At 43.7% G+C, this 135,904-nt stretch overlaps 3 protein-coding genes across 3 annotated transcripts; all 3 read right to left on the bottom strand.

Annotated features, from left to right (window-relative positions):
* Nucleotides 1-18,381: 18,381 nt before the first annotated feature.
* Nucleotides 18,382-105,236, bottom strand: LOC137908940 (voltage-dependent N-type calcium channel subunit alpha-1B-like). The gene is made up of 50 exons (XM_068753371.1): nucleotides 104,974-105,236; nucleotides 103,056-103,161; nucleotides 101,839-101,978; nucleotides 78,861-78,952; nucleotides 78,088-78,240; nucleotides 74,332-74,519; nucleotides 67,803-67,906; nucleotides 66,986-67,101; nucleotides 66,799-66,888; nucleotides 66,078-66,167; nucleotides 64,716-64,937; nucleotides 64,405-64,517; nucleotides 64,204-64,316; nucleotides 63,324-63,455; nucleotides 60,746-60,818; nucleotides 60,346-60,463; nucleotides 59,373-59,440; nucleotides 58,949-59,055; nucleotides 56,929-56,991; nucleotides 56,228-56,269; nucleotides 54,075-54,800; nucleotides 53,260-53,447; nucleotides 52,582-52,714; nucleotides 51,960-52,089; nucleotides 51,376-51,435; nucleotides 50,827-50,933; nucleotides 49,236-49,256; nucleotides 46,226-46,322; nucleotides 45,426-45,586; nucleotides 45,120-45,257; nucleotides 44,404-44,605; nucleotides 44,031-44,195; nucleotides 42,880-42,990; nucleotides 40,952-41,035; nucleotides 39,917-40,033; nucleotides 39,429-39,494; nucleotides 36,678-36,769; nucleotides 36,419-36,569; nucleotides 35,876-36,003; nucleotides 34,467-34,563; nucleotides 28,962-29,067; nucleotides 28,728-28,835; nucleotides 28,113-28,222; nucleotides 27,496-27,701; nucleotides 26,862-26,991; nucleotides 26,667-26,777; nucleotides 24,564-24,602; nucleotides 22,246-22,504; nucleotides 19,158-19,381; nucleotides 18,382-18,927 (listed from the first exon to the last, which is right to left on the bottom strand). Exons 1-50 carry the CDS (start codon nucleotides 105,234-105,236, stop codon nucleotides 18,382-18,384), a joined length of 7,206 nt encoding a protein of 2,401 aa, XP_068609472.1.
* A 6,638-nt stretch (nucleotides 105,237-111,874) lies between these two features.
* On the bottom strand, nucleotides 111,875-123,904 carry LOC137908192 (histone-lysine N-methyltransferase EHMT1-like). Its single transcript, XM_068752556.1, has 22 exons — nucleotides 123,801-123,904; nucleotides 123,430-123,501; nucleotides 123,108-123,234; nucleotides 121,541-121,639; nucleotides 120,644-120,669; nucleotides 120,049-120,303; nucleotides 119,369-119,601; nucleotides 118,989-119,204; nucleotides 118,810-118,892; nucleotides 118,566-118,672; nucleotides 117,611-117,733; nucleotides 117,348-117,449; nucleotides 115,810-115,914; nucleotides 115,566-115,720; nucleotides 115,264-115,431; nucleotides 114,921-115,065; nucleotides 114,748-114,825; nucleotides 114,523-114,638; nucleotides 114,252-114,338; nucleotides 113,147-113,225; nucleotides 112,834-113,009; nucleotides 111,875-112,061 (listed from the first exon to the last, which is right to left on the bottom strand). Exons 1-22 carry the CDS (start codon nucleotides 123,885-123,887, stop codon nucleotides 111,875-111,877), a joined length of 2,826 nt encoding a protein of 941 aa, XP_068608657.1. The 5' UTR covers nucleotides 123,888-123,904.
* Nucleotides 123,905-125,135: 1,231 nt separating this feature from the next.
* Nucleotides 125,136-129,744, bottom strand: LOC137908832 (uncharacterized; the record flags this gene model as incomplete). The annotated part of the gene is made up of 4 exons (XM_068753254.1): nucleotides 129,721-129,744; nucleotides 126,925-127,015; nucleotides 126,329-126,840; nucleotides 125,136-125,258 (listed from the first exon to the last, which is right to left on the bottom strand). Coding segments are annotated over exons 1-4 (750 nt in total), but the record flags the coding sequence as incomplete, so codon positions are not given.
* Between the last annotated feature and the right edge of the window lie 6,160 nt (nucleotides 129,745-135,904).

Genomic DNA, 135,904 nt, shown 5'->3' with positions numbered 1-135,904 from the left:
GCTGCGTAATCAGCCAACTACAGTATGTATGAATGTTTGGGTGGAGGTGATGTGGCTGTTCTTAAAATGAAAGGGAACAACCATTTGCAATGATTCTCAGTAGCTTATTCCACTTACAGCTCTGCCAAAGCTAAAAAACAACTTGTCCTCTGGCTCCCCCAGCAGGCCCTTCAGGTCATTTAAGGACAGCAGCTTGTTCTGCGTGGAAACAGAAGGGATCAGTTCTACATTAAACAAATTATCAATTTCACCCGATGGGAATACACCAAATGATTAAGTGGAGTTTTGTTTTAAATCACAATAAAACCTTTCGTAATGCTCCAGAATACAGCTTTTTTTCTTTAGAATTATTAACAGTAAGAGTCTGCGACCCTGGGCTCCAAAACATGCACGGCTTGAACTAAAGCACATCATTAACAGTCTGATAAATCAGAGAAACACAGTTTACAACAACATGAATTTCCCTGATTACATATCTGTTATAACAGATTATAAGACTGGGATTCTATTTTTGTGTGTGACACAGTTATTGGGATTGCACACAACAGCGTATTACTATTTTCGGTGCCCATCCCAAGCCTGGATAATTGAGAAGATTTTTTTTCCATATTCCCTCACCTCCAGGGCGGTGTTGTTGTGTGGGGAGCGAGGAGGCTTGGTGGCAACTTTGCCACAGTGGGGTGGGCGGTGGCTGCAGTGCTGTTTAGCAGCATCTGGGTCGCCCATCAGTAAGGCCAGCTGTCGGAGATCACCCTGTACAGATGGAAATAAATAAAATACAACAGGAGTCGCCATACTGTGGACACACACACATATATGCAAACAGACTGCAGAATAAAATAACAAGACACGTCACATCTGAAGAACAAGGCATCTTATATCTGAGGCTAAGAACAGACCCAGAGCTTGGGCACTTGCTCTTTAGGAAAACATATTCTGCTGAAAGGTAGCCAGGAGGGGCTGGATGATCTTTATGCATTTAAAAAAACGATGCAACACTTGTTAGTTGAACCAACTACAGGACAGACTGTGGAGGAAACTGTCAGGTCCAATTACCTTTAATTTAAGAAGGTAATCGTTTGTTTGACTGCTGCTTTGGTTGTCCCCCATGTTTGCCAGGTTGCTATGCTGCTGGATTTGGTGACATAAGGGCATAACTTTTAGCAGATACCCTACTGTGGAAAGAATGTATGCACAATGAAACAGGCCTCTACTGCTCCCTCAGCTTATGTTCTGTGTGTATTATTGATATGTTGCACAGATACAGTCCAATTAATCAAGGTGATCGAGGTAATTTGTGGCTTCATGGAAAGCTGTCATCCCATTAAATGAATCTGCTCTTAAACTGTGGTACCAGGCACAGATAATGTAAGACCCACAAAAGTTCAGACATTAGCATTTTCTCTCTGCAACAAACAAAAGTCTAGCTGGAGATTTATATGTTTTACATAAATGACTACTAAATTTTTGAAAACTAAATACATTTGGAAAGTTGTGAACAGAAACATAAAATTCATATTATTTGTACCCAGGAATTTATTTCACCTTTAAGGTTTAGTCAACTGAGAAAGTAAAGGTAGTTCAGCTGTCTTCATTGAGGAGACACCTTGTTTTGGTATCATTCAGTGTTTCTTTTGTCTAATCCTGTGTAATGCTGGTGCTCTTAAAGTAACCAAGGTTGAGATCACGTTACTCGCATACGTCGTGAAAACAAACATTAGGTTTCTAAGCATTAGAGGATAAATGTATTTGTGTGTGATGAAAAGGGAGTGTGGTGAGATATAGCAAAAGAGTTGGACCATCCTACATACGTGTGTGTTTTTGAGCAGGGGTGAATGTATTTTTGGACTGAAATCAAATAAACTGGAATATACAGCTAGGGCTCACTCACTTCTAACAGTGTTCGAAATAACATCTCACCAGAGGTTTTGCTTTTACATATAAGTTTGTTACAGGTGCTTTCACACTGCCACTGTTTGCTACCCTTTAAATTGACCAGAGTTCCTTTCCTCGGATAATCCACTCCGTTTGGGCTGGTGTGAAAGCGCATCTGAACTCTGGAGAGGATAAAAAAAAAGTCTGCCTGAAAACGTGGGTCTCGGTTCCCTTGCAAGAGAACCCTGCTCCGTTCCGTGAGCAGTGTGAAAGCTCACCGGAGCAAAGGCAGGATCAACTGTACGTAGTGACGCTACGCGGTGCGTCTCCGGTAGAGGAAGTACAGCGACCACTCCAAGCTGCTCAGTTACCAAAAAAACTAAAGTGGTGAAATATGTACCGCTGTGTGTAGATTCAATTGACTAAATATGCATTATAATACTTTAATCTTTTGTTCAGAACCAGCTACTTATCACCGTTAACTGACACGACTTCTCCCCGCAGCTCCATTGCGCTTTAACACAAGCGAGCATGAGCGTAGAGTGGGTTGTTCTACTGCGGGAAGCTGGACGGTCATTGGATAAATGCTGGGCTTTGTCCCGCACACCAGCGTATGTGGGGCATGATGATTGGATAACCTGTCTGAGGCGGAATCCCTCTTTGACAGTGAAATAAGCGAATCAGCGATCTTGAAGAACGGTTTTTCATTCCGTTGTTCTGAAATGAGCCGGAGACTTTACGGATCCTCAGCGACTTTGTCTTTGTTAAAAACGACTATACAAAATGAGCTTCCCTCCTTGAATGAGCAGCAGCCGCCACTGGCGCACTCCAAACCAAACCAAACATTGGAGAGGGAGGGACTGCCCCTTCTATTTTGTCCAATCGACGAGCGCCCTTTTCAGCAATGTGACGCTGCTTCAAAAGCAGACCTTTCAACTAATTATAAATGCAACAATTTGCTCCCAATTGAACCGAGTCCTCTTGGTGCTGTGGAGATTTTAAAAGAGTTCAAACATTCAGAGATCCTGTGGATTATTATCTAAAATAAAGGTTTGACATGAAGAATGTTGAATTAAGCTCAAGGAATTCAGATTTAGCTTAAAGCCATCCATCCATTTTCTGCAAGATGAATGAATGGATTCTTGTGAAAACCTACAAAACAATTTGTAGTTTTTACAGACACTTGGAAATTAAAGTGATATAAAGAAAAGGACCACTCACTTCAAATGGAGTCTCAAAGGCCTCAATGACACCCCCGACAATGAGAAGCCCGTCAGCGCTGATCCCCATCCCATGGTACACCCAGTCCACGCTCTCCCGCAGAGAGCAGTCCACGTACAGAGCAAGCCTCTTGGCAGAGACGCTCACAGCGATATGGTGCCACCTTCCATCAGAAAGACCGCTGACTGGGAACCTGGGATAGTTATCTCATTATTAATTCGATACCAGTTTTATAGAAACACAGCAGATTTCTGCTAAATTCAGTCCGTCCGCAAATAATCTACTTTCTTTGGTTCAGACTGAGGGGCAAATCAATTCACACGAGTTGAGGCTGCTTATGGCTCAAGTTAACTCATCATAATAAAACTCATCATATCCTATCAAGTTTTGTTCACATATGAAGGAGCACTATGGAGATTTAACATTTGACCTCTTGAACCTGAACACACGTTCAAGAGGTTCGAGCTAGCTTCCTAACCCAGCTGGACCTTGCCGATAGAGGTCACCAACATGCTCGACAGACATGCTGCTTTCAAAGAAAGTTGCCGGTGAACTAATAATCCCAACAGTAGTAGAAGATAAGCACACTATTATCTATGTGTGTAACTTTTGGCCCAGTTCTGTCAGCTGTCTTGCGGTGATGAATTGCTTTGTGCCGTTTCAAAAAAGAGGAAAAACTGCCAAGAGAGGCCTAATAAATCATTTCAGGAACGAGACAGCCAAAGACAATTTACAGTCAATAAAACACACACGCACACACACAAGTCTCCCTGGTAGGTTTTTAACTCATTGGCTCCCAGCTTCTGAAGATTTAGAGCATTTTGACTGATCTTGCAAGACCCACAGAATATTGTCTCTAAAAACACTGAAACACAAAAGTACAGTTTCTTCTTTAATCAGGAAAACTTTTTATTCCTACTCTTTTTCTTGTTTTTAGTCGATTACTAAAACCAGCCTACATACCGTAGGCTGGTTTCACCAAAGACTCCAGTTCTTAAAATAGCAGAACAGAAAACGAGCTTTTTGTGACAAGCTGTGCCCAGCAGCAAAAGTGACTTTGACGCTAATCATTTTTGCTTTAGTGGCACCTCAAACATTTCTTCCTTCTATAAAACCACAAAAACAACACTGAGAAAGGGCTTTCAATCATAAAATAAGAATTGATTTACAAAAATGTCGACATTTGATAAATCCTTTCTTTTGCTGTCACAGCTATAGAGAATCTACTAATGAGCTCTGTAGCATCTCTCTGGGGTGCGGGGTTTGCAGTGAAGGGGATGTGATTCCAACTTCCATCCGTTCATCCTCTCCATGATCTCTGTCATCTTTTCTCATGATCACCCCCCCCGAGAAACATAAGTGACGTCTATAGGCGGAGCTATATAGATGTCAATGGCAATTAACGATTGTAATCAAATTGATGTCTATAAGTGTCAAAAGGTGGCCAATGAGTTGCTTCAGGTAATAAATCATAAATTAAAGCTTCTAATATATGTGGAAGAGATTTCATTGTGCTTATTACATTTGTAAAAAGAAAAAAAACTCGGCAAAAACATGAAAGGTGGACTCACTCATAGTGTCTTTGCTTTGTTCCTGTGAAGATTACTGCATTAGCACTGATCCGCAGCTGCATCATAACTTCGCTGTCAGGGCTCAGCATGGTGAAGACACTCTGTTCTTCTCTCTGCCGGCTCAGCAGCTGCACCAACAGACTGAACTCTTCTGCAAACCTAGACACCGCAACACGCAATTTCAATTCATGTTGCAGTCCTTCACATGATTTTATTATGTTCGCATAATGACAAATCAAGTATCTTGAATCTTGAAAGCAGGTACCAATAGATCTTTTCATGTGTATTCATCCATTCATTTGGTTCTAATAGCTCAATGTGTAATTTAAAAATACAGTAATACCTCGACGTACAAGCCTTACGAGACACGAGCCAGCCTGCGAGCAAAAATTGGCTTTGAGATGAGTATAAATTTGACATACGAGCAACTTCCAGATGCCGACGCGAAATGGCCACGAGCTCTAAGTGCGCTTCACTCGTTCAGTGATTTTGGTTGTATTTGTGAATATTCTTTATAATAAGTGATGGTTCAAAGAAAATGAGTGGTGAGGATGGCAGTGAGAAGATGCATGAGGATGATGATGAAGATGAAGCATGAAACGTAACCGTGGTGTCCGTAAGTGATTTGGCAGTACAAGTACAAGTTGAGTACATCAACGATATGTACAATCCTCAAACAGAAGGATGCTTCAAGAACACAAAGCCTTCCAGAGGGAGAACTATTATGTCTAGGTTTATGTACAAGTACGTGTAAAGGTACAATTACAGTATAAAGTATTTACGTACCGTCCAACTCCCCCCGACCCCTGCACTGCTCACCGCCGTTAGTGCTATCGTCTGTCTCAAAGGTAAAACTCCTAATAAAACCACATTTTATTTGTATATTACAGTAACTCTATATCATTTATTATATGATTTTGAGTGTCTATCTAGCAATTAAAGATTTTCCATCGTTATTTGTAATGATTTAAGTATTTTTCAACGGCCGGAACAGATATTTTTTTCAGTTTTTTTTATATGGGAAACATTTATTTGAGTTACGAGCTCAGTCCAGGAACGAATTATACTCGTATGTCAAGGTACACATTTACGCTTTTAAATTACATAAATTGCAACTGTAGGCAAGAAATAAAAATGTAGAAAATGATCAATAACCAATAGTAAGTGAAGCACCTTATTTAAGCATTATTTAACTAGAAAAGCACTGGGAGAGCACAGTCCTCCGCCAAGCAGCTCATTTCAGCAGCAGATTTACACCGTCCACATGGTGATCTGGATCAAAAGGTTCTAAATTGTTCTTGGTATCTTTATACACCAACATGAAAAGTAAAAGTGAATTCAAGCTGGTGTTTTTTTGTTTTTTTCCTGACCTCATTCTGAATCAGATCCAGAAGACATTTTGCATGATAGTTCATATCAGACCCCTTTATGACTGAATTTTGGTAAGTGAACTGATTGATTTTTTAAAAATGTAAATGGGAAAATGCTGATTTTTTGTGTATCCAGATCACTCCAAAAAATGTAATGGGAACTAAGTTAGACCAAGACCAGTCTTCAGATTTATTTTCATTATGATCCATCCAGCAGTTTTTCCCGTAATCCTGCTAGCAAATAGACAGGCAAACAAACAGCATCAAAAACATAACCTCCTTGGTAACGAATCCGTTGACGCTTATTAGACTCTATCTCCAACGTTAAATACACAGCAGGCAAGTGTACCCTCATTTTTTCAAACAATCGCGATGATATCCAAAATGTGGATCCAATTTGGATCATCTGTTCCTGGCAACATTCCCAACATTTCCTTTAACATTTCAACAAGATTACTCCGTAGCTTTTTGAGTTATCTTGCCATTAGACAAATATACAGAAAGTTAATTGATGAGGGTAATAAAAACAGAAGCAGATTAAACCATACCCATCACTGAAGAGCTGTCGGAGCGGGAGAGCCAAGGTGGAGTACTGTCCCACCTGCAGGACCGGACACCTGCGATCATCCACAGTCATGGAGGCGTTGCCGCTGTCCGGTAGATTTAGTGAAAGCTCCTGCAGAATGTTCACCTCCTCTGTGTGACAATTTAGGAGAGCATACAAAGTATTGATCAACATGTTTGCTGCTTGATCCTTTCCTGTTTTGCATAGTCAGGAAAGCTTCAACGGCTACATCCGCATGAAAAATTATGATACAAAAATGTAGTGACAACATTTTTCAATGTAATTTCAATTCAAGAGAGAGAGAGAAGTCCATTTTTCATCTTTATAACAGCCTCATGGTGTTTAGAGAGTCATAACTGCAGGTTCATCAATCACTAGGAAAACCGAAGGAAAACTTCACCACTTCATCACAGACGATGGTATTATTCAAACAGCAGTTTGGAAAAGAACTTCCACATGACATTATCTCCGTAAATTAAGACAGCACCATCAAATAAACGTCTGCCCTTTGGGAGGAATTTGAGCACCGCATGTGACCTCACCAGCATCAGCATTATTCATTGACGTCACTAATGCTCTTGAGTCTTAATGGGAACAAACCTCTGGAGGCAGATTCTAACATTTTGTGGAAAATCTTTCCAGGGCAGTGGAGAAAACAGAAGATTAATGTTCACTCCTTTGGAATAACATCGGTAAGGACAGTATTATTTGGGTGCTGCATGTTTTTGGCCAGTCACTGTATGTTTTACAAAGTTTCTCGATTATAGGGAACCATCTGCAGAAACCGAACCAAACATGCCACTGAGGACAGACCACTAATGGCAGAAATGAGAGAAATATTTTTTTTTATTTTTATTGCCATTGTTTTTCAAAGCTGCAGAGAGTCACTATAAATTCCATTTGTTGTGCCCTACAGTGCCGAAGATTGTTGTGGGCCTTCTTCTCACCTGGGTGCCTTTTACACATCTTGTGATGCAAGTTACCGAAAGTGTTCTCTAAGCACATAAAATGCCATATCGTCATGCCTGGCCCAGAGGCCGGCTTTCTTAAGTAACCTGCTCTTCAACCACTTCTCCACAGGATTCCAAACAAAGCCCTTGATCATATTTGGAGAAAATGAGTCACCACGCAAAGACTGGTTTTGTTGTATCGTGATAATCCTCTCACCTGAGAACAGGCTGAGATCAATCCCTAATTAAATATCAGTGTCATTACGTCAAAGGCCGTACCAAGACTAATTAGCGTAGCCAGACAAATGATGTTCTATGAAGAGCAATTATGGTCACACTCTACTGCCCAGGGGAATGGAAGCAAAAACTACCAGCCCCAAATGAATGCTCAGATAGGGTATATGGACAAGAACCACTTAAAGTCTGAGTTTCTAAGCTTTAAAGAGGGTATCAGCGGCACAATAACTCATGAAGGACAGAAATCTGAGGCAACAATAAATCCAGATGAAAAACAGAACATCTGCACAATTTGATTCAAGGCTGAAATGTCAAAAACCTTTGCCAATGTTTGTTTCTGCTATACGGCATGAGGTCAGTGGTATCTGGGGTGACTGTATTTTCAGGACAAAATGTGGGACCACTGTCCTGGGTGTCCAAAGAACAAATGGTCATATTGTACAATATAAATACACAAATTCTGAAGCTGTGATGCGTCTAGTTTGAACAGGTTTAACTAGATGCTAGTTTGTGCTGTGCCTAAACTAATTTCACAATTTTTTTGTTGGATAAAATTTTTAAATGTTAATTTACTTCAATTTACTTTGGCTTTTGCGCTCACTCAATCAGTGATAACCCAGGGGATTTTTAGTAACACATGTCAACAGATGTTGATCATAATAAAAAAATAATAATTACAGGATGCACATTTTAGTCAGTGCCACTCGAATGTAAAATATCTGCCACATGCTCAGTCCACATCTCCAAGTTCCCCTCTTTCGGTCTGTGGAAGTAAAATCTTCACACGTTGTTTGTAAGATTGGAATTACAAGTTTTGGGAGTGAATTTAAGCTTCAAGTTGAGATACCAACCTTAGCAACGAATGCAAACTGAATAAATCATTTAAATAACTTTTTGATCATTCAAAAAAATAGTACCTGAATCATTTCTCATGAATGTTTTAGTGTCCAACAATTTACAAACTGTAGTAACAATATACATTAACTCCAAAGTAATATCAAGATGCGAGTGGGCTTGCTGATTTGTAGTGTATCGCCTCAAGTACAAGGAACATCTCCTCACATCCCAACTACTGCTGATGCTGTGATGGTCTTCATTAATCCCAGTTGTGAAGGAGAATTCACGATGTGTTAACACTGTGGCCTCAAGGAAAATTCAAGAACACTCCCAACACCGTAATCAAAGGATCAAGCCATTCTCTGCTGGTTAGGGGCAAGGGGGGAGCACAAGGGGCTGCCAGCCTGTTCCGTCTCTGGCTAAATGGAAACAGATGTTTCGGTTCTGAATCAGAGGAAACGCGTGAGCTGTAGGGACCATCAGGGTTAGCCTTTTAGTTTTTGGGGTATCTTTGCTGTTTGCCTTGTTTGCCCATTTCCCAGAATCTTTTCTGTCTTTGTGTGGAATCTAAATGTTTCATTGGTAACAGGAATATTGGTTCATCTTCAAGTCTACATACAATGAAGTGTAAACGTGGTGATACAGCCAATATTTGAGGTCACCCCAGAAATGCAAAGAAACAACTGTGTAATTTTAACAGATTGGAACATAGCTGTATCCAAGACTAGACCACCAACTGAATATTTGTTAAATTTGACATTTAGAATTTCTCCTTCCTTATTCATGTCGGTTAATGTAACACTCACTGTTCTTTAAAAAAATAAAATACATCATGTTCAGTCTGTAAAACTTACTTCAGGAACTAACTTTCATCAGATCAAATTAAATTAATGGATGAGAGGTGGAACTTCTTCAAACATGAAACAGAAGCCCAGTTGCTTTTCATTTAACCTCTCATCAATTGTATCGTCTTGTACTCTTGGATAAAAAACCTTAATCACTGAAAAGAGGTTTTTAGTGATGCATCAGTGTGATTTAGGGATAATTTAACTGCCAGAATTCTGATGTCGAGTCAGTCACTAATGTTGGTGATGGCTGGATTCTCCATGCAAATAATCACCCAGTCCAATTTACACAGAGATCGTGCAACAGTTCCACAATGAAAGCCCTTCTCTTCAGCGGCTTTTGCTTGTTAACACTGAACAATACAGTAGATAGAAGTAAATGTTTTATTGCCCTGTCCTCGCTGTGGATACAATTTAATGCCAACACAAGTGGCCATGATGGTGTTCAGGGTTTTTTTTTTTTAATCCTGTGTCCTGTGTAAAACCACAGTAATGTTTGTTCCTGCAACATTTCTATGATAAATAAAAAATTAAATTACAACCTGCCTGGACAGAACCCCTTTATTAACCCCTTAAACTTCCATTAAAACATCAAACACTGCCTAAAAAATCTGATATCCGTGCCATTCAGACTGATTGAAATGTCTGACTGGCCTATTTGCCTGTCTACAGATGCCCTGCCCACTAGAGGACAGTCTGCTCATAGCCTCATTGTGCACGACTTCCCCTTCGGCAGAATATATCTTCACACATAAAGGAAAACTCAAATTAAAGAAACTAGTAAAAAAAAAAGTGGTCAGTCGACACCATGGCCTGAGGTATTTTCAGGATCACCTTTGCTGATGCTAACACATCTATGCATAGCCATGCTAAGCGAGAGCAGATGCAGCAGGCACCGTGCCACACAGTCAGGCAAATGATCAGATGCATGTCTGCAAAGCAACGTCTGCACACAGTGAGCAGACGACTGTAGTTCATTGAAGACAGGTCAGTCTTACGGTTGCGCGCTGGATGTAATGTTATTGTTGCGTGTTGAGTTATGTTTCGAACAATCGGCACAATAGTTTATGTAAAACGTGCTAAAAGTTTATTTTGCCAGGAAGCTACTACAAGGTGTAGCTGAAAAGTGTGTGGCAGGAGCAGAAATGAAGTGTGGGTGGGTGTGTACGTCTTCCTGTCAGGAAACATTGCATCACCTGGCATCTATTTGGTGGAACACATGCGTGTTAAGGCGGTTACCCACGCCACAGCTGCAGCAGTTAAAACTGGCCTCCTGCCTCGACCTCGACTTTTTTTTTTTTAAATGATCAATCACAATAATATGATATCTTAAATGTGTCCCATAGGGAAAATAGCTGCCAAATAATGTCAGACCCTGCCATTAGACATCGGATTTAAGTCTGCAGTCCTGCCAGGATTAAAGGCACAACGCAAAGTCAAGAAAATACATGTTTTGCTTCAGTTTAAACAATCAAAGCAATGTGTTGACAACTTGCTTTGTCCAAATATCTGTCTGAAAGTTTAAATTGAAAATTTTAATTGCATTGTGGGGATAGCCGAGTTGGCTGGGGCATCTATGTCAGTGCCTCTCCCTGGGAGAGGTGGTCCGGGGATGTCCCTCGAATGGATGGATGGACAGAAGTGCTCATGGTGTCTCAAATCAAATGAACATCCGTAGAAAGCATCATAGAAATCTGACATGTGTGTGTGTGTAGGGGTAAAATGTATTTAGATATCTGTGTGTGTACGTGCATTCTAAATACTTCACTTTTTATACTTGGCTGAGGAGAAAGGCGATGCCAGTGAGCGCAGCCTGGTGGCAGGCATCACATACTGTAACAACATTATGGTGGATTCCCATCACAGCCCGATGTGCCCATGTGATGAGTGTTTTCAAATTCAATTTAAAGATGCATGTTTGATGATGGGAATCACTTGCATTACGTTTGACACTGATTGTGAACTGCAATTACACTAGACATTGCTGTGCCATAATACTGAAGAATGGATTCCTTTCCAAGCCATCTGGATCCATTTTAACGCGGAGTCAAGCTTGGTTCATCTGGCCAACATATATATATGCGCACCAGTGTTTTAGACATCATGGCGCTGAAGATCTTGGTGTTAGTATTTGTCTATGACCATGATCACATAAGGTTAATATATATATATATATATATATATATATATATATATATATATATATTAACCTTATGTATCTCCAAAGAAGAGCATCACATCTGAGCTGTGCTTTGGAAGATAGTAAACTTACAGTGCAAAAATCACGAACTTCCATGTGAGTTCTTACATGTGGTGCAGTGAGAGATTTATTTTAAGAAATCAAGTAGCAGTATTATAATCAGGGATTACACACATCGTCCTATTCCGTGGTGCCACTGAACATTTCAAGGTGCTCATACTCCAGCCTACAGGCATACCCTGAAAGCACAGTGAAAATGTTCACTGATCATAATCCAGCCTCTCAGCTGCTCCCCTGCTCTCTGGCAGGTCTGCTCTGGATCTCCATACCCGCCTCTAATGTACATGCTATAGTAATGAGAAAAAAACAACAACAACAGCTAGTAAACTGTGATGCAGTGAAAGCCAGACATAAAAACTCAGGTAGAGCTCCAGTCCAAGATCAACAATAGAGTGAAGAAGTCTGATGCAGCTCACAAGCACAGTGCAAAGCTGCAGAATGAACACACTCACAACAGCTGCAGTCCTGATAAAGCAAAGGAACACCAGACAATGGCAGCACTCATCAGGCAACAAAGCTGCCGCTGCAAAACCTTGCTTTGATTAACATCGTTCTTGGCTAAATAAGAGCATTCCATGTGATTTCATGAGTCTCCACACGTGCAAGTTTTGTTTAGGCAGCAGAAGGCACAAGGTTATCTGAGGGGCATACTATAGTATGGTGGTGTATTTATTTTGATTGCCTAAATGCAGGGACAACTACACCTCTGTGATAAAAACAACAACAACAACAAACAGGGAACTGATGAATATTTAAACATTCAGCGGCACAGGGAGGCGGGCGAGCATGCAGGACTGCCTGTAAATCAAAAAGGTAATCATTACTGACATTAAATCACACCCTGGAAACAAACCATACTGAAACTGGGTATGCCGTACTAATGGCATCATCTAGAATTACATTGAACCGCGTCTTGTTTTAGCCTCATCATCGTCTTGTTGTGTGTCCAGTCGTCCCTGTCAGTCCGCAGACAGCACTACTGGAAGGGGTCTAAAGAATTAACATGGCAAAGCCATTACACGTTGTAAACTCCAGCTACATTAATCTATCACGACACACATGAAAGGACTTCTCAGTCCCATAAGAGTTAAAACAGAGTCTCCACAATCACGTCGGTCCCCAGCTGTGCAGAACATGTGCATCAGCGGTTACAATCAGATGAAGGCACTTCATTTTGCAGACGCTAATGTATTTCACATTGTGACTAAGAAGACCGAGAAAACAAGACAAGAAAAAGAGCTGAAAAGTGATCGTCTCTTACTGTTGTGTCTCTGTCGTCACCATGAATTCATACAAATGTTTCAGTTGAGACAAACATGGCAGTGATCATTTTATTAGAGTTTAACTTACTCACGCCACAGTCTGTCTCTCTCTCTACCCGATATCGTTTTCAATAGAGATTATGCAGAGAGGGTAGAGAAACAAGGTCAACTGTCATATGGCCATAAATATATAAATAATCACATACATAAATGTGTGCAAATAAATTCATGATTGCCACTATTAATGCAAATATGCAGATAATTGCAAATGTTAAAAGTAAAGTCGGGCAGCTCGGTGGCGCAGTGGTTAGCACTGTTGCCTCACAGCGAGATGGTCGCAGGTTCGTCTCCGGCTTGTGGCCATTCTGTGAGGAGTTTGCATGTTCTCCCCGTGTCTGCGTGGGTTCTCTCCGGGTTCTCTCCGGGTTCTCCGGCTTCCTCCCACCAAACATGCAGCCTGGGCTGATTGGTGACGCTAAATTGTCCGTAGGTGTGAGTGTGTGTGTGTGGCTGGTTGTATGTCTCTGTGTTGCCCTGCGATGAACTGGCGGCTTGTCCAGGGTGTCCCCCGCCTCTCGCCCATTGACTGCTGGGATTGGCTCCAGCTTGGCCCGCGACCCGATAGCGGAATAAGCGGTGAGAAAATGAAATGAAAATGAAAAAGTAAAGTCCTTTCAGGTTTCAAGTCTCAAGACATGAATGGAAATTCAAGGTCAAGTTGAGTCTGAAACGTATGACCCGGTAACCCCTGCCCACGACCTTTGCTTCATGGCACCGTATCACGCTTTCTCCATTTTAAGTGCACACCCAGCAGCAGAGCACTTTACTACTTTACGCCACAAGAACAGCTCTCGAGAGAGCACTGCACTATTGTTTTCAAACCTGAACTGCATCCTAGAAAACACTTTATGACATTTCCTCTGCAGGCGTGGCACCCTAAGCATAAATGATCCAAAGGACACCCAGGGCTCCTTATCCTGCTGGATCAGCCAAACAAACAATTCAGAATATCTTTCTTTAGTTTAGAGGAAGAAGAACAAGGTTTTTTTTTTAATTATTGTGTGTCCTTTTAGAGATGCTCTGAAAACAGGTATGTGTGTTGTTGTCTAGGAGGAGCAGTCACACAAAATGTGGCGAAAACTCTGAAACGTTTCACTGGAGTCCGACTTCAGTCCTCCTGACAAAACAAGGTATCCAAACATCCGCTCAGTCTAAACGTGGCTGGGGTTCATTTCCCCACGCAAAGCAAAGAAAGGGACCTCGAAAGATATACAGCATCAGATTCGACAGGCTGATGCCGAACAAATGATGTAATGAATTCCAGCTGGTCATATCTGACTGGGTTTAACTGCGAGCGGTGACGCAGCGTTTTAAATGCCTTAGCAAACACTTTTTATGGTCAGCTCAACTTTATGATATGACAGGGTTTAAGTGAATTTGTGCATGTTATCTGCAAGCTTTTGATACTTTTAATAATGAAGTACTAACTCGGGTATACAGTAGAGTACAACTTAACTCCAGCATTTTACATTTCATTATTTTTAATAACGCGGTGCTAGTTTGCCTCTGTTAGCTATTAAGGTGCCAATTAGTGGTTGAAACTCATTTGGTTGGCTCAACCTTCAGTCTTTCCTGTGGGTTAAAAATTGAAAATTGAAAAAAACATGTTCATATTAATTTAATAATAGATTTAATTCGAGCTGGTTCCAATAAAAAGAAAAAGAAGACCGTGTAATTCTACACCTACAGTTCAGAGGCGACGCATGTTGAAATGAACCTGAGCCTGCAGGTGTGTGATTCTTACCTGCGACCAGCGTCCCGGAGCCCGGCTCGCCGCCGCCCCCCTCCGCTGCACCGTCCGGGGACGCGCTGCTCGTCGTCACCAGCCCGAGGAGGCAAACGCAACACTTTACCAACCAACACAGCATCCTCCCGGTTTAATCACTTCAATCAAAAGAATATGAATGAAATAGCGTTTGGATGGGAATTCAACCTGAGTGCGGTTCCCTGATTAAAGAGAAAAACGAAGGGCGTGGCCGACGTCACTTTCCCCCGTTTGTTGGTGTTTTAATTTGGAAGGCTCTCATTTAACTCCTCATCTCCTTCACCTCTTCTCCTCTTCTCCTCCTTCTCCTCAGGCAGCAGCGGATCCTCTCCTCCTGTGTAGACAATCTGCGCGCGAGCCAACAGCTGGACCCGCCCCTTTCTTTAACGTGGACCAATCACAATTCTGCAATTCGCCCACTTTATTCTCAAATCTGTCTGCAACTTTTTTTTAATCAAATTATTCAGTGTGTTGTTCTTTTAATATTTCAATACTTCATCAGTCTAGCGTGAGTACAACAGCCACAACATATGTACTATATCTTAAATAGTTATTCCTATAATTTGTATTTCTCAATTTCATGACATAAATCAAAGGACTATCACATCATTATAGCCCATGCTTTACATCATATTTTCATTGACACAGCGATAAGTTTTTTAGCAACCAATTATTATTTACTTTTTTAAAGAACCTGGATGGCATGGTGACGCAGTGGTTACTATCCTCTCATCGACAAGAGAACGGATGGAAGTCTAACCCCCCTTATGTGACACTTTGGGCCCGGGCAGGTTTCATGTTCTCACTGATGTTATTTTATTTGTTGGCATTCTTGTCATCATTCTTTTTGTCTTTGATACTCAAGTTTGTCTGTTTTGAAGATGTAAATGTATTATAATTTTTCCTATAAAGTTACAAACGCTGTTGTGTAGAAATTGCATAAAGCTACAGCTTAAAATATTCAACAAGAAGCATCCGGTCTGATTTCTGAATCATACTTACCGGTAATCATATTTTATATAAACCAAAACCGAGATTATTCCAAGGATCTGGATCTTGCAATTTCATAACCTCTTTATTTAAAGACTGATATTCATACAAAACTGACGGAAGCAGTCAAAATGACTGTGGGAGAGACAGTCAAGTAACAGATCAGGCAGCAAAGCATTCAGCCAGAACGTCTTTTCTGAGACAGAGCCGTGTTTCCCTTTGGTGGTTCTGTGTTCAAACGTTACTCAAGCGTGTGCGTTTTCTTTTGCTTTTCTTTACCTGAAACAGATACATAGCGTGTTTAGATAATCAGAAAATACATCCAGGAAACAAATTGTAGAAAACACGGACAATGCCTCTTTTTGCACATGCAAACAGGACACATCTGGTGGGTGGTGGTGGTGGTGGGGGGGGGGGGGGGGGGACTTTTTTTCATTGAAGTGGGATGTCTGAAAGTTTTTCTTTAAATCTAGGTCAGAGGTTAACACAAATCTCTGCTCCAATATGCAAATGTGTGGCAGCACGTCAGGACTGCGAGATGACATTACCTTTACACACCACAGACGTGTAAAATGACAAACATGAAACGACAGGACCTAAATTATATCAGAAGGAAATTATGAGACTTCAGTGGTGCCAGTGAACATTTGCACAAGGTTAGTATTTGCAAAAACATTTAAATCTTCATAAAACAGTATACATTAGATTTATTTATTCTAATACGTTAGCGGTTAGCCCAATGTTTAAAATGGTCCTGACCCACAATTATGAAAAATCTTCAAAAACATTAAAAAAAATCTAAACATGTTCAATGTTACATTTCCTCATTGCATTTAAACAGGAAGTCTGAGATGCAGCAGCAAACATATTTATGAGAGAATCGTGATGCTGACAAAAAATGTTTTGATGAACATATGAAGTTAACAAAAATGGACATTGGTGGCTCACTTTGAAGGATTTGCCTTAACCGCCTGGATTGGGTTGAGAACAGCAGACAAGGTGGGGAAATGAGAAAATACTGAGTGACAGATAATATTTTTTTTGGGGGGGGGGGGGTTATGGGATTTACTGGCAGTAATTGAAAAATATTTTCCAGCATTTTCATGGGTTCGGCATCATTCAGCCAACTGGCAGACCTGTGTTTCAGCTTAGATAGCGTTTATGCCTCAGTATTTTCTGCGAGTTAACTGTACATCACACAATACACGTTACAACTTTTTATACTTAACGATATAATTTGGTCACAGTCACACTAAAGCCCGAATCTGGAGATTCAAGGGGGTAAAGCTACAGGTTGGGTGAAGTGTCGTCTTGTTGCATAGCCCTCTTTGTATGTCAACAGTCAGCAGCAACAACACAACTCTTTATTGTGCCTGTGAGCACTCAATCAGGTAACTTCACCTACAAACCCAGTCCCTATACTGAACCTCAGCGGAAAGAGATGCACAGACAGGAAGCCCCCAATAGATGGGTGAATATGGCACGAGATACATGCTGAATGCAGGAGGCAGGTGTTTCTTTTGTTGCTTCGGTATTAAAACATGGCACTTTTCTCCGCTCAGAGATCATTTCTACCAAAAGACTGGCAGTGTATTTGAAAGAGAAAGGCAAATGCTAACTGCACACCCTTAAGTAAAAGTACAGATGCTAATTTTAACAAGATCAAGACCCTGGCATGCACTACTGACTGACGCTTACTTTGGATCTTTAATTGTGACATACCTACCACAAGATTCGATACACAAATGTTTCTTTTTTTTGCATTCTGTCCATTAAACCAGATTTAAATTTACTTCATACTTTCATCCTCTTGTATGGTCAAGTCCATGTGACCAGACTGCATCACAACACATCGAGATAAAACGAGGCACTTAGTATTTAGCCACACGAGGTCAAAAAGTCCTCTAGATTCTACTACATTCTACTACAATTTAGAAAAAAAAAGTGATCTGGACCCGACTCTAGATAATCTACTAAACTAAACCATGCAAGTGTGCCATGTTTTGATTTAATTCAATGTTTAATTGCAAAAGTTTCAGTTTGAAATCAATTTGCTTATGTTTCAGTTATGAAATAAGGAAATATCAAAAGAGAGGAATATAATTTAGAGTTGGCATCTAACCGATGAGAAAAAACAATAATCATCAATTACATGGCAAAGAAAAAAATACAGAGCACAAAAATAATAAAGACAGTGTTGTGAGCAGTCATTTGAACAACATTTGAAACACAGTTCATGGTTTGAATCAATGAGGAGATTTTGGCTTTTTTTCTTCTGCTCCAATACTGGTTTTACTGGCCAAGGCAAAATACTTAAGGGTCTTCACATGTGCTGCGATTTCAGTGCAAGTAAAGGGGATAGAAAAAGTCAGTGTCTTCGTTTCCTTCGAGAGTTTTTCTTTTCTTTTTTTTGTATAAAAAGAAGAGTAACAAGACAAAGCTGGAATGATTTCTGATCACCCTCTACTGGCTTCCTGCATGAACCTGCTGCCTCCAGCTCACTGGACCTGACGTGAGTGCAGAACTTCACAGAACTTCACGCCGCTGTGCCCTCAGAAATGCTTTCTGGCATGTTAGCACCAGTCCTCTTCCTCTGTCTCCCTGAGACTTCCTGTTCCTCGGCTCCCGGGCCCAGAGGCCGAACTGACCCCGAGCGTAAAGTGGTACCCGTTTGCCACCACTCCGACCCGACCCTGTGCAGTAGCAGTTCCATGTGAAGCTGAGGCTGTAGTGGAGGCAGTTGTGTTTCTGGCAGAGCGTCCCCCTCTGTGGCTGCTCACAGTGTCCTCAAGGTCCTCCGTGTCTTCAAGGGGGCCCCGTTGAGGCGCAAGATCCGGCTGCCAGTTTAAATTAGGGTCCGAACCGATACGGGTAATGGGCATTGTAAACTCGCTGTGGCTCCCAATTAAATGGTCATGCTCTGAAAGGCCACGACTGAAACCGGTCTGAGGCACAGCAGTGCCGGCACCACACGGGACAGGCAAAGTGTTAGCGGTCTTGTAGGCCACAGCAGGACGAGGGGTAAGGGGCGTCTGTGGTAACTGCCTGCGGCCACGGCCCAGAGTGCTCGAACCAGAGGGGAGGCTTACCGGACCAGCTTTAACCATGCTGCTGCCATGCTGGGAAAACAAAGACGCAAGAAACAGTTTTGTCCATACATTATCACAATCAGGCCGATTAAGAGCCAACAACCTGCAACGTTTTCCTAAGACTAGGGAGCGATGAAGACTTTGTAAATGGAATCGGTCCCTACGCTGAATGGTATGAAGCTATGCCTCTTAAAATCAACGAATTATGTCCCTGTCCACAAACCTTCTGGCCAATAACCCACATGTGGCAGGCGGCTCACCTGTTTGAGCAAGCCGGCATCTTGTGCCTCTCCGGGTGACGTGGATCGACTGGGACCAGCTGACTTGGCGTGACACAGCTCTCTGCTGCCGTAACACTCACAGGAGTAGTAGCGCTGCTTCTCCCCTGCTGAGGAGTGGTGCCTCCTCTCGTGCGGCCGACTGCGCTCCCGCTCCCTGGCTCGCTCTCTCGACAGACCTTCAGCTGAAGGGTCAGTGAACGAACCTGCGAGATGGAATCAGCGCACGAAAAGAGCAAAGAGTTCAGCATCACTGTTGCCATTCAGGCATTCCGTTTTTTTTTGTTTTTTTTACGTATTAAGTGTTGATTTTATGGACTTTACCAAGCCCAGTAATTAATGTGAAAGCTCTTAGCATTAAAATAAAGCACTTATTCTATTTTTTTTTTATATAAGTCAAGTTATATGGCATTTTAAGCTACTATGTGCTTATACCAATGATTCTGTGTGTGTGTGTGTGTGTGGCAGAAACCTGAGGACCTTCTCTCTTCGGTGCTGGAATAATGCCAATGTCAGATTAGAGCTGCGCTGACAGACAAAGAGAAGCCTATTCATCATACCGGTGTGCTTTAACAAACACAAGCTTTGAGCAGTGGAACTCTACTCTGCTCTTTGCTGTTTCCTTTGTACAGAGGGGCAGCTGGATGCTCTGCTATCTCACCATCAGTTACCCATAAATCCCTGCTCCTGACCTGCCCACTGTGGCCTTTAATCCTAGAAATAAAGCCCAGATGCTGCCCTCCAGCGTCAGTACAAAAAGCCCCCTTCCACCGGCTCTGATGGCTTAAGCAGCAAGTGTTACCATATTTGGTCGTTTCCATACTTTATGAAAATCTTTATGAAAACTTGCGTGAAATAATAATGCATCACATTTCTGCTCCAGTTTCTTCCTTCTAATTGGTTGCTCTTACGTTCAGGTATCTCTCTGTGGCGAATCATTTTGGACTCTTATTTGTCAGGGTAAAGAACACAGTGTGTGTGTCCTGATGCGTCTCAATAATAACGATGTTCAAAAATGTGTTTATGCACTAACTAGAAACAGCCATATGCTGATGACACCACACTGTTTACAGAGGCAGTAAATCTATTGTGGTAAAACACATTTTGTTCAAACTCAACATAAAGTGATTGTGAACCCAGAGTAAAAGGTAAAATAAAATTAGGTGGATTGAAGATTTGTGTTATTTACTATTATTGATAGTCCATCTTTTGATCAGATTTTAATCCAATTGAACTCCACTGATCTGAAGACAATAAGCCCAGCATGATGACTGTGCACCACCTTGTCAGAGTCACCGCGCAATCATCCAGCCTGGAAACAGAACGAGGGGTCTCTATCCTACCACCAAAATGCATCTGGATCTGATCCAGAATGAGGTCAGGAAAAAAACCCATTACATTTTAACATTGAAACCCATCTATGGATTCAGTAATCAGTTTAAAATACACATCAATTCTGATTCACTTTTACTTTTCATGTTGGTGTATAAAGATACCAAGAACAATTTAGAACCTTTTGATGATGATCCAGATCACCATGTGGACGGTGTAGATCCAGCTAGGAGGGGAATGAGCTACTTGGCGGAGGTCTGTGCTCTCTGAGTGCTTTTCCAGTTTTTTTACTTTGACAGCTCGACTCATGTGTTGTTGCACTTAGAATAGAAAGATTATAGGTTTGAGACTTTCAATTCCTAAGTTGAATCACAGGATTCAGCGTATATGCACACACACAGAGAGAGAGAGAGAGAGAGAGAGAGAGAGAGAGAGACACAGCAACAGAAATACTTATTTAAAGAGGGATGCATTTCATTCAAGCTTGTGTTCATAATTTTCTATTTAAACAAAGTCTGGCAAGGGAACAGCATCCAAATAAATTTTCTTTGCAGATCTAGATCAACTAAATCCAAGCCTTCACTGCTTCTGTCTCTCTCCCAGCGAGCGAGACAACATGTCATTTTATTATGTTTCGTTACATTGTTACTATACACTGTTATACTACGGTGTCATGCCACATAGGTAAACTAAACTTGTTATGCTACATTGATATGGTACAACACGTGTGAAATAAAAGATTCTTGTTTTATTTCTAAAACTTTTTCCAGACAAACTCCAAATCGGGCTTGAGCAGGGAAACAGTGACTGCGTCCAAACCTGCGTGAATGCATGGATTTAATGTCTGAGACATGTGTGTATTTGAAACAAGATAAAACTCTGTTTCTTTGGCCAATCCAGCCTCTTTTCAGATCCATCTTTCCGCCCGAAGTGAGAGGTTTGTATACCGATCAGTCTTTGCAGCTCTTATGGGAGGCATTGGATGAATGTCCGCACTCAGGTTACAACTTTCTGTCTTAATCAGATAAAGCCTGCCACATGAAATCCCAAGTTGAAGCGTGGCAGAAACCCTTTCACCGCATAACCCGATCATGGAACTTTAATTTAAGAAATTCTGAATCCAAGTCTTCTCCTGGGGACGTCTGGCGTGCGAATGTGTCTGTGAATATTCTCCTTCCTGAATTATATGAATTAAGTGTGCTCTGCTAAGTGAATGAATCAAAACAAACATGGCGTGCCCCTTTCTGGACTTGCGTTCTTTGATTTCAGCACCGTGAGATGGCATTTACAGCGACATGGTTACCCTTTATCATGACGGTGGTGGAGATGAGTCATGGAGGACGTAACAAAGCATGTGGACATTTTTGAACTGCTTCCCGCTGAGCGGCCGCTATGGGAACAAGGTGATTACAGGATAAGGGCAGACATTTCCGTTCATTTTGTTTTACTTCTGGGGAAGGGAAATACAGGGTTAGGGTTTGATTTAAGCTTATTTTCCTGATAAATAGGACGATTGTATATTTCCATCTCAGTGAAGTGAAGTTGTGCAAAATTAGTTCTGTACTCATTTCACTGACAGAGGCTGCCGGGTGCTCAGTATGAGTTATGTGTTATTAAAACAGTTGGACACCGATGCCGTTTGACTCTTTTTTGTCCCTTGAACACTAGAGCTGGATTTGTGTCCAGCGCCTCTGTTCTACATTCAGCTGATGACGGCATGAGGAACATGTTTCCTTACCAGCAGTGCTGGACGGCTGGACTGACGTGGCTCTATCCAGAGACTTCTGCTTCTTGTCTTTCTCCTTGTCCCGGCGTCTATGGCAGCGGTGGTGGTGGTGATGGTGGTGGGCTCTGTCCTGGACCTGGACTTGCTCTGGCCCCATTGAGGTCTGCGCCAAGCCGGGCCGCTCCAGGTCATACTCCTTCAGCTCGACCTCCTGTCGGTGCTGCGTCATGGACGATGCTGAGCGTCTGATCGGACTGAGGTCGGCAATCGGCTGAGAGCGAGAGGCAAACCGTGGAGTAATGTGAGGAACGCGTAGAGCGGAGGGGTAGCAAACTATCCACAACACTCAAAAGACACGACCAGAGGACGGAAACCTTCTATCCTAAGATTGAAGTTTAGCCAGTTCTTCTCCAGGCACAGACGTAGAAAATCATAAAGTGTGAGAATAATTAACAAACAAATAACAAAGCGTGAATATGAAACTGTTACACAACATTTCTGTAAGCTAAAAGGAACAAAGAAGAGGTGGGGTGTTGATTTCAGCCAAGGTATTCCTCATTCTTTAGTAAGCCACATGTCGTCATTGTCTTAATTCATACTAACAACACGGTATGATTTTCATAAAGACACTTCTTCAGTAAAAGGATACCTGTATTAAGTATCAGAAACCACTGGAGGATGGTTTAGAGAGGCTGTAATCACAGGGAATATGTGCTTTTTATTTGCTCAAGCTTGTCAATATACATTATAGGAATGGTATTAATGATAGGAGCGCCTCCCGTTTTAGTGAGCATGAGTTTCCTGATGAATTCAGGAGCGTGTTTCAGTGTGCATCTATCTGAGGAGAGATGCTTAAGCAGGAGAACGAATAAGTGGCGAACTGTTTGGACAGGAGCTGTTATTGTACATTGCAACGGCTACAGAGCAGTATTAGCACTCATTCGGAGTCTTGTTTCGAACAGAGTGATGCATATCAAGTCGAATTCGGCCGTTTCCGACCGAATGAGTGGCTCTTTAGCCGTCAGAAGCTCCTGTGTTCAGCCACTGCTTCTGACTGATGTGCAGGCAGTGTAACATCATTTTTCTTTTTGTATTTTCCTAAAAACGGCTGCCTGATGCATCCAGAAATGAGCTGAGAGCGTGATGAGCACGAACCAAAAGAGCAACGAGCTGAAATTCACTATACCAAACATCAAGAAGAAGCTGCCGAATGTTGTGACAGGTTGTTGAATTATTATAATTAGACAATAAAATATAAATTATAGTGGCTTTGAAAATCTTTAACTCTCTAATTCTTTGAAGCATTAACACGTCACCCCACCTAATTCTTATATCACTGACCAGTGCAGCTTCTAGGTAAACTGATGGAGAACTAGAACAGCAGCTCAGTTACCACCCCACCTGCTGGTTGCTATGACGATGTGGTTTCTGATTTCAATCGAAAGCATCAGCATGTATCTACGTTATAATGAATCTAGTATTATTGATCATTCTATACAAAGAAAACTCAATAAATGACAGATGATGTTTTCATTCACTGCTCTGTCCCAGACAGATTAAGGGTGACTGAGCTGTTCCTCTCGTTCTTATCCCACAGTTGGTCCTGTAGCTACAGCCCAGAAGACAATATCACAACACTGCAGGACATATTCATATAATTACCAGCCATCATTTATCCATCTTGCAGTCTTAAAATCTTACTTTTTGGAGAAAAGCCACATGCTTTCGATAAGAGTGTCTTTTTAAATTAGAGAAAACACGTGAATAAAAAGAGAATGAATGACTGGAGATGAATCGGATTTGTTCTGCTTGTATTGTTTGTAATAAATAAGATTTTAAGGCTGAACGTTAGATCAAATGACAGAAAACGCTCGACGAGTTTTGGGGTGTACAGTATTTGATTTAAAAAAATAGTTATTTCAAAGCACGAAGGCAATACTGCAGTCCCCGCCTTGTTTCACAATCACATACCTGGTCACCAAAAAACTACACACTACTACATTACTACATTACAACACATCACAACCACATTTTACGAGAGAGTAATACTTCACTGCTGCAGTTGACGGCTCAAAAGCAGGATATAGTGTCGGACGTAACCTGGATCTTCAGGGAGGTAATGACAAATGTGTGTGTTGCTTGTAGTGTGATCAGTGTGTTCTCTATTATCAGAGGGTCACTTTGTCTGTGATAATGGGAGGATGTGAGCTCTGCAGTGAGGTAAGAGGAGTGCATGGAGGCCAACACACACATGAGAAAGGGAAGAAAAGGAGGAAGGGGGGTGTGAGGAAGAGGAGGAGGAGAGAGGTGGCACAATACGTGGTACATACTGCCAGGTGGGTCCCGGGGGCGTGGCGAGGGTGGCTCCGCTATCAAACAGCACACACAAGAGGAAGGTGGCAAAACATTAGCAGTGAGCATCGAAAGAAGGAGAATGGGAGAACAGAAGAGGAGAGACTCGGGATGAGGCTGGTGATATTCCGTGTTCCCTGAGTGTCAGGTAATCGTATCAGAAGAGCCAACGACTAATTGAAACTCATCAATATTCACTTATGAACACACAGTTTATTCTAAGTCCATCCTGACACGACTCTGTCTCAGAAACAAGCATGGACTTGTCAGGATCCACCACAGGAGGATTTCAGTTAGAGAAACGCTAAACGGTCTAAATGCATACAATTTCCCAAATATCAAATAATCCATCCGGTGCGTGGAAGATTATGGTGCAAAATATTGAACAGCGCTGGAAACTCTCATCGAGAGAATGAGGTCAGATGATAAAAAGGCAACCCTGTGGCTGAGCTGGTAGAGCGGGTCGTCCAGTGGCAGCTCAGTGCAGGCAGCACTCACCCAGTGCGAGTGTGAACGTGAGCGGGTGAATGTCAGGCCTAAAGCACTTTGGGTACATTTTAGTATTTGGCTGGTGTTCATAGAAAGCTCCATTACATTTTTTAAAAATTAATTTATGCTGACGTGTGTAAAGGGAATGGCAACAATCACAGCTAATTGTAGCTAAGAAGCAAAATATCTTAAAAAGATCTTACAGAAATGAAAGGTGTTGAAGAATTTAAGGCAGATTAAGATCAGCGTGCAGCACTAGGAAACTTCAAGGGAAAATAGTTTAATGTTTTCCCCTCTCCTAGTGTACTTTTCCATGTAAAATAGAAAGCAATAGTGAACTCGTTTTGAAATCAGAATCCAGAAAGTATAGCTGTTTTTTTTTTCTTTTTTTACAGTAATTAAAACATAATGTAACACCGGCCTCGTCCTTTTAAGAGAAAGAGGGTGAAAAAGCGCAAGATATCAAAACGCAACATAAATATGAAGAAAGCACAAATACATAGACAAACAGTGGATGCTAAACAGACACCATCAGACAGGTGAAGCAGTTCAGGAGACAGACGGTGGACAGAGACATTCATATGCAGCAGCGACTAAATCTGAAGGAGGACGGTAAAGAACAAGTCAGTCAAACATGAAAGGAAATAACTGACATCATGAAAGTTTAAGGATTACCGCTAGCCTGACTAAATCCTATTGCTCGAACTGTGAATATTTTATGCAACTTGAACTGATGACGCACGACTTCAACACTCAACAGGAGTTTGCATGAGGTGATCTAAAATTATACTCTAGTTTACGACAAATGAAACTAGAGTCATTCTGATTCTAATTCAATCGGATTCCTTGTAGACGGTGATATATTACATAGCGACACAGCTCACGCCATTCGTCCTCATCATGAGTCAGCACGTTGACTTTAAGGTAGGCTTATATGCTTTGCTGGTTTCTTAAATTAGGAGTTAAATTAGGAGGGTGTACAAAGCTAGAGGCAGGAGCTAGTTAGCCCAGTGGAGCTTTAAAACTGGAGGGATGATGCTGTTAGTACTGAAAGCACCGGTCTACAGCAGCAACATGACAATGGCATTCATCTCTGTGAGGGCTGATCAATTCCGTTGAGGAGAGCAACCTGAAGGAGCAATGCTTAAAAGCGACGCGACTGACAAATCACTTTCAGAGTGCTTGCTGAAACAAAATCATACATTCAGTCTTCTGACTTCCTCTGCGTACATATTACCAACGATGGGCACATTGTAAGTGCATGAAATGAAAAGCATGATCATCCAGGTGGGGGAGAGATTTTACATTTGGCAGGTTGGGTTCAGCACGACGGAGTGACCGAGTGTCTCCGCTCCAAGAAATAGCTACCACGAAGCTTTTCTCTGCATTTTTACAATGTCTCCAAACTCAGTCATCTGTTTATTAGCTGATGTACCCATTTTATTATTTATATTTTGTTTCTTTACACCACAGATTCCATTGATGTAATATTGAATTGAGAAAGCATCCACAGCCTGTATGAACAGCAGTGACTGGGATCTTTCTACGGGCATTAACAGCAGGCATCGTGAGCAGGGCAGCGGAGGCCTTACGTAGTACTCAGCATTGAGTCGGGGCAGAGAAGCTGCTCTGCAGTGGCCCCCCAGGCTTGGGTACCTCTCTACGTCTGAACTGTTCTCCTCCCACTTCAGTTCAACCAGTTGCTGAAAGTTGAAGAAGAAGCAGAAGAAGTAGCATGTAGAGGATAACCTGAGGATGATGGGATAGTTCAGATGTCGCCATTGTACCTGCGGTGTGGAGGAACACGGCACGTCCTCTGACTGGCCTCTCTGAAGCTTCCTTCGACCTTTGGGCCTCTGCGCTGCCTGAGAAACATCCCCGGACTGAGAATGGTGCAAGGCGCTCCGCTGGTTTGGTCTGTGTGCAAACACACGAGAGCTCTGACTCTAATACCGGCAGCCAAACAATAATTAAGGTGGAAGGGAAGAAACACCCACACCGTGGCTGGAGAGGGCAGCGCCATGGTGCCCCTTAGCAAGGCACTGAGCTTATCTGAATGATAATGTTCCACTATGGCGAAATCATGATGATGCTGATATGACATTTATCATGTAGTCAAACACACTTTGCATTTAGTTTGTGATGAAAGTTTGTCATTGCATTTGAAAATAATGCAGACAATTTAAATATACATGTCTTAATATCTTAATGTTAAGAAATGAGAGGAAGTGTTTCCATTTCTTTATAATTCTGTTTATAAACGTACTTTACATTTTATGCAGTTATTTGTTTAACCATGTATTGGGGCAGCAGTGGCTCAGATTGGGCCTTGAGCTGGGAAGCGGATAAGCGCACCGGTTCACCATGTGTGCATTTATTCGGGCTCTACTGTGCTGTAGCTAAAAGAAAAGCATCACTCACGTCAGGTCCCTGTCTACCGAGCTGCTGGTGGTGGCGCTGGCGCTGGCGCTGGCGGTGGTGGAGGTGGAGGTGCTCGCCAGTAACTCTGCTTTGGCCTCTGGCTCAGTCTGTGGGGGAAGGGGCTGTTTGGGGCTGAGGAATGGTCGTTCTGCCTCCGGGATGTAAGTGAGGGGCAGCACAGGACAAAACAACGCCCTCAGTTTACTCTGCAGGACAGACCAATGACAAAAGTCACTGACTAATAAATTACCTGATTAATAAATAAAAATGTCTTTTTTTTAATGCACATATTCACCCTTCAGAATTTATTTTGCTTATACGTATGTCGAAATCAGTGAGAGGGAAAAGGGCAGATTACTGCAGGAAAATCCTAATAAAAAATAGGGTTAAAAATATACTAGATTTTATAAAAGTAACTAAATACATCGTGTACAAGTCTTCAATCTGATATATGGGATAAAGCTAATGATGGAACAAGCAAGATGACTTGTCTTTTAACTCAACTCATTTCAGTTGAATCATGATGTCCCTTAAATATCACTCAGCCACAGATAAACATTTACATCCATGCCACGTGGATTTCCAGCACAAACCACTTTAGTCATTGCTTTACGTACCTGAGGTGCACCTGAAGACTGCTGCAGCTGGAGTCGCTTGGCACGATTCTGCTTATAGTAGTCGAAGATCATAAACGCTGCATAGACCTTTCCCACAGTTAGCTCATTGTCTAAAGGAGAGTGCAAAGGGAGAAACAGTTCCTGCACACGGACAGTAGATGGCGACACACAAACAGTAACAGTCAAAGAGAGGGAGGCGGGCAGGTCTGGTCAGTGAAACAAACTGTAAGCAGTTCACGCCTCATCACCTAATTTGTTTGTTGTTTCTATATGTGTGTTGGGGGGGGGGTGTTTTTTTTATATATAACTTTTAGGGCTCAATTAAATTTAAATTGAGAAGTCAAAAAATTGTTAATCCTCAATTAACTAATTTCTAAAACAAATACTTGTGCCACAAATACAATAGGTTAAAATGATGACACCAATAACCACAGCATTTTAAAAAATTTGGATTCAATCGCAAAAACCACACGTTTATATAATACGTTTAACTATAAAGCAGGGTAACGATAATAAAGTAAGCAAAGAGAAAAACATATTTACTTCATTTAAAACAAATAGGAGTTTGGGTGTCTTCAGCAGAGCACACTGCATCTAATCAGAACTGTAGCTCACATTTATGTGGCGTCACCAGCAGGTCGACAGTCTTCTGCGACAGGTTGGGCCAGACTCGGTTTAGCTCCCTCTTTAGGTCGGCATCGCACAAATGTTGTGCCAGAACCCCTGGAGATGTTCCCGCAAACATGTCACATCAAATCGGCACCAGAGCGATCGCTGCTATTCACATTCATATCGGAGCTGTCAGACTGGCCGCAAGGGATTCTGGGCTTTGCAGTTTCAGTCTCTCACCAGATGCCAGTTTGATCTCCAGGGCTGTGCGAATCAGGGCCATCAGTGTGGAGGTGAATTGCACGGTGTTGTCATCGGCAATGGGCATGTTCATCTTCACTAATCGCTGCGAGGAACAGAAGCAAAGGGAGGGGGGGGGGGGGGGTGAACCAGCAACAAACAGCTCAATGAAGGGGGGGTTATCAATTTTTACTAAACCCAAAGATTATTAATATAATGACATGAAGCCGAGGCAACTTGCATAGCTTTTGCCATTTTTGTTTGTTCAATGATGTTTGTGTGAACTTCATTCAACCGTTCAACCACCGAATGGTAACCGGTGTTCTTTATGTGAACACACACTCCAAACGCACAGGGATTCGTCCTAAACTGACAGATGACAGATCATTTTATAAAGCACGCTAGCTTCTCAGGCACCAGTGATCGTCCTCGTGACGTTAAAGTGGGAATCATCTCCTTTCAGGGACCAAACAGGTCCCTGCCGGGTCAAGACTCTCTCTGATTGTCTTCATATTCCATATGAACAGGGAGACCCTTATTCGGGAAGAAGAGCGCTCACAGGACAGCGTCAGCCATATCAGGCACATAACTACTGACGTACAGAAACATTTACAATATTAGCATCCTGCTATACGGAGGTGAGACATGGCGTCTCTACGCCTGGCAGGAGCGACGGCAGAACGAACGAACGAAGGCCGTCTTCCCGAGAAGGTTCAGTTTTAGTCAAACTGCCATAGGAGAAATACCTTTCTCTTCATGTGTGATTTTGTTTTTCTGACACTTATTCCTTTGAGCTATGGATCCAAACAATCCTCTGTGATGTGTTTGTTCACCTTCCTCTGTGATTATCAGAGGCAGCCTAGTAGAGGAGGATCCCCTCCCCTCCATCAAGCAAAGGAGATAGAAAGAAAGTTCACTTTGTTAATCCCACAACATACAATTTTACACACAAATTAATGGCGAGATACCCAGCTAGCAACTTCTGGGGTTTTGTGTCTTGCTCAAGGGCACCTCGGCAGTGCTCAGGAGTCAAATCGCACTCTCCAACTACCAGTCCACACTTCACGCTTCTGAGCAATGGGGATGCTGCAGCGATTCTATAGCACTGCTCCTCCTCTGTTTCTGCAGAAGTAGCATGTGGCTGAACTGCCTCGTTCATTTCATTCTCGACTCATTGAATGAGGGTTCAATTCTAGGTTTCCTGACGCGATTGTCACTGCAGATCTGCAATGAACATGCATGAAGTGGAACTACAGTACTCTTCCACTCCAATGCGTGTTGCGCTAATGCGTCAACAGGAAATAGCGGCTTGCCTGATGCTCCATTATAACCACTAACATGCCATGATGAGCAAAACATCAGCTCTGCGGAAGTAATTCACATAAAATGATTACAATAATGATTCTATCTCATGAGCAGATGCAGAATTCTTGCTGCTTGTCTTTTCCTAGCTCTGTTTCTTTCGACAACCACGTCCTGACTGCTCAACATGGAGCTCTAATGCACACACACACATAGGCCTTATGTGTGTGTGCGCGCGCACCTGCGTTAGCTCATTCCATCTATCAGCTGGGTATGGATCCCTGTGTATATGGATTACGTGTGTGGCTGAAGAGACAATCTTGAAACGTTACAGACGGATGCTGGTTAGTGGCGACTGCTCTCTCGCTGTTGCTATGAGACGAATATCAAAATATTCTGAGTCTGTCCAATGTGAATATATTCTCTTAATTTTTTTGTTTCATGTCATTAAAATTTAAATATCATTGGGTTTAGGGCTGCTTGTTGGACAAAATAAGTAATATACGTCACCTTCAGTTTTATTTTCTGAATTGTTTTTTATCTAAATAGTAATACATATTTTGGTTACAGTAAGTTCAAATGTTTATGGTCAGCACTAAATCGTAAATAGACTGTAGAATCTGTAAGGAGTCAGAATAATTACTTTATAGCACACTGTTACCATTATTAAGGACATGTATTGATCTGCATAGATCCATTGCATGCAATACGTACATCTCATTCACAATGAGGTTCGAGGGGTGGTAGAGCCATGCAGTAGATATAAAACCTTAAAAATTGTAGCTGAAGGTTTCCCTTTTTTCAAGGCGCAAATTAACTGCAGGAGTAAAACAATGTAGATGGGGAGATGAGAGGTGAGGAACAAGAGGGGCAGAAGGGGAAGTTTCTTGACTGGATAAAGTGCATGCTTGCCGCACCCCCAGAAAAGAGAGGCCGCTGCCCATATAGGAGCATCACACAAATTTAGAATTGTGAGCACATGCGCTCGCAGGCACAGAATATTCATGCTGCAAACAAACACACACAGTGAAGTTTGAAGAAGGAGAAAAGAGGATACACACTTCTCAAGAGGAGAAACAAAGAAGGTTCGAAACAGAGGACGGTGACCACAGAGCATGAAACTGGAAGGTCGAGGGTAGCGGGGACAATTGTGACTGTCAGGGGGAGATGTGTTCATTAGGAAGAGAGGTCAACAAGGAGCGTGAACAACTGTGGCTTAGTTGGAGGGGAAAAAACAAAAAAAACTGAAATATAGGACATCCTTGATCTCAAGTGCACTGCTGCTCTCTGTGTTCTATTTGGAGATGTGACCACGTCAAACAGAGACATTTTAATCCTGGGCCAGGGCAGAGCAGCTTTATACGTGCATGAGTCACTATGACATCTGTGGACACACTGGAACTGCGTGCTAATGGCTAAGCAGCCGCCACAGGGAATACCTAAGGATAGTTGAAGTGTGTACCTGGCTCCCACTTAACTCATGCACAAGTCTAGGACATAGGACAAATGTGTGAGGTTCTCCTTCATTAAAGTCACTAAATGAAACGGAGCAAAAGGGAGTCTGAACTGTTCCATCATGCAGTGACGAGAACTCCCTGATTAGCATATCAATCTGGACTGGACAACATCCCAAGCGCATAAAACGGACTTGAAATCTGCAAACATAATTTCGACTATTTTCCCATCCAGGTGATTCAAGGCTACTTTTGGAGTCCACATTATTAATCTGTCCAATAGTGTTTCATTATTTCCTCTTTTTGGTTAACATTGCTGATGCAACCTCCATTTCTGGGCGTTGCCATAATAACCTGCAGAACACTAAACATTACATTTGTATTTAGTTTATAAACTATAGTCATAAATTTAAATGATGGCATTATGAATTGTTATTACAATTAATCCTCAGGGGAATATGATGCCACGCTTTATGGTAATCCATGCTTGTTAACCTCATGGAGGCACCAGGCATCTCCGACGTCGCTGAAGTTTATCCTCCCGGGACCATCAATGTTGGCCAGAAGTGTAAATAAAAGAAAAAGAAAATCAGAAGGCCATCATTTAGTCATTATTTTTGTGCAATGAAATCGTATTTGGAGTTTTCATGTGCGCTTGTAAAATCCACTGCATGGCAGTCTCTCACAAATCTCTGGAATTGGAAAAATGAAAGAAAAAAAACCCCTCACAATATCTGTGAGATTTATAAAAGCATTTAAATGAAGAATTGATGCACCAAATCTACCTCTCAGGGCTGCCTTGCTGAACAAATCACAGTGAATGGAACATCCTCGCAGTCAGAAATGGGGTTAGGTCTCTAAGAGCTCCTGCAAAAATGGTAGATCTTTTGTCAGCAGCAAAGCTGATAAGATTGCCAAAGCGCCAGCTAAATTAGAATTAAGAGCCAGAAGAGGATCGAAAAAACTTAATTCTCTTCTAACATTTTCAAGCACAAATCTGTTTCAATATTTATATACACTTGTAACCAGCAGCTGGCGCTAGCGTTTTGATAGGATTTAGAGGGATGTCTGAGATCTATCTATTGTTTCTGAGTTTCGTGGCACTCCAGCAGGAGGTCAGAGCAAACAGCAGATCCTCAAAGAGCAGGACAAGGCCACAGATGGACAGATGGACAGAAAAAAACAAGACAAACGCAGGCCAAAGGATAAAGACTTGCAAGACAGTGACAAAAGCCTGAATATCAATAACAAGGAAGCGGAGAACCAGGAGGGACTGCAGGGGAAAGGGGGCGGAGCAGGATGGAGTACTTCTACCTTATAGGCGACTCGGGAGGGACATTTCTTTCCCAAACCTAGAGGAGGGGACATGTCGCGAAGCATCTCGTACATATCACGGTAACTCATGCGCCCACTTCCCGGGGGAAGGAGGTAGGAGCCCACGGGAGGAGGAATGAAGATTTCCCAGGTGAGGTGATGTTGGGATCAAAAGGAGGAGGGGGAGTTACATTATCGTAGAAAATCGCAAAATCCAAAAGATAGAACAGGAGGGGAAAGAGAGGAATACACAGAAATCCTTGTTAATGAGATTTCTAGGATATCATGATCTGGAATCCCATCCCATAAAATAAAAATGATGGGAGGATGCTCCAGAGTATTCCCTGTGCGGAGGTAATGGATGCAGGGATCCTGGTGGAAAATGAGAGTATTTTATCTTAAATGATTACTCCTGGGAAAATGCATCTTTTGAGAGAATCAATCGCACCACATGAAAGATGGCTCGAAAGCCTCAGATATAAACGGCAAAGACAATTCTCAAAGCCCTCGAGCAACACAACCGCACACATTTTCCTTCTTGTCAGCTCAAATTCCATTTTAAATCAGGCGGTTCGTGGAGATTCTATGTCTAGTAAAAGCAAAGTTACTGACATGACAAGCGTAACGCTGAGTGGTGGCACGCGGGTGGATTTTCTATCACGCCAATAACAGAAGAAATAATGATTTTCAAAATGTTAATACTGCAGTTTATACTGTTATAATTCTATTTTATGTCTGAACCTTTGAAGGTCATGCCTTCGGATCGTTCTTGGCTTGCTTTGTCTGCATGGTGTGGCTCTCCTCGGGTGCAGCGCCTTAAAGTCGTGAGTTTAACACTGACTCAATGACGTCATTCAAGAAGTTTCATGCAGCTACGGTACTCCTGGAGCCAAAAGTGGGCTCCACAGTGGCCGTTGATACGCAGCTTATAGGAAAGATGGTTGTGAACACATCACAGGCAGCAAGTGGTTTATGCAGCCGGAGCATTTTGGGAATATCTCTGGCTTTGCCTTTTTGACTCTGCAGCGACCGTCCAGTGCGTAGCCACAGCTACAAACTCTTCAGAGAGCCACCTTTCAAAAGAGGCGATTATTTCTCACTCAAAAGACAGATCTTCTGCGGACTGCTCCTTGAAGATGCCCACGCTTTCGGCATGCTAACAAGCGGAAGCGGTAACCAAGGTGGAAACAAAGCACACAATGCTGTTCTTCCACTCCCGTGTTTGGGAGCAGACATCGCATCTTGCGCTTTCTGTTTCAGCCTGACTTGTGGGCATTGTTTCCTGCACTCGCTATGGTTACCTGCCAGCTGGTTAGTGGAGTATCAATGCATGTTACTATGCATGTTCGGTTGGGTCATTCTCGGGAACCGCAGGGAATGAGAATGGACGCTCACAGTCCCTTTGGAAACAAAACGACTGTGTGGGAGTGCAAACCTTATACGCCACCCTGTTAGGGCACTTCTTCCCCAGGCCCAGAGGAGGCGAGATAAAACGTAACAATTTGTACATATCCTGATAGCATATCCTCCCGCTGAAAAAGACAACACATGTTCAAGAGGTTAGTTTACAGGCGATGTCATTGCATCTACTGTATCTAAATGATTTGGATTTTTTAATTTTCATTACATTTCTGTTGATTTTACTTTACTTTTTAAATCTGCAAAATGAATGGTCTATATGTCATGCAATTCCCGAGGAAAAATAGATGATTTAGGTCAGGTTAATATATTAAGGGTGATAATACTGGAATCCAAATTTGAAATACGCATGAAGCAGAAAGAGAATGCGTAAGTTGTTCCAGTTATTGACACGTCTGAGAAAAATATATTTTTTTTTAAAGTGCTTAACATATCCAGAGGCACCTCTCCGGTGCAAAAGTGATGAGCACGTAAAGTTATGTGAAAATATCACCCCAGAAATCCTCAGGCAGGCGGACAGACAGACCCCCCCCCTCACTTTCTTCGTGGTAGGGGATAAATCTCACCTCTTACCTCTTCCTTTCCTCACAATTAAAACAAAAAAATAAAATAGCGGCTGTAAACTGCAGAGGTCATTTTACTCATGCAGGAGCAATCCTTTGGTGTTTAACAAATAATTTTACATGAAATCGTAATTTAATAATTTTGAAATAAATCAATCTTGTCCTTTAATAAAATAAAACCCCCAATAAAAAAGGACAAGTCTTTTATATATTCCCGGCAGCAAGCTCGCATGAAAATGAGTTAAAGCAGTTAAAACACACCGAGTGCAACTGGAGGCACTTCTCTGAGCTTTTAAGCTAATTTATATTCGATGGAATAAATAATGATGCCTCCCCCGGAATGTCTGCCAAGAGATGGCAATTTCCTACTTTCACATCTCACACCTCTCCTGGAGTCCCTAGTCCCTGACAAGGAGCCTTATTTAAAACTTAATGAGCCTTACATAATCTGTGTGAGATTGTCAGAACTCATATTGTGCTCGAGCCAAGATAAACAGTGTGGATGTGAGGGCCAGAGGGAGCCGGAGCAAACCTGCATCCCTCCCGAAAACAAATAGGAACGCTTTCTCGTCACGCCGCGGAGATGGGCTTTGGAGCGCCATCATGCAGCGACACAGAGGGCTGAGGGGACGCGAGGTGGAGCACCGGATTTACATGCATGAGTTTATCTGACAGGGGGGGGGGCACGTAACCCCAGACAAGCTTAATGCCAAAATGGAATTTTTCTACGTCATATTGGAGGCAGTCATCCTGCCTGAACGCAGAAGACAGGCTTGCATTGCTGTTTCCCACCTCCCAATTAAAGCACACGCTCCTCTTTAACACGGGGGGGGGGGGGGGGGTATACTGATGAACCGCTTACCAGGCTGCAGGGTCGTACTCTGCCCACACGCGGATGAATTCATCCAGGTGATGTGGGCCCAGGATGGACGCGTCCCTGGTCAGATATTCAAAGTTGTCCATGATGACGGCAACGAATAGATTCAACATCTGGAGAAGGAAAAGAGAATCAAATGAAAAATAATAATAATGGAGAGAAAAAAGAATGATGAGAATTTTTTTTTTATTCATTTTAATAGAAGTTTTAATAGAAATATTAATTGAAGTTATTATAGAGATTGAATATTGGTTATTTGGAGCTTAAACTACATGTTTTATTATACTGCTGAACATTTTGCATAATCTTTATAAGCTGAACCAGCTGATCTATAAATTGGTGTTTATTTGAAAATAAATCTCTTGTTAAAATGTGCTTTTTCCCCCCTCCGTTTTCTTTACGATGTTTTAACTGTGTTTGATATGAAAAATAAATAAACACACTAAACACACAATTTTAGTTTACATGACCTTAAGTTTTTGGCAAAAAAACAACGTTTGACGGCTCTCTGTTTCCCTTCACACTGACCAGGAAGGAGCAGAGGAAGATGAAGGAGACGAAGTAGAAGTAGGCAAAGTCGCTTCCACACTCCTTCCCGACGGTTCCTGAGAGCCTATCACACGGCCGGTTACTGAGACACGCCAACATGATCTCATGCCACGCCTCGCCCGTCGCACTCCTGAGAAGCACACGAATCGCAATGAAGGTCACAGGTACACGGGAGTGGGGGGGGGGGGGGGGGTCAGCATCAGCAGCTGGTACTTTTAGAATACGAAAGCAGTGCTACCTGAAGAGGAGGGTAAGGGCCTGCAAAAACGTCTGGAAGTTGTTGTGGTGATTTATGGCTGTCTCGTCAATCAGCTCAATGTTTCCGAACACCTGAGGCAGCAGGAGAGCAGGTGGTGAAGGCAAAGCCTGGACTCTACTGTTATAATGAACTACTGGAGCAGAGACTCCTCCGTCTGGGACCGAAACAGAGACACGCCTTCAACTTTGACATCTTTGCTTTTCTTCGGCAGGAAATATTTCTGTCGGGATTTCTGTATTTATTTTTCTCTGATCCTGTTTGTGGTATATTTTAAATATGATGTTGCATCATAGCCCACAAAGATTTAAATATGACTGTGACATTAAAAATTATAAATGAACATTTAAATAAAGACCACTCTCCTTTGCATCCAATGCAATTTGGATTCCGTGAAAATCATTCTACAGAGTTTGCAAACTGTCTGTTTATAGAAAAGATTCAACGCCTGTTGGACACCAATCCCAGCGTTGGTGCAGTATTTCTGGATCTGAGAAAGGCATTTCACACTGTAAATCATGAAATTAACCCATTTAAATTTTTCTTTGGATGCTATTCAGTGAATAAAATCATATTTAGAATTGCGTCTGTATTAACAGTGTCAATCAACATTTCTAGATGTCCCGGTTGGTCTGCCTCAGGGGTCAATACTTGGTCCACTGTTATTTTCTATGTATATTAATGACTTGTCAAATTCATGTGTTAATGTTGAATTTCAAATGTATGCCGATGATGCTGTCATCTTCACTAGTGCAAAAAACCTTTCATAACACTTGGGGCTGCTAGAATGTTTCTGCATTCTATGATTTTGTCACACTTTGGACATTGCATTACATGTTGGTCACTGGCAGGTGTAAATACATGCAAAATCATAGAATCACTCTATAAAAAATCATTAAAGGTCTTTGATAGAAAACCAATGTCATTCCATGTTTGTAAAATTTTTAAAAAGTACAATTTATTGAGCCTTGAGAATTTTAAAAGTTTTAAAATTGCTTGTCTAATGTACAAGGTGTTACATGGACTTGCCCCGCCACCCATGTCGGACTTTCTTAAAAAAAGGGCACACAGCGGTTCCAGGACCAGGGCCTCCTCTAGAGGGGACTGTGAGGTCCCACTCAGAAAAACTGCCTTTGGACAAAATGCTCTTTCTGTAAAGGCCAGTAAGATCTGGAACAGTCTTCCACTCGCCATCAGGGAGCGTCCCATATTACAAACCTTCAAAACTCACCTCAAGCAGTGGTTGAAAGTAAACCAGTCCTGTAACCACTAGCTCTAAACCTTTTAGTAATGTACTGTATTGCGTCGTGTTTTTATTGTAACCTCTTGTTCGTTTTTAAGTCTTGTTGTGTTTTTATTTATTTATTTATTTATTTCTGGTTTATTTCTTTTACTTTTACTTGCCTAGGGACTGCGGATGTAAATAAGCATTTTTGCTAGAATCCGGCATATTTACATCTATTAGATTATTCTGTATCGATGTTCATTAATGTGCACTGTCCCTATCAAATGAATGAATGAATCTAATATAAAAGACTAGAAAAGCACTCGGAGAGCGCAGACCTCCGCCAAGCAGCTCATTCCCCTCCTAATTGGATTTACACCGTCCACATGGTGATCTGGATCATCATCAAGAGGTTCTAAATTGTTCTTGGTATCTTTATACACCAACCATGAAAAGTAAATCAGAGTTGATTTTTAACCGATTCTTTAATCCGTAAATGGGGTTTCCAATGTTAAAAAGTTTGTAAAATCAGATCCAGATGACATTCGGTGGTGAGATAGAGGCCCCTGCCCTACATGATTGTGTCAAATTCCATAAACATCAATCAATAATCAACCGAGATATTGAGGAATAAAGTGAAGCTCCATTGACTGCAAAGTTAACAAAAATGTCAAAGTGATCCAGAATCCAGGATCTCTTCTGGATCATCACCAAAATGTAATCGTCCGTTCCTGGTAACATTCCCAACATGTCCTGGAAATGTCATCAAGATCTGTCCAGAACAGACAAACAAACCAACGCCAGAGAAAGCATAGGTGATAATCAGGAACCAGGTCAGCAGGACCTTTAATATTCATGGCACCTTCAGCAGCCTCCATCCCTAATTACTTCAGATTAATGCAGATTCTAGAGAATGGAAATCTCAGTAAAATCTATTTATATCTGTAATCCGCTGTTATGTCCAGTGCATTGCTCTGAGCTTACACTGAATGAAGGCAGACAGAGAACAGATAAACTGTCACAACCTGTAATGTCAGACGTGAGTTCAGCAAACCGGAGGCCTCTTTTTAAATATGTATCTGCCCCACAGCCACTTCCATCCCTCTAGCCAATCAGCAGTGGCTGCTGGGCCCGGGAGAACTCTGGCAGCAATCCATTATGACTGAACAGCAACTGACTTTTGGGGACGAAACAGTAAGACACACAAAGAGCAGACAAACCGAAGCTTACTCTAAAATCGCACAGCCCCCTAAATTAGTTGCATACTTATGCAATCCATTGCAGTAGCCATGCAACACATGCTGCGTGAATTCAGGTCTACCAAAGTGTTTACTGCTAGCATTGCTGCTTCGCACAATAACACGTATAACAAACAAACAGAATGATGTCAGCAAACACAATCTGCACACACAGATCTGAGCGGTGGAATAATGAACTCAAACAGGTCATGGCACCCGGGGAGCTGCACCAGACCTTATTCCCTTTGCTCCCTTCTTGTCACAGCTCACCTGCATTCCGATGATGGCGTAGATGAAGAACAGCATGGCAATGAGCAAGCAGACATAAGGCAGAGCCTGAAAACACACAGAAACGCAGGTCAAACATCGACGGAACCACCAACTCGCCCGTCCTTGACCAAAGCAGCTAAGAGGTCTTATTCAAGGACCCGATCAGCTGAGCCGACCCGCACGGTCCATTCTCTTCATCCTGTTCATGTTGCTGTGAAAAGGAGGCGGACGTCTGCTGTAGTTTAATAGCCACCTTTTGAAACTTGCCATATACTGTCCATCTTCATTGAGCTAAAGGCTCTCACTGCTGATATTAAACCTGCTGGTAAGTCCCATTTCATTTAACGAGCCCCAGGAAAGCATCTTTTCTGATTGAATCCTTTCAAAATACAGTTTTGAAATATGCTCTATATCAATGTGGTCTTATTCACACGCACGCACACACACACACACACGTCCGGATGCAAATGAAGGCGTGCAGAACTCGCCTTGAAGGACTGAACGAACGTCCACAGCAGGATGCGGATGGTGTAGCCCTGCCGCAGCAGCTTGATGAGACGAGCTGCCCTGAACAGCCTCAAGAAACTCAGATTGATCATCTTGTCCTGAGAGAGAAAACACAGAGGCTCTGAGGCATCGGAATATAAACCAGGGAGGAAGGTTTTGTGACTTGAAACTGCGCACTCATCATTTTATATGGAAATAGTAGCCGAAAGCAATACATCACAACCTTGCTTATCGTTTCCCCCCTTGCTTCAAGCCTACTGGATCAGTTACGACCAGTAGCTTACCGTGGCTTATTCTAACATTTAAAATGTGTAATAATAATAACAAAGAGGTTCATTGGTAACAGATGGCGGCATGAACGTCCTCTAAAGCAGCGGTCCCCAACCACCGGGCCGCGGCCCGGTACCGGTCTGCGGCAGGAAAAAGGTTGGGGGCCGCTGCTCTAAAGGCTCCGTCATCAAGAGCAAACAGTCCAACAGTTTAAGAGAAATAGGTCTCAGTTTGCAACAGCAAGGATTCTGAAGCCTTCAGCATCAACAGACCATAATATCATCAGAAGGTTCAAAGAATCTTGATCATCTGGATTTTACTTTCAACTTGATGAAGGCATCGATGCAGCAATAAACGTTATTGTTCTGGGACACGAGACAAAGGGTATTCTTTTTACATCGTCACAAAATCAGCGGACAACAAGAAAAGCCACTTACCGTCTAAAGGTGTCAGGTGTGACACGGGGGCAGAGTGAGGGCACAGGCGCCAGGAGAGACGAAAGATGGAGACAGCGAAAGAGAAAAGAACGAAACGCAGAAGAGAAGAGAGAGAACAGAAGAGCAGTGATCACATGAAACGAATGTCACACGAAGAGAACGACTTGCTCTAAACTGCATTCCAAAGACACTGCTTCGTGTGACCGACATGCAAGCATCTATGTTCCTCTTTTATTTGCTGCAGCTGCTGGACCTATGAGAATGCCCGGAGGCTGGGGGTGATGGCGCCCGGATGGCCGCCCCCCTTACCTTAATCTCTGTGACCAAGATGTCCGTGACGCTTCCGAGCACAGTCACAAAGTCAAACACGTTCCAGGCTGCCGTCAGGTAGTTCTACAAGACAAAGACATGATGATGATGAATATATTTATTAGATAGAATGTTAGAGTACAAGTACAGTCACACAGCAGCATGTATTACAGTACAAGTACAGTCACACAGCAGCATGTATTACAGTACAAGTACAGTCACACAGCAGCATGTATTACAGTACAAGTACAGTCAAACAGTAGTATGTATTACAGTACAAGTACAGTCAAACAGTGGCATGTATTACAGTACAAATACAGTCAAACAGTGGCATGTATTACAGTACAAATACAGTCACACAATATCATGTATTACAGTACAAGTACAGTCAAACAGTGGCATGTATTACAGTACAAATACAGTCACACAATATCATGTATTACAGTACAAGTACAGTCAAACAGTAGCATGTGTTATAGTACAAGTACAGTCAAACAGTGGTATGTATTACAGTACAAGTACAGTCAAACAGTAGCATGTGTTATAGTACAAGTACAGTCAAACAGTGGTATGTATTACAGTACAAGTACAGTCAAACAGCAGCATGTATTACAGTACAAGTACAGTCAAACAGTGGCATGTATTACAGTACAAATACAGTCACACAATATCATGTATTACAGTACAAGTACAGTCACACAGTAGCATGTACTACAGTACAAGTACAGTAACATCCTGTCTAAGAGGAGCATTTCTAAAAGCCCTTGCGGTCTTGTTTCCGTTGAAAGTCCTTCGTACATAAATCATCGACATTTAACAATACCAATAAATTAAAAATGAATTACTCAATTGATGCAAAATAACTAAATTAAAAAGACACATACTATGTACAACGTAGGTGGACAAAAAGGGGGGGGGGTTGATCCGGAGAGAGTCGTGGTGACTATCTCCATTTCTGCCCCCCTGAAAGGTGAATTTTTAGGGCCGTTTTGAATGAGGCCAAAGAGGTGCATGTTTTGAGGGCAGGGGTCAAACAGTTCCACCCTTAGGGGGCAGTATTGTAAAAAGATGTTTTACCCATGTTAGTCTTGTACAAACATGGAGAGATCGAGCTCAAACGTAACAATGATAAACATCTCTGGTACAATTCCAGGTTTGCTTCTTATGAAAGAAAAGGGGTTGCAACTATTTTAGTGGCAATTTATTAATCTTTACAAGTACAACTGAATTTGAGTTGAGATTTAATATACAATACCGGTACTGCTGGAGCCGATCCCAGCTTTCCGGCTTCCTCCCACCACCAAAAAGATGCAACTTAAGCAAATTGGTTTTGCTAAATGATCCGTATAGGTGTCTGTCTATGTTTGGCCTTGTGATGAACTGGTGACTTATCCAGGGTGTACCCCGCCTCTCGCCCGTAGACTGCTGGGATAGACTCCAGTAGATCCCGGGACCAGGATTCCGGATTAAGCAGTTAAGAAAATGAAAATGCAAAATAAATATTTGTTTTGTCCTCATTGTGGAAATAAGTGCCCTTAGTGCAGGGACTTTCTAAGGTGCAGGTTAAATTACAGATAAGGTATGTGTTTATGAAAAAGTTGCAGCGGTTGTTCATGCAGCTCCTGATGCAGCTGCAGTCTGAAGAGATGCTGCAGCCGAGTGTTCATACCAGCAGATGCAGGCTCATCCACCTGAGCTCAATAAACAGGTGGAGGCAAGTGCTGTGTGTGAAAACCTATTTAAGAAATGGGCCGCATAATTGGAACTGAACCAGACTTGAAACGCCTCGGTGCGGCGCTGAAAGCCCCCATGTCGAGGGAGATTTATTCTTTGTCAGCATTTTTCGTTTTTTATTATCTGTAAACACGGTATAACAATAAATTCCTGTCTGGCAGAGAACAGCAGAGCATAAAGTCTGGAAAGCTCACCAATGGACCGAAGGCAATAATCTTGAGGATGCACTCCAGTGTGAAGAGGGCTGTGAATACGATGTTCAAGTATTTCAGCATCGACTCGTACAATTCTGGAGCGCCGTAAAACTGAGGAGGAAAAGGCACACAATGAAAACAGCACGCAACACAGAGAACGGAGTTTTGTCTCGATTTTTGTGGAGGGAGGACCCACTACCTCTAAGTTTTACGTGATAATACATAAATCAAAATCATTGATATTAAACTCAATTTGTAAATTTTATGTATTTTGTATTTCTGAAAAGCTGTAAAACTTCAGGTTTTAGGGCGAGTTTTTTGTGGATGAATCTGGATGGAACCAGCTTTTCTAATTGAATACAGTGATTAACAGAGATTTTCTCTTGAGACGGAGAGTAAAGGAACTGCATGTTGGGGTTCTGAATTGTTTGCTTTCATTTCATTCTCCCCTCTCCCTCTCCCTTGGCAGTGGGCGTGGCAGAGCTGACACATCTGTGATCAATCATCCAATTCCCCAACTGCTTATAGTCCCTCAGTCACCAATCACCAGACCACCCAGATGTCTCCCGTGCCTGTTTCCCGTCCCCTCCGATCTGTTCCTGGTTTTCCCGTTCCAGTCCCTGCTCTTTGGTGAAGCCGTTCCGTTCTCTGCCGTTTCTGAACTGTAGGCTGAGTATTTTGATTTTGTTTGAGTTAACTACCAGCCCAGCTGTTGTTCCTGCACTTTCGTTTGGCTGCGATTTTGTGTTGTTTTCTCACTGGACGTTCCAGCCCGTCCACCCCTCAGTACTGTTTTAGTCTCTAAATGTCTCTGTTTTTTTGGGGTCTTGCTCTGCTCGTTGGCCTTACGGGACGCAACACTGCAAGCACACAAGCGAATCGTTCTGCTGTACGGTGGTGGGCTTTGATTTTTAAGTGTTGACCCTGTCTGCAGGCCAGACCAGTGGCGTTGCTGTCATCGCATCTCTGCCTTAAGAAACACGGATGTCACGGTCTGGATGCATGGAATCGGCTTCTGCGGACCCTTTTAAATATGTATTTAAATCGTGGGCCGTCTTCGCACGGGGGGACCAAATGAATGGCTGGGACAACATGGCATCACTTTTTTATGACTGATTAGTGCCCGAGGATTGGCGGGAGGAAGCACTGACCTTCATCATCAGCACGACTGTGTTGAGGGCGATTAATGTCATGATGGCGTACTCGAATGGGGGCGACACCACGAACTTCCACATCTTGTACTGGTAGGACTGCTTGTTCTCTGGCATGTATCTTGTCAGCGGCTTGGCGTTGATGGCAAAGTCAATGCAAGCCCTCTGTTTGATGGCAAGACAAACAAAAGTCAACACTGCAGTTTGAGGGTCTGTGACCAATAACTAAAAGTTTATTTACAAAAAAGCAACATGATTTTAGGTATCCGTGAGGCAGAGCGTGCTTTATTAGTGTTTTGTTGGGACTAAAAACGGAATCAATTTCAATTTGGGATCCAAGAGTCGTCTTGAGAAACAAGGGAATCAGCATCACCTCATTCTTCTCGAGGCTACACTCCGACATGGCCTTGTCTCCCTGCTCCTGGAAGGTGATGATGATCAAAGCCACAAATATGTTGACGAAGAAGAAGGGAAACACCACAAAGTAGACCACGTAAAATATCGATGTTTCCATGCGGAAGCCCGGGTTTGGGCCTTGGTCCTCGTAAGTGGCGTCCACGGAATGTTTCAAGACCCTGGAACAGAGGAAGCTTCAAGACGTCAGGCCCTCAACCATTTTCCAACCTTCTTAGACTAATTCAGAACATTTTCCAGTCATTTTTCTTAAAAGGAAAGTCTAGTCCTACTGAGGAATGTAAGTCACAATATCTTACACTGCATGGTGGCGAGTTCACGAGTCACCATGAATTAAAGCAATGAATTAAATTAGAATACGATGATCAGCAGTCCTTGACTGAGATGAGAGGATAATAAATGGAGATTTAGCTCAGATGCAAACTGAAGGCGTCTATGCGAGCGGCTTGATTACATCTTTAGAGAAGGCAGAGCAATTAAGCCTGGAGAAATGAGTTGGGTTTAATCTGCTCTTGTCAGCCTACAGGTGTGCTGAGTGAGTTTCAAGAAACAGAAGGGAATTCTAGTGCAAATATAACAATTAAAAGTGAAAAGAAAAAGAAAAAATCTAAAGTTTCATATTCAACTTAGAACAAAAGATGGTGTACAGAAGCTCGTTGGAGGTTTCTGACTTACATCGGCCATCCCTCTCCCGTTGAGACGGTAAAGAGTGTCAAGAAGGCCCAAAGAACATTGTCATAGTGGAACTCGTACTTCTTCCACTCTCTGGGCTGAGCTGTCACATCTTCCTTGTCATAGTCCAGAAAATGTCCCCTGAGAGAGGAGCAGGAGAAGCAAAAGGAGGAGTCACCAAAAAAGGAGAAAAATACCAATCTACACTGTCAAGATACAAGACAAAAAAACATGCTACTGGGAACCTCGGCATAAACGCATGTCTCCCAATGGCAACCGGCATGGCAGAGAGTGAGCTCGGCGTTGTACCTGCAGTCTTTCTCCAGCGCCTTGGACTCATCGGTGCAGTAGAAGAATTTCCCTTTAAAGAGCTGCACAGCGATAACAGCAAAGATGAACATGAAGAGCATGTAGACGATGAGGATGTTAAGGACGTTCTTCAGAGAGTTTACGACACAGTCGAACACCGCCTGGAAGACACGCACACGCACACGCACACAGGAGCTTCAGAAACGTTCAGGTGCCACCATTTGCTTTCCGAAAGTAACTGTGATGACAAGAAACATAATTACCTCCACCAGGGAGGTTATGTTTTTGCCAGTGTTTGTCTCTGCCTGTCTGTCTGTCTGTCTGTTAGCAACATAACTCAAAAGTTTAGGATGTTGATAACATTTTCAGGGAATGTCAGGAATGTTTTACGCCAGATGCTATTCTGATGCATTCCTCTGCATTTATCCGGGCTTGTGACCGGCTCAAGGGATGAATGATGAATATAGGAGGAGGAGCTCAGTCACCAGCGAGGAACTCGGAGTAGAACCGCTGCTCCTTTTTATTTATTTTTTGGATTGACTGCCTCTGTCACATCTTTTGAAGAGAAGGTCTTCTAGGAAATTAAGCTAACAACAAGCTTCTTAGTGAAACATACTGGAAGCACTTTTCAGATTCCACCTCCTCCCTTCTGAACCCGTCAGATTTAATCTGCAGCCAAGGACTCTATAGTTTATTAAAACTCCTTGTTATGTAAGTGTGACCGGTGCCGGCTGTGGCCCCAGCTGCTGTTGTGTTTTTGGCAGAATGGACAGTGTGGCCGACAGATCGGATTCCCGTACCTTCAGCTTGGGCAGCCGTTTAATGGTCTTGAGCGGCCGCAGCACTCGGAGGACCCTCAGTGACTTAATGGTGTTGATATCCTTGCCTTTTGTCCCTCTGTGCAGATTGAAAACATACAGTTAGTCTTGCACATGGAACATAAATGCTAATCATAATCGACCCCCCCCCCCCCAGGCAGGTATAAATATACCTGTATTCTGTTAGTATCATGCAAGTGAGCTAGCAAGATCATTGTCAGTGACTACAGCACATTTACTCAAGTACTGTATGTGTGTATGTCAGGTATTTGGTTTTATTTATTTTTATTTATTTCAAATATAAATGTAAACTAGAAAAGCATGCAGACCTCCGCCGAGCAGCTCATTCCCCTCCTAATTGGATTTACACCATCCACATGGTGATCTGGATCATCATCAAAAGGTTCTAAATTGTTCTTGGTATCTTTATACACCAACCGTGAAAAGTAAAAGTGAATCAGAGTTGCTTTTTAGCAGATTTTTTAATCCGTAAATGGGGTTTTCAATGTTAAAATGTTATACGTTTTTCTCACGTCATTCTGGAGCCGAACCAGATGAAATTCGGTGGTGAGATAGAGACCCCCGTCCTACATGACTGTGTCAAATTTCATAAATATTGGTCAATTATCAACCGAGCTATTGAGGAACAAATTTCAAACTGAACTAATCTGTTCAACCTTCTCAACATTTCCTGAAAATGTCATCAAGATCTGACAACATCTATCTTTCTTTCCTTTTGTTTGTCCCTTTCTTTTATTCTTTCTTCTTATATTCTCTTTTTTGTTCTTTGGTTTCCCCTGCTTTTCTCCATTCTTCCTATCAGTCCTTTTCCATACCTTCATTTACTTTTGTGCAACAATATCTTTTCCATTAAAAGAAACTGTCAATCCCCCAAAAATTCAACCAAATCTTTAGTCTTCTTTGTTACATGAGGTACATTTTTAAGTAAATAATTATTTCCCTTTTGAATTTATTAAGATATTTTTTCCCAACGCTGCCCCGTCTGTGTGGAGCCTCACCATACAGAATAAAATGTGCGACTATGCAGCACACAACCAGTAAATCATCAGCTACCATGTTTCTGCAGAATAACAAAATGCACAAAGGTTCGGTCCCCTGCTTGGGGAGGCAGCCTCTTTGCAGGAAACACTGCTGTCAATCATTGCAGAAGCTGCAGGCTCGGTCACAGTGGGGGGGTGGGTGCAGGTGGTAGCTGCTACATCGATAACATGCAGCTGAGACATCACTCAGAGGCTGACCTTGGCCAAGAACAGTGGAGGAGGAATTCAGCCACAATACATTTCTTGCTTGTCTTTTCAGGATTTAAACATTTAGATGTGTATAAATTAAGAATGTTTATGCACAAAGTGCCTAAAGAGACGTCAGCCAATAGCGATGGGCCAGTTTAATAAGGAGGTGGAGCTGGAGAGGTGGCAGCTACCTAACGTTGACCCATGCTTCTGCCTGTACTCAGATCTGTGTCTGTACAAACTTACAGAGGAAAGGAATACTTTTTGAGCCTTGCTGAAGCCCCAAGGTAGATTTAAGGATGAACTGTTTTGGTCACTTCTACTGAAATAACATAGCCTCAAGAAAAACTAGAAGAAAACACCCAGGCTTATTTTATGTGCACACATCACAGTCCGTTTAGCAACAGGCTCAAAATGGAAATGATCTTTTTTTAATCATCACTCCAAACGTGAGGACATAATAAACTGTTGTAATGTAATCTACCACCCTAGAATGTTGTCATTTAATCGCTGTATATATCGCTGTATCATGATATGTTACAGGTTATGTCATCGAGGCTGCTCCTTCGCTCTACATGCATCAGCTGCAGAGGATACTCATGCTGATTTTCTGATGAGAAATATTAGCATCAGTGTAGCAGAATTACGTCATGTATGTTTAACATGTGTTGAGCTGAACCGCGAGATAAGTTGCGGACATTTTATACTCAGGGGGATAAAACTGCACCAAAACATCATGCAGCTGTCATGCTTGGTTGCCTCGGTTACCCTGGCATGCATCTGGACAGTCAATGCCAGTCCTCGCTAGTCAAGGACCTCAAAACATTGAGACAGAAAGAAACAGTCTCCCAATAGCTTTCAGAAGCAACAGTGTGTGTGTGTGTGTGTGTGTGTGTGTGCGCGTGTCCATAGTCATCCTGACTCTTTGCATGCTGAGTGAGAGGATCATTTCCTGTTTAGAGACAAAATCTTGCATCCAATCAGTGCATCCTATTTCCTCAGCAAAACAGGATATGCTTGATATTAATTACGCAGGGATATATTAGTCACACATGTATACATGTTTGTGTTCCGTTGTAGCAGATAAGACTCATTAAATGTATTGCCACAGTGCTTGTATTGGTAGTTGTATGATTCATACAAAACATTAAAAAAATAAAATGTGCATAACCAGAAGGAATCTTGCCTTGCATTTAAAACAAATGTTCAATCTGAGCCCTGCATAACGTGTGCTTTTATGCAAAAATGATCCGTTTATTGAGGTTTGGTTGTTTATTTCTACCATATACTGGCTGTAGTAACTTTAAGCTTCAACCCATCTTTTCACTGAATTAACCATTCAAGGTCGATCCAGGTGGGAGATCATTCACTGATGTCACTCCAGTCCCATGATGAAGGGGAAGGAGATTTGAATGAAGGTGAAGCCATGGATGCTATGTTTTCTTTTTTTACCTTTGACACATATTTTGTGTGATTTCACAATAGAGCTTTATGTTAGTCTTCTGAAAGCTATGAGGTGGAGTTCCCAATATTGTCTTTTTGCCTGGATGTCCCAATATTGGAACAGGAGGATTCAAGAGAGGAAAGAGGCAGGGGGGGGGGGTCATGGCTGTATCCCAAGGATCTTGGAATGCAGCGTGATACAGTTTGCTTGGAAAGATAAATATTCTGTGCTTCACGTGTGAGAAAAGGGGACAAAGGGATTAATAATGAGAAAAAAGATAGATAGGGACAGTTCCCACCTGGCAACACTTTGCTGCGATCTGATGAGAAAAAGCAATGATAAGCACACACACACACACACACACACACAAACACACAAGATATGCAAAGACAAGAACACCCACATAAATAAGTGAAGAAGCATATAAAGACAGAGCAAAGAAAATTACACACACATGAAGATACAGTAACTTTGCAGAGATGCAGACTAAGTACTCAAAGAAATGAGCCTGTGGAGCAAAGCTATAAACAAGTCTGGTAAAGTTTTACAATGACTATATGAACCTGTAAGAGAAACAACCTAATTGTAGATGATGCTCATGAGGTTAGGGACAGTTTGAAATATAGATGGACATCCCATCGTGACAATATTCACACTGCGGATGAGAAAAACCTGACTCTTTTTAACTTAAATGAGCTGAAAGAGCACCGCACGATTCTGTGAGCCTTGCAGTGTGAATGTAGCCGGGCCATGGCTGCAAGATGATGAGGGAGATGACATACAGAGTGAATGCCAGAGGCGTTGACGGTGACATCGGCAGCAATGATAAGATCATCAAATAACAAAATGACATTTGTAACTTGTTCAAAACATTGAGTCGTGACAGGAAGGCTGCTGCAGAAAGTCTGACACTGGCTGAGATGGACGGGAGGACACAAACAGAAAGACAAGCACATAGACAGATGCACAGGCAGAGAGAGCAGGCGTTACCCTATGAGGCTCCTGAAAGCAATCCAAGCCAGAAAACAAAGGGGGGATAAAAGGTAAGAGAGAGAGAGAGACAGTCAGCAACAGATGAAGTCAGAGAGGCGCGTCACTCCAGGGATGGGAAACCTGAGAAACAAGAAAGCAGCACAAAGACAACGGCAGAGGTGACAACAACAACCTGTGGTTTCATTTAACGTCTGAATCGGTGCGCGCGGTTTAATGAACTGGGGGGGGGGGTCGCAGCATGCTGCTATCTCTCACTGATGAAACTGACCTGACTGGTGCTTCAGCAGGCTCAGCAGAGAGCCATGATGAGTACGGTACTGGGATGCAATAGGAGGAGAAACTGTGCAGCTGTTTGCAGTGCAGTTCAGTTCCATCTGCTGGATAACTCCATGATACTAAATATATATAGTACATTATTACTAATATTAAGGCATAAAATACGGAATATCTGGATCTAGCTAAATAAAACTGTTTTTAACAAAAAAGGCTTATAGGATCAAGTTTATTGATCGGAGATGTGCTAAAGCACAAAAGCGACATGCTGAGTTCTCATTTCAGGCAGTCTGTGCATGGCCCACTGGTCGATCAGAAGAACAATGAAACATGAGTTTCAAGTAGCCGGGATGGCTAAATAACCGCAGGCAGCACAAAAGCCCAGGAGTTTGTACAGAATAATTGGATGAACACACTGGAGTTAGAGCAAAACAATGAATGCAGCTCCTCCCTACTGATGGATACTGGAGATATCAGCTAAAAACACTATGGCAGACCTCAACTGTGGTTTCAGCATGTCATAATATCCATCCTTGAATTGCATTATATTCCGGAATAGTACAATTAACAGCAGCACTGCAGGCATAAGTGTAAAAAAAAAAAAGTAGAAAAGGAAGACTCACGAGCAGGCGAAGGCCACCAGAGCTCCGCTGACCACAATGAAGTCCAGAATGTTCCACAGGTCACGGAAGTAAGAGCCAGGGTGGAGGAGCAGCCCCAAGTCAATCATCTCCAGCACAAATTAGACAGAAATACATTCAAAATCATTCGAGCCAAAAGAGATTAGGCCATTCATAGAAGCGTTTTCTGTTTGAGCTCATAAAGAAAGACTTAATTATCAGTAGTGCCATATCCCACAGGAGAAATGTAAAACCACAAACCCAATTAGCAATGCCTGTCACAATGTGACGTGACAATATTGTCCGCTGCGGGCTACTGTAGCCTTCCCACTGAAAACAGATTTGACGAGTTGCAGCTCGGAGCAAAGCAAGCTTATTTTGGAGGAGAATAACAGCACGAAGGCATTCTCAATTAAATGGAAAAACTGCACTTTAAGTAGCCTAAGATGCAAATTTACAGCATAGAATAATAGATGCTTTTTAACCTGCAAATTGATTTTGACTGTTTCTCTGGGCGCAGTGTATGTACCTCCACTTCAGCAGCCTTCTCACCTTAATCACCATCTCAAAGGTGAAGACCCCCGTAAAGACATAATCCAGATACTTGAGAACCTGGAGAATCCGTGCATAATAAAATATCCAGTGAAATGACTTGTTGAAATATCAGTGACAGTCTTTCTGCACACGTAACAGCACGCAACCTCACAAACACGACATCGCCTCGGATTCCCTCTGTGTCCCCGGCTGGAAGACGAATTACTTGTGCTTGTCTGTCAACATGAAAAAGCTCAAGCTACTTGTCTGTGTGCTTGCGTTACTTCCTCATTTCCGAAATGGGATAATGTTTCACACAGAGATTTAAAGAGTACAAAAACATTTTTTTTTATTTGTTCAAGTTAGCATAAAAAAACGTGTTGTTTCCTGTTTGCTCCTCAACACAGGAAACTTTGCAGGGAAGGATTTTCTGAATCAGTCTGGATGAATGAGCCAGTCAGCTAAAAACCTGACGTGTTCGTACATCGCCATCCGCTCCTCTGAACATGTGCATCTCCATTTTCAAATGCAGGTCTGTGTGACCAGCGTGTTTGTTCCCTCGAGGTGTTTATTTATGAAGTCTTGATGTCAGTTTGGCTCACGTTGTTGCGCGGTGCGTTGGCCTGAACGGGGTCCTCAGCTGCCAGAGCGATGCTGCTCATGGTAATGACTATCAGGATGCACATTTCGAAGTAGCGTAGGTTGACCACATAGTGACAGAGCCGGCGCAGCCTGAAAGACCACGCAAAACAAATGAAGAACACCCAGTGTCAACATGTCAAAATAATGCACTAAAAAAAGAATGTTGTGACTCAGTCATCTGTTTTCATATTAGTTGTAAATATACTCAATTCATAACAACTTTGAAAGAGTGCTTTCAAAGTCAAAGTGCTTTCATTCCTAAAAATATATAATATATTCTCTTCCTAACCGCCTCACATTCAGTTAAAAAAGTTCTAAAAAAAGAAAGAAAAAAAGCTTTATTTACAAATTATATTGCCCACTTTCGTGATAGGAACAAAATAAATAAATTGTAATAAAATAAAAAATAAAAATGAATAACCCTAAACCAAACATTAACACATCCCAGACATGCAGGAAACATTCTGAAAACGTTGGAGCGTCAAGAGGATCAAAACAAAGAAGTGCATTTTATGGCCTTTCTGTTCTTATTCAACAAATGAATGAAATCAATCTCAACTAAATGCAACAGTTACAACTTACGGGTTTGCTTGCCCAAAGATGAACATGGAGCTGTAGGGAAGCATCTGCCGCGGTCCATTAGTCTCCTCCTCTTGCTCTTCCAGATCTTTCTTTTCCTCGCTAAGCTGGAAGTTGTCACGGTCGATGTTGTTTACTGGTACGAAAAACAAACACAAGCATTTAGCTTGAAGAACCACAAACATGACTAAATAGCGAGTTGCTTTCTGTAGGTTCTATTATTAAAGAAAGAGTGAAACTCTTGTTCCTTTTTTAAAATGAAAAACAATCATTGTAGTTTATGTATGGAATATAATGGTGGTTAGTTAGTTGTTTATCGCATTCCCACATAAATACAGACTAAATTCAGAACTGCCAGAACCTGTCATGGTCTTTGCTTTCGGTAGGTTAACGCACTAAACTAAGATGTGGAGCAGAACATCTTCCTGCTTGCATGAACATGTTAGCATTGTAAATTTGATCATGTTAAAATGCTGAAATTAGCATTTAACAAAATAATTTACTGTATCCAGTTACAGCTTCAATGACCCATCAGCATTGCTAAAGCTCACTCTGTGTATTATTATTATTATTAGTAGTAGTAGTAGTAGTAGGTTATATTGGTTTATTTTCTTTGCCAGGTCAGGGCCTGCAGGTGAATTCTAGATGTGTCTCTCTCGGGTGAAAACATGATGTTCTAACTGGGTATAATGGTGGTTTCTCCTGGCGGGGCGGTGATGGTCACGGGGATCGGGATGGTGCTGCTGGCCCTGGTAGAGTTCTTCTGGTTGTCAGCATCCTCTTGCTTTTCTCCAAGACTCATGCTACTTTGCATTGCCTGCAGGTGACTGGAGGCGAGGCCATCCTCCTCAGGATCGGGCTTCCGGTCCCTGGGGAAAGAGCAGCGTACCTTAATACAGGCGGCATTATACTCCACATTCAGGATGCCTTTCTGCTAAATGGGATCCAAATGAGAAAGCTGGTCTGCCGTGTCGGGAAACAAACCACAATTTACGACAACAAACGAGAAGTAGGCTTTTTAAGAAGTCCAGATAATCCACTGGATAATTAAGCCCATTCACACACACAACAGGCCAATCAGAGAGCTGGTTTGTGTAGAATGTTGTTATGACATGCTGCCGTTGGGTCTGTAAACATGCAACTGCAAAGCTCAATTATATTCACAAACAGATGCTGCATATTGAAAAGAGCAAACTTTGTAAGAGAGTAGATATAGTTTTAGTCCAGCAGTGTAATTTGTAGCTTTGACGCTGCAATAAAATGCAAAAATGTTTGTGTCTAAACCGATGCACGGCGCATCAGTGCTGCACATTTCATATATGGAATGAAATAAATGTTAAATCTGAGAGAGGAGATTAAACCGGGGATTGGAATCTTGAATCTGTCTATTATGAGAGCCATTGGATATTTCTGGGTTCATGCAGGGTTTAACTTTTTCTGTGCCTTCCTACATTATTCATCATCACATTGCCAGAATGTCGTGTCTTCTGTCTTACCAATGACCTCTGGTTCCATTCCTGTTTCTCTTGCAGTCTTCCACATCCAACGTAGCTTGAGCTCTGACCATATGAGAGCAGCGTCCCTTCCTCTCTCCGTTACTCTCCCCTCCTCCACCTTCACCCTTCCCCTTGTGCTCTCCCTGTCCACCATTTGCTATCTGCCCATTTCCCTCTTTTGGAGGACGATGGGAGTGGTGGTGGCGGCGGCCCCTTTCCTCTCCTTGCACGACATTGGCCTTCTCCTCGGGGGGGCCAGTCTGGCGGTGGTGCCTTTGACTCTGCGCTCCGTTGTGTCCGTGGCTCCTCTCCCCTCTCCGCTCTTTTGCCTGGGCTCCATCAGCGTTCTGATCTCTGTTTCGGCTGTGGTGGGCATGGTGCCTTCCTCCCCGACCGCTGCCTCCGTCTCTGCTCTCCCCGTTCTTGTCGCGGTGCCGGTGATGCTTCCTGGAGTGGCTGGACTGCCGAAGCTCCCCGGCCTCCTCCCGTGCTCCATCAGGAGGCCGGCCGGCCTCGTCACCGTCCCCGGCCTCCACCACAAGTGGTCGGTCCAGGTGAGTCTTCATGTCAGGATGCAAGTGGAGGGCAGAGGACATGCGGCGCTGCTCCTCTGGGTCAAGCTCATTGAACAAAGCCTCCAAACTGTTTCTCATGTTGTGCTTCCTCAGCTGGTTGGTCCTCTGCTCCCACACTGACATGGCCTTTGCTGACCGCTGCTGCTCCTTGCTGAACAAAGGGATAAAGGTCAAGTGCAAATGAAAAACTCAATAATGAAAACCTTTCAGTCAGGTTTTGTTTTTTGTATGAATTACATCCATGGCATTTCATTATGTTCTTCATCTTATTCTAATCACAAAGAGTGCAATAAAGTACAGTTGGTAATAAATAATCAGACTCACGTCTGTTGTTTTATTACCCGTGATAATTTAATTTAATTTACTGTGATCTATGGATGCATCGGCACAAATGTTCACCATGGTAAAGCTTTCACTTCCCATGCTCGTGTGCTATTTGGAGAGGCAGTTCAGATTTCTAACACTATTAATTTCACAGGCGCTGTAGTGGTTAAGTTTAATACCTAGAAACATCACAAGGCCTTGTCATGGGAGGCACTTTACATCATTGTGAATCCTACAATGTCCAGTCGTCCCACACCTACTTGTAAAAAAAATAAAGGTACACGTGGGCTGGTCTGGGTCAGGTAACTAGACAAGGATTGAACTGAATAAATCTGCACCAATTACCAAGTTGGCAAATTTTATTTTATAGCAACAGACCATATTTTGGTCTCAATGATGTTTCTCAGGTCTTATCCAAAGAAAGACCAAGTGGTCGTTTGCTGGAATAATGAACAGGCAGAACAATTTCAAAGGTTTCCTCCACTTACTCATGCACCAAAACAAATTAAATCAACTTCCTCCTGCCTGTTTTCATGTTTCGGAACAAAAATGTCATTATGTATTTGTTTCAATGTGTCAAATGTAAAATTATGCACAAGTCAATTAATAATGTGTCCATCAATTGCAGACATTACCTCCTTTCTTTCTAAATTAAATAAAAAAATGTTTTGCAATTTTTCAGCTGAGAAAGGCTAAAGCTGCGTTAGCTTTTTAAGTCTGAGAACATCAGCATGCAGTATTTATACTTAAGTAGTAAATTACTACGGGTCACAGTAAACAAAATGTTAAAATGATCTTATTGTTCCTGGGAGACATGCCCTTTGTCTCAAAAGTCAAGGTCAACCAACAGAAGCCCAAATAACAACAAACATGAAATCCGTAAAGCTCTTCATTAGGAATGGTGGGAATGACAGAAAGCCGAGATAAAGTCAGCATGAAAAATACACCTGTTGTCAAACCGATCGATCGGTATATTTTAGCAATGACAACATGGGTAAAGTGGAACAGAATTGAATCTATATTTCATGGGGCAGGCAGGGAAAGCATGCTGTGGTGAAATATCCCATGCATCGGCTTTCTTCAGCGACAAGAGCTGGAAAAAAATGGCATGAGGTTTTCCTCATCTGAGGCAAACGTGAAGCGCTTTTGTCTATGGATGCATGAAGTATTGCACACGGTTCCTGTTTCTGTCTGTAGATTGGATTTATCTATGTGGGCTATAGATCTAAGTATATTCCATCTGGTCACCTGTACCTCAAGATTCGTCTGGCAGGGGAGGAGTAGACAGTATAACTCCTAAAAGACAGATAGGAGACACAGACAGGGCAGACATCCACAGACAGGCGAGCGACAGACACACAAGCAGCATTTGTACAAATTGCTGACAGGAAAATGAGAGTAAAAGTTAATCTGAGACGTCACATCAGGATGTGTAATGAGATTCTGTCAGAGCTGCTCTGCTTCTTAGTCTGCTGAGACAAACTAACGGCAGGCCAAGTTAGGGAGCGTACAGCCCCTGCTTTTAATGTGGACTGTGGCTAATTATTTTAGAGCGATGTCTTGGAGTCTAAGGTGTCAAGAGGCTGGAAATGAAACAGCCTGCAGAGTCGGTGCCATAGAAATTTGACTTTAACCAGCGTTACTGAGATATGATTTACTGTAGGAGCTATTAGAGAGCCATAAATAAAGTACACTGCGGCTAGCTGAGGCCAACATTACACGAGGAGAGGAGAGGAGAGGAGAGGAGTGGAGAGGAGAGGAGAGGAGAGGAGAGGGAAACAGACGTCCCTGGATCATAACCACAAACAAAAGGATATGAAAGCAGGAGCAGGCGAGATGAGGAGAGGAGAGGATGAGACAATGAGGGGAAGAAAAGGAGAGCAGAGCATGTAGGAGGAGAGGAAGAGGAAGAGGAGGAGATGAGATGAAGAATATTGTAATGGCGAGTAACTCACGGTGACTGAATGCTGTTGATGGACGACCTGCGAGACAGTGCATCTCGATTTTGCTTTACAAAACTGTACATGCAGAACAGAAAAAAAAAGAAAGAAAGTGAGACACAGTCCTGAGGGGGACGGGTGGAGCATGCGTCTCTCCACCTGTCCCCCCCATCTTACAGTAAAGGACTAATCTGTGCACCACAGCAACAAACGTGTGTTCATTAGCAGAGACGTTTCATAATGACAGGAAGCGGAAGGAGTTTCATTCCAGAAAAACTCACTAAAAAAAACCTTTCAAATAGGTTCAAAAATATTACAAATATGTATAATATATATTCATTTAATCTTTTTATTCATGAGCCGGCAGCTATTTTGTAATGAAACCCTTGGCTTCTCAGTAAAAGCACACATAATACACAAACAGTAAAGCTGCATTTGTACTTTAGGAATCCACAAAGCAAAATACAATAATTGCAACACACATTAATGGCAGAGAAAATAAAGCCGGCTAACAGCCGATACGTTCCTCCAGCACAAGTAACCTATCTCTGAGTGAGCACGAAGGCAATCGAGCAGCTGCAGTGAATCAGAGGCGACCACTTTGTTGCGTGAACAGAGGCACAAAATTAAACAATCAATTCAGGACAGTGTGCATTATTGACCCCCACCTAACAGAACAGATTGGAATCAAACCATTTCATCGGCAGCGCTACACACTGCAGCTATTCATCACTAACGAATGCAGCTTTCTCCTCATAGACTTTGTGCTCTTCCAGGCTCTAACAATAGTTAAATATTAATTTCCACACTGGTTGAAGATTCCAGAGCTGTCAATCACAGGCTAGTGATGGAAGGGAGGTTGTATGACGGGATGTGGTTGGTTAAGACATCCCTGACACTACGCGATTAGAGAGGATGGGAACCATGAAAGGGGGCTTGAGGTTTTCCTCCATGTCGTTCATAAGAGACTTTTTGCATTTCATATATTCTCTATTCCCTTTAAAACTGGAAAAGCAGAGTGAATATGGGACCCATTTATGATTGCGATTGTGGAGACGGGTATCCGGATCACTCTCAAAATTTAATGTGATCTAAGTTAAACCAAGACCCAACTGCAGATGTATTTTCATCAAGAACCATGCTGCGTTTTTTCTGTAATCCTGCTAACAGACAGACAGACACCAGCAAAAACACAGCCTCCTTGGCGGAGGTAATACGTTCAGATCAGATGGATGACAATATTTGTTATGGGAAACAACGATAAAGGAGAAGCATAGATTCATCGTTTTGTTATTTCATTTTTTGTAACTTTAAAGCATGTGGGTTTATTGGGTTTAAATAAAGTTTCAAGTATCCTTTAAACAGGGAATAAACGTCTTGTGTGCCTCTTGATGCCTAATAAACACGCTGAATGCATCGGATTAACAATACAACATTTTCTTATAAAATTTCACTTCTTTTAACATTGATGCTGGTTTAACGTCCCACAGATGTGACATCATACCAAAGGGAATCTTTAATCTTTAATATCGTATATAGCCTAGAGAGACTTCATATAATAATAATAATAATAATAATAATATTTCTTGTTTAATATAATAGTGCTCTGGCAAAAGTGGAATTCAGGGATTTAACTGCACTTTATGAGACAGCTACTAAAAGAGAATCAACAAATTATTAAACCAAATCAGACAATAATGGCATTTAATTTAAATAATTCAGTCTTGTGCATCACCAACTAAGACATGGCGAGCGGCACACTGAGATTTAGGGCGACATCTTCAATCCCACACAGCACAATCAAAGATTTACAGTCCGACTGGTGAAACGCCACCTTTGAACCACGTTTCTCCGGTACTCTATGCTTCTTCTGTGGAAGAAGACGAACAGTGGGGTGTACGAAACAAGCAGGGCACCGCCAAAGGAGCACAACCACAGTCGGAGTAGAATGGGAGGAGTCCAGGCTGTAAATCAGACACTGAGAGGAAGAACAGCCAGAAGGACGACGCAATGAACAACCAGGCAGCAGACTTACGCGCTGATGGAGATGTTGGCTGCTGACATCGGACTGACTTCCCTCACCTCCAAGGCCTTCTGCAGGGCAAGCTTCTTATTGGCTGCCTCCTCCTGCTCCTCTTCATCCTTCACGGAACAGAGATTCAATTGTACATTGTGAGAAAAAAATGAAGAAAACACAGCAGAAATGGGGTGAAAACAATACAGTGGATCACCTTACAAAGCCAAAGGGCAGTATCTGCAAAACAAAAGGCAAAAAAAGGGGCACGCTGATTTTTTTCTTCCAATTGTAACCATAAAAAAAACACAGAGAAACAAACACAGTCAAAACGTGATGAAGAAATACGGCATTTCTGGGGCAAAATTGTTTATTTTGCAGATACTGCACTTTAGCTTGGTAGGTGCCTTCAAACACAACATTCAGACGGTTGGACCCAGCCTACCTTCGTCAGCTCCTGTGCATTCGCGAGGTTATCGACAGCAATGGCCAAGAACACGTTCAGGAGAGTATCTGAATGGCAGCAGGGCTCAGGACAAACAAAGATGTGTGGCAATAATCCGAGCTTCTTTCCCACCTCAGTGGGAAAACTACAAATCTGCCACAGAGTCAGTGAGGATATCGTGATGATGATTAGGATGATCCATCTGGCATTGCAAACCTTTTCATTGTAAATATAAGTACTGTATATTTTTGCTTTACACTTTGTATTTGTATAATACTATCAAATGTTTAAAAAATACTGTTTTTAAATATATATATATGATGTATTACTCACGCGTGGATCGAATCGACCTGAATGCATCGACCAGGGTTATTATGGTATGTTGTGATGCCATGACATTGGGACATTTGTAGGAAGAAGGTGCAACCTGATAAAGCTTTCCGATCTGGATTTATGTTTAGCACTAGGAATAAAATAAAACACCTTTAAAAGTTCTTCTGCAGTATTAAGGACTCCAGAGAAATCATTCTGCATCAGGAATTCACTGATCAAAACCTATTTTGTGATTTGTTATTTGTGTACGGCTTTGATGGAAGAAGGCTCTCAAGGTTCAATCCAGAAACCAGGAAAACATTTTGTTTCTGCATAGTGGGGAAACATTAGGCCTGATTTCACCCAAAATAAATGCACATCTGAAGGCGCTGTTAATTTATATTCTAAAAGGACAGTTGCCACGACAACGATCATATTCCCAGGAGGTTTAAAATGATTCTATTTAATTTCCTCTCTGGCAAAATTAAAAGTTTGGAACTCCACAATTAATAAACCAAGGTGACGGTTTGTTGTTGATTATTTGCCATCCTGTGTGATATATATATTTTTAATGGGGACAGCGTGATTACGTAGCAGGCTGGTGTTGTCCTTTCAAAACAAAGCAGAAGAGAACCTGAAAGGAAGTTAAAAGAGGGGATACAGTTTCCAAATAGTGTGAGGACGATGAAGTAGACCGAGGAGAACATGCCGCGGCGAACGCCTCCTTGAGACTCGATCCCGTGGTACATGACGGCGTTCCAGTCCTCACCGGTCAGGATCTGAGGAAAGCGTCAGAAAGAGGCTGCAGACTCAGGAATGGTTGCAAAGAGCAATGCTGATCTCAGAGAATTTAATTAGCTTGCAGAGTGCCGGGTTATGAGCGCAGACTAATTGAAGGATTATCAGCCAAACCCTGAGAGGACAGAAGGTACGTAGACCAGTCATTCTCTTTAATTAAAATGACTGGTCTTTCATCCAGCTAGACATTCAGGTACAAAGTGCACTTTGTCTGCAATGTAGTGAGTGTGTATGGGTGTATGGGTGGATGGGGGGGGGGTTACCTGGAACACAGTGAGGATGGCTGCTGGGAAGGTATCAAAGTTCGTTGTTGGAGTCTCGTCTTCAAAGTTAAACCTAGAACAACCAGAGTTAGAGCTACATCATTGCAGAGACAGATGGAAAAATGCACTGTAGATCAGTGGGCCGCGGCCCGGTACCGGTCCGTGAGACATTTGTTACCGGGCCGCACAGAAAGAACAACTCATTTATACAATTTCCATTGTATTGATTATTAGCGTCTAAAAGGTGTTTTATTTTGAAAAACAACCAGATTTTTTCCAACGTAACGCTCTCCTGTGAATTTTCATGCTTTACGTGATACGTTACTAAAAACAGACGTGAACTAGTGAAGATTAATAAAAAACATACGTCTTTGGAGAGCTTCTTTGCTAATGGGAGAGTCCAACTGAGGAGGAAGAAGAGGAGTCGACTACCCCCAAGAAAAGAGTCGGACTTAAAACTCGGGTTTTAAGAAAAAAGAAAAAGGAAGGAAAAAGATTGGGGACCGCTGCTGTAGCTAATGAGCGAGACAGAAACATTCAGCTGTCAGACACAGCAGCCACCAGAGAGTCAACCTTCCACGAGAGAGATGTATGGATCTGGTTTACTCACACAAAAGAACGATACCCAGTATAAAACGCTGCTTTTCAACAGTGTACCTGTGATATTCGATCACAACAGCAACTCTGTTCTCACCGGCCTCGTCCTGACCTTATCAGACACTGACGCTCTCGTGGTGACTGACAGTGAGCATCCGCAGCCGGCCTCGGAAGCCAAACTCTTGTGGAGATGCTCCCGATAAGAGCAGCGGATGAATGGGTGTGGCTTTGGAATGGCGTGTTCACTGCGATGCATACTGTCCACACATGAATATCGCTGGGTGAGATCAACAATGGTGTATCAACCCGGCTTTAACATGCACTGTACATGCATGAGGGAGATGGGGCGTGGGGGAGGGGGGGTGGGGAGGACAAATTCAATAAGCCTTCTCTCCCTCGGCATGCCCTCGTATTTTCTCCCCCTTTTGTCCCTTTCTGTCTCATTACTGCATCACCCCACCCCTCTCCATCTATTGCTCATTCTGCCATTGCTTCCCTCTTCACTCCTGTGTTTTTTCACTTCCATGCTCTCCACAATCTCCTCATTTCCGCCCCCCCCCCCCAATCCCTCTCCCTGCATCCACAGCATTGGATGCGGTTTGTGCAGGGTTTGGGAGAGTGTGTTTGGCCTCCAAGAGACATCCCCTGGGACTTCATTAAATCAATTCTTAAAACAACAGCAACAGCCCCTGTGAGCTGTGAGTGTTTTCTCTTTGCATCCTCACCATTTGACTGTGAATTCGTTTTGGCGTTACTCGTAAAGCCTCTCTCCTCGCTGAGCCCTATAATCTCTCTGTTTAGGGTTTCACGGCTTTATATTCGTAAATCGGCATCATCTGCTTTGTGTGTGGTTGGGTGAGCCTCCACTGCTCTTAAAAACCTCACCACTTACCGAAACAGAAGAAAACACATCTTAAGAACCTTCTCTTACCGTAGCCAAGATGCTTGGCTCGAGAGAAGAGAAAGAGCTGAAAGGAAATCACTCCGAGGTTTTCTTTTCCGACTCCAAGGGAATCTGTAGGCCTCGAAAACCAGTGTTCATGTTTGCAGAGGAAGAACAGTGTGTCTGCTGGCTGGTAGCACCACGTGTGCGTCACACTCATCTCACACTTGTCCATTAAACAAAGCCTGCTGTCTCAGAGCTATTCTCTTGTGGGTGCTGACATTTGTGAACGGCGCCAGTTCGAGGAGAATCCGTGTCTGTGACGATTCAGTGGTGACGGAGAAACGTCTGAGGTCAAAGCAGAAGCCCGGTCCAAATCAAAGAATTCATTCAAAGTGAATTAACTGAGGTGAGAATCAAAGGCCATGGAAAAGACTTTCTGCAGCTCTTCCATGCTCATAGATTATGGGATGAGTGGAAGTTGTAGTCAGTGTAGTGTTTGTTTCTGCTCTTCGGCACTTGATTCTGTCAGGAGAGATCTTTTATTGCTCCATTTTAAAGTTGTTGAACTTTTTTTTTTTGGCAAAGGGGAGAAAAGGACAGAACAATTAAAGATAAAGAAGATAAAGGGTGAGAAGAAGAACAGGATCATGGATAACCCGCGTCATCCGGATCCATATCCAGAATCCAGGTTTCTCCGTGCGCCCACTCTCACTCACAACAAAGCGGATAATTCAAAGCTCCGGCTGCTTTCTGGCTATTTTCACTGGCTGCACGAAAACCCCCTGGAATAGTTTTCCCAGATTTCAGCAACAGCATTTCAGTTTATAATGTTCTCGTAACTGAGCATGAATATAAAACACATCACACATTAATAACCGCACATGATTCTTGTGGGTTTTAGAAAATCAAGGGATTTAAAAGGAAACTGTCACTTCAGATACTCTGAGGCAAAGGTACGGCAAAAAGGACCACATATATTTAAAGAATGCTAAAACACATCATTGAGTGCAAACTGAGTGCAAACTGTCCCTGGCCTGGGCCCACACACTGGGTGGGGGGGGGGGGGGGGAGGGGGTGGCTAGAGAGACTACTCACTGTCCTCCAAAGAGCTGCATCCCCAGCAGGGCGAAGACAACGATGAAGAGGAAGAGGAGGAAGAGCAAGCTGATGATGGACTTCATGGAATTCAGGAGTGAGACCACGAGGTTCCTCAGAGAGTTCCAATACCTGACAAGAAGCAGGAAACAAGTCGGGACAGAAAATGTTTTCAATTGTTCACTCTGTTCCTGACAAAAAAAAAAGGAAAGAAGACAGACACAACCAAAACAGAGAAGGAGGAACGAATAGTAATGTGAGCTGTAGGTGGCATGAAACAAATCGATGTGTCACGCTCCACAGCTGCCAGTGAAAGTGAATCGCAGGATTACAGCTAATCTAACGCAATAAAAGGATCGGCATCAAACTAACGCGATTTGTCAGTTCAGGGAGAACAGAGCTAAGGAAGCCCGCGTCTCTGAAACGGAAAAGACTTCGTCCACATTTTAGGACTTAGATGCATTGGTTAGTTTGTATTTTCACGACTCTGTCCTTCAGCTTTTATTCAGAAGGTGCCAGAGGAACCAGTAGAAGATCCTGGTAAGAGGATGATCTGAGCACTAGATCTGTTAAAAAACAAAAGTGGAGTGAAAAATATGGTCAGATACTGTGAAAACGAGAAGAGTGACAGATGTCGTGTGGATTATTGTGTTCCAACTTGGGAACTAGAAACACAGAACAAATTGTGAATGTGTGCTTAACAGATTTGTGTCTCATGGAGAACTGTTGCACTGCAGGTGAAAGCGATCTCAGGGTGTCTCAGGTGCATGATGTGGGCTCAGGTGAGGCAGAGCACCTCAGAGGTCAGCAGCGATGGAGGTGAAGCGAGCTCCTGTACGATGGAGGCCTGCTGAGTTAACCGCCTTACGCCTGAACTCACTTGGTAACTTTAAATATCCGGAGTAGACGCAGGGCTCTCAACACACTAATGCCAAACGACGCTCCCGGCTTGATCATGTCCCAGATCACCTCACAAATGCTTCCCACAATCACCTGGAGAGGAGAGCAGAGGGTCACATCACCAGCTTCCTCCCGCCTTGCTTAAATGTCTACCTGTGAGCCCCCGCCAAGGGAAGCTTACCCCAAAATCAAAGCAGTTAAAAGAGGAGTGGAAATAGTTCCTCGCTCCGAGGCCGTACATCTTTAACGACATCTCAGTCAGGAACAAACCCAGGAACACGAACTCTGCCGCATCTGTTTTCAAGACAGGTATCAAAATAAAGGTCTCTGTGTAGTCATTTGTGTATCTGGTGTGTCAATTATTTTTTTATTTTTTTTTACTGTTTTGTTTCTTATGTGACAAAAAAAACATTCTTATCACCTTATTATGCAAATAAAGCAATTGTTATTTAACAGCATGTGTGTGTGTGTGTGTGTGAGACAGAGACTTACAGAGGGCTATTGTTAGCCACTCAGGCTGGTCATAGTGGACTATGGCCACACAGAGCGTATTGAGCCCCACCAGACACAGAACAATCCAGTAGAAGCTCTGAGCTTTCACCATCCGGCGGATGAAGAACCGAGTCCTCTTCTCTTTGCGTCGGAAGTAGGCGGAGCTGTCCATCTTACCGCTGCTTTTCACACTGGCCCGACCAAAGGGAGAGCCAGGCGGAGCTGGTGGAGGACACAAGGACGCGATTTAATCAGCACTGCCTGGTTTGGACCTGCAGACTGGACACAACTGGACGAACCTAACCAATTGGAGCATGTGCGCCATATGATTGATCATATAATACGTGTGCCATCTTTTGTCCAGCTTCCGCACGACTTCCTGTGGAGCAGCAACACCCAGTGAAGCCCATCAGAGCAGTTTAATTAGGATTGCTAACGTCCAGGACACCGTATCCTGGCGTCCTGGAGCGTTACCCTCCGCTGAAATTACTCTCCACCTGGTGATGCTTCCTCTCATAATCACCGGTCCAGGCTGCAGACTTCCATTTTTCTTCCCAGGATTGCACTTTTGCAACCATTTCTTTTATAAAAGCAAACAATATTGGCGACACATTTTGCATTAAAATAGAAATAGTGCCCAGTTACAGTAATTAAAGCTCAAAGACCTGCAGGTTTTTATAGACTGTAATGTAGGCGTCTGCTGGGCAGGGAGCCGTTCCATCGACTTCACAGCTGCTAACAAGCAGTGAAAGTCAATTGCAACTGAGACGATGACTGAACTGTCACGATTAAAGGAATTTCTCATGGGACGGGAATTAAAGTGCAAAAACCACCTGAGCTTTCCCTGCATTTTCCTCGTAGCTTCTCATTAAAGAAACATTGACCTAATAAAAGCAGCCTTGAAGCAGCATGAATTCTGAATGAGCACCTGTTTCACCGCCACTCCTTCCCGAGAAGTAGTGAAAATAGGTTGGTTGCAGACAAGTCCCGTCTTCATGTGGGATAATTAATACTAACACATCTAATATGCTGTGGGTTATTCTCTTGGTTTTTTTAACTGAGCAGTCTATTTTAAAAGTTTAGTTGCAACCCTCGGGATGATAGGCCGGCACGGCCAGGACGCGTAAATCCAGGCGCTGCTGGGAGTTTCCTAAAGTTTGAGAGATCTCAAACAAAATGTTCAACAGTGTTCAGCTGACATAAATGAATGGAGAACAGAGACTCTGGAGACGGCTGTTCATGTAGGAGACAGGCCTTTATGTAGCTTCTTTCTTATAAAGGTCGACTCAGGTCAGCCGGTGAAGGTCAGATCTGATCAGCTGGTGGTTGTAAAGAAATAAAAAAAATAAACGCAGGACTTACCAACAGAGGCGATGTCGGCGAAAGGGTCCTCCCCGTCCTCGGTGTTGATCAGGTCGTTTTTACCTTTTTTGGGTTTGCATCGTTTCATGACTGTGCAGATGACAGCAAAACAGGAAGAGAAAGATAAACATAAGAAATTACATTTCATGGACTCATTTACAACATCTGTAATGTTATAAAGGTTCAACCACCAGGGGGGCTAAATGAATGTCTGTCGCTGACTAATAAATTACATTTAAATATAATCCTTCTCTTCCTGAAATAAATTATTATTACATTTTGGTGATGATCCAGAAGAGATCCTGGATTCTGGATCTCTTTGAAATTTTCGTTATCGTTGGAGTCAATGAAGCTTCCTCAATATCTCAGTTGATTATTGACTGATGTTTATGGAATTTGGCACAGTCATGTAGGGTGGAGACATCTATCTTACCAACGAATTTAATCTGGATCGGATCTGGATTGCGGATACTGTGGCAATCCAGATTTTCACATTTACTTATAATGGAGGTTTTTTCAAAAAATCATATCTTGTAAAATATGCATTCAATTTACTCACCAAAAATCACAGTCATAAAGGGGTCTCATATGAACTATCATGAAAGATGTATTCTGGATCTGATTTACTGATTTATTTTAACATTAAAACTCCATTTACGGATGACCGTAGTGTGGTAACAGACATTTAAAAAGCAGAGAACAGATCCTGTCCTGTTTTCACCTGGAAGGTTTTGTTTCCTCTTGTACCACGCTCCATCCAGCGGGGACTTCTCCACTGCTATCTCATCCTCCTCCTCCAGCAACACCTCCTCTGCAGCAGGAGAGAAGAGAGAGAGGAGAACTTTCTCTCTTCATGATGAGCAAAAACCACACACACACACATATGGGGTACCAGACCGGAGTCTAACCTGCTTTGCAGATCCACTCCAAATATCCGGTGAGCTCTCTCTCGATCTGCTGCTGCCGCCGAAGCTTCAGGAACTCCTGCCTCTTTTCCACTCGCTCCCTCTCCTTGGCAAACTCGCTGTTGAGACACAGGTATTCCTTACACACAGAGCAATACACGGATGGAACATGTTGGAATGGCTGCTGCTCCCATTTGTAGCTGAGCTCCATTTTTAACACTCATTTGGCAGGAGACAGCCTGCACACATTGTGTTTGTGAGGAAACACATGTAGTATTGTTTCCTGACTAGATTGATCTGAGGATCAATACGATGCGTCAGTTATACAGCTGGGGTCAGCAGATATTAGTATCAGGACTAGAAACGTGAGCAAAGCTCTGTCCACCGGTAAAAAAAAATAAACGACCCATGAGTCTAAAGCTCACTACAAATATGTTATATCAAGTTCACTTAATCATAACAAGAATAGATTAAGAAAGAGATCATATAAATGATTTATATCTGCCTGGAATAGGTGGCATAACGCAGCTCATTTTGAAGTCTCCTCAATCATAATCTCAATCTAACCAAGAACCTGCATGAAATCTACAGTTCCATTAACAACTTGGAGCTACTTTATCTTTTCCAGATTTCTGCACACACAAAAAAAAACATTTTAAAAAAGAGAACATTCGTAGCCATTTATCCAAAACTGCCTGTTTCATATTAAAAATGAAAGTAAAGCTGTAAACATGATTGAATCAGACACGATCAGCATTGACTGACTTTAACATTGGTCATGTAATGTGTGTGCGTGACGAGACGAGACGAAGCGGCTCACCCTGACAGGACACCCAGCACCAGGTTGAGCATGAAGAAGGAGCCGATGATGATGAGAGGGATGAAGTAGAGCCAGTTCCAGGTGTTTCCTACCACATCATTGGTCTGGACACAAAAAACAAGAGGGGAGAAGGTGAGAGGAAAGTTCCTCCTGCCTTGAAAGGTTAGCATAAACACACACAGCATCTACGTCACAGTATTTAGATCTCAGTTTGCTGTCAAACAAAGAAAAGTCCTGCTTTGTCTCTGAGCTTTATTCTCTTTAAATCATATATGCAACATCGTATCTTATGATCTGGAGTCAGCCTAGCAAGAACGCCTGCTGGTGGTGTTTAGATGCGTCTCTCGAACTGAGCTGGGAATAAACCAAACAAAGCTCCGCACCAGCTTCCCTCATAGGAAAACGCCAACAACTTTTCAACATTTAAAAGGCAATTAAAAGGTTCTGTTTTCCGATCTCTGTGAGGATGATCGACCTGCTATCAGGGGAAAGCAGCAGTTTAGGCCCACAGGCATCTGCTGTGAATTATCCACAGACAAAAAGGTTTTGCAGTTCTGTCTTCCAATGTGAGCAGTCACACACACACACACACACACACACACACAAACACACCAACCCAATCAATTATACTTGTAGACTCATTGTCTGTGAGCGAGTACACTGCACAGAATGGAGACAACAAAATATATGAACGTGGTTAAACAAAGGATGTGGATGCTTAAATGTCTGAATAGAATATAACCGAATAAACCTTTCATGCAGACGCTACAAGACATGGCTGTGATGCCATCTGAGCGTCCCTCCTTCATCCTGCTCTACTCAGAGACATTAGACACGAGACAGAGGGCCTTCTATTAACCGAGATGAGGGCCAGGCAGATACTGGCTGCACACATCATTATTCATTACGTGATGCTGTAAAATCATTTCAACAAGTGATTTATATTACACTTAATGGAGATAAGAGGTCGACCCAGGAGAAGAGACATGGACGTAGTGAGGGAGGACATGAGAGTGGCTGGTGTTGGGGAGGACGATGCAAAGGACAGGGTGAAGTGGAGAACATTGATTTGCTGTGGTGAGCCCTCAGGGGACAAGTAGAATAGATTTCTATAAAACTTGGGGAATTTGCAGTCGAGACTAAACTATTTTTTGTATCTGGCTGAAAACGTGTTTCTTTGTGCTAAATTGGGCATTTTATCATAGTGTATATATACAATCGCATCCTTTATATCATGAAATTCACTGAAAGGCACCACTGTCTATCTGGTGCTTCTGTGGAAAACACATCTTCAGGCACTCAATTAAAAGATTACAAGTGTCAAACAAGAACAAATATCCAATAGTAATGTAGACTATTTGCAGTGTTTAGCCTGAACATGACACAATAGGGGTAATTAGGGCAGTTTCTAATTCGGCGAAGCCTTCGGGTTGCCAGGAAAAACGAAGGAGATGTAATAAAATCACAGGGCATTAAATGACGATTGCCACATTATCAATGGCAATAAATCACCAGAACATCCTGCTGCGTCACTTCCCTGCTGATTGGCTGGGAGCTAAAGCTGCACTCACAGTGGGGATCAAAGAAAGCCTTGCTCTCTCTTCGAGTTCACCGCGGTGGCGTTTCTGCTGAAAACACTGTCTGATGGAGACAGATGGGGCCGGGGAAGCATGTCGAGATGGGACCTGTTGTGCGACAGCTGTCATCTTGTGTTCTGAAGTTTATCAAAGCAGCCTTTCAGTTGTATCTTTGGGTTTGCTTATTGAATGCTGGATTTTGGTTGGAGGTGTTGATGCTTGCTGGACCTGGGTTTCGTTTGGGTAAAGGTTTAGGTCAAAGTTGCAGCGATCAAATCTGATTGATATTTAGATATTTGGGGGGGAAATTATGCATCTTTGGCAAAAGAGACTGCTGGCCATTTCCTGTCATCAATATGATTATGATCGATCATAAAATGACAAATATTTGGCCTTGACCAATAATAGCACACGAGCACCGTAATGTAAATGTCAGACTTAACAAAAGAACACTGATAACACTGCAGTAACATCTAAAATGGAATCGAAAGGTGAAAATGAGAAGCATGCTTGTGCTGGACCGAGATAACTGATAAGACTCAGAAGTTATTCTCATCATTATCATGGTTCTACTACTGAAGGTTATTAAGTGAAAATATAAGGCCTTCATAATGAGGTCCAGTTTGAATATACTGACTGTTACCATCACAACAGGTCCAACACAGCCGATGCATGGAGGAAACCGTTTAAAAGCTTGTGATCTTTGTCTGCATGGATTGTTTGAAACTCTGGTTGAATATTCTTCGATCTGATGGCCTTATTATCGAGCTACATATTCTTGATGCTTGGCCGCTAAAGATAAATCTCTGCTGCACTGCTAAAAACACATCTCTGCTGCACTGCTAAAAACACATCTCTGCTGCACTGCTAAAAACACATCTCTGCTGCGCTGCTAAAAACACATCTCTGCTGCACTGCTAAAAACACATCTCTGCTGCACTGCTAAAAACACATCTCTGCTGCACTGCTAAAAACACATCTCTGCTGCACTGCTAAAGACACATCTCTGCTGCACTGCTAAAAACACATCTCTGCTGCACTGCTAAAAACACATCTCTTCTGTGCTGCTAAAGACACATATTTGTTGTGCTGCTAAAGACACATCTCTTCTGTGCTGCTAAAGACACATATTTGTTGTGCTGCTAAAGACACATCTCTTCTGTGCTGCTAAAGACACATATTTGTTGTGCTGCTAAAGACACATCTCTTCTGTGCCTGGCAACATTATGATCATTAGCATGAGTTGAAATCTCTTCATAATTTGCACTGCCTTCCCGTCTGCTCTGCTCTGCTCATGATTAAAACATCATCGTGGAGCAGTGGCTCAGTTTCTTTGTCATCCTTCCTTCCATGGGTGTCGACTTGGATTTCAAGGTGCAGCAGGACCTATGTTGAGCTCTTCAGCACCAAAACCATACTCTTCTTTGATGTCAGTGAGAATGCTGTTGTTTACTTAGTGTGGCATGGATGGACGGATGGACAGATGGACGGATACCATTTCACCAAAACAGTGACGTCATGCACAGTAAAGCAGCTTTTCATGGCAATAAATTAATAACTGAATGAATGGGTTTGACTCATGGAAATAGAAATACAACATTTTAGTGTCAATAAAATTTGAATAGAAATATTTTATTTCTAATGAGCACAGTAGTCAAATATTAAATTTGTATGGTTATGGTGTCTGACAAGCCTCAAATTGAACTTCCAAGTTTGTATCCCCTCTGAGTGATGCAGTAAAGACACTCACACCATCACAGTGTGAATATCTTGTCGTCACCACTGTCTTCAGATGAAGAATCTCATTTCACACAGCAGCGCTTCATTCCAGTACATCTGCTGCTGGGACTCCAGAGAGGCTGAAGGGGCGGAGGATGGAAATGAAAACTTTCCATTTTCTTTTGCACCATTATAGAAGGTCTGTGCGATACCCCTCGGGGTAGAGGTACCATCGTCACCAATCTGCGAGGCAGGGAAGCACATGATTCACAGAAACGAGCCCCTGTTCTGGGATATTAATGCATACATGACAGGCTTGCATGCTCCACTGCATTCACACAAATGCACTTTAAGGATCTCTACTACATTTCGTTCCTTCTTTCTTTTTTTTATTTCCTTTATTTAAAAAATCCTGCAGGAAAAAACTTGCAGGCATTTCAACCCATTTCAGAGAGTACATCCAGGAGGTGATTTAGAGTGCTGTAAATCATGATGAGTTAAAAAAAATAAAAAATAAACATGAGTCACCACTTCTTAAAAAACAAAATTCAGATGTATAACAGCATCTGATTAAACAGTGCATTCACTAAACAGCCAAAAAAGATACATGAGAAAATAAATATGCAAAGTAGGGCATGCTGCAAATCAGCTGGTGATTATTTGTGGGCCTGCAGTCAGTCTGTATTTCTGGAGTATCTGATGACTGGGTTAGGTTCAAGCATGGGTTGAATGCACAACATTAGGTGACTATGTATTCTAAAGCTGGTGATGCCTGTGAGTTCACTTGTTGTTGTACTGCAGTATTTTAGTCTAAATGCAACAGGCAGCAGTGTTTAGCCTGTTGTGTTGGGCTACAGCAGGGATCACTGACAAATGCATGAAGTCAATCCGTCAGCAAGAAAAAGCAACATAAAAGCGTTTTATCTGTAGTACTTTTTATTTTATTATTTTACTTAATATTATGGGTGAGGGTTAAGATTATTGTCCGGGTTGTTGCTGTCACAATACAAATGATTGAAAATGCAACACTCTTTTTGACAGTATGCTATAGTCCCACAGATAAAACACTGCAGTGCCAAAGCTTTAGATTTCCTGTCCATCAAATGTCAGGTATTTAGACATCCAGGAGAGAGTGAAGTCTGTTCAATCAACAAAGGTACCGGCCAGCAGTTACATAAGTATCAACACAACCTGCTTTAGGTGTGTGTAGATATAAAGAGCATTTTCTTCAGTCAACCAAGATAATGCAAGACACGGTTCTACGCTTCAGTGATGGTCTGCAAGGACTGGAAAGTTTGGAAACCTCTCTCCAGTGAGCTCAGCGCTGAACAAGTAAAACCGCAAAAGCAGCAACCAGGCAGATCAAACACTCTCCCTGTAGGAACCTTGTCTGCTTCAACAGGACGGATGACTGCTCCCTACAAATCCATGTAAAATCTCTCCATCTCAAAAGGAACATGAAGGGAGAGGCCTGGATGGGGAAGCTCACCAGACGAATTGAAGAAATTGATAATAAAAAATATACACAAAAATACTGTAGTAAAAATAACTGGTGGATTAAAAGGAATGATTTAACACGGAAAAGGAAAAACAACAACTAGCGACCGAGAGGACATTCGTTCTGGGATCACAGCAGCATGGGTCGGCAGCGCTTAGGATAACGGGCCAGAAAAAGCAAGGAGAGATGTTTAGAGAGAAGCATGGAGGAAGAGCAAGGAGAAGAAGAGCGATGGCGCCGTATGCGGCTCACAATCTGAGACCAGTTAGCTGCTATCTACCCGGAAATGAGATTATAATAGATGAATTAAATGGAATGAGCTGAGAGCAGGATGAGGAAAAAGAGGTGTCTCGAGAATTCAAGAAGACGCTGAAGCGAGACTCAATGAGATAAATGAAAGGAGGGTAACTGAACAGAAGTGAGTGTAATCAGGATCAGTATTATATAAGGGCAAAGCCTCACTGCCACGCCCGTCTCCTTACATTTTAGATAAACTACAGCGAGTTTGTGTTGCAAAAACATGGGTGGCCTGCACGACGCTGTTGCTGCTTTCTTATTGATCTGCTAATGAGCTGCTCGAGTAACATCTGTCCATTTTCAATGAAAATTCCATATATTGCCGCCATATAGTCCGACTTCTTGAGAATGAAAACAGTTTTCTACATTTATGAAAACCAGTTTGGTGCGATTCTTTGCTGCCCGTCTAAATACACAAAGACATTAAGGTCAAAACATGGGAACAAGATGTAGTTTCAGAGCAACAGGCCTTCTGCTGTAAGGAACACTGATATATCTCCAGACTACCGGGGTTTCATAATAATGGGACTAAACTCGGGGTAGTCATGTGTTAAATGGTCCGCGCCCATCAGTAATGCTGAATAAATGAGTGTCAAGAGTCAAACTAAAATAAGAAAATCATTATTTTTGAAATGAATACTGCTTAAATTCCAACATTTAGTGTGGCTCATGTTTCTTTTTTATTAAACAAATTGGAAGTGTTACGGCAAAGATATGAAAGATAGAGCTCTGAGTCAGACCGTCATTCTGAGACTGACCCAGACATTTTGGGTTTGTTTATAGCTATGCGTGGATGGACGTCCTTCTGCCTTTAGTGGTTTATGTGTTTCTTCCAGTCTCCTGAGACTCTTAAAAAGCATCATCCTGCTCTGGATGCTTTGAAACCCAGAGAGATGCATTTAGAGGATGACGCTGTTTGGGTTCAAAGCAGAGAGAAAACAAGCAACGCCATACCATGTCCTCCTGCTTTCTCAACGTCATTGCAGCACTAATACTGGTAAATTGACAGCATGGACGTGTTGGCATGGTGGCACAGTGGTTAGCGCTGTTGCCTCACAGCAATAAGACTAGTAGACCTTTATATAGATATATGGTTCAAATGGAAATTCTGACCAGAGAGGAGCAAATGTCAAAGGTCTCCAAAAACATTACTGCCAGGTTCCTACTTTGCAGCAACTAATTTCATTTCTAGAAATGTTTAAACAAGAAACAGTTTATCAAAGAAACAAGGGTTGCTCCAGTGTAGAATTTGACTGTGGTAATCATCCTCTGCCAATAATGGATATGAATTAATCAATTATTACTTTTTCAAAGCAGTGTGATCAACATATGAACTCCCTGAGGCATAAGCGATGCCTCTGGGATTCACACACAGCTGAGCAACGGCCGGAGCTGCTGTTGAATAACAAAGGAAGATCTATAGTGCAAACAGACTCACGCTGTAGAGGATGTCGACCCAGCCCTCCATGGTGATGCACTGGAACACAGTGAGCACTGCAAACAGGATGTTGTCAAAGTTGGTGATTCCAAAGTTGGGCCCAGTCCAGTACTCTCTGCACTGGGTTCCGTTTGGGCAAGTCCTGGCTGGAGGCTCGAGACCACAAGGCCAGTCCGCTGCTCTGTCAGCTGACAAAAAGACAAATAGAGGGACAAGGAAATTAAATGATGTGCATTTTGTGCTTGTGTCAAAGGTCAGTGGCTGAATTTAGAGCTCTGCTCTGTGGCTTGGTTCACTTTTAAGAACATACCAAGAGAGAACCGTTAACATTAAGCTTGAGCAATGAATCGTCAATATCATCGCTGAATTTGAGCCATTCAGGAATCCTGGAAGTTACCATACCCATATTTCAGCTGACTCTTTTCCTCAACTGCTATTTAACGAGACAAAAAAAAACATGGCTAATTCTCCAGGTTTGTAAATGACTTCTATTGTTCTCTGAGCACCTTACAGGAAACTCTCCAAACATTTTGTTTTGCCTTGGTCAGCAGTTGAGAATTAAAAGTTCCTAGCACCTTAAGAGAGTGTTCATTAACAAGGACCGCTGCAACATACACAAATCAATAGGCATTATCCAAGTCCTGGATCTGCGATATCAAACGATTAAAATGTGAAGATTTAGCATTTAGCAGAAACCGGGAAAGCCAAGAATACCATATAGTAAAAATACAAACAGGTTTTTACTCATGTTGCATATGATATATGTCTTATATTGGATTCACGTCGGCATCCTCGTGAACATTCCTCATCCAACATTCTCATTTACCAGAATGATGTATGACCTTTAACTTAACTTGCCTCTTCTGTGAACTGCATTGCCTTCACACTGGACCTATTCTATTTTACATACATGGATGTGCAACAGCCCTCGGTTCCTCCCTGGTTAAATAAGACTTAAAGATAACGAGGGTTTGGAGCTGGAGGAGGGAGAGGGTCCACCAAGTGCTGCAAATCAGCACCCATATGTGGCTTTTAGAGAGAGTGAGAGATGACACTGTTTGATCGTATGTTAAGTCTAAAATGAATTTATGAGTAACATCTGGAAAAAACATTTAAACTAAAAACGTTCTGTATGTTGAACACAGATAATTTGTCTTCTAGCGAGCAGAAGAGAGTTGGGCATGCATTGGACTTTAAACCAAAAGGACTATATAATAAAATGTTCCGTCCTTTTGTTCTTAATCTAATCTCTGGCTTGTCTCTTATATATGTCATTAAAACCAGTAGAATATACTGGTGCCAGTTCTGCACCGCGGCTGCATCTACTGCTGTCGGCATTCTGCGGCCTGGAGGAGGTAAAAGGGCCCGAGTCAGCAAAGATCCAAGTGATGCTTGTTAATCTGCTCCTTGTATTAGATGTCCACACAGATATCAGCATCATCAGAGAGCATCATGCACGGAAGGTAAGCATGTCTGTTTAAATTGCAATTTAGAATGTTTATTAAGTTTTACACATGTGAAACACCACAGCATCCCTTTCCTAATGGAATACACTAGAAGGAACCCGGGGCTGACAAGGATAATGATAATAATAATTACTAGTGAATGAATGACGCAGACTTTGTGATGAAAATATAACCAGGGTTTCATATATTATTTGAACTTCTGTCACACCTTTCAATGAAGACATCAATAAATCTAAAAAGTGTCAGACCCAATATGAATTATGTGCAGCAATTTAATCTGATATTTCGATTAAAACGTGCACTGCTGTGAATTCAAATTTCATGTATTGCTGGATGGGCGGTTACTAAGCAACATGTATGTCCGGTCTGTGTCCTTGAGGTTTCAGGGATTATGAAGCGACAGTGATTTATAGCGAGCACGGAGCGTGCTGGGAGTTGGCTTCAAGGATGTGTTTGCACTTGTGTCAGCAGATGAGAATCAGAATGAGGAATAAATGTGCTGAGTCTAACAGATGACACGTGCACCCAGCTTTTTGTGAGCACGGCACAAGTGGAGCCAAGTTCTAATGAAGATCTGCAGAGCCAGATTGCACAGCCAACATCCCTCTGGTGTCACCCCAGTAACAGCATCCTTTCCTTTAAACTGACAGGTGCTGTCTCAGCCAGGACCAGTGCGCATGCGTGATGTGGGAACATCACAGGCATTTATTTTATTTTGTTTGTTTGTTTTAACAAGGTACAGTTCATAATTATTTATTTTGATGTTGCTATATGTAGAGGCTTTAATTGTTATTAATACCTTGTCTTTGTGGTGTTTATATTCTGATTTCAAAGGTGGGAGAGTTAAAAATCAAGACTTGCTTATGGATTTTTAATTATTTTAATTTTTGCCTTATATAATTTCGGTTAAAATAGGTTTAAATCATTTGAACAAAATCAAAAAGACAACATCAACATAATACATTTAAAAAATGAATATGTTGTTAGCTCACTAATTGTAATGATTTAAGACATAATATTTTGCTCTGGGCTGTAGGAGGCATTTGGGCATCAGGTTTCATCACAGGAATAAATCTGAAGGAATACGATTGACTATTTCAGTGACCCGTCATGTGCATCGTTATTTCATGAGTATCATTACAGAATTTCATGTAATTAGCAGTGCAAAGAAGTCTTCAGAGGATCTTGAATCATTTTGAAATCTGTGGAGTTTGTTTTAAAAGTAATTAACGTCACTCGGGATATTATCTTAATCAAGTCCTCTGTGTGTTAGTCCTGTACAAATCTGAATTAATGGTTCGTGACAATGTTTATTATGTCAGACTATCTGCAGGCATAGTCTCTGCAGAGAGAGTTAAAGCGGAGAACAAATCATTTTCCACCAGGCAAAAGAGAGGAAGAGTCGAGAATGAATTCTGGGAAAGCAGTCAATAAATCAAGCAGTCAAGAAAAAGATTTAAACATCCTCACATGTTGCATGAACAATGTCTGAGTGGCTTCATCAAGCATGTCCTGCTTATGACACACACACACACACACACACACAAAAGCCTTCATGTAGAAAGTAGTACTAGTGCTGTTAATCAATCCCTGTGGCGTCTGTGACCAACAACACAGAGAGACACACACACACACACACAAACACACACACCTACACACGCACGCATACACACACACACACCACAATACAGATAAATCACAAGTTACAGCTGGTCCAGCCACTAACCCTCAAGTCATACCTTCACACTCTGTGTGACACCAGCAGAGGGCAAATAAAACACTTGCATAATGTTGCCACTATTTTACACATAAAAAAGCCAGGCAGGCTGACTGATCTATTTAATTACGATAATGCTGTATTATAATAATAATAACACCACTGGCTGACAAACATGTTAATATATTGTAAGTTGATTTGACAGTAATTTATGGCCAGTACTTTATTATTATATCTAAAGTATCTGTAGCTACTTGATGTTAAGTACAAGGAGATGGACGTATTCCTGCATATTCCCCAATGGTGGTGTCTTTATCAGTGGAACTGCAGGCATTAGAGTCTCAAGACTGGGAACAAGTATATGTTTAATTTTCAAGTTTTACTTCACATACCGGTACTTCTGCCAAGTTCAAATGATGCCCTGTGGTTCAAGGTAGTTCTTTTTCCACTGTAAATTACAATTGTTCCATGCAGCCTCCAGAGAAGAGGAGGTTATCTTTCTTTCATTTTCAGCCACTACCCTTCATACCAAAGCTGTCAACCTGGCTGATCATTTTAATCGTTCCCACTCACCAGTGCCTGTCCTGAAGCAGGTGGTGTGGAATTTGCCCATGTAGAACTCCACCCCAATGATGGCAAACATGACGATGGCAAAGAACAGCAGGAGGCCAATCTGCAGCAGGGGAACCATGGCTTTCATTATGGACTTCAGCACCACCTGGAGACCTGGGAGACAGGTGGGCGGGGAGAGGACATTAGCAGGGACCATCTGTCACTGAAAGCGTCCCCTTAAAAGGGTAATCAAGCTTTACGACCACTCAGCAATTCAATTTTATTCAGTGTTAAATTACTTGTATAAATAATGGCCAAACAAGCAATGGAATGGAAGAATCCCAGAAATCAAGCAGCTACTGCAGCTGACCTCAGTTTCAATTCAAGTCAATGAAACGCCAATTTAAAAGATAAAACATTAGCCAAAGAGCCGATACTAATTTATTGTATCTAATCAACATCTAATTAATTGAAAAGCAAAGATCTAACTGTCTTCCAAATAAATGTAAAGTTCAAACAAAAGGTGAGAGCTGTCATCGAAAAAAAAAAACATTAAAAACATAAAAAAATTAAAATGATCAATTACATCTGAATATGAAGGATATAAATTAAAATAATACATAAAGCACAGAATGCATGAAAGCATTAAAACAGACAGAAAGTTAAAATCTAAATCTAATCTCAAATCTCAGACTAACTGTCACGGTGACTTCACTGGACTTTGGACAAAACCACGACAGATTGCAGATGTCTGTCATCTAAAACCTTGACATCATCCCGTCTTCCTGACTTACTGGGGATTCCTGACACGAGTTTCAGGGGCCTCAGGACTCTCACTGCTCGCAGCGTTCGCAGGTCAAAGTCTGATCCCACTGTGGCCAGGATTCTGCACACACAACACAAACGTCCCATCAGCGAGGCCACACAATGCTTCACTTTAGCCTCGTACTGCGACAGACGCTTACACTTCTACGTTGTATTATAGTGCGTTTTAAACTGTCTTGTCATTGGAACGGCTAAAAACAAGTCATCTGAAATGTTGCATTTATTCAAACGCAAACCAACTTCATCAATGTTTGCTGACTCATGATTCATCAGTTCAGCACCACATCCATTCCCAAATATATTAATACACACACTTCTTATATCTGTTTACATCTACTTTTATACATCCAAGTGGAAGAGCAACAGAAAGTGTGTATGGGTGTGTGTGTGTGTGTGTGTGTGGCCTTTGGCTATTGAGCCACAGCTGGCAGCCTTCTGTACAGACTGTGCACAGATGAGGAGACTTCCATGGCCCCCAGACACAAGCTGGGGGCCATGGAGAGAGAGAGAGCCAGGAATGATAATAATTTGATCTGAAATCTAAGAGGCATTCCCGGACAATGCATGTGTTGGTGATTTAAATATCAATATCAATATCATGATGATGGATAGACTAACAGATGAGGTGAGACAGGAAGCTCCTTGAAATATGATGTTTGCAGATGACATTGTGATCTGCAGTGAGAGCAGGAAGCAGGTAGAGGAGAATCTAGAGAAGTGGAGGTCTGCTCTAGAAAAGAGAGGGATGAAGGTGAGCAGGAGTAAAAGAGAGTACATGTGTGTAAAGGAGAAGGTCCCAGGGGGGACAGTGAGGTTACAAGGACTAGACATAAAGAAGGTCGAGGACTTCAGGTACCTCGGGTCAACAGAGCAGAGTGATGGAGAGAATGTGGAAAGGAGGTGAAGAATCGTGTGCAGGCAGGCTGGAACGGTTGGAGGAAAGTATCAGGTGTGCTCTGTGATAGGACGAAGGGACAGGTCTACAAGACAGTGGTGGCAGGATTAAATGGGTATTTCCCAAAGATTTGCAGCTAAATTTGTGCGCTGAAAGTGTTGTGACTTGCTTTGGATACACTCAACACATGTAGGCTGGTCTGATTGCATTGTTAGCAGCACAGTATTTTCACAGGCCGCGGAGGTCTGTCTGCGGGATGTCGGATGTCCTCCCTATCACAAGCAATAAATGGCTCCAGGTTGAGGGGAGAGGAGTGGGCTCTGGACCGGTGTTTGGTTTGCGTGACTGGCCCGACGTCACTGGTCAGAACCCAGACATTAGCCAAGATGCTTGGATCCCCTCCGGTAATGGCTGACCCAAAGCAGGGATCATTTTGTGTGGCAGAGGCTGAGCGCTCAGCAAGTGCCCTGGATCCTCCATCAACGCAGTAAGACAAGCAGAGAGGAGGCAAAGAGGAGGCAAAGAGGAGGCGTATCTCCGTCTCTGGGGGTGTGTACCTATCGCAGCGTGCGTGTTTCACTTGTGGAATGATGACAGACAGTTGAGCAAGGAGCAGGCTGTGAGTTTTAATATCCCTTTATCATCACCACAGTATATCAATGAGGGTGCCATACACTGGCACAGGAAATACGGACGGCGATTCTATCGTCTGTCACTCACCACAGGTACAGCCAGTAAGGTTCAGGCACGCACCTTTCGCTCTTCCTTGTTGTCTGTACACCGAAACCAAAACAAACTAACTAACAAAATAGATAAATATGCTTACAAGTACTATAATCAGACAAAGGGTGTACAAATACACATGTACCTCACTTAACAACTCATTTAATGACAACTCGGAGTGATGACGGGCTTTCAGAATTTTAAAAGTATGCGTTTAGCGACAAGAAATCGCTGTTACGACGAGTAGAAGGCACTGGCTGCGGAGTGGTGAGTGCGTACGTACTTATGTACAATATAAATGGATTATATGTACGCATTAATTCATTCATTTTCATGGCCACTTGCGGATCACGTGTGTTTTCTACGGGCGCAAGGCATGGTACACCCCGGAAGGGTCGCAGGGTCCTTTGTGTATAATTATTTTTTTTTGGATCACACAAAATGTCGACCAAGTTTTCGGTCAACGGGGGTTTTGTTTAATGACAAAATCGTCTTCGGAACGTGACTCGTTAAGTGAGGACTACCTGTATACCAAAAAAGGAGCCATTTCCTCTCTGGCTCTTTAAATATCCAGATCCTGTGACTCAGCTGGAATATAAATAGAACAGGAACGATCAGAGCCTCAAGGAAAGAAAGGAAGAACAAGACAGAGAGCGTGACTCATGCTGCCACTCAGATTGTGTGATTGGCATATAGTTTTGTTAATTTTCCTTCATTGTGCAAAAAAATGACTTTGTGTGACTGATAATTTTGACTAGTGAAGACGTGCTTTTCAAACCTTTCCCACAGTCCAACAAGTGAACAGTGGTGAAAAGAGACATGTTCACTAGAAGAAGAAAAACACATTTGAACACAGAATTTTACACTAGTTAGCTCAGATAATCAGATAATATCAGTCAAAAAGGAGTGCTTCAGTCTCTTGTAGCTCAGTGTTTTACAAATATTCCATTTTTATTTAGTCTCCACTTAATCCTCGTTTCTACTCGCACATGACTGCGACAAAGATATTATAAATCTGTGCTCAGAAGACATATTTCTAATGCTATACAGAGAGTAAATACTGGAATGTCCGTCAACATGTGGATAGAAACAAAAGGCATAATTAAAGTTAATTTTGCCCCAGACTGTGTAAATAGGCATTTGTTTGCTAAAAGGCAGGGAGGGATCCATTGTCTGTGAAACAGTGGCATCTGAAATAGTCCCACTTGGAAATTTGAGGGTGGGTTGCCTCTCCTCTATAATGAAGCTTTTAAAGAATAGTTCAACAATTCATGACATGTGATTTCCACGCAGATCATTGCAGTCGCTGTGTTAGCCGCGAAGCTGCAGCTCGGCTTTGGATAAAGAGGAGCAAATATCCTCCCCGGCTCAAAAGGTGCATAAACACCATTAACTCTACAGATAGACAGATCTTGGATGTTATCAGTGTAAAAATGACACAGGACAAGAGGAATAGCCTCAAAATGACCACACGAAGAAATGCCCCTCTGTGGATGTAGCAGAGCCAAAGCAAGGCAGCCCCCATGCACGTGATTCTGAGCGATGTCGTGTGCAGACAGCGCAGGCTCAGACAAACATGGGAAACTCATGTCGTACGGTCGGAAGCTGACAGGTCGCACCGGGGGTTTCTCGGTCAGGTGTCGGAAGGGTACCGATATTTCACCGAGGAGCCAACAGAAGAGATTCTAATGTTTCAGCGGAGGCTGTTTTCACTCCGTCTGTATGTTTATTCTCCAATGAACTGAGGAAACTTCAACTTGATATCAGAACCAAAATATATGGACACTGTTCAAAGTAAGAAGGAATTTTGGTGGCATTATGGGTAAATTATTCAGTTTAACTTATATCAAACGTACAGTACAACAATTTCATGAACGTGACTACATTTCTAAATAAGAGTGATTGTCAGAAAATATTTCTGATTATATGATAATAGTATACCATAAATATACTTGCAGAATATATCTTTATAGTTTACACTATGGTCTAATGATCAATAACCATGAGAACTAGACAAACATCCTAAAAAGCACGAAGTCAGATGCTAATGAGCTAATTAGTTGATTGAACAAAAACCTCTCCAGCCTCCGTGTCATGTGAAATATAAGATAAATAAGTAATATCCAGAACAAGGAATAAAAAATGGAAAAAAGAATAAGGAATTTAGAATCAAGAATAAATGAAATGTTCGATATTATTGTGTTTATTGGCCGAATGTCAAAACCGTCAGAAACATGTTTAAGTTTAAATAAATCATTAAACAAATTTAAAAGGATGTCTTCCTTTCCATTCTAATTCATTCATAAGAGGCAGAGATTTTTTTTTTGACCAATTAGACCCTCTTAATGTGAAAGGAAATAATGATGAGATGGGTTTTGGTGTGTGACACGCTGTTTGTGTGTGAGCGGGTCCTATCGCCATGACGTTATACGATGTGAGTGGACAGCTGTGACAGAGTCGGGAGAGGAAGCGTTCCCCCAATGCACACGAGGACAGAAGGGGGTACTCATGAAGTCATCATGGCTGCCAGAGCTACTCTCCCTCAAATATGGCTGCTGCTGTAGTGCTGCAGTTCTAAATTAATGCTGCATGCATGCGCATACGTCCAGACAAATACACACGCAGGCTTCATCCATATTAGCCTCATAAACAAGTCGAAGGGAGGGGAGTTATCTCACTCCTTATTCTTTGGTATGGAGAAAAGCACTTCTGCTTTCATAGGCTCTGACTTTCATAGCATCTCGACTTCCCTCCATTTGACACACAACTCTTGGTAAATGTCTCTTTTGTCTCTGGTTAGTCCTCATTGTGTTTGGATTGCAGGTGGTCCAGTAAAACTACAGCTGACCAGATAGCCCATCATTACATTAGGAAGCAGATGCACAACATAAAAGGCAGAGAGCTTGCCTGGCTGTCAGATCTGGTAATTACGCTGCATTCAGCCACAGCTGATGCATTTCAGTTTTAAAGGGCAGAAAGCATATATATAAACTTTATTACAGGCTCTAGACCCAATAGTAAAAACATACAACACAAAAACACAGCAAAAACATCTTATTCAGGAGAGTCTTAACAGACACCAATACCAATGTTTCCATAGATATGATTGATATCTGACCGAGCTGCACCTGGGATTTGTGATCATCAATATAACACTGTTTTGGGACTCATCAAGTCGGGACATGAACTTAAACATCAGGTTCCTCAAGAGGGCCTGTAGAGAGCTTAGTCCTGAGTCACAAAAGAGCTTACTGGCACTGCTGCTCCTGGGCTTTTTCAGCAATCTCCTCAGGCAGTCATTATATGCTACCTGAAGTTTGCGCAGGGTCTCCTTCTTATAGCGGACCCATAATGGGGCCGTGTACATAGGCGTGCAGTAAGCCCGAAACAAGCTCACTTTCACATCACATCATAGCAAACTGTGTTTGGTAAACACTATTTAAAGAGACATTTTAAAGTAAAATGCACTTTTTAAATAGAGCTACGCATAGACCTGGTATCAGCAGGAGCAGTGGCTCAGGAGAGCAGCATCTCCATACAACAGAGCAGCTGCTGCATAAAATGGAAGAGCATATCTTCGCTGTATGAGCATTATTGTTAGAAGGCATTTCCCCCTAAGGAGACATCCCGGTAAAATGTGCTGTGATTTATGTGTGGAGCTGCAATCAGCCCCAACCTCCTCAGCTAAAGCCTTCCTGGAAGAGCGCAAAGACCTGCCAGAATACGGCATGCATCCATATCGCTGTGGCTGCAGCCCGAGGAGCATAACTGATGCTGGACTTTCACACAAAACGTGTTTCCTGTCCACACACTATGTAAGCACCATAAAGCATCTGGTGCTTAAGCTTTACGGTGTCTCCAGGCTAATGAAAAGCTGCAGGGGGGGGGCCGTGGCAGACACAAACACACACACACACACATTAATGAAAAATAAGATTAATATCAATATAAAGCCAGACAGTAAAGATAGAAAGAATATATATATCCTCTGGTGGAGGGTCTATAGGTGATGAAAGATGACATCAGAGTGTCTGGTCTCCGTCACCCGCTGCTCCAAAGACAAAGCTTTAGTTGCAAAGATTGATTATGCAACTTAAGTATACGAAATACCCCTTAATTAAACCTGACATGTCTGGAATCAAGCACGAGAGCTTAGGAACATTTGGCTGGACAGCATGAGTTGTAACTGCTGACTCACTGGTTGATCGAGGGGGTTTAGAGGTTAATTAAACCTGTTCAATCTGCTGATTAATAGCTCATAAACCATGTTTCATTTTGCTGTTTACCTTCAATCTGCAAAAGAGGTCAGGTCTCAGCAGGGGCGTCAGGTTTTAAGGTTTTAAGGACAGGGGGGGCTTAGCCCCCAGGAGATGTACAGGATGTGAGCAAATGTAGCGTACGAGCACAAAACCTCACAAACGGCTAACAAGGACTGAGAAATGATACATTATGATTATTTCAGTCTGTTTTTTTGATACGGTTTAAACATGTTTGTTGTTGTACAGTAACAGGATGTTTACAGCATTAACAAGAAATAAAATGGCTCCAATTACAAGCTACTTGGTGGATGGAAGCATCAAAGAATGCCGTCTATTTTTAAGAGTCGCTCTGTTGTGATTCTGAAGCTCGTCTTCTTCAATGACTGCAAGACTGAAGTCTTTTCTGACCCGTTGTTTGACGCAGCCAGGAATGCAACCGACGCAGTACAACCGACGCAGTACTCTAAAGGACCTTTCACATGAGCAGCTGCTTACGGGCCCTGTTAGGGCAACTTGGGTAGAACCTTCAGAAAGGGAAACATGCCTGAATCAAGGAGGTTGTGCACAGACAATATATCTTTGGGAGAACATCCAGCCTCTGTTTTGAAGCTGAAGCCCCCCTGAAATAGGCCTAACTACGCCACTGCATGGGTCTCAGTATTAAACCTCCTTTGACGCTGCAGGAATGGCGCACATGTTACATCTTCATCCTCGTCATTTACACACTTCTTAATGCAAGACTCTGAATGAATTGTGTGACTAAAACACAATCGAGCAATAAAGAAGCATTTTTACCAGTAAAGCTGTAACCAAACATACATACATTTACTTAAGTACTGAAAGATCTGGTCATTGAAAAGATCTGCTTCATAAAACTGAGCTGTTGATGTGTAGAAAGATGCAAATACTTCTGATATTATTGCACTAAAACACAGAAAAGACAGTGGAGCTGGTTTTGGTCCACTTTGAAATGATTTGATTGGTTGTTTGTTAAGAATGAATGAATGAATGAATGAATTGAATCGGAGGTGGGGGGGGGGGGGGGGGGGTGTTAAAGGTTGAACGAGTCCACACTTCAGTCTCTGGCAATCATGGACATTATGACCAAAATGACCATTCTGAATGGTTCCAGCACAACCTTACAGATCTGGTATCACACTCACACACACACACACACACACACACACTCACACAGAAAAATAAATTCATGGATGCAGATTGTAGTAAATCAATGGTGAAAATGAGCCTGCGTAGTTTGCAATGCTCTGAACTCCATCACCCATAAATCACCCTGTCTATTTGAGGCCATTACTGAGAACAGCCAGAAGATAAATGGCCACAGTGGCTGCTTCATAACGAGCTCATGATCACAAGAGCTCCAATCGCTGATCGAGGTGGTGGGACCAATCAAATAGTTACAATAAAGCAGAAGTAGCGAGCTTTTAAAGGGTTCAACAGAAATGTGAGGCTCTGCATCAGCTCCTTGTTCAGCCCCATCGTCCGGACGACCACGATCCGGTCACGCAACCTCCTTCCTCATTTCCAACATCTGTGGCATTTTAGAGTGTCTTGTTACCGCGGCCATCTCAGCACACACCTGTGTAATTATCATGCTGGCCAATCAGGACCTCCGCCACACTGACACTAAGGCATGCTTTTCTGTGCACAAGTCTTAGATATATGACTTTGACTCATGAAAACAAGAAGCAATAACAAAAACGAGTGCTAGCTGTGTAACCTGTGGGGAAAATGTGGAACTTTCGGTGAGACACCGCCTGCAGATGTAACATTACACGTCGTCAGAGAAATGAAACTGACTTGGATTTAAATTTCTGGAGACTAAAACAGTTCTCCAAGGCAACGACAAATCATTTTAAATAGTTTAATTTGTTCCCTTCCTCCTTTCGACCTTCCTCTGGTTTTCTTAGGCTAAATGTTAGGGAACACAATCCGCGTACGTTTGCTGTAGCGTCTCAGGACAAATGAGGGAAGTGGGTCCTGGTGGAAGGTTGCGGATTGAAGTTGTGGTCAATGAGGTGGGAAATGGAGAACTTATGATTGGGGGGGGGGGTCCCGGGAAGTTCCCCCTGAGCTCAACGTTCAGTTGCTGCCACGTCGGACCTGAGGACTGGGGGCAGCATCCGGACGCACATGCAGCGACTGCCGAGTGTCGGAACGTTTCCCGTACAAACTGACAGAGTGCTTTCATGACTAATTAAACCCAATACCTCCGTATTATTTACACACCAATGGCCGTCCTGCAGCAGCACATCATCCATCTTCAGAGGGCCCCCAGTGCCTCATTTAAAGAAAACCGTGAGTACGACATGCACACATGAGCACAAGCACGGAAGAACATTACCCACGCATGCACGAAAGCAACTTGTTAGTGACTGATTTCATCTCCTTTCGCCAGCCCCCCCCCCCCCCCCACGCCCAACCCTCCTTACACCCTTGATGTCTCGCTATTATGTTGGAGAACTGGAGCTGAAGAGAAAGCGGGATGCCTCGACATCAGATCTGATAATGCAGAGCAGCTACGCTAACATGTCACGAGCACGGACGGGCAGCACGTCTACACGGGATGGTGGGGATAGGCCTCGCTGACACTGCATTTAACACACAATCCGGTGCCCCTGAACCTAACAAACACAACAATGTACCACAACGCAATAAACTCGAGATGTCACACAGCTGCCAGCGTCCAGTGAAGTCAACGCTCTTAAAATATCTGTTGAAAAAAGGGAATCAAATGACTTTAGGCAGAGCTGTGAGCCAGACAGAGACTCTTATCAGCGCTGGAGACACCGGGGAAATGTAACCTGACTGTTCTATGGTTTATAGTGCCTTTCAAGCCACCACACACACACACACACACACACACACACACACACACACACACAAACGGTGTCAGTGGAGGCAATCTTGCTAGGTACCCTCCTTCATCAGGAGCGATAACATTTCATCCTGAGGGCTCAGGTTTCTCTATCCGTGTCCAAAATAAATGTTAGTTTCAAACATATCCATTAATACATAAATACATATACATCCTTCCTGAAGACACTGGTATGACCACAAGGTGGCAATAAAGAGTCATATGCCCCACAACAATGAGGTAGTAAAAGAGAAGCCGAAGCAAGTGGAGGTGAAAGCAGTGACCTACTGGCTGCTGAGGCCGTGACGTGTGGACGAAGAGCTTTCACATTATGTCTGTAGACTTTTGTCATATCTTGCTTGAATTATTTCTATTATTTATTTCTTCCACACCAATGATTCCAGTCGGTATTGATCCATGGCGTCTGTTTCATCTGTTGGCGCCTTTAGAAATACAGACCACGCAAACACAGAGGACTGGCGATGAAGCACTGAACTCACGAGTTCACACAATTCTTTTTTCTGTTTCTGTTTTTTAAGCCAATGACCTTGCACACCAGTTTGGGCTGACAAAGATTCCTTTAATTATTCCTCAGATGAATTTCCAACATTACCGCCAACAAATACCGCATTTTCTGATGAAAAGACAATCCCTTTTTATTTCCCTGGGGTGTATATATCGTCTTATTAAAATTGAAACTGAAATTATATTTTATCTTAATAAAGACACGAAAGACAAACAAGCACGGACAGCTGATGGACTGACGGTGGAAGGATCCGGTCTGGAGATGCAAGCGCAGGTGTGGGTGCGGTTCACACCCCCCAGGTAAAGAGACATGTGTTTGGACCCAGTGTTCTCCAGGAATAAAAGCAGACGGACCTCTGCTTCGTCCGGGGGGACACACCTTTCTCAGGTACTTAATTAGAATTCACCAGAAGGGAGATTATTTTCACGAGCACATCCGCCAGGTTCCAAAACTGTTTCACTCAAAGTAAGCTGCAACCTAAATGCCAACATGATGTGTGACGTTGAAATATTTCCTCCCACATCGTGTCAGCAAGTGCAAAATAAGAGGAATAGCCTCAATCTCAACAAGCAGTTCCTTGCCGGTTTGTGTCCTTTAATGTGAAACAATCCCTCACTTCCACTCAAACGCAAGCCTCCACTCTGCCGTGATTCCTGAGTGTTGACGGCGATGAAGCAGAAAAAGATAATCCTCCAATGAAAAGGGAGAAAGGCAGCGGGTGAAGAATACAGAGAGAGAGAGGCCGAGGGGGAGAGGAGCTGGCAAAGGAAAGGATGTCAGGTGGACCGGTAGAATTATACAAGGAATTATTCTGATAAACTAACAGCCGCCTCCCGATTCCTGACTTTTGTGTGTTTCTACGGCTCCTCAAGATAAATTTAACATAAAACAAAGTCACTCTGTGTTAATGCGGAATATAAGTTGGAAATGATTATTATATTCAATAAAGTAAAAAGGTTATCCAACCCCTAACTCCGTGTGTGAAAACGTGCCGGTCCCCTCGAAGCCAAACGCCAGGAACCGTCTCTTGTGATGACTGGAGATCAGTCTGACATCGCCGTGGCGATGGTTGACCCACTCTTTGGTGGAGAGCTGCTTGTGTGCAGTTTTAATGGAAGGTTCAGCCATTCAGTGGAGGACCGACTGTTCCGCTTCTCAGATTGATCACCTGAGATTCCCTCTCGGAATCCGGTGGAGAGCAGAATTCCCGTTTCATCCCGGTGCCTGAAGCAGCAAAGCATCAACACAAAAGAACGCAACTACACGCCCAGAAGCCTGCAGGTATAATGTTTGAGGGATCATCTAATCTGGGCCCAATAGAAAGTATGACTTTACACATTTGAATGGCTTGTTTTTCATTCCCAACTGAGACGGATGTGATGTGAAACCATTAATACCGAACACAGCGGACCGCTTGATGCGACAGGAAGCGTGTATGAGCCTCAGCACCTTAACACGCGCAAACTAGCACGCGAGCTGCAGAAGCGATGGTTGGACACGGAGGGATTTGGAGACAAGCGAGCAGAGCATTAACATTTAAATGTCATTCGCTGTGACGGGATGACTTGTTGGGTGTGGCTGAAATCAGATACGGAGACAGACTGAAGGAAATAAACAGAAACCCAGAAGAGGAAAGGAGCCTCCTGGACAAACAGAGACGCGACGACATCAGGAAAACGGTCAAACTAATATAAAGCTCTTTTCGTTGCCTTTCTCTCATTCCAAGCCTTTCTCTCATTCCAATAAAAAATGAGGACAAATGGAGTCTGAAACACGATACCACTTTCTAGGAAATGTCACTGTCTCAATTTAAACGGCTGAACCAACGAACTCCCGGTTAGTCATTTGACACGACTTCATGAACATCGTCCAGCTGTTCCATTCGTGGGGAGTGAAAAGTGAAAAAAACATTTTTGCAAGCACCAGTCGGAGGACAATAGCAGATATCTTCGATGCAACAAAGCAATGAGGACTGATTCCCCTCAGGAGCTATTCTCAAGATGCGCTGCGTGATTTATATCCAGAAATGCAATCAAGTCCTCGGCAGAAACATTTCTGCAAAACCATTGGAGCTCACGTTGCAGCGTTGGTGTTGGAGTCTCTTCAACTGGACGTTTGTCCACAACAAGGCTTGTTATTAGAGTACGTTTATGCATGAGAAGAGGTCAGATAGGGACAAAAGACGATCATCCTTCTAAGAGAGGATCAAAAGGGAAAATTCACGTCACGTGCTCGACTGTCTCAGCATTACAGGAGCAATAAACGTGAACTTTTGCTTCGAGTTTGTGTTCATTTTGCACACACGCATTCATCCTCTTTAAGTGATATTCTGGTCTATATCTGCCAACCCAGTCAGATCCATCTCCAGATCATTAGTGAAATTCTCCTCCTCCTATCCGCTAATCGCTGCCATAATGGTTCCATTTGATCCATCCCTTCACCCGTCTTCTCTCCCTGTGTCTGAACGTCTGTGTCTCTCGCTCAGCCTTGATCTCTTACCCTCATTACTCTCCTCCAACTCCCATCTGTCTCTTTACTGCCTTTTCTAATGCAGCATGAGTACACAGCAGTAAATCAGCTGCAGTGAGTAAAAGCCCCCCCCCCCCCCCCCCTTACAGCCTCCCACTGTGTGAGCGCGTTTGTCTTCCAGGAAGGACTGCTTAAACAAAAACCTACTTCACTCAGGAGGTAAATAAAATATTTGTACATGCCGTTGCCATGGAAATGAGGTAAACACACCTCAGTCTTCACATGCCTACAGCCGTCGGCTGTATTTCTGAGGATACCAAGCTGGATGCTTCATCCATCCGAGCCTCGCTCTTCCAGGACGCTCTGCCAGATTAAATAAATAAATGGCCACATGATCAGAAAAGGTGGATTTCTTTATGGGTGCACGGAGCGTTTGTCTTATTCTTACTATTTACTTTTTAGTTATGTTTGTGCCTGCTGTGATCTCTGGAGGAAGTGAGGAAGAGACAACCCTCCGAATATCCTCCTATAGAAGTATTGATCTAGTCTAGGGTCATTGGACACAATACTGGGTAGGGATGGCATAATCTGTAGAATTTATAAATTTATTTAATATCTTTATTACCTCCACCGAGGAGGTTGTGTTTTCGCCTGTGTTGGTTTGTTTGTCTGTCTGTCTGTTAGCAAGATAACTCAAAATGTTGTGCACGGAACTTTATTAAATTTACAGGAAACGTTGGAACAGATGATTAACAGATGATTACCAGGAACAGATGATTAAATATTGGTGATGATCCAGAAAAAATCCTGGATTCTGAATCACTTTGAAATTTTAGGTAACATTGCAGTCAATAGAGCTTCAAAATATGTTCCTAAATATTTTTGGTTAATTAGGAATTTGGCACCGTCATGTAGGGTGGGGGCATCTATCTTACCACCGAATTTCATCCGGATCGGATCCAGATTGGGGATATGATTCGTGATCCGAAATGTCCCATTTACTTATAATTGAGGCCTTTTCAAAAGAATTGTATCTTGTAAAATGTGCGTTCAATTCACTCACCAAAAATCACAGTCCTAAAGATATGAACTATCAGGCAAATCCTGATAAGTCCTCTGGATCTGATCCAGAATGAGGTCAGGAAAAACCATTACATTTTAACATTAAAACCCATTTGTGAGGGTTGCTATGGTGACCGTTGCTGCAGGTAGATTTCTGCCCCTGCGGAGGCATTATTGAACTGAACGAGACGCACCTGTTACACGTCTCACCTGATCAGCTCCTGCCTCTCTGGACAGTTCTCTGCCAGAACATCCTCTCTGTTCCGTCAGGATTTTCAGGCTCTCCCGTTCTATGTGTCGTCTCGTATTCCCTAGTTCTAACTTTAATACCTGAGGAACCAGATCCAGTTGAAATCGGGGTAAATTCACAACAAAATGATTTTGTTTTTGGACACTTTCAATGCTATCTCTCCACAAAGGAGGTTCTGTTTCTGCTGCCTTTACCAAGACACTGTGGAATTAGTAGTGGACAAACAGATTTGTTGTATCTTCAAAAGCTCTGGATCTAGATCCTGAAGAATCCAACATTACTGAAAGTGAGCTTTTAGTGAATAACTTCTAAACTAATAATGATATCAATATGAATCTGATTGATAAAGGTTTGTTATCTAAAAATATAGATAAAATAAATGTGGCCCATTTTTTTTGGTGTTAATCACAATAAAGAGAGACTGAGATGCTCGGCGGAGGTCTGCGCTCTGAGTGCTTTTCTAGTTTAAAATAGGCCTCTTCCGTCAAACAATTAATTTAAGTTATTCAAAGGCTTGTTGTGCTGATGAAGACGCGAAACATCTTTGAAGAAGGACTGAAGGACAAATGTCCAGTTTGTCTTTGCCGAGGGAGGAGGGGCCACTTGCTTTTCCATTTACACTCCAGTATTAGCTGGGCTCCCCAGAGACGCTGCGAGCGTCACACCGCTCACAGTACACCTGCTTCTCTCTGGAGTTAATGTGATTTCAGGGATGGTGGGAGACACGGAAAGCAAGGTGTCGGGATGTAGATGACAGCGGTTATCATCGTGCATGGTGATATCACATGTGCAACGTGATCATGATCTTCCATCCTATCGTGCTGCGATTTCATCGTTTTAAATGATGAGGCGGGGGCAGACAAATAAAATAATTCAATTCTTCTATCTGCTCCTTTATAATCATGAAATGTTCAAAGTATTGAAAGTGTGTCAGGTGTAATATTGTGAATTTTCATGAAAAGAATAAATAAATAGAAGAAGAAGAATTCAAAGATCACCTCAAGGAAAGGAGATCAAGTTTATTTATGAGCAGGATTACAGAAGAACTGCTGGGTCATGAAACTTTGTGGATGCTCAAATAAAAGACAAAAAGGGCTGCATTTCAATTTGGAAGTGGACAACTTTCCACTTCTTATTGATCAAAGAGTCGACAGATGAGACGAAGGAGAGAGGAGAGCGACGTATTCCCCTCATGCCTGGTAATTTGTGTCTCTTTTTGTGAGGTTTCCACAAATGATGCAGGTAAATGAAGGATAAATGATCAAACTCAGTAACGAACCATAATCCTAAAGGCTAGTTGTGTGTTGATGTTTTTAATCAGGACTATATAAAAACAACTGAACTGTTCCAAGAAGCTTTTAACGGGCAGAGATTGCCACAGAATGCTCGGCCGCCCCCCTGCTGTGTGGACATTTAACCCAAAGGCCTGTCTCATCACAAGGAAGACATGCTGAGCTAGCATTGACTCAAGCAAAGCACTAATGTCATCCTTTCACTTGTCTTACCACAGCCTCACAGTACATCAGCAATTAATAGTGACCCATTATCAATATGTCAGCAGGTCAATTGCCAGGCTGACTATCTCACAATCAGAAAAACTGTCTGTTGGATGCAGCACCAAAGTGATAACAGATTTCCTTGTTTGCTCAATTTGCCTAAATAAGAGGGAATAATTACGGTGCTGCGGAGCATCAAATTAGCAGCAAGACAGGATTAGCACTCTTAGCTGTGCAAAGCAGAAAACACCCGTTTAATTAATGACTGAGGAAGGTGCACTCGAGAAGATCACTTACACTTGCAAAGTTGAACACAACATATTTGCCTAATGGCTACAGTTTTGAAGTCAATTTGTATTTGTACCCAAATAAAAGTGATGACGAGCAGAAGAGATAAAAATGTATAAGATCGTGTTACACTGGACTTAACTATGATGCATTAATCATTTATACTCGAATACAGAAGGGATATGACGAGGGGGGGTGTAATCCTTGGCCTGGTCAAGTGTTAAAGAATCCAGTGAGACGCAAGAAGCAAAGAAGCTGACACACACACACACACACACACACACGCCCACACACACCCAGAGCCAGTCATGGAGTCCCTGAAGGAAGCACAAGCTGGTCATAATATCAATTGACGCCATCGGCAGAATCAATAACTCAGCACGGAGAACAGGAGCAGAGGCCGTACAAGGAAACCACTGCAGCCGGACAAACGCGCTCAACACGGGGGTCACCGGCACCGAGCCTTAACACCGGCACCGTTTGTATTCTTAAACATTGGACTCGAGAACTTCTTGCTTTCATTCTTAAAGCACCGATAGGGGATCAAAAGGTCTCATTCTTACACATAAAGAGTGTAGAAACGGTTCACCCTGATGGTTAAATGATATTGTCATTACACAGGAGCTACTGCTTCAGCACGTTGATCTCAGCCTCTCTTTGCTTCTCTCCACTGAGAGAAGACGAGCTACAGAGGAGGAAGAGGAGGAATAGGAGGAGGAGGCAGCACCGTCCTCCCGGTTGGTCTGAGAAGGAAGGGGAAGAAAACGTGCCGAAAAAATGTTTTCTTGTGCACTAAAAGCATCCCTCACAGGTTACCATGGTAGCGTGCATGCAGGCGTGCTCGCTATGAACGTACTTTTGCTTCCGGGTTTAGAGCGTTTCAGATGGAGCTGTTTGAGACAGAAATGAGGGACGCTGTCCTGCAGCATCTGTTTGAGACAGAAATGAGGGACGCTGCCCTGCAGCATCTGTTTGAGACAGAAATGAGGGACGCTGTCCTGCAGCATCTGTTTGAGACAGAAATGAGGGACGCTGTCCTGCAGCATCTGTTTGAGACAGAAATGAGGGACGCTGTCCTGCAGCATCTGTTTGAGACAGAAATGAGGGACGCTGTCCTGCAGCATCTGTTTGAGACAGAAATGAGGGACGCTGTCCTGCAGCATCTGTATGAGACAGACAAGAGGGACGCTGTCCTGCAGCATCTGTTTGAGACAGAAATGAGGGACGCTGTCCTGCAGCATCTGTTTGAGACAGGAATGAGGGACTCTGTCCTGCAGCATCTGTTTGAGACAGAAATGAGGGACGCTGCCCTGCAGCATCTGTTTGAGACAGAAATGAGGGACGCTGTCCTGCAGCATCTGTTTGAGACAGGAATGAGGGACGCTGTCCTGCAGCATCTGTTTGAGACAGGAATGAGGGACGCTGTCCTGCAGCATCTGTTTGAGACAGGAATGAGGGACGCTGTCCTGCAGCATCTGTTTGCTATAAGACCAAAGACTGGCAAAGATATTTCATAGAAGTATTTTGTATTTTGTGACCTTTAAATAAAGCTTTAAGCGTCAGCAGCAATAGCAGCAGTGCTAACACACACTAAAGATTTTAATTCAGCCGGCAAAATGTGTAGATTTGCCCATTTTTAAACCATCCATCAATCGCCTCGTCTATTGAGAGGCGGGGTAGATAAAATGATAATAATATTCCATGGTTTCCACAGTTGGGCTACTATGCCTGCAAATTATCTGATGTTTACTGGGAGGTGACACATTGCTCGTAATTAGTTCTATCGAGACTGACTCGTGTGTGAAGAGGGAAACCTGCCAGTCTGCTGCTTCAGCTGTGCTGCAGCTTCCTCTGTGTAGGAAACAACAAGCATCACTTTCAGCCACGATGGGCTGAACTCTTGGCAGTAAAATCACCAGAGAAGGGAAGTGTGTGTGTGAGAGAGAGAGAGAGAGAGAGAGAGAGAGAGAGCTCTTAAACACGAGTGAGTGCCTCGTCTGCTCCCACACCTGTTGCTGCACATTGATTGGTGCAGATGTGTTATTATTAATGTAATCTATTGTGCGACCACTTTCATCTTTGAGGGCTTCTATCTCGAGCCCTCCCATCTGGTGCAGCAGTCATGTTAGTCACCAGACAAGACACGGGATGGATAGGAAACACGGACCGTGTTGTTCTCAGTCGCCTTGCTTCGCTTTTCCGTTCGTCTAATATTCATGCCAAGGGGCTTGCCTATTGCTCGGTGTGAGCCGTGACAGTTTGTCGATCACGTGCAGGCATGCTACTGCTAATGTGACTTGTGTCAAATCCTCGTCAAAATAAAGGTTAACATTGGCAAGGAGACTCGGCACTATGGTGGCCTTGGGCGGCAAGGCTCCGACCATGAATCTCAGCAGTCTGGACGACTTCCCTTGTGGAGTGTCATTCTGGATCGCTCTATCCAGCACTTCCTGTCACCGCTTTACTCCAGGCACCATAATAAAAGCATGAGATCGTTCTTGATTTAGCTCCGACTGACTTTTATCTCTGGAGCAGAGTGGGTGATTCGTGAGGCAAACAATACGACGTGGGTCGTGATTGGCACCAAAGATCTACCGATAAAAGCAGGTGAGGTGATCACTGAAAGGGAGCGTCTCCAGAGCCACCTGGAGCGCTGTGGGGGTTAGCGCAGGACGAGAGCCAAAATGATGGGTGGATGAGGTGGATGCAGCGAAGTCTGCAGATAGTCGGAAGGTTCTGCGTGTTTACTTTATGCACATTGAAAGTCGTATTCATTAATTTGAGATGATCAAAATTAAGAATTGCTGGGCGAAGATCTCCATCAGTTTTAGGTTCCTGACTAGAGAAGCTGAGCAGGTCCTGTGGGGTAGTTGTTGTTGTTTTTTGGGCTGACGGAGGCAGAAGAGCTGGTATCAGTCTGCTCCAGCTTCAGCCGCACTCACCCTCACAAAGCACACTGTGTTCACTCACTGAAGGGATAGCGAGCTGCCTCGAAGGCATGAAGCCGAACAAGCACAGCACAAACACAAACAAGCAAAGAGTCACACACTTATGGCCGTCGGTGCCAACGATACTCCAGCAGTGAGCAAAGGATCAATAGCATCAGTGGAAGACAACCTCACAGATCAATCAAAAAAGTATTAAATACAACTGGGTTTCTTAAAATATGCTACGAGCAAGTTAATTAATGATAAAGATGCTAAATATACCTGAACTAGATACCTCAGTCATCAGGATCGCTGCTAATAACTACGTAATAAACTACTTATTACTGCCAGTCAGTAGTATTTAAAGCAGCGACTGTAAGACTCAATCTGTAAGTCACAAGTAAAACATTTGTATAGCCTCTCCCTCTGATTTGACAAAATAACACAAATGTTTAATCGATTGGCCTGGCATGAAAGAGTGATTTAAATGTTGTAAAGCATGAATTAAAAAAGGCAAATGCCAAAAATATTATTTAAAAAAGAGAGCACACCATCTATTCATCACAAAAACATGTGTAGAAATGAGTAAAAAAAAAACGAGTTTGAGTTACTGAAAGGGTCTGCATGAGGCTTGTGTCGTTACTACTATCACATGGTTTCTGGTATTAACGTGCACTCTTCAGTGAGCTGTGTTGGATTTAAAATGGGATGTGATAACGCACATATCTTGAGACAGCAGGAAGGGATTACAGTATACCAGTAACCATCAAATACATGATCTGCAGTCAGTGCTATTCAATGTCTCGACTCTTCCGCTGCACAGAGTCTCACACCGACATGGACGTCGCTTTGCACCGCTACAGCACGATCAGCATCGTGTTTGCATGGATGGGTTTTCTCTGTAAAAACGTACTAGCTTAGTGAAAGGGAGTTGTATTAGTACTTTAAAATGTTCTATACTATGCAAAATACATCTGTTCATGGCTTTCCAACATAAACACCCGTGTCTTTAGTTTAAAGACACCCCAACGTCCTTCCAATTTGAGGCCTACTATGACATCATTATGGACTTTGTACCTCCCCCCTCTACAAGAGAGAGAGAGAGCGAGAGAGAGAGAGAGGAGCCTAAGTCAGAGAATGGCTAACCACAACTCATTTGCATTTTAAGACACACATACAGTCAATGACCAGAGGGCAAAGTCAGACAGGTGTACAGACATCCCATAATACAGGATCTGAGCGTTGCCATTTATAAGATTGTTGAGAGAGTATAATAGTGAACCTTTATGCCGTAGGCTACAGATTCCTGAGGTAGGACTGTCCCACGGCCATGCTGCTTTTTCTTACTGCATCTATGCATGGGACCAACGCCGGCATGCTCGTACATTCTGTAGTTTTCTACCCAGACTGCAGCAGACATCGCCAGTGAATCCAACATTGAAGTCAAATCTGCTAAATGTGTCACCCCGATGCCGGTTCTTTAACCCTGGTCCGTAGGTGTAGTAACACACAGGTAAAGACACACAGGCACAAACACAAGGCCGCCTCCTCGCTGTGGCGGACGTTCAAAGGTAGGTGTGCTCCCTGGCGTGAGCTAAACTGACCCATCCCCTCTGTCCTCTCTCCAACTATACTCTAAAGACGCTTGTTGTGCTGAGACCTGTCGCCTGAGAGGACCACGGAAGGACATCACAACTCTGACGTTGACACAAGCACAGCCCACTCACGGTCAGGGCTCAGAAATCACACATGTAGGTAGACAGATAAAAACAATTGACCTGGCTTCCGCTTCCCTGGAGATAACAGTGGAATCATTGCCCTTAGTGACTTACATTGTCGTTGCCATAGAGATTCCACGGGCAGTTAAAGGCCATTTGGGGCTCCGGTCAATAGGTAGAGGAGGTTAAAAGGAGAAACTCTGGATCATTTGGAGGATTCTGACACCCAGCACAAAACAAAAAAGTCCTCATGCCATGGACATGCATCAAAACAAAACTGACAAATTACAATGACTCAGACCTGGAAGCTAGTTTCCATTCGACACCCTGATCAGCCCAGGGGCAAGAGAGCTGGACTCGGCCCTCGACCTGCAGGAAGCGGAGGAGTGATGTTCACACAGCGCGCCGTGCTGCTGCTAAAACACACACCGCGTTTAGTTCCACGAGGGTAAGACATGATTGGATGTTGACAATTGATAGTTAATAATTACTCCAACATTTTAGGATGTTAGCGTTGTATGAACTCAGGTGTGCGTGTGTGTGTGTGTCCGCTCTGACCGTGATCACGAGAAGACATCAATCGCTCCAACAAAAGAAGCTCACACAAATGTGGGAAGGTCTCTACTTACCAGCGATTCTAAAAGGTACTTAATTTCCTGGCAATGCTGTATTTTTGTGTTTCCCAGAATTCAAATTTCTTTGTCCAGTAAGCTTCTGGTGTTAATTCGTTTTTTAAACTGTTTTTAATATTTTCATGGCGTACACTCTCAGGCATACTTCAGGCAGGAAAAAGAGCTTCCTCAGCTCGAGCACATAGCAACAGTAACGTGATTAGACTCTAATCCTGGTCCTCACTGGTTATTTTGGGCAGACTCACGAAGCTTGCTGCCTTTTCTCAGGTTCAGACAGTAGCATTAACTTTCCTGCTCCAACTGGTGTCTCAGTTCAAGCCTTTTGGCACATCCCTTGTGCTCTAATGCCTGTTAATGCCGAACAACCTAAGTAGTCTGACTGCTCCTGGAGAACGGTGGGTATTTATATCACGGTTAAGCGGAACATTCTACTGTGATTCGGCAGCAGAGAACATATTCACATCAGATATTTGTATCTACTCTTAGCTGATCAAACTGTACAACAAATTCCAGATGGAAGCGACACACTTAGCAAGGTGTGTGTGAGCCAAGAGGCCACTGACCTGGAACATACCTGGGCACAGAAGGCCACGCAACTCTCACGCTGCTGCACGGCGAAGCAGTCGTCTTTCACCGAACGACCGGCCCGACCACTCCGATAAGCACTGCTGCATTTCATAAATTAAGGATCAAGGTATATCCCGCGATGCAACATGAGACACTTGTGCAGTGGTTGCGGCTCACAAGGTTCAACAGGTTGATGGTTTGATTCCCTTCTGCACCCTTACTGCCGAGCAGGAGTAATGCATGCGCCCTCTACGGATGCTTCTGCAATGGAACGTGGTCAACCGACTGGAAAAGCACTGTCCTTCTACGTCAACAACCGTTCCAGCAGCGTTCCGTCTGCATATTGATTTCTCCGAGCTGATTGATCTCCATGCTCATGGTATTTAGTGTCTTATGTCGCTGTCTGCGCTCTCATGATAATGGTTGCATTTCACCATCCGTGGCTTTAAAAATGAGTTCATGTGAACGGATTCTTCCGGTTTCAAAATGAGGGTCATTTAATTCCTTTCCTCCTGCATCTTTAAAACGTGCGTTTTTAAGTCCCAGTAAATCCCTGCGTTTCTGACAGCGCTACGCGTCACACTAGTAAATGTTAGAAATACTAGGGAAAAGGAACGAGAGGAGGATTCACACCATTTCTGCTCTGCTCATGTCATGGATGCTGTCGTGCTCAGAGTCTGGCCACTCCCTGATCTATTGATTAGGCCTTGTGCAGATTTACTCTCCTATTTGGGACACCTAACACCTGATCAGAACAGATTAAGGTTTGCTGCTTCTTCAGCTCCATCATGAAGACGCTTTGATTCTGATTGGATGGCTGCATCCATACAATATAGAAAATAAGTACTGGAATCATACCAAAGTGCACCGCTAATACGTATTCTCAGTAAATAGGGGAAAGTATTAGATTCATTCTTGAATCTAGATGATGAAAACATCAGAACTGAATGTGGTTCAATGCCACAGAAACACAGCAGAGCCACAATTACATCTTCTAAATTACTTTTATGGCCAGTACGGTCAATAAAAATGCTGAGCAGTCACTCCTGATTCACGAACCAGCAAACTGAGATTGTCATCTATCAATTACTTAAGCACTGATTGACAGCAACCAGCTAGTCTGTGGGTTTAGGCCTTGCTCATTTCTTTTTCTCTTGCTACTCAACTTACTCTACACTTTCCTCCAAGTCAGATCACCAATTCTTGTGTGCTGGCTGCTGACTGTTATTCCCTCGGTGGACAGAGGACAAAGAAGAAAGAGATTTCAGCACCCTGGCGTGCAATAAAGTTTGGTTAATCCTCTTAACATCATGTTACACACCCCCCCCCCCCCGGCCAGATTTATGCTACAAGCCAGTGAATGAAACCAGATCCAGATGTGATGAGATGTGTCCTCAGCCTGGACACCATCAGCCCGACGATCCCACAGCATGATGGCGTAGACAACCCCCAACACACTGAAGCCCCCCCCCCCCCAACACACACTCACATTGAGGCACATTACGTATTGGGGTTGCTTAGCAACCAAAATTGAAGACACATACTTACATAGCATGATGGTTCATTTTGTTTCCAGCCGTGTCAGCAATGGATAGCCAAAACCTGGCAACTCATTCCAGGTCTTTAAACACAAACAAGCCTCTTCTTCGGACCCTGCCGGGCGACCAGAATGCTAAGCGCCACCATTGTGTTGCACCTAATGTTGTGAATCACATGGTGCTCAAAGCAGCGAGCGCCTTTGTACATGATGGATGATGGAAATGAAGTGTTCCGCTTCAAGCAGCATGCCGCCGTGCGATGTCGCGCTTGCCTTTAAAGAACGCCTCCTTTCATCAACCAACACGCATGGATTATTCCGCTGTGTTGGAATGGCAATAGAAGAACCTAACAATAGAAGAATATATTCTGACTTAAAGTCCCTGCTTGTTTTACCACAAACTTGTCCTGAAAATATTCCTTCATCTCATTAGAATATTACATTTTGTTGCCACAAAGATAGCTGGACCCGGCTCTGTGTATCAGAGCGTCCTCCTATTGTGTACAGCGTGTCCACATAATGTAGTTCAGCATTGGAAACAAGAACTCGTTCCACATTGATCATCAGCTCTGCTACTTGTTGAATAGCTACGGACGCTGCAGACAATACTCTGACTGGAAATAGGTGACTAACACACGTTCTCTCACAGATACACACAAAAGAAGCCACTCTCTAACTCGTGACCTCCATCTGCAGCCAACACCCAGCAGGCAAGGGACTCACCCGGTGAGGACGACCACAAAGTCCATTACGTTCCAGCCGTTGCGGAGGTAGGAGCCTTTGTGAAATGCAAACCCCAGGGCGATGATCTTAATGGCAGCCTCGAAACAGAATATTCCAATAAAGTAGGGCTCTGTGTCGTCCTGCAGAAAGACAGAGAGCGGATGAGAGTGGCAGGGGAGGAATGTTTTGTTCGAGGTAAGAGAGCGGTTAATGAAGCGTTAAGTGAAAGGGAAGGGGGGGGGGGGGGGGGTGAGTAAGAGAGATAAGGGATGACTGCTTTTCCTTCTTGAAGCAGCAAATAGAGAAGCCATTGTGGATCCTATCTCCAGTTCAGTGATGAGCCCTTGATAGAAGTCTTTGCAGGACTCGCTTACTCCTGACAATTCCTATGTGCTCTAATCTGTTTAGTCCGGTGCTGGAAATGTATATGAAGTTCTACTGCTGGGAATCTATGTTGCCTCGGGCAGAACGTGCACTGAGACATTCTTAGATTTTATGTTGGGAATGCCTTTTTATTGAGGGGTTAGGTTTACTGTTTGTCCCATTAGCAGGATTTCCTCCTCCTCCTCCTCCTCCTCCTCCGACAGAGCTTCATAAATTATAACCGATCCCTTCTTCTAATTAAAAGGCTTCTTGTTGCATTACATCCTCAAGGAGGAGAAGGCGGCGGAAGCCTTGTTTTCTGCTGGGTGTGACCATTCAAATTACCGTCTCAGATGCAAGATGCTGCCTCTTATCTTCCTAGTTTTAATCTCTTTAAGGATGAATCTGCTTCGTAAGAAGGAGCAGGTGGCTGAACATTCAAAGGGAGTTGTTCACTTTCCCCACGAATAAAAGAGAAGTCACCCTCGTGATGATCTCTCTCTATTTCAGGACAAAGACCCTCAACCGAAGCATGCAGCTGAATTCCACTGAACGCCGTTCGGCTTCCTCTCCCACTTGACCTCCGTGTGCAGCAGCCTCTCTGGTTTCTCCCTGAGACGGGCGAGCCGAGCAACACGACTGCCCGACTGGAATGCTGGTTTGAACTGAGCGCACAAATGATGAGCAGCTGTGGGGAAGAGGGAGCAGGAGCAAGGGATCACAGCCGGCTCCCTGAGAGGCTTACAAGATAGGATCTGCAGGGGAAACAGCGGGGGGGGCTAACACACAGGATGCCCCACAGCCTGATGGTCCTAGAATCTAAAACTAACGTTTTTCTCTTCTGCAGCACTTACCAGCCGTTCCGACATGGGCGTCTTGTCGCTGGCAGGAAGATGCTGCTCCAGCGCCAGGACGATGCAGTTGGCGATGATGGTAGCCAGGATCATGTACTCGAATGGAGTGCGACTGTCAAGGAACAGCTGAGAGCGGCGTTGCATTCATTTCACCACAGAAGCGTTAGGCTTTCTCACGGAATGCTGAAAGTCCCACTTTCTAAATCAGGTGAATTAATTCAACCAATCAAAACCTCGAATGCAACACGGATAACAGCAGACACCGGTAACCGTCATGCGTTCTGTGCATGCATGATCCTTTTCACTGGGTCATTGCCCGCGGGTCAGGGGCCTATCGAGCGCCTATGACTCACGAGGGGAGGTGGAGTTTATGACCATTAAGGCCCCCAGTAGCCCGATTACGCAGCCGGATCGCGGCTCAAGGAGCAGAGAGGTGGCTGTGGTGGCTCGTTTTACGGTCTGGACTGCGACCCATCATTTTGTGGGTTTTTCCTTTTTGTGGACTGGAAAGATCAACTTGTATCTCTAAAATATGGCCAGCTGCTAACTCATTCTTATATTCCACTACAGCGAATGTTGTTCTCCGTCCTTCACAGATCACCTTCTTGTGTCTGACCTTCAGGCTAATGCATGACAACGCCTCTCACACCCGACGGCCTATTTTAATTCACTGTTTTCGCAAATAAGTAAATAAAGTGAATCAATATTATCTGACATTATTGAATATCTTGAAACACAAAATGACACTGGGTAGCTCTAACATCACGTAAACACTTTTTTTGAGTGAAATCCCTTTGAAGGGAGAAGGGCGAGTGATTGTGACTCGAATCATCGGAGTGGGGTTTCTATTTGGAGCGGCGAGCGTGGAGCGGAGAGGGCGGAGGGGCGAGCGCGGAGCGGAGAGGGCGGAGGGGGGAGCGCGGAGCGTAGAGCGTGGAGCGGCGAGCGCGGAGGGGCGAGCGCGGAGCGGAGAGGGCGGAGGGGGGAGCGTGGAGCGGCGAGCGTGGAGCGGAGAGGGCGCAGCGGCGGGCGCGGAGGGGGGAGCGTGGAGCAGAGAACGTGGAGCGGAGAGGGCGGAGGGGCGAGCGCGGAGCGGCGAGCGTGGAGCGAAGAGGGCGGAGCGGCGGGCGCGGAGGGGGGAGCGCGGAGCGGCGAGCGTGGAGCAGAGAACGTGGAGCGGAGAGGGCGGAGGGGCGAGCGCGGGGCGGCGAGCGTGGAGCGGAGAGGGCGCAGCGGCGGGCGCGGAGGGGGGAGCGTGGAGCAGAGAACGTGGAGCGGAGAGGGCGGAGGGGCGAGCGCGGAGCGGCGAGCGTGGAGCGAAGAGGGCGGAGCGGCGGGCGCGGAGGGGGGAGCGCGGAGCGGCGAGCGTGGAGCAGAGAACGTGGAGCGGAGAGGGCGGAGGGGCGAGCGCGGGGCGGCGAGCGTGGAGCGGAGAGGGCGGAGCAGCGGGCGCGGAGCGGCGGGCGCGGAGCGGCGAGCGCGGAGCGGCGAGCGCGGGCGCCTTCAGCACCATGGAGAGGGCTCCGAAATGAGACGACGAGGCGGCACCGCAGCCCGAAACCAGCAGAACCGAAGAAACGGTTCTTCTCCTCTCGCGGAACCTCCGCGGAAAGTGCACGTCCCCACGCCCCTGACCGAGCATTACCCGTTTACGCGCACGCAGCTTTTTATTGACTGAAGCCGCGGGGTCAGCTGGACGCATCAACGGCCGGTCGGGGTCCTTTCACCGCCTGAGATCACGTCGCTGTGGCGGCTGCGTTTATCCGGCGGGGCGCGCTACAGAGAAGCCGCATCAGGGAGTGTCTCTGCGTTTCAAACATCCGGAGTGGCAGCCAGGCAAGCACGGACAGGTTGGAGACTCCAGGAGCACCTGCTGCGTGCGCGCTGCTGCGCGCGCGCTGCTCCTCAGGAAGGATATGGCCACTCCGTGATCCGCTTCGCGTACTTCCTGATGAGGTTGTCCTCGCGGAAGATGAAGAGCGAGCGGTTGACGGTGAGGCAGTTTTGCTTGACGGGGTTCGGGTTGTAAATGGCCATCGTCCGGGCTCTCTGGGCCATCGACTGCTTGTACACCCTCTGGCCCCCCCGGGCCCCCCCTCTCCCCGCGCCCGGTCCGCCTCTCCCTCCGCCGCCGGCGCTTCCTCCATAGCGGGAGGGCAGATCTTCTGCGAAGCGAGCCATTCTGGAGACGCGCCGATCCAAAAGGGAAAATCCAAAGTGGTGTCAGTGGAAACGGGGGGGGGGCATCACCACGAATCCACTTCATCCGCGCCGCAGAAGCGTGCGCGAGAGAAAGGTGCGCGCCTCACTGGAAACATGTTCTGTTCCTTTCATTCATTCATCTTCAGTTCAAAGCAAAGCACGAGAGTTTGAAGCAATAACGCACGTCAGCCGTGCGCGCATCCACCTCGCCGAAGCTGTTGCGTCCGCCTTCTGAGTATATACGTATTCTAAAGGGAGATCAGCCCGCCTCTGTCCAGAGACCCCCCCGCGGCGGGTCAGCGTCCGAACAGGGGAGCCCCGATCATGAACTCCCTCTGGTCGTCCTGTGATTCCGGTCTGATCGCTCCCTGCGTGGGGGCTGAGCGCTATAACGCGAGTCCTCCGTGGGAATAAGGACGCGCGCACGTGACCAGAACGAGCCTATCGGTGACTGGAGCGCCGACGCGCTCACCGCCTGTTGGCTGGTTATAGAAGACTATTAAAGGCTGATGAAGTTCACAGGAGCTCAGAGCATGAGGGATAATCAATATTTATTTTGATCAAATAGTTTTCTGTGCGTGCCTTCAGCGCTGCCCGTGCACGTTTAGCGCGGGATAAAGGATGGGGCTGAATCTCAACATCTGGTCCCCGTAACGTCGTTGTGATCCGGCCGCACAGACTCCACAGCTGTACGTGTAAAATATAATAATTATAATACTCTTCTTTTCCTCTGACCTACCGGCTATTACGGAGAAAGCAGCAGCCCCAAGACCTAAGGCGCCTCAGAGCTTCTCTTTATTGTCATGCGTGAGGTCGTGGAGGAGCAATAGGACCGAGACCTTTTACTCCCAGCATTTGAAACGCCGTCTCCAGGCTGCACTTGGTCTCCTGGATCATACTCAGGTGCAGGTGGTTCGTCAGTAATTTCATTTGCAGGATGTAATTTACATTCTCCTTTCCGAATCTCCATGCTTGGACATTGCTCGTAATCTGTTTGACTCATTTTGTTTTACTTTATTTCTTGAGACCAAACATTCAAAATTCATAAAAGTCTCCTTTAACGTTCAGAAAAAACCTAGCTAATCGAATAATTCAACAGCTGGCTCCAAACACCATCACCGCTGCGTAAATGCGCATTGAATCCACTTCAGAGTCCCTTCATCAAGCGCGGAGAAATGGCGCCTCCAGCAGTGCAATTGCGCCAGTTTCATTCATTAATTCAACCCAATCCAAAGATGCGCGGCGGCACCAACAGGTTGAATCCTCCTCGACGTCAAACAGGTGCGCTTACCTGCGTCCTGATGAATAAACTTCGTATTTCAAAGCACTTGGCTGTCCGTTTGTTCTCCAGCGGAAGGCCTGCTCCTTCGGCGTCTGAGTGCGCAGCGCGATGACCTTCACACGCTCCTTTTTTGTTGACAAATGTTGCGGCTTCCTTCCCTGTTTTAGCCGCTGAGGGGTGCGTTGGGTCCTGCGTATTTATCCGACGCGCTCAAATGTTTGTACAGAGACGCGGAATCCTGGATGCGTTCACGGGTGCATTTATTGAGGCCCAAGTACGGCGGTACTGGCGATAGACAAAGTCCGAAAAGTATATTGCACGGATGAATGATGGATGGATGGATGGATGAAAATAAACCATCAAATAAAGCCAAAGTGTACAAACGCGCGTAAAAGCGGTCAACAAAAAGTACGGCCTCCCAACTGCCTCTCCCCTAGCCTCGGTGTTCCAGGTGTGTGCGCACCTTTAAAGCCTCACACACGCCCCCAGGCTATACCCACACTCAACACACGGGGCAGCAGACACACATGCATTCAGTGTCCACCATATCTGTCTTCTACACCCTTTAAGACATCGATAAACACTGTTGGGAGTGTTTCATGTTTCACGTTTCATGCTTCATGTTTCATGTTTCATGTTTCATGGTTCATGCTTCATGTTTCATGTTTCATGGTTCATGCTTCATGTTTCATGTTTCATGTTTCATGTTTCATGGTTCATGTTTCATGCTTCATGCTTCATGTTTCATGTTTCATGTTTCATGTTTCATGTTTCATGTTTCATGGTTCATGTTTCATGCTTCATGTTTCATGTTTCATGTTTCATGGTTCATGTTTCATGCTTCATGTTTCATGTTTCACATTTCACGTTTCATGCTTCATGTTTCATGTTTCACATTTCATGTTTCACGCTTTATGTTTCATGTTTCATGCTTCATGTTTCATGTTTCATGTTTCATGTTTCATGTTTCATGGTTCATGTTTCATGCTTCATGTTTCATGCTTCATGTTTCATGTTTCATGGTTCATGTTTCATGTTTCATGCTTCATGTTTCATGTTTCATGTTTCATGTTTCATGGTTCATGTTTCATGCTTCATGTTTCATGTTTCACATTTCATGTTTCACGCTTCATGTTTCATGTTTCATGCTTCATGTTTCATGTTTCATGTTTCATGCTTCATGTTTCATGCTTCATGTTTCATGCTTCATGTTTCATGTTTCATGTTTCATGCTTCATGTTTCACGCTTCATGTTTCACGTTTCATGTTTCATGTTTCATGTTTCATGTTTCACGTTTCATGTTTCATGTTTCATGTTTCATGTTTCATGCTTCATGTTTCATGTTTCATGTTTCATGCTTCATGTTTCATGCTTCATGTTTCATGTTTCATGTTTCATGCTTCATGTTTCATGCTTCATGTTTCATGTTTCATGCTTCATGTTTCATGTTTCATGTTTCATGCTTCATGTTTCATGTTTCATGTTTCATGCTTCATGCTTCATGTTTCATGCTTCATGTTTCATGTTTCATGTTTCATGTTTCATGCTTCATGTTTCATGTTTCATGCTTCATGTTTCATGCTTCATGTTTCATGTTTCATGTTTCATGCATTTGTCTTCCTGCCTTGTTCTTGAGCCATCTCAAACAGTCTGAACCCGGTGTCCGTATTACGGTTCATTATTTAACATGAAGAATGTGAGCTTCAGCTCGTTGTGAGTAATTACATTGGGTATAAGTATTCAGGGATCAATACACGTTTTTGCTTTATTTATAGATAATCAATTAGCACATACAATAGACTCCTTCACTGCACTGTTGCATTTTGATCTACATCAATTACATGCTCATTAGCATAAGGACAGGCAAACACGTGTCCACATACTTTTGGCCAGATGCAGTAATCTCTACATTACATTACATCAACAGTAGTGGTCGACTGTCTTCCGCTCTGGATGCGCCTGTAGCGACATCTAGTGGTCGAGCTGGTATATTGCAGGAGAATGTAGCACTAAAAAGCTTTGAGTTGATGATGATGATGAATATGTTTATTAGATAGAATGTTAGAGTACAAGTACAGTCACACAGTAGTATGTATTACAGTACAAGTACAGTCAAACAGTAGTATGTATTACAGTACAAGTACAGTCACACAGTATCATGTATTACAGTACAAGTACAGTCAAACAGTAGCATGTATTACAGTACAAATACAGTCACACAATATCATGTATTACAGTACAAGTACAGTCAAACAGTAGCATGTATTACAGTACAAATACAGTCAAACAGTAGCATGCATTACAGTACAAGTACAGTCTCACAGTAGTATGTATTACAGTACAAGTACAGTCAAACAGTAGTATGTATTACAGTACAAGTACAGTCACACAGTATCATGTATTACAGTACAAGTACAGTCAAACAGTAGCACGTATTACAGTACAAATACAGTCACACAATATCATGTATTACAGTACAAGTACAGTCAAACAGTAGCATGTATTACAGTACAAATACAGTCAAACAGTAGCATGTATTACAGTACAAGTACAGTCAAACAGTAGCATGTATTACAGTACAAGTACAGTCAAACATCCTGTCTAAGAGGAGCATTTCTAAAAAGCCCTTGCGGTCTTGTTTCCGTTGAAAGTCCTTCGTACATAAATCATCGACATTTAACAATACCAATAGAAATAAAACCAACATTAAATTACTCAATTGATGCAAAATAACAATAACACCGTTAATAATACAGTAATCTCGAGCAAAGAAGAGATTACCTATTTGGCCGAAGCTGCTCTGGAAATAAAAATGTTTCCGCTGTCATTAAATCCGTATTAAATACAGATTCCATAGAATCGCAGTACTATGGATATTAGCACACACACAAGGTATTAATATGTCTCACCTGTGGGGGCGTGGCGTCCTGATCAGGCTCCCATTCCCGCCCAGGTGTCGGACCAACTTCAGCCGGGCTCTCCATGGCGCCTCCTCCTGCTCTGTGCATCGGCGCCCGGCTCCTCCACAGCTCCCCGGTGCGCCTCCTCAACCCTCCGACCAGGATGGCGAGTCTTGCCAGGTGATGGAGCCCAGGTGAGCATCCTCCAGGAGCCCATGCAGGTGAGCATCCTCCAGGAGCCCAGGTGAGCATCCTCCAGCATCCTCTTCTTTAACTTAATAGAATTTTAGAATAAAGTCTGGAATAAAACAAATTAAAAACATGTTTTAACAGAAGCTTTTCCGTCATGTCGAATGCTTTTTGTGCGATGAAAGGAGACCCTATGATCCCAGAAAACTATTCGAGGTTCACTACCTCAGAGGTACAAATACAACAAAGAGACATAAAGGAAGGCAGCAAGAAGCAGAATGGACGTAGCGTAAACCACCGTGCATCGTCTCCGGCCATCTGGAGTTCTGAGCCGCTCTTCTCTCCATCGATGCTCTCCAGGGAGACCGAGGCGAACATCTGCCCTCACACACTTCATGTAGGTCTGCCACCAGGGCGCCAAAGCCAAAACAAAGTTTCTCCCGCCTTGGAATGCGGAAAGCCTGCTTCCTGTCCTGCATGTTAGCAACCCTGCTGTCCGACGGAGAGGAAGGACAGTCTCCCGATTAAATTATGGACTCTGATTTTGCTGTAATCAGGAAGTGAATAATCACCGTCCAGCTTGAGGCCTAAAAAGCCAACACAGCCTAGTTACTGACTTCCTGCCACTTTTAAATTGGTGTTATGGGGGGATATTCTGAATCCCAAGCTATAAGATCAGTGTCTTTGATATCAAAACATAAGTAGCTTTGAATATAAACCATTCCAAATTCCAGATTTGTACCTGTGATGGAGTAATAAATATATTATTCCTTCATCCACCGCCGCCGAGTTGCAGCCTCCATCAAATGGAAATGAGCTCTTCAGCAGTTTTCAGAAACCAGTACTGACAGGCATTTGAGAAATCATCAGCTCAGAAGGCACAACTGAGGCCGGAGTCCGCCTGTCAAAACCGAGCCGGCGCTTTGGTTTGTTCCAGGTCAATCTGGATGCAGGTTTCATTCTGCAGACGTTCAGTTTCGTTTCGTGTTTGTGCAAACACGACGGAGCTGGAGGAAGGAGCCATGCGGTACGAGAATTCTACGTTTCTCAGCAGCATTGCTGCAAACAGACTTTCCTACCCAGAGAAACGCAAACAGGTAGAGCGTATCAGAATAAATGCAATAGTAGTAAATTTATTGAAAAACATACAACCAATCGGATGGATGGTTCACGATCCAGAAATATGTAACAGAACATTGTGGAAGTGCATTTTTATAGCCTATTTTTCCATGTATATCTCTCAAGACTTTGCACAACAGTCACTGCTTTACTAACAACATTTAAAAAGACGGGTTGGCTTCTGTGAAACAAAATTAAAAACAGCCTAATTACAGTAACTACGATTAGAAAACTGGAGTTAAAATGAAACATAAAAAACTTAAAGCATTCTCTTAATTTACAGACTATGTTCACTTCAGTAATAAAAATGAAAAGTAAAGTGAAAACCTCTGTCAGCACCATTTTCATGTTTGTTTAATTCCATTTCACTAAACGCTGGCAAAATATCCAATATGTTGAGATTCAATTTAATCGCACTGCGTTCACGAGAATTTGTATAATTCATCATTTGTGTAACGAATTCAAAGAAAGCCACTTGGTTTTTTTTCACCATGCCTTTGTGTTTCTTATCTTTGCAGTTCATTCCATTTTTAGGCAAATGTTGGACATTCAAACACTGTAATAAAGATGAAGTGGCGGGGAAATAAAGTGGCATGAAATTCATTATTCTTCAGCTAATTTTACTGGAATGGTTGATGATAAATGACCTCAAAGGTCAAACAAGTTAAACCCAGCTGTACGCTGAGGTTGTCTTTGCAAAAGACGATACCCTCATCCCCAATCCTTGATAATGACACTTTAAGAAAAGACATTTAACAATATCAACCAAAAAGAAAAAAAAAACTAAACTGTGCACAGTTCTCCTTCCCATTGAAGTTATATATGAAATGAAAAAGACTTCCTATTGTTCACATGTTCTTCACTGTGTGCTGATGTCGCCCCCTGGTGTTCATGTCGCACAAAAGAGCAGTGAGTTCCTCCAGTATCTGATTGTGCATCTGGGTCGGTGTGACGTTTTCTGAAGGCTCCATGATTTTAATCAGATGTGAAGATAGAGTACAAGTTCACTGATAACAGTTCAGGAGGGGGGGGGGGGTGGAGACCGGCGTCCCCTTATCTGTCAGTCATGCTGTCAGTCATGTGTCCGTGTAGTGAACTTAGTGTGTGTGTGGGGGGGGGGGGGGGTTTAGGACGGGCTGGAGGGACTGTTGGAAGAGCTGGTGTCAGGTGACGCGCTGGGCTGCTTGTCCTCCGGCGTGCTGTCTGCCTGCAGCGACGCCGTGGCTGCTGACGAGTATTTGCACTTGGAGGAGCCGCACTCGCAGCTGAACAGTTTACTTTTGACCTCCCAGAAGTGGTCGCCGTAGTCGAATCTGAGGGGACAGAAAGCAAAAGATTATTAGAGAAAGCATCCGAATCGTTGTTGAAAAACCTTTAACATAGCCGATCAATACTTAATGTTCGTTATAGTACACAAATGTGGCATTTAAGACTTGGGTCACGCCGCCGGGAGGGTTTTTAACACTTTTTCATTTGCAGACTCAAATATCTCAGGAGGTTCTTCACAATGACAATGCTAGATACTAGCCTGTTAAAAAATATTAAACTCAAGTCATGCAAAACAATACTCAATTATAGCAAGAGCTTTTATACCAGAAAGGAAACAATGCTATCATCGGGATCAAGATGAGGACAAAAAAAAACCCTCGGAGTAATTTAAACTCCAGGACGGGAGCTGACAGAAGCGCGGCTGTGAACGCCGTCCTCTGGCAGCTCCCTCTGCAAAATGTGTTGAACACAATGTCATTTATTTCTGTCGGCCAGTACAACAAATGTGTTTGGATTCGTCTCTAACTGAAGGCTGCATTTTCTGACTAAAGATTCTGTCAATATAGTGAAATTGTATTTTCGTAATACTTCTCCATGTAAGCCAAAGAAAAGTTCATTTCCAGTGAATACTTGGGAAAAATTACCATTAGCGATCGTGTAGGTCTCTGTAAACGCTGCCCATATGGCCGGCGCCGTTGCATTGTGGGATATTGTTATTGTTTTTTTATACTGGTAATTAATCCTTGAACTATAAAATAAAGCAAGAGAAAAAAAAAGACAATATGTCTATTTAAATGGTTAAAATCAAAGTCTTACCCAAGCTCCTCTCCGGCCATGATGTTTTCACTGGAAAAGAAGGCGATGTGTGGGAAACGAAGGTCCTGGTGTGTCGTGAACACTCGACAGGCAAACAAATTGGGCTCACACATGTGATTGAGGAAACGGCTGATGTTTCCATAGAAACGGGCATCGATGCAGTACAGATCTTCTGGCTGGGATGGATGATAAATGAAAGACTCAAACTCAAAACAATGCAACAACTGAGAGAAGAATTCTGCTGGCAAGGAACATCCTAAACTCAAGAAGTTCACGTGAACCAAACGGTGTTAAATGGAAAATGGTTTCACACCTTATCATCCAGGCTGAACAGGTAAGCGTCGTTCTGCCTCATCTCTGCTTCTGCTTCGGAGATGATCTCGCCGACGTACCTGTTAAAGACAGGGCGGAGTCACCGTAACGATTCCATGCTGATCGTTTTTGCATCAGATCGAGAGTTCACGAAGCTGGGATTATCCCAGTCGTCTTCAAGAAGACTGCACTTCTGAGATACCGAGCTTGAAAGGATTTACTTCATTCTGATTGGATGTACGTAAATGAGCAGGAACCTTTTACACAAGAAACATTAGCCTGTGTGTGTGTGTGTGCGTGCGTTGAGCTCAAAATCAAATGTCCTTATTACCCTGTACGAACATAACAGGGCAGCAGAGATCAGCAACACAAAAATACATAAAAATAGCACATAAACCAAAAGAGACTGGGTATCCTAATTAATTAAACAGTCTGTGTTACATCACTGTGTTTTTAACTGTACACCAAATACCAAGGTGAAGTCCCATCATGCGAAAATAGAGGAATCTGCAATATGTTTTTAACCCTTAAAATGTTTACTTCCGTGTGAAAAATAATCAAAGCTACTTAGATTTCTGAAACCTCATGTAGTCATCCTTGTAAAATACAATTTCACTATATTGACAGAATCTTTAGTCAGAAAATGCAGCCTTCAGTTAGAGACGAATCCAAGCACATGTGTTGTACTGGCCGACGGAAATAAATGACATTGCGTTCAACACATTTTGCAGAGGGAGCTGCCAGAGGACGGCGTTCACAGCCGCGCTCCTGAAAGGGTGAAGCTGAAGCTCAGTGACATCAGCAGCACCTCAGTAGGAAGGAAGGCAGATGCATCTCTCGGCTGCGCCCACAGAGCTGCTGCCATCTGCCATCAAGGCATTCCTTATGAGAGAGCAGCGTGTTTTGTAGCGGGGGGGGGGGGGGGGGGGGGGGGGCACAACATGTCTGTTGTAATTATAACTACATTCAATACATCACTGACAGCTCAGCAACGATGCAAATGTGACTGCAGTGATTATTTTCACAGCCTGTAAGCAAACAGCCACTGAACAGAAGATTCAAAAACGACAAGAATCAGCCATGTTGGATTTCCAAATGGAACTCACTCGCACACGAAGGTCCCCTGTGGTATGTCTTGCAGCGCACGGACACCCCAGCCTTTCTTATTGGTCCTGAAGAGCTGAAGTTTGGTCCTGGAAGATCCACAAATATTTGATTTGTAATTTGCCATTCTTTTCCTACAGCAGATATTTAGCTTTAAACATATCTACGAAAGATGCGGTACGGTATAGCACGTTAAATAAAGCCTGCTACTTTCCACAGATGCAAAGCAGAATTATTTTCTACTTTGCATGCGCATTAAGATTAAGTGAATACCTGAGTCCATTTTGCACCACACGGTTCTTACAGGTCCGCCAACATGAGCAGGCATGGTTGCACTCAAAGATGAGAGGAGGCTCCTCACGGCAGAATTCAGGGAGAAGGCGACCACGCTAAAATAACCAAAACGTAGAAGTATGAATAAATACACCCTCCGCCGATGGGGCTTTACGTTATTCACACGCTCTCCGTGTATTTTTGGTGCGTCTGTTCCCGACTCACCTTGTTGTACCAGCAGCGCAGGCTGAGCTGTCCACACATGCAGATGCTTGTTGAACAGTCTTCTTTACAAACACAGTACTGTCGGTCGTGGATAAAAGAAAAAGCAGAACGTCAAGCAGAGACAAGTATGATCTGATTCGTTTCCTTTGCAACACGGAACTTGTCCAACTGACCTGCAGGTGTGTTATGTTCCTGTCGATATTCATGGGGGAGGTAATGCAGTTTTCAGAGATGTATTTGTATCCGTCTGGATAAGGTTCACTGTCGACAGAGTTGATGCAAGAGATAGGAACCCTCTCCTGCCCCAGGGCGACGTCGCTGTGAACAGAGCAGACGCTGATTAGAGGCTGTCAGAGTCCTCAAGAAAGCAGAGATTCTGACACGCATAGATCGATTCATACATAACACAGTCATCAATAAAGCCAGGGGCCAAATCTGCAATGCTTTCTCCCCTGTATCCACACCCGCTCTAGAAAAGCCCATGCATGGTTTTCCTTTAGACAGCGTGATCTTAACCTGTGCAGGATCTTTTGCGCCGAGGCCAGCCGGCTGTTCCTGGCTTCCCTCTCCTTCTTATTGGCCTGCAGGGCTGCCCAGGCCTTGGAGTTGTGGCTGCAGCAGTCTGGAGGAGTTTCTCCTTCACGATTCTTCAGAAAGACGTCGGCTCCTTGGGTCAGGAAAAGCCTGAGGAGACCACATTTCGCTGATCAGCAACAAGAAGCGTCTTCTGAAGAGATTTCTCTCTCTTCATTTAAATCTCCAAGTTGTTCAGCATTCCCCAAACGGAGCTTCAATTGAAGCCGGAGGCAGCAACTCACGTGACACAGTCCAGACGATTCTCCCGAGCGGCGATGTGAAGAGGAGAATCGCCGTGGATGTTGACTGCCTGCAGATCACAGTGGGCATCCAAGAGCATCTGAGCGATATCCACGCTGCCTGAAAACGCTGCCCAGTGAAGGCAGATGTTCTCTTCCTACGACAGAACAAAGCAAAGCAACGATATAACGATCGAACATTTGCCGTTAGTGCACAAGCACAGATTGGCCAGACTCCTCAACCAACCTTGTCCCTGATGCTGATGTCAGCTCCTTTGGACAGAAGCAGCTTCACCTGGTCCACATGCTTGTATTCTGTGGCCCAGATCATTGCTGTCCAGCCTCCATCATCCTGATGGGGGAAAAGCAGGTCACCTACAAATAACGCTTTCTCTCACAGGCTGCAGGCATCACAGCCCAATATAGTAGCCTCCAAATGGATTTGAAAGGTACAAGAATGTGATAATTTCATACCAATTTGCTATTCAAATGAAAACAGTACAAAGACAATATACTTACAGGTGCTCCTCATCCATGTCATAGATTCCTCTAAATTAAAGCTCATTCTAAATCATGATTTTGACAGAGGCAACAAAAACACTGGGAAAGAGTTTCATTGGTCACAGATGACATCATGACATCCTGGAAAGGCCCAGTCATTCCCAAAGACAGACGGGGAGTGCTTCAATGATTCTGCTGCATTAACAACCAACATGGTTCTAAGAAGCCTGCTACCACAGGACGTCAGGGAACATTGAGAAAGCACAGTTCATAATTGCACCTACAAAATCTCCACCATGAAGCTCAAAGCGTAAATCTATGAGATCCGAAAATGCTGCCCTGAAGTGCTGGAGCTGATAGGTAGATCCAGGTATAGGAACCACATGCCAGCTTCAGATGTCTTTTTCAGGAACATCTCTCTTTGTCCAGAAGGACAAAGAAGCCTCATTCTGCTGTCTTATATCGAGACAACAGAGTCCAGAACGGTTCGTCTGCAGTCCGGTCCTAACACTGAAAATGTGTCAGAACGTTCTACAACTAAAGTTACTCCCAAACACCTACCGAGTGTTAAAGGAAATGAAGTGGAACCGTAACCATTAAGCTGTCCCATGATGCAACACGACAAATACAGTTTATCAGCTGGAACATTAACTATATTGTCTTTGTACTGAGGTTGATTTAGTTTATAAAAGATTTTATTTCATACACTGTCCAACCTTTTTTTGTTATTATTTTTTTTACATAAATATTATTGCTTTATCTTTAGAAAAATCTCTTAATATTCTGACAGCAAAATATAACTCATTTGCAAAAATAACTAGAAAACAACAATCAGAGACTGCAGACTCCGCCTCCAAAAGACTATTGGATCTTGTGAGACAGTAAACAGGGCTTCCGGATCAGAGGGGCCAAACCTGCGCTAGCTTGCTGCTCCGGAACGTACTACAAGACTCCTTCTGGACTCTTTTTCCCATCATGCCATACAATTCCAGATGTAAAAATAATTCTAGAATCTGGATCCAGATCCGGATCAACGCCATTCTCGGGGAGGACCGAGCCACGGACAGAACCTTGCTTGTGTAAAAATTTCAAGTCGATTGGGTTACTAGTTCTTGAGTTATGCGCTCGGACAAACAAACAAACAAACAAACAAACAAACAAACAAGCAAACAAACAAACAAACAAACAAAGGCACCCAATTGCAATACCGTCGCCTCCTCTTTGGCGAGGGTAATAAAGCACAGAGGATCAAACGCAGACGGGTCGATGTGAGCCTGGACTGACCTGACAGTTGATGTTGATCAATCCTGTGAACAGAAGGTGCTCAACAATCTTGTAATGGCCGGACTTCGCCGCAAGGTGGAGACATGTGAACCCTTCAACATCCTGAGAGCAGCACAGAATCGAATTATGCACGGATTCTCATGCCTTGAGCCACATTTCCAGAAACAGAAGCAAGCTTGACTTGACTCGTTACAGGAGAAGCTAGACGGAGCTCGTTTCAGTATCTGGCTGATGAAGGCCTGTGAGACGAGATGCAGCTTTACCTTGTGCGTGGCGTTGGCGCCGGCTCTCAGCAGGTACAACACCGTCTCCATGTGGTTGTTCTCGCAGGCCTCCATCAGTGGCGTCCTTTGATCTTCGTCACACATGTCCAAGTTGGCACCAGCCTGAGGAGGCGAGCGTCAAGACAGTCAATGTCGAAATCTGCCACTGAGGATTTTGGTGAAAGTTTGCCGTTTCCCATGACACAGCATGAGATGAACGTCCTAACCCAGCCCGGGTCTGTACGAGAGGAGCGACGACAGAGAAGGGGTCGGCAACCTTTTTTATGGCGTGTGCCGCTTTGCATTATACTCAAACTCAGAGAGACACGTTATCTGACATTTCACTGACACGCCTTTCCACACTCAAATAAAACATCTGCAGTCGATAGGAAAATCTTTATTTTTTTCGCTATGCAGTGAGAAATGTTAGAACCCCCCTCCGTTGCCTGGTTTTAAACAGGACAAAACGTCTCGAAGGTGCTGCTCTATGTAGCATTCTTTGCTAGCGCTGGGTTTTTTTCGTGTTTAGTCTCAAAATGTCGCCGCACACTCGATGTCCTACACGCCACACTTTCACAACAAAGGGTGCATATCGCCTGGTCTGTTTAAATAAATCCTGACTCCCTAGTCCAACGATGTTGGGAAGAACGACTGAAACTTGGTTTACTCGCCATGCTAACACCGCTACTAAGCTACCCAACTGAACTCCAAAGAGCCTTGCGGTGACGCATGAATCAAGGACGCACGCTCACATCCGTGCACTCGCAGCGTAGTGATTTACACTAAGCATTAAACAGTTATTTGTTTAATTAGTATTTAACATTAAGTGTGCTCTATTTCTTGTATGGTTTTAAATATAATGGAATTATTATTTTTTGGCCTCTTAATATTCTCCGTGTGCAAACATAAATGCCCTCGCGTGCCTTAGGTCGCAAACCCCTGATGAGAGTCTTACTTGTACAAGCATGTGGCAGATGTCTTTGTTTCCTCCCTCAGCTGCAGCGTGGAGCGGAGTCCGTTTGTTCTGTGATTCCATCTTGAAGTTTGGGTCAATACCGTCCACTGGAATGTGAATGAGAAGGACAGACTTTCATTCATATTCATTTGGACAAATAAAGTTACATGTATATAGGGAACCACTAAAGAATTGAACACAGAATGTATTTTTTTTTTTTACTTAATTGTATTTAATTACACACCCAACATGAGCAAGACCTTCTTGAGTTCTCCCTGTTTGGCTGAGAAGTAAAGTTGCTTGGGGTGAAAACGCAACTTCTTGGGCCTGATCAAAACACAAGTAAACAAAATTTGAGCAGTTGTCAAAGTTTGTCACTCAGATAAATTAAGATCACATACTACTGCTGCTTTTGTGACATACTTCTCTGTGTCGAGAGCTGCCAGGATGCTCTCCAGAGTCTCTCTGGATGGTCCTTGCGCCACTGTGGGGGCCTCTGTGGTCCCTGTCCTGGCCTGCAGCAAAGCTGTCCTGGATGACCCTGGACCAGCTGCAGCATCGAGTCCATGTGCAGAGCGAACGGGCAGCGAGCTGTCAGCCCTGCCGCTGACTTCACTGCCCAAGGCCAGCCGAGAAGAACTATAAAAACAGAATAAGTAAGCATTGCATCTGTACAGAGCACAAATGTCTTTACGGTGGGCCTCATTGGTTCAGTACCAATAACTTTTCTCTATTTGGAGGACATCTGCTTAAAAAGGTTGGAAAGCAGAGCCAGTCTGGAGTTCTGCAGACCCAACGTTTACCTGCCAGTAGTGGTGTCTGCCCGGCCCTCAGAGACGCCAGCAGTGAGAGATCCATCCGGAACCATGGGTGCCACAGTGGAGGTGGTGTCAGCTTTGGCGATTGTGACCTCCTTTGCTTTGTTGGCCTCCTCCCCACAGTGAGGACAGAAGCTTTGACCTTTCAGCACAGAGGCACAGGTGCTATGGAAACGGTGCGAGATGCTGACATCTGGTTGGCACTCCATGAAGGTCCCCTACGGTATGAAAAACAGGAACTCTATGTAAGCAAAACATATTTGACATACCTGACTTTAGACAAGAATCTGAAGTCATATAAAACAGAAGATCATCGTCAACAACGTGTAAAAAGCAGAAACCTACTTTAATTTTCTATATACAGTAAAGAGACCAAGAAGAGTCACAGGCGATTGTTATGTTGGAGAAAATCCGGTCGTCCTCAAAATAAAACACCTTTTAGACTCCAATTATCAAAACACCAGAAATTATACAAATGATTTATTCTTACTCCAGACATGCATCTCCCTCTGCCAGGCACATAAACATTCATGACAGGCATCTGCCAGACATAGGTCGTTGATAGGATAAGTACGGGTGGTGGTAAATCAGGTCATAACTCGGATAGTACTTGTGTTGAGAGACCCTGTTAATCCACTCACATTCGACCGTTAAAGTCTACTCACAGCCTTGCAGAAGAAGCCGCAGCCAGGGCAGCACTGGTGCTTCACCATGCCATTGCGGTGGTCTTCACACAGAACCAGCAGCTGAACAGAATTGGATGGACGCATCATTTCATGCTTCAGGATGGCACCCTGGCAGCGGGTCAGCTGTCCATCGACGCTCTCTGTGGCCATGCACTTCCTGTCCGCTAAGGTGAGAATCTCTCGACTCTTGGGCGTCTCCATGCGGCAACTGCAAAGAGGAAGCTCCTGAGCCTCCTCGATGGCTGAACCCAACGGGTCTGCAAAGGCACAGAATTCGACAATCAATCAATCAATCAATCAATACACTGTGTCAATTAAAATCTGAAGAATGTGGTAGACGGCTTCTCAAGAGAACCGGTAGGCCAACATGCCAGTGCGTTTTCAGGGTTAGGGTTAAGTGCTACTATAATAGTGGACAGATAGCAACAGCTTCTTAAACCTCCCATTTTCTAACCGCTTATTCCGCTATCGGGTCGCGGGCCAAGCTGGAGCCAATCCCAGCAGTCAATGGGCGAGAGGCAGGGGACACCCTGGACAAGCCGCCAGTTCATCGCAGGGCAACACAGAGACAGACAACCAGCCACACACACACACTCACACCTACGAACAATTTAGCGTCACCAATCAGCCCAGGCTGCATGTTTGGTGGAGGGAGGAAGCCGGAGAACCCGGAGAGAACCCGGAGAGAACCCACACAGACACGGGGAGAACATGCAAACTCCTCACAGAATGGCCACAAGCCGGAGACAAACCTGCAACCATCTCGCTGTGAGGCAACAGTGCTAACCACTGCGCCACCGAGCCGCCCAGCTTCTTAAACCTCTCTGATTAAAAAAATTAAATAAAATAATTTTCATAAAAAATTATTTATAAGAATAATGTATTTTTCTTGATCTAAACAACAATATTTGTGTGCAAGGATGTAGATGACCACTCTGAGCTAAACTTCTCCAACGTGGTTTAAAATGTAAACAGTCAAATTGGAGAAACCAATTATGATTTCAGGGGCCCTGCAATCAATGTGCAAAAATTGGCAGAATGTTGTCCAACATAATTGGACTTCTGTTTCAGTTGTTTGAAAAAAATATGTATTTTGATAGCTATGCTTGTTCAGCAACATTTATTTATTGACACCGTCTGAATCAGCCTCACAAATGACAACATTGTTGTGGCACAATCTCCAGGAAAGGAAACAGGAAAATAATTCCTAATGCAGTAACTGCATGTTATGGGATCATAAACCGACATCGTTGCTGGATAATATTTGTTCAGGTTTTCAGCATCACCTTGAAAGAGATTAAACACCACAACAGAAATCATTTGTTTCTACTTTTCAAACTGATTGACAAATACCTCAAGACTGCCATTCTGAATGGAACTACATGAACTGATCTGGAGTCTGTGACCCGACTCTGGTAAAGACTAAACAAAGGGATGATTATTATCATAAAAAGTTTCCTTCTAGGCATACCTTTGTTTTGTGATGGAATGTCAAGCTCGTGTGGCTTGTTGAGGGTAACAGACTCAGGTGAAGGAATCTGTGTGTAGTCGCTCCCATCGCCTGCCTGGACTTGAGATGAAGCCTTACATTGATCCATGGCCTCTGGTTCAGAGCAGAAATAACAACAATCAGTAAAAAAAAGACATTATATAAATAAAGAAAAGGCAGAGCGTATAGCAAACAGAATAAACGTTGCTTTCATGGGTAGATTATAGGGTCTGAAAACTTGAGGAGGATCTGACACTGTCTTTATTTCATATTATATACAAGGAAAACTGAGTTGCAGTTTGACATAGCCCAGTTCTTCATCCAACACTTTTCTTTTTACATACCTCAAATGACAAAAAAAAAGTTCATCCCATCTGCTTCTTAGAATTTAGTGCAATTTAGACTCAACTCAGGGTGAGATAGTCAAGGAAAAAAAAGTCTGACATAAAACGAGTCCGAGAAGTCATTTCACATGACATCACGCTGCGTTTGCGTTCCAGAGGCATGAAAGCCAACACTCCAATAGTTCATGCTTTTTCAAAGGTTCACAATAATTTCTGCACCACTGCTGTTATGGTAATGAGACATTATTCCATGTGCCACTGATTACATGAAACTACATTTTGCAGACTCAATCCTCCACCAAGGCTCAACTGTCTCCTTTAATTCAACCAAGCCTCATCCCACAACCAAACTTAAAGCTCTCTTACCGTAGTTTAAGATACTTGTATTTGTAAAAACTCAAATTTACATCTATTAGATCCAGATATTTATTTAGAACCACACTCAACATGCTGGCTGTGTTTCAATCTAAACTCCTGATTTACTAAAAGAAAATGTAGAAAAGCATATTTTATCACAATGCAAAAGAAAATCCTGGTGCTGCCCCTTTATCCAGATGAACACCTAAATGTAATGTATTTTCACGCATTATCCAATAGCAACACCAAATATTTAAGCGTATAGTAAAAAAAACAACGTGAAGAAGAGTCAGTCATTTAAATACTGATTGTTGGGTTCAGTCCGAGCGTACATTGTAGTCATGATCATACAGAGATGCATGTTAACCCTGCCTCTGTCTTTCAGTGATGGTCGCAATATTTAACAAGGCCAATTTCCTATTAACATAATGATGACATATAATCATAAGTGTGAAGTAGAAGTAGCCGCAATACCAGGAACCAAATCCTCAGCCCTTCACGAAGGGGCACAGGCATTGCATCGTTATAGAACAACATAGATAAGGAGGGAAGGATTTACGCCATTTTAAAATAAGAAACAGATCGGAGGCCATGGCAGAGGCGGCATACAGCAAAAGATGATGCTCACCTTGACCAAACAGTGTCTGATTTTCTCCAGGAATTCTAATGATGCCCATAACAATTTTTAAAAGCAAACAGGTGTGTTTTAAAATGTGAATGAAAAAAATCGCATTTTATGTCTTTATAACTGCAGAAAATATAACACCCTGCTCAAAACAAATGAAGCAACACTTATTTCAGACGTATTAACATCAATGGTACTTGCACAGGTGCATGCAGGACTGTACAGGTGCTGAGTGAGACAGGATTACCTTTGGCCTTTAGCCTCCTCTTCCGTTTCCTCGACGGCCTGAGCCATGGACTGTCTGCTTTTGATTTCTTTTTCAACTTCTTCTTCACACTGGACTCCGCGCTCTGAGGCAGACAGACGCAGAGATGATTCAAACACGAGTTATCAGAAGCAGACGGTCCCCCACCCCCAACCCGACAGAAGGCTGTACAACAAACGCACGAGTACACAACATTCCCGTGGTGGGGGGGGAGCAATTAACAAAAACAATGACGCAAAAAAATAGTTACCACGTTGGACTCTACCAGGTCGGATTCTACCAGGTCGGACTCATTGCCCTCCTCTTCGCCCTCGTCTTCCCCGGAGTCCTCAGACTCCTGCTCATCTGCCACCTCCAGGAAACAGAGTTCATCGACACATCAAAACACGCAAACATAAACGCTACACAGTGACGTTTGGAGGGAAGTTCCAAGTGTTGTCTCTTATGTTCGTGTCACGCTTCGGGTTAACAATGGCCAGACCGGACATGCTCGACCCATAAAGTCAACACAGAAGATAATGCGTCACTCATTCTCTGCCAGGGTGACTCTATTGCGACCAAAAACGTTCATATCTGCAAAAAAATAGAAATGATCCCATCTACTGTCAGGATAATACTGACAAAAGACCAAAAACGTTTTGAGAGTCCAACCTGAGAGATGGGTTCAGATGCTGCTTCCTGGATAGTGCTGACAGGCTCTACTGTTGGCTGCTGTCTGTCCTCTTCCTCAGAATCCATCTCCTCGGACTCCTCCTCCTCAGACGCGTTTTCCACCTTCTCTCCATTAATGTTTGCGCCGTCTTTAGTCTGCACGATAAGAAAGGACTAAAGGTGATCCTAACAATCACAAAGCGGGGTGCTACACATTTTTGTAATAACACAGGTTGGCAGTTTGTAGAGGGATGGGGTGGAACAACATCTGACTCCTTCCTCCCGTCGGCCAATAACAGCTGGAACGACATTCATGTCCAAAAAAGCAACACAAATTTTTGGGCCACCTGAAAACAGAACACCATCCTGCCACAGAATTGATCACCTTGATCACAATTCAGTTGACTCTCATTTCACTTTACAAGTTATTCAACGTGTTTTTAGTCCCTTGTTTGGAGCGACAATGACTTGTCCCTCCATGTCTGGGACTATTAACACCATAACGTGTTGTTTTAGCGACCAAATCACAGATACAAACGTTCACTCACATTGAAACTAGACTTGGCCACATGTATGCCACATTTTGCAGTCATTGAACACGGCGAGAGATGAAAATGTGTATTATAATAAATGCGAGTATGACAGACCTCTGGACTGGTGGCAGACTCTTGTAGCTGCTTAAACATTTCCAGCACACTTCTCTGTCTAAGTACTTTGGTTTTTTTCTTGGGGACCAGACTGTACATTCCCATCCTCCTCTTCTTCTTACGGGATGACAACACTCCTGAGAAAGAGCCTACAACACAAGAGTACACACACACACACACACACACACACGTTAACAGAACAACACTGAGATGCCACGATGCTGTTTGTGTCCTGCAACTGCAACCCAGTGGGTTATTTCTTGTTGGGTTTAACTGGAATCTGTCCTGGACCTTGATGCAGTCGAGCTGATGCTGGAGGAGCTGCAGGAGACGGAGCTACGGGAGACGGTGCTGCAGGAGACGGAGCTGCGGGAGACGGAGCTGCGGGAGACGGAGGTGCAGGAGACGGAGCTGCAGGAGACGGAGCTGCAGGAGACAGAGCTGCAGGAGACGGTGCTGCGGGAGACGGTGCTGCGGGAGACGGTGCTGCGGGAGACGGTGCTGCAGGAGACGGAGCTGCGGGAGACGGAGCTGCGGGAGACGGAGCTGCAGGAGACGGAGCTGCGGGAGACAGAGCTGCAGGAGACGGTGCTGCGGGAGACGGAGCTGCAGGAGACGGAGCTGCAGGAGACGGAGCTGCAGGAGACGGAGCTGCAGGAGACAGAGCTGCTGTGGCTGTTTCAGTTGACTGACCCTGAGGTAGATGGTTCCTGGTAGAGTACTGCTGCAAGGATTTCTCAGTGTCAGGTGCATGTGTCTTCGTTTGCTCCATTTTGACACTCTTTGCTTCTCTTAGTTCCCTGTTCAGAAGCTGGAGATGACAGGGAGGGACCAAGACACATTAATGACCTCCCTGTTAGCGAGCGCAGCGGTGAAAAGACGCACTTTAGGCTGTTTGTCTTAAGCCACAAAAAATCTATTTGTTTCTTAAGAACTTAAAAACAGATCTTTTTCACCCAGGATTAATGTCATCACTGTAAAACAGAATCCTTAGTGGTCAAAGGTCAGCAGGATGAACGGTGCTTCAAGCACCAAGCTGCAACTTGGTACGATCGTGGCTTTTTCTGAATTCATTTCCTGTAACAGTGGCTGTAATGCGGTCACTTGGGCAGCCTGCGGTTGAGCAAGGAGGAGGGTGTTGGCAGTCACTCCTTCCTTTATGTTTATAAAAGCAGAGTTCACAAACAGCCAATCAGTGTTGGGCATTACTGAGTCTACAGGAGCCCATGGGTACAATGTCTGGGAACACCCAAAAAAAGAGTTAAAAGCCTGAATAAATATGTCGATGCGATGCTGCAGAGACATTTTGCAGAGGTGTGTGTTTGTGTGTGTTCAAAAAATTCAAGCAAAGAAATGAAGCTTCAAGCGACTCAAAATGGCCCCGTTTTGTTGCTTTCCCTCTACACTGGACGGTTTTCAGAATATCACATTTTTGTTTCCCATTGGACAATTAATGAAATAAAAAGAAAAGCAAATCGTCAACAACTGTCGTTTTATCTGCTCCGATGATTCAACGCCATTTTATACGCCATCTTGCATGAATGTGCTTCAGCCAAAAGTATGTGGACAAATTCCGCACGTCTCACCTGGGGGGCTGTTTTGAGGTTCCGTAAAGAAATGTTGGGCATAGACTGGTGTGGAGGAAGCTGACTGGTCAGCAGAGCCGTGACCTCAACCCCATCAAACACTTCTGGGATGAACTGGGATATGACTGAGCCGGAACTGACTGGTATGGGAACGGTTTCCTGCTCGAACGGACGGACACCCCAGGGTTTAGTGATTTAGCGTATCCTCCTACTATGACGTTACCGATCGTGTGATAATGATTTTCCTCGTGTGAGTCCTAAAGCCTTGCTGCGAGCATCGCTCCTGACGGTTTACCTTTTGTGCCGGGCTCACAGCAGGTCTGGACATGGTCTTGCGCGCTCGATGCACTGTGATGGTTCCTGGGGCAGACAGAGGGGGCGACGCCGTGCCGTTCTTAATGTCCGCGGTCCCTTGTCCTGATCGAGTCTCTGTGCTGAGGTCAGTCCTAAGTGCACCTGAACTTTGTGCACTCTCCACTGAGGCAAGGAGGGGCTTGATCGCATGCTCCCCTGATGGCGAGCCCAGAGGCAACCAGTTAGTCCTGTGAGGGGCACCCCCCAAACCTGGAGTCGACACAGAGCTGCTGTCGTGCTTCGTGAGAACTAATCCATTACTTCCCGTAACAGAACCGTGTGGGGGCTCCGCGGCAGACGTGCCATTTTCGTTTACTAAGGGTACAGTCCTGCGGCCTGTTGCAGAGTCATGTGACGGGCTCTTGTGCCTGATGTCGTCACCTTCAGTGCCATTTAGCATCGTCTCTGGAGAAAGGGACGAGGCCAGTCTGGCTGCTACCTCTCTGTCTCCATCTACGGAAGGACACAAAGAAATGAGGCGCACCGCAATGCAATCGTGGTCATAAGATAAGTGCTTTTCATCTTAAATCCCGATACCTGTCTTCCCCTCGCTACCGTCCTCTGGATTGAGCTGCTCTTTCTTTGCGGAGGCACCCTGATCCACGCTGCCTTTGGCCAGACCAGCGGGCTGTTGAAATCAAGAGCACAAAATCTGAAGAAATTGAATCTAACAAATTGTTATTTTTTATCTTCATTGCCATTCTGTGATTGCTTTGATTTTTTTTTAAAACAATAAATTAAATTGATTGATTAACAGCAAGTTAAATCAGCAACAGAGCTAAGAATGCCAAACTGCCGGTTTTCTAGCTTTTGTCAGTCTAATAACAAATGGAAAAGTGAACATTTAGCATTTTAGATCTGTTGATCTATCAAAGCATATCCACACAAATACGTTCAGAGAAAGCGCAGTGGACGGGTTAGAAAATCTGCAGTCCTACATTACATTAAAAGAGAAAAACAGTAGCTCATTTCCCTTTCCACTGGGAATCTAAAATGTCTGATGTGTAAAACAGACCAGGTCCAAAAACAACACAAGTACAAACGCCTTTGTCACACGCAAAACCTGTAGAACAAGAACATGCGGTGATGTCCATGCAGCCTCACTGCCATTCTCAGTGTTCAGAGGCTGAAAAGGCAACACACCCAGGAACCTTTTAATCCTGACCAGATGATCAACTTCACATTCAGCCTGTCATGACACTCCTTACACTTACACAACGTCCTAGACTAGAGCAAATGCAAAGCTACGCGGCTAGGACTTCGCTCATCTTTGCGAGAGACGAGCGCAGCATTAAAACAGACAAACGGTGCTGGAGGAGCTCGATCAAAAGACCTGCAAAGAGGCAGTCGCCCCCGGAAAGCTTCATTTTAACAAGCATATATGTCCCTCCCCAATGGCTGTCAAAATCTCACATTTAACAGACAGCCTGTGTCCTGCAAACACAACACACCAAAGAGTCCCAACTGAATAAGTCACCAGGCCGGATGTCCCCAAATCACCCTCCGATCACATGTTCCTGAGCACCTGAGCTGAACAGGAAACTTGTCAAACTGCAACAAGGTCCAGAGCCAGGCCGGCGAGCACAATGACGGCATTTCCCAGAGAACATCTAGTCAGGGACGATCCTCCGGCCTTCTGGCCGGCGCGAGCTCAAGGAATCTCATGGGCATGTGTGAGGATGAAGAGGCTCCTTCATTCCCCTTTTTTTTCCTTGCCAAGGATGAAGCCAGTTAAAAAAAAGAACACCAGCTTCATCCCCCCCACCTAGTGGTGGAAAATGGAACATGCATACTGGAGATTGAAAGGAGAAGGGGGGGAGGGGAGGCAGAGAAGACTGCCTGCAGATCGCCGCCATTTCGCAACCAGATTGTTTACTGGCACAGCGTGGCCATTGCAGCGCTTTTCCACTAGATGGAGAATGTAGAGGCGACTGGAAGCTTGTGGACTGGAACATGGGGGATGCCAAGATTAACTCCAAATGTGAAGACAAGGCTCCGATTGCCGATCAGGAACACCAAGAAGCACATTCAAGCACATTTTATCTTTTAGAAAAAGGCCAAAGTTAACATTCTAGACTGGAGCTTTCTCCGAAACGGAAGATAGATAAGAAGATAGGTGAAATATGACTATGCATTCTACACATATATGATATAACATTCACTCTGGCATGACCCATCTGCTAGAAGAACAATGAAGAGTAACAAAAGCACAAACGCTGTATGATCAGCTGTTTCACTGTGCATGGTGACTGAATGGGGGGGGGGGGGGGGCAATGGCCATGTCGTTCTGGCCTTCTGACCCCTTTAAACGACGCAGCATCCGCATGCAGACCCTCGTCGTGGGTCCCGATGGCTAGCCTGTGATTTCCTCCCACCCATGCGGTTTGGCAAGTACTTTATTTTCGAGGGCAATATTTTTTTGATTGCTCACGGAAAGAACACTTGGCTTTGCTTACTCTCAAAACAGTAATCACAAACACGGGGCCCTCCGGTGGTCTTGTGATCTGACTGCAATTGCAACAACCCCAGAGCTGCACCTGATATACGACCGGAAACAAAGAGTCCCAAAATATGGGCTAAATATTGAGCCTGTTGTGCAAGAAATTTAAAAAAAAAAAATTGTGTAAACTGACTGATCAAGGCGTGCAAGAACTGAGCCTCAGCCAGACAACTGGCCAGAAGATCAATCCTACAGCTGGTTGTTATGGAAGCTCACGATGCAGCCTCATGTCCCAGTGCATTCCTGGCCATAGCCCAGGCTGCAACGCTTCCAGTCCCCAGGGACCTCATTATATACCGGCCATAACGGGATACATACTGGAGGGACAAAAGAGGAGGTGTGACAAAGGGAGGCTGGATCTGAGACTTAAACAACGACTCATGGGGTTGTTTTCCAGAGCTTCCGGAGCTCGGACCTTCATCTTCACGTGGGCTCACATCCGGTTTGTTCTGCTGTGATGCTAAATACAGATGCTGTGCTAATCCGTGAGGAGCTTTCTCCACCAAACAGGATCCAGCATGGCACACTCAAATCTCTCTTTGATGAAGCAGCACAGCAGCCAACGGGAAAAAATTAAATAAATAAAAGCATTGCTTCACAAGAGCAAGCCTTCGATTTCAGGAGAGAGACGCAGCAATTGTCTCGAGAAGCCATGCTTATACAAAACATCTCACAGAGAAGACATCATGAGCTCAAACCAAATGATTAACTTCACCATGGCAAAAAGAAAAAAAGCAGCTGAGAAGCAAGACTGCATGTCCACTGCGAGCCAAACGTGAAGAATACAAAGATAGCGTGTCTTTCCTCATGTGTGCCTACAGGAAGCATCGTACCTGCTTTCTTCTCATGGCCTCCATTGAGAAGAAGAAGTCAGAGAGACAGAGTGAGGGAGCGTGTGTGTGAGAGAGAGAGAGAGGAAGAGGAGGGGGGCGAGAAAGAGAACGTTGTCGGATAGATTGCGCCTCTTTTCCTTTTCTTTCCCTGCATTCACCATTCACCTCCTCGGTCATGTGACCTGGTGGCTCCCTCTGTCGGTCCTCCCTCTTCGGAAGGTCTCCACAGAGCATGCTCAGTCGGCTCAAACGACACCACGCCATGTCTTCAAGCTGGAAGACCTCACCGCCACTAAAGACCAAAGGACGGATCTGCTTACAAATAATGACTGTCCAGCAAGAAATGCACGGAGATGCAGACCCAAAGAGTGCGACGCAGCGCGCTATACATAATCCCGGTGCGAGCAGGGAAAGCCTGCCGCACAAGCAGAAGAGACGTCAAATGTCAGACGAGGAGCCTCCAGAGGCAAACACTCTCAACGCAGTCATGCAACAGATATTACATCACAGAATTTAAGTAACAAGCAAGCGGCCATCGGAGACATTCCACAAGTAGCCACAGCAGCAGTAGAATAGCTGCGCAACACTTTTGTTGTGTGAATGAGCAGCTTTGCACAACTTGACAAAGGATTTCAATCGTTGTCAAGTCTTTGTGCTCCAGAGCAACTCTTGGTATTTGATCAATGCTCAGATCATTTTCAAAACAAGTCGAGTGCTTGCATGTAACAAAGCATACCTCTGCAACACTGTCATCTGAAATTATTTTTAACTTTAGCTGCAAGTTTAAATCTGTAGATTCATGATGAAGGGACAAACTGGGGCAATGTTACAGCAGGGACACATTTTCTACAGTTTCTTTAGAGAGTCTGATCATTTAGATTTTATTGATGAACGGGGGAAAAAAGATGGGGCTGATGGGACAGAGGGTGAAGAAGAAACGGTAATATGGATAACGCTAACGTGACTAACTTTTTTCTCTGTGGCCTTAAAGGGGACATATTATATTATTATATCCTTTTTCCACAAGTTAACGCAGTTCTAAAACACTTGTATATGAAATATCTGTGCCAGGCCTTTGGTCAAAATAGCAAAGAGATGCTGCAGGACAGTGTTTGTCATTTCTGTCTCAAACCGCTCATAGCATGCACGCTAGCGTTTTGAGAACACAATCATGTTTTTTGCACATTTTCGCCGGAACATTACCATTAACTTTATCCACTTTGCTCTTCTTCAACTCATGCAGGAGACAGAGGGAGAGCTGGACGTGTGGAGCCAATAATCTCAGGATGTGATAAAAATATTTTGAATCATGAAGGCTTTATTTTACTCTTCTCCCTCATCTACAAACATGTTACAGATCTGAACTAAGAGCGTGTGGTTTTAGCTCGATCTGTCGAGCTGGCAATAAACCCACGGACACACGGGGTGATGGTCCGCAAATAAACTCAGGATGGAATAAAAATGCTTTGAATCATCCATCCATCCATCTTCAAACCGCTTATCCAGGGTCGGGGTGCGGGGGGCAGAACGCAGACAAAGGCACGCACATCTTTTGCACGTTTCCCCTGCTTGACGTCAAGCCGAGAGGGATTTCTTCCAGACGCGTTTCAATAGGTGATTACAGACCTACACAAACTACGCAGGATTGACTGGATGGTTTATTTTGCTGTTTTGGGGTTGATAAGGACCCAAAATCACCATAATAGTGTAGAAACATGGAAAAAGTGAGTTTTTCATAACATGGGACCTTTAAAGGGGACAAAAAAACACTTTTCCCGTGTTTCTACACTCATACTTGGTAGTTTCGGGTCATTACCAACCCAAAAATGTTGAAATTAAACCATCCAGTCAATCTTGCGTAGTTTGCGTAGCTCTGTAATCAAGTATTGAAACGTGTCTGGCAGCACTCTTTTCGCCTGTGGCATCAGTGGGGGGATGTTCAAGATGTGCACTCTCCCCGTGTCTGCTCTCAGCACGTCCAGCTCTACCCGCGGCATGTGCATGAGTCAAAGAAGAACAACAGAGTGGATCAAGTTTATTTTTGGTGGTAATGTTCCAGCGAAAAATAGCAAAAATGTTTCACCGTGTTCTGTGTTACTCAAAATCATTCCTCCAATCAAAATGAGGTTTAAGTGTCTTAGTATTTGGTCTTATTTGTTTAGTTGCTTTTGAAAGGTTGGAGCCATAGCATTCATTCCTAATTGTTGTAATAGTATGGAATAGATAGGACATTCATTCATTCATCTTGCGGACCGCTTCATCCGTCACCGGGTCGCGGGTCGTGCTGGAGCCTATCTCAGCAGTCAACAGTCGTAGCTAGTAGGACATACAGCCTTTCATAGTTAAAAAAAAAATCATCCTGATTCTTTCACCCATCTGGTTGGCCAGCCCGGCCCACTAGATGTCCCTGATTATTTTTCAGAGTTAGTAACCCTTCTTGTAAGAAATAGGTTTGGTGCAGATGCTGCAATATGGCAACCCAACTTTTGTGACGTGATCCACGGAGGAACCCGCTCGGCATGGAGAACCCATCCTGCCTTGAGATGGAACCGATGACTGCTGCTGCCTCCACCGCAGAAACTGAAACCTATCCTGAGAGTGACTGGAACCAATGAATGGACCTGAAATGGAAATCTCTCAATGATTCTGATGGAATCAGAGGTTTAGAACCGATTCTCGATGCCCAAGGTCAATGACAATACATTATTCATATGACCCACAACCAAGAGATTAGCAAGCAGCTAGCAGCAGTTACACAACACAAGAATAAATCCAATCCAACCAGATGAGATCAATCACCAAGTGACGAGGAAAGTAACAGCGAATGGAACGTCACAGCACGTTTTGATTTAGCTTGCTACCAAAAACTCCCTGCAGCACCATTTTAAAAGTTAACTGCAACCCTAAGAGCTGCTTTGCACATCAACCGATCTTAAGGTTAAACACAATTCTTATTTTGCATGTATTCTATAACACATTTTTAACATTTCCTGTTAATGAAAATGTATTTTACATAGCTTGTTCGATGCCTTTATGAGTAAAGTTAAAGTTCTAGGTGAAGCCCCACACCTGCGTTCGGTGCCCATCAAGCTCCAACCAGCAGATATGATCTGAACGTTATGTGAGCGACCTCTGCTGCCGAACAGCACCGGATCCGGTGTCTCACCAAAGGCAACGGAAACAAAAGCCCGACCCGCTGCTCGTTCAGACACTCCCGTGTCCTCGGAGCTGATCGATGCGTTCAATGATCAAACGTTAAAGAACGAGCAACGCTTGACTGGGTGATACCGAGTGAAAGGACGAGCCGAACGCAGGCACCGAACAAAGACAATGTCCGGCAGAACCATTCCTAAAGTCTCAGGCGAAGCCAGAACCGACGCCGGGTCCGGGTCCGGGTCCGGGTCCGGTCCCGGTCCCCTCGCCGTCTGTTTGCGGTCGGAGGCTGTAATAATAACGAGCTATGCCTCCCTTAGCCTGCATCAATTACCATGTAGCTAACAGTTTAGCTGAAAGGGACGGCTCTGGTGGAATCACTCCCGGTGACACCGCTACTAACGCCAGCCTCTCCTCTAAGGAAGACATTGTCCCCGGTTTTCTCTTAAAATCAGTTCCCGTGTGTGCAGCTTACTAGCAGCTAGCTAAACATGAGCGTAGTAATTAATCATCAGTAAAGCCCCGAACGGTACTACGGCGAAGGCAGGAATTACCACGGATGAAAGGCATGAAACGTTTCCATCAGTTTATTTTGAATCGCTAAAGCTGGACAGAAGCAGGACAGCGACGCGAGGCCGGACCATGAATGACCCGAATCCCCAACAGAGCTCGCAACGCGCCCGGACACATTATTCAGATTCCGGGGCACAGCATCTTCCTGCATATTCAATTGCCCTCCGGTCCAGCACAAAAGCAAGAGACTCCAGGCTGGCAGGGGGCAATTTACGGCTAAATGAGGCATCGGAACGGAAAACCCAACCGCCTGTAACGGCGCGTCCGTCTGCCGGTACGGAACAGCGATTCCAGCGCCCGGAAAGCAGCGTGGAAGTAACACAAGCTCGGGTAGACAAGGCTCACACACTCACCTCGGGTCCAACCGAAGCCATGGTGCCTGCTCCTAAGCTCCGCCCACCCTCGATTACGTCACGTCTATTGATTTGCAGAAGACGTATAACATACCTGGGGTATTTCAAGCAGTCGGAGTGTCATCATTAATAATCGCGCTAATATTGTGAAGTAAAAGACCTTTGCATCATTGATCAATCTGATCAATCTAATTTTAAATTTCATGCAATGTTGGTGTTGGGTTGTTTTTTTAAATAGAAAACCAGAATTTATTTGATGTCTGTGCGAACAATGCTGGAAAGTCCTGCCGAGGTATGGCCTCCCTATTTATTTTCTGATATCGACATTATCGTAAATGTATAAAAACAAAATGCTTCACAAGACGTATTCCTGGAATGGTGAATTTGAGTTACAGCCAGATGTTGCAAAGTTCACGAATTCAAAGTTTGGAGGAACGTCATATTATTAGAGATTTTGTTTATGTCTATAAAATTCCTCATAATGTAACAGAAATTCCTCCTGATAGATTTCTTGCGCTTGTATCTGAGTCACCTTTTGACATTTTGTCATCAAAAGTCTACTTTGAACTGTAGAAAGTAATTTTTCTCTAATACTACTACTGTACTTTCTTCTTGTCCCCTGAGGGGTCGCCACAGCAAATCAACCTTCTCCACTTCACCTTGTCCTTTGCACCGTCCTCCCCAGCACCAGCCACTCTCATGTCCTCCCTCACTACGTCCATGTCTCTTCTCCTGGGTCGTCCTCTAGTCCTGTTCCCTGGCAGCTCCATCCTCAGCATCCTTCTACCGATATAGTCCCTGTGTCTCCTCTGGACATGTCCAAACCATCAAAGTCTGGCCTCTCTCATCTTAACTCCAATTACTGTATACTTTTTCTCTAATATACGTGTTCAAATTTGGAACAAGTTACCAGTGCAAATTGTAAACTCTGAAAATATTTCCATTTTTCAAAATTTGCATGCAGTCAGTCAAAGTGCATGTCTTCTTTACACCAAACTGGGTAAACCTGTTCTTTGTATTGTATTTTTAGAGTACGTAGAGTAAGCACGTTTCATGACCTTGTTGGAGAACTACAAGGTAAAGGAATGTTTATTTTCCAAATAAGCATTCCTTGCCTTGCTTTACCGTATGGATGGGGAAAGCAATCCATGAAAAATACAGTAACAGAGAAAGGATAAGAATGTCACCACTTCACTGGCTGTTTAAGATACACTATCAGTGACGACTTTGAGTTGGACACAAATTACTGAGAAGAATATCTTCACTGTAACTTTGATTTCACTTTAAATGTATACATTCCCCTAAATGCCATAAAAGATGGTTTTTCTGCTAAAATTCTGAACGTGCCTTTGCATCTTATTTTAAAGAGTTGATTTAAGCCCGATGTTCAGTTTTTGTGATATATTTATTTCATCTATATTAATATTCATCGCCTTGGCAACTACCATGGCATGGAGACGTAACTGCACCGTTGACAAACCTCTCCCGTCAGCACGTTGTTCAAGCACCCATCTGTGAGCTTGTTTCTCCGGCTCTGGCCGTCTTGCTTTGAGCCCGATGATTAGCCGTCTATGACTTCTTCAGCACGGTGGTGCAGTGGTAGTGCTGTGGTGCCTCACGGCAAGAAGGTCACAGGTTCAAATCCGACTTGGGGCCTTTCTGTGAGGAGCTTGCACGTGTCTGCGTGGGTTCTCTGGCTTCCTCCCACCACCAAAAACATGCAAATTAGGCAAATTGGCTGCACTAAATTGTCCATATAGTGTGAGTGTGTGTGTGGCCCTGCAATGAACTGGCGGCTTGTCCGGGGTGTACCCCGCCTCTCGGCCGTTGACTGCTGGGAGCGGCTCCAGCATGACCTGCGACCCAGTAACGTGCAAAGCGGTTAAGAAGATGAATTAAATAATGTTTTCTTCATTGGAGTATGAATGACCAGGCGGTGGAAGATGGATGGATGGTACAGAAGTATCACATACCGGGAGTTGTAACAAGCCTGGAGTGCCCTCTCCCGGCTGTAGGCGATGTTGACTCCTTGGTCATGTCGGTCAGTGTGAAGAACAAATTATATAGTTTTTATATATATAAGTCACACCTGAGTACAAGTCGCA

This window comes from Brachionichthys hirsutus, chromosome 19 (assembly GCF_040956055.1).
Source record: "Brachionichthys hirsutus isolate HB-005 chromosome 19, CSIRO-AGI_Bhir_v1, whole genome shotgun sequence".
NCBI classification, from domain to species: domain Eukaryota; kingdom Metazoa; phylum Chordata; class Actinopteri; order Lophiiformes; family Brachionichthyidae; genus Brachionichthys; species Brachionichthys hirsutus.
Note: the sequence above shows the minus strand (reverse complement) of the source record. Positions and strands in the feature narration are given on the sequence as shown.

Coding starts and splice junctions, on each gene's coding strand:
- LOC137908940 (XM_068753371.1), bottom strand. CDS start 105,236: ATGGCTCGCTTCGCAGAAGATCTGCCCTCCCGCTATGGAGGAAGCGCC. Junction 40,034..40,951: donor TCTTGGTCACAGAGATTAAG/GTAAGGGGGGCG, acceptor TTTCTCTCTCAG/GACAAGATGATCAATCTGAG. Junction 18,928..19,157: donor ATGCCGGCTTGCTCAAACAG/GTGAGCCGCCTG, acceptor TTGTTTTCCCAG/CATGGCAGCAGCATGGTTAA.
- LOC137908192 (XM_068752556.1), bottom strand. CDS start 123,887: ATGGATTCTGAGGAAGAGGACAGACAGCAGCCAACAGTAGAGCCTGTC. Junction 120,670..121,540: donor CATTCCATCACAAAACAAAG/GTATGCCTAGAA, acceptor AATTGTTCGTAG/GTGTGAGTGTGTGTGTGTGG. Junction 113,010..113,146: donor TGTTCAGCCTGGATGATAAG/GTGTGAAACCAT, acceptor CATCCATCCCAG/CCAGAAGATCTGTACTGCAT.